Source organism: Pteropus medius, unplaced genomic scaffold (assembly GCF_902729225.1).
Source record: "Pteropus medius unplaced genomic scaffold, Ma_sr-lr_union100, whole genome shotgun sequence".
Lineage (NCBI taxonomy): Eukaryota > Metazoa > Chordata > Mammalia > Chiroptera > Pteropodidae > Pteropus > Pteropus medius.
The window spans coordinates 26436880-26572358 of NW_024340696.1; the positions used below are offsets into that span (position 1 = coordinate 26436880).

A 135479-nucleotide genomic window follows, 5' to 3' on the forward strand; every position below is an offset into this window, starting at 1 on the left:
ACCAGATGACTGCAGCTCTGTGAGTAACCCTTGGAAAGACCAACAGAAGAACCACTCCATTGAATCTAGCCCTAACTGCTTACACTTAGTATTGCGAGCAAATAAAATGGTGGTCGTTTTAACTCATTAAGTTTAGGGTAGTTTTTTCCAAGGCAATAGACAACCGATGCAAAGCCTCTCCTCATATGCCAAGCCACACATCTCTGCCTCTCATCTTCTGTATGGGGCTTTTCTTTTGCTGTGGAGATGTAAGATACTAGGGAACCCACTTGGTGCCCATACATATACAATCCAGGAATGGCACCCAGAAAACCAGTATCGACGGAAGATGGGTGTTGGAAGATAAATCTTTCAATGGAAGATGGGACTTGGAAAATAAATCCTTCTCCCTTCTTCCCCTGGGAAGGACTGTTTGAGGATGGATAGTGTCATATGGTACCTCTGGTGATTTCCTACATGACTGAGCAATCAGTTTCTTAGGAAGCTGTGGCCAGTTTGGTAATACACCTCCTCATATTTGCTCTCTCTCTCTCTCTAACACTTGCTCTCTTATTTTCACTTCTGCTTCCCTGAAATCCCATTTCCCAGTAAAATCTTAACATATTGGCTTTTGCTTGGCCTCTGTTTCCTAGGGAATCTGGGCAGAGACAGTTCCAAGAGTGATCCTAGAAAGCAGACCCTCGGAATGGATTTTGGAGTTGAACTGACCGGTGGCTTCCAAACTGCTACACATTAAAATCATGTGGGGAGCTTTAAAATAACCCCATATTTAGGTCCTACTCCATTTAATCAGACTGTCTATGGAGGGGGAGCCAGCTATGTGTCAGTATTTTTTAAAGATCACCAGGTGATTCTTTGTGCAGCAAAATTTGGGAACCACTGGGATATACATTGGCCGTGGCTCTTGATTGATAGAATGGGATAATTATAAGGACCGTGGTAGGGTGCTGGCTGCTTCTGATGGCATTGCAATACTTGATTAAAAAAAAAAAACTTTCAGGACAGCTTACTGCCAACTTAGAGCATGCTGGGAAAGCCAGAAAGCCTCTATGGCAGCCCTTAACTCTTATCTCCTGCATCCCCAGGACAAACTGCGCTGAAAATCAGTCCCAAGATCTGATGATAATAGTAGCAGAGCTGCAAAAGATACTGAATGTGCAGGCTTAGGTCTCCTATGTCAAATTCATGGCCCTACAAGTAAAAGAGTGGGACCCCGAGACTTGGGATAGGGACATTGGTTGGAAGCACCTAAGAATCTTTGGCCACCAATTCTTAATTCTTTGGCCACCAATTCTTAATTCAGCCAAAGCAGGCCTCTCTTATTTGACATAGGAAAACAGTTTCCCTTTGCCTAGAGACAATGTAAGGCTTCCTGTGAAGGCTCAGAAGATGGTGCATGTACTCTTCAAGGTCTGCCCCTGATCTTCCCCCCAACCCCTTGAATCCAGGTCAATAGCTAGGGTCGGATCGCAACATAGCTACATGAGGAAATGCAGTCTCAGCTTCCTGAGGGAAAGGGCTCACACGCCAAGGCATTGCAGGACATGGCTAATGTCTGCTGGCAGAAACAATACGTGCATGTGTGAAAGTGAATCTTGAAAGGGTGGGCTGAGGAAGGTGAACTGTAGGCTGGAAAAGGGAGACTTTATTGACATGAGTCACACATCTATGCCTCGGTACTCAATACTCTGGCAAAGATGTTGTTCCTAATAGTTTACTTGAAAGTCAGACACAACTATGGTCTACAGTAAATAATGGAGCACATCTGCTGCTAGCACTCTGTGTGTTTATGTGTGTGTTTGCGCGTGTGCATGCATGCGTGCCTACTGAGAAGGTGTTTTATCCTTGGCTTCCTTGAGGTGGGCCAGGTAACATAAAATAAAAATCTCTATTTTTGTGCTTGGTATCTCAGTAGCTTTTTAGAGGCTTATATCTCAAATCTCTGGAAGAAGTAGAAAGAAGCTACCGAGACTGAAGATGAGGCCTGTGAAAGCTGGTTTTTGCCTAGGACAGAGGCCTAATTACAACTGGCCTTCGTTGCTTGTGGGGGCACTGAAGGCCTGACAAAGACAGGGGCCTCTGCCAACCCCTCAGGTTTCCCAGTTTACCTCAGTGACGTGCCTGAGCCTGTTCCCCACGTGTTCACCCTGACCTTCGAGTACCCACAGAGCAGGAGCATTTGAGGAACCTGCGAGATGTTTGCCTTTTTGCTGTGTGTGAAGCACTCAGTGTGAGCCGGGCTCAGAAGAGAAACCGCTTTGGTGCCTCCTTCCCGCCTGCTTTCAGCCAGAGTTAGACAACCACTTTCCCAGGCCCTGAGTTTCCTACGGTCCTGTCCAGGAGTTTCCTCCAAGCTCCGATTGCACTCTGCTGGTCCAGTTAAAACCCCCAGCTGGGAACTGGCTCATGTCTCGAAAGCTGCCTTTTAGAGGGGACGCCGCCCAGCTGCATAACTAAACATTAGGAGCCCAAATGAGAAATCAGAGCTTGGAATTACATCCAGAGCCCTGACCAGCTTCTCAAGTCATAAATCATATTCTGCCCTCTGAGAACAGAGGGTCATGAGGACCTCTGGCCACCTCACACACAAGCTATTTCAAGCAGCAGTCACTGTGTGAGCAATGGGTAGGAAGCGAGGTAATGATCCATTAGGCTCAAAACCTCCCTGCCTGGGGCAGGGATTCTGTGTCAGCAAGAGGGAGCTTGAACCCCAGTGCGCTTGGTCCTGGGCTTTCCCGAAGCCCATGCCTCCTTCTGACCCCCTCCTCAGCTCCATGCAGACAGAAGCCCATTGGAACTTTTTTTTTTTTTTACTGGATGCCTCTTTAAAGTGCCTAATTTTAATGAAGAAATCTTTCATCTGCCATCCTGTTTCCAGGAGACAAGTTTGGAAGGAATTTTCACAAGTCACTAAGGCCCTTGGAAGTGTGTTTGCTGGTGGAAAATGTAAGGCTGCGAGACATGCACAGAGAGATGTTCTCACTGGGGGTGGGGTGGAAGAGGCAAGAGGAGGAAATAAAACGCCAAGAAAAAAAATGCTACAAGAGCCAAGTGGAGGAAGGATACAGAGGTGCAACCGAAAGGGGAAAGTGTTTGACTGGAAATGCATATAGAATAATTGAGCCAGAAAAAATAAAGTCCCTCCCGGGGGAAATTATATTCAGCTTGAAGAGATGCTAGGGGACTGGAGGATGCGTGGGAAGGGGTGGATGGGGAGAAAGGGCTGGAGGGAAAATGTCATCAACAACTGGAACGAGGTAGAGCGACTCAGTGCATACACATCACACATCCGCACCAGAAAAATTCTCTATTTCATCCCTTCTGGAGCTTTTTGAGCCCAAAGGAAAAACAGAACAAACCAGCCGAACTAGAAAGTGGAGCACTGTGGAGGTGGAAGAGCGGACCAGCCGGGTCTACATCTGTGAACGCAGTGGCTGTGGTTAGACACCGACCTGCCCCTCTGGAGGTGATGTGGCTAGAAAGTCTGCATTGGATAGTCTCCGGGCTCCCCTGTCCTGTGTTCTGCTGGAGGGACCGGCCTCCTTTGCCGGTCTCTGAGGGCGGCCACGGCACTTCCCCTCGGCTGCAGACTAGCTCACCATCACTCCGCCTCCCCTTCCACATGGGACATGACTCCGTCTTGGTAAGAGACCGAGGCTGACGCCAACGCGTTCAGCACCACTTGGTTCTTCTCAGAGATTCCCAGGCCCCACGGGGAAAGCGATGGGTGGCTATGTATGAACTCAGGAAGAGGAAGTTTGGCAGATGAGGCTGCGAGATTTAAACACCAGCAAGAGCGAAGGGGAAGTGGAGCAGGGAGAGCTGAGAGAACAGGGAGGCACAGTTCATAGGCCACTCGCTCTGAGAGCCCTGTGACGAGATGCATCCTAAGAGTCATGGGGGTTAATAGAGGTGGTTTTGTTGGAAGAAAGTGGCTCTCCTGGATCACTAAATCACCAGGAAGCCTCCTTCAAGGTTGCCGAGCAGAAGCACCTAGGGTGGGAGGTGACTTAGCAAGGCTTTTACAAGCTTATGAATTTATTCTCAGTGGACATGAGGATTTGTCTCCTGCAGCTGGTGATGGACAAAAGAGTGTTTTCCTATCTCTTTCTCATTCACGGTCCATACCAGCACCAAACAATGGGGGGGAAAGGGAAACGCAGGCTAACAAAACTGCAAATTTGGGGGATAAAAACATCAACCTGAATGGCACACAGACAGCATTTTCAATGTGACTTCATTTACCCGATTTCTGCTAACGAGACACTACTTGTAGATGCAGAATTTTGAGGATGTTATCTTCAGCCTGGAGAGAAAGAAACTGTAATTTGCAGCTTTTGCTAAGAGTGACAACCTTATTAAGTAATGGGATTCGCTGATTAACTGCTGCTAACAAAACATCCTTGCCAAACCTGTTAGTCTGAAACCAGCAACAGAGCTGCTGTCAGATCCAGCTTCTCCACTTCCCAACCTCAGGGGATTTTACAGAAATACTTCTCATTTAAATAGCCTTTTGCCTTTCAATATTTTTTTATTGCTTCCACTAATAGGTTAACAATAAGTTAGAAGCCACTCCTAGATGTATATCAAATCAATCTTGGTGAAGAGTTCAAAGAGAAAAGCAATTCTACTTAAAAAATGATTTTTTTATGAAAAGGGTAATGGGAAAATGTGCAAGTTCATTGAGCACTAAAATGAATGGAAGTTCTTAGCCAGAGATCAGAAGGCAAGATCTGTCCATGCTCAATGTGTGTGACGGTGCTTTAGATTCCTAGAATGGAGCAATATATCTTCAACAATGGTTCACATAATATGTAGGAAATTCTCTTTTCTGAGAAAATCACCACCATTCTGTTCGTAAGAACTGCTTTTCCCGGTAGATTCTTAGGAGTGAGAGACCCCTGAGGTAGGTCAACACCTTGATCTAAGCTCCTCTCTTCTCTACATGCTCGGGACTCTGAAGATAACGAAAAGAGAATCTAGTTGTAAATGGCCTGGTCTGCTAAGCCATAGACCTATGGGCTATTGGAGGGGCCAGGGTGGAATGGGGGAACATGGACCTCAGCTAGTCCAACTCCCCTGGGGTCTGGACAGGTGAAGTGACTTGTCCAGTGCTCCCAGCTGCTGTGGGAAAACTAGGACTAAAACCTAGGTTTGCGGCTTCTGGTCCAGTCTATCTTCTGGCCCTTAAGAAATAGGAGATGAGGCAGGAACAGTATCCATATATACACACATTCAGGTGTATTCGTGCCTGTACATCAGCTTCACACCTGTGCTGTTCCTGCCTGTCGGTGATGTCAACTTCACACCATACAATCACTTTAATCTGGGGCAAGATGCTTCCTTCATTATGGTGTCCCTTCTTCCTTTCTAGGTCTGCGAGTGGTCAGGTGGCCAAATCTATGATCACATTTGACAGAAGAAAGAAACACGTATAACATTTACCTCGGGACTTCTTCCCCACTTGGACCTTTTATAATTAGGATACTATAGTTAATACAACAATGAGAAAAAACTAGTAATAGGATCTAGGTTTTCAGAGCTTATTCAACTTGGAGGAGAGCAGGCTCAGAGGAGGGATCCTTAGGACCTGGGTACTTGGACACTTGCAAGTGAGTTTTCTTGGGGTGGTTCAGGGACTTCATGGACATATGAGAAAGGCCACCAAGTTTGGACCTGTGCTGGAGGAGAAAAAGAAGAAATGAGCTTGGAAAGGATTTTGTTCAGGCAGGGCAAGCAGCAATATTTTCAGGTTAATATTTTCAGGGTCTATTAAGTTTTAGGCAAACCAAGGGCAGGTAGTGAGAGAAGGCTTTTGAGGTCTGTACCTCAACTTCCCCCAAGAGCTGGCCCCAGGCTTTCCTTGCTGGTTTTACTAAGCCTCAGAAAACACTGGCACAGGAGGATTCCCACCCGCCTCCACCCCTGTACCACCACCCCCGACCCTGTAAAAAAAAAAAGTCCCGAATTGTTTCATTGAGAACCATGTTGCCTTTGTCAAGGATCATTGCAAAACAAGAGGGTAAGAACGGAGGCCTCTGAGCAGGCAACTGGCAGGCCGGGGTGAGAGCTGGATCAAAAACCAGGAGCGATCATGACCCCCAGACAGCTATAGTCACAACCAACTGCCGGGAATAAGCAGCCTGGAATAGGAGTCCAGATTCAACAGACACTGTTTGAGGGGCTTTTCCAAGCTCTGTAATTTATTTTAATCCTCCTGACTACCAGAGGAGCCCTCTTATGCCTGATTACTGACCAGGAAGGAGATTCTGAAGGAGAGACTGGTCCAAGATGATGACCTTGGGTGGACACTCCCCTGGGGGCTCTGATCAAAACTCACATTCCTTCCCTGCCTGGGCTGTTCCTCCCTCGTAGTCAAGGCTGGACAGGAAGTACAGTCCATAGAGAATCCTGGGCTCCTGTAACAAGTCACTCCTGAGCCAGAGGCCCTGGGCTGGCTGCCTTGAGGTGCTGCAGGCAGCTAGTGGGAGGGGCCTCCCAGGCAACTGTGAATTAGGGCTTGGAGGCCTCAAAGGGTCCCCTTTGAAAGGCTTTTCCTTGCTATCTACTTACGGGAACTAGTCCTACAGAAATAATGAACATAAAGAAGTTGATCAGGTAAAATATACACAAGCTCATATAAATTCCATTCTTTATTAAAAACACGGAAATATTTTTTACAGCATGACAGAAAATACTGCACTGTCTTGGAATCTTAAGATTTAGAAATTTTATTGAATCACTCAGGCCCATGATATACTGTACTAGAAAAAAAAAACTGCATCAGAAAAACTCAAAATATTAAAATCATTAAGGCCAACATTGTTTATTTCATGAAACTGTATATATCTGATTATAATGTACCCACCAGTCACCGTTTAAGGGAATACGTTAAAAACAAACCTCTAAACAATGAAAGAATTGGCCCAAAGGAAAAAGTTACAAACAATAACAAAAAGACTTTGAAAAATTAACAACCCATTTTGATATGGTGTCTTATATATAATAGTCTATTTGTTAAAACACTGTACATTGTAAAAAAAAAAAAATTGAGCACATCAACTCACTCCTAAAGAACATGCTTCACTTGAAGCTTGATTTTTGCAAATGAGAGACTTATAAATATGTGCAGTAAGAACACATGTATGTTCATACATAGATAATGTACCTGTATGAACAACGTGTGATGAAATTAAACTAGAGAATAAATACTTTAATAAATTCTACATTTTGAGGCACATGAGGAATAAAATTCAGGTTGTTTCTAGGTTACAGACATAGCATCTTTTTTCTCCCCTGTTTTTTGTACCTTAGTGTAATGCCTATTTGCATTTAACCTAGTTATCTTATGTTTGCATGCTTTGCAAACTGAATTATAGAACCAAATTGCCTATTATAATTTCCCATTATGTAACACAATTACATAGGAACACTTTGAGGTGAGAGGATTGTCCCAATATTAGGAAACATTGATTGTATCTTGCTTGCAAAGAGCAAAAATTAAAAAGAGGCTCTTTCCCCAGGTGACAGAGTTTACTGCTCTTTCTCGCTGATGTGAATGCTATTCCCCATTACAATGAGCTCTGTTCACTGATTTTTGGTCTGCAAAATTAGATCCATTGGTATTAAAAAAAAAAAAAAAAACAAAAAAAAACCCAGGCCCTAACACTATACCATTTCCTAAGCTCAAAGCTCCATACTCCCTGAGCACTTCTAAATGAAGTATGGAGTTGAAGTAATGTTCCAGAATTACATTATGTCCATAAAAAGTGAAAGCATAATGAATTTTCAGGTAATTAGAGTATACAAAGTACATACACTAAGTCCTTCTTGCACATGTGCCTTGGACAAGCAAACGGTGCACAAACTTTTGCTGGATGATCTTTGTCTCAAATTCCCAAATCCAATCATAAATACATATATGAATATGCCTATTTACACACACACACACACACACACACACACACACACACACACTTTTAAAATCTTTAGAAGGGAGGGAAGACCATGTAGGTAGAGATAGGAAGTGTGGTCAACTCTGTTTTCTCTTACAGAAATGAGGAGGTGATCTATTTGCACCCTTGGTCGCTGGTTCTTTCATACAGTGCACATTAAAGACAGAAGCTTTACCAGGGAAAGGGTATAGCTGCCACTCTTCCGGATGATCAGAAAACCTCCAGCATGGGCCTATCAGGGAGAGAAGTAGAATAAAGAGGTGGAAATGTGAGATTAACTAAGGCTGGGTTGAAAGAAAGAATCTGAAAATAAACCTCTCGATTCACAAAACAAAAGGTATAACATTTCAGTCATCATCATTCAACCTCACAAGCTTAGAGAACACGGATTTCCACTTACCCAGATGCCCTCATTATTTAGCAGGAGCTTTGTCAGACAGTTACAGCCTAAAACACAAACCTTTTGGCCTTGTAACACTTTGTGATGTTATAATGGTACTTAATTAACAAAAAGTTTTTGCTGTTAGTGTAAAGAGAAAATAGCAACAGAAGACAATTAAGACCGAATGATGTTATTTTATTAATTTATTTGGTTTTCTTGTAGGTGTATAGAATAAAAAGTAAATTTATCTACAAATGTACTTAAAGTATAAAATCTTTATATTAATAAAATTCTAGGTATTTACAGAAGAAAAACAATCTAATCAACCGATGTCTATAAAATGAAAATATTTGCTATGTGAAGCAACCAATATTTCAAAACTTCTGGATGAGATGAGAGGAGCTCATTTTTTAAAAATCCTCAAGTGATCAAATATATAGCTGCAAGATGACAGCAAATTAAATATTGTGGCTTAAAAGCGATGGTTAATCAAAGACATCAAATGCTCTCACACTTGGGCAGAAACACTTTCAGTTCCTGCGGAGGAAACAAATTTGACTTCTAGAAAGACCTTGAAGGTGTGTGATTGTGCTGGATAAAGGCCAGGAACAGAGCATCTCCTTTCTAGAATTTTACTGCCTTTTCCCCTCATCTAAACCACAGTTTCCTTTGGGAAATACATCATCTTCTTCCTCTGCCCAGACACAAGCCACTTAATATTGCACACATCTCAGCAGACTTGTAAATGTCTAAAAACAAAACCTCACCCCAGAAATGCTTCTGACATCGTCATTGTGCTTCATCTTTGATCCTAGCTGGACCCTCCTCACTTAATCTTGCGGCACTGGCCTGGCTTTGGTCACTAGGAGATGCAGTCAGCGCTAAGTGGGTTTGGACAAAGAACTGTGGAATGTTTGGAATTGCTACTGGATGTCAGAGTGACTCTAAGCAGATTGCAGGAGGCAGTGTGGCTGGGAAAAATAACTCATGCTTCTCAAGAGGTATGTCAGATTGGCTCTAGGTCACTTGGCTCTTGACCTTCAGGGCTGAAAGAGGAGGGACATCTAGTGAGATGGGCATTAGGGCCTGTGCTTGTAGAAAGTCGATGAGGGATATTAGTGAACCATCGGGGTGAGTCACAGAATGAAGCAGTCAAAGAGGATAGGACTCTTGTTTCTGAACTCAAGGACAGACTGAGAAGGCTGGATCTTGAGAAATGGGAAGAACAGTGGAGACTGTCCCAGAAGAGCCAAGGAATTCTGTGGGCAGGTGACAGCAGGACAGTGGAAGGGAGGCAAGGACCAGGACTGGCAGGCTAGGTAGGGAAGAGGCAAACCATTAATTCTTTATTTTTCTCCTTGTATCTCTCCACCTTCTTTCCTTCCCAAATACACTTGAGCAAGTGGGATGGAAAGAGGAAACAAACACAGAGACAGGAAGAAAGAATGAGATGGAAAGTAGAAACAAATGAGAATGGACAGCAAAGTGATGCTTACATGGCTTTGCGGAGGAATTATGGGCCCGTAAGAAAAGAGGATGAGAAAATGTCTAGATGAGGTCAGACAGGAAGAGAAGCAGAAGCTGGAAGTCATAAAATGGAGGAGTGAGGAACCGATAACTCTATTGGCCTTCACTGAAAGTGACTGAGCTATAAATGCCTTTAAAGGTCATCTGGATGACCCCTCATTTTCCAGATGAGGACATGGGGGCATGTGGGGCAGTAACTTGGAGAGTTTGTTTCTTTTGCACTGCACCATAATCTGCCCCCACTGTGTGGTGTGGGACCCATGGGAGATGGGATAGAGAAGGATCTACACTGGAGGTGAGCTGTTCGGGTGTCCCTCTAGGCTTCTTCCTCCTCTTCCTCTGGGATTCTAGGATTCTCAGTATGAGGGCTATCTCTGTACATTTGCAGCTTACCACACCTTCAGGCACAGCAATGAGATTACTTTAAAATGAACATGGTGAATGTTATACATCCAAATAATGTTGCCCTTCAAAGTAGCCTATGCATTGTAGCTCCTTATGCTGGTGTATGCCTAATATATTTACATTAACAAATGAATGATGGCTGTTATTGCTCAAATCATTTCGGACCCTGTAAGGAAACAACAAACTAGAGTATGGAGACATGTCATTTTACATGTCAATGGATTACCAGACACAACCCCAATGGCTTTGGCCTGCTTCAAAAAAGAAAAAAAATCTACTCTCATGTGATGATGATGGGCTTCAGAGTACCTTTGAAAAGAATGTGTACTAGCTTCTAAAGATGACCCCAAAAGAGAGGTACTAAAAATATTCTGAGCAGTGACAACATCCTTGGAACAGTTGCTCAGGCTTTTGAGGTGATTTCTTTGAAGGTGAAACACTCTTTCGGTATGGTTATGAAAAAAAAGTTGGTCATGTGATTCTGTGCTCAATGCTCCTATGTAACCATTTGAGAAAAAAAGAGAAGCCCCCTGTATTTCCAAATCTGTTCTCAAGGGAGGAAATGGGTAAAGAATGTAGAAGGACAGGGGAAGGGTCTCTTCTACTCATCTCCTGTGGGCTGTGTATTCTCAGTCTTGCCGCCATCAGGACATATGAGAGAGTGGCTTGTGGAGAAGGCAAAGCGAGGCTGACCTGCCCTCCCAAGGCAAGCAAGGTATTGGGTGTGCAAGCTTCTTGGAAAAAGCTCTCTGCCCCTTCCAGAGAGACGCTTACCTCTTTCTGCAGTTAAGCAGCTAATAGAAATCCTATGCATTTCTGAGATGTGTCACGGATTGAGAAGGAAAAGAAAAAGATATTTTGAAAGGAAAGCTCTCAATAATCATTTGTTACTCTCAAGTGCTTGCTGTAGAGCACTAGGCCAATTGGAATGTAAGATCTTAAGACAAAAAGACGTGAGTGAAATGCAAGTCGGTGACTTATGGAAGTTGACCTATTTGAGTGTTTAGAGAGTCAGAGGAAATAAAAGGCCTCATGCTCTTCTTTTGGTCTCTGTCCCTTTGGCAATTTTCCTTTCAGTGAAGATAACGGGGCTCAAAAATAAAACACTAGTGGCTTTTTGGAGAAAATAGGAAAACTGGTCAAGTATTCATTTATTCATTCATCCAATTAATATTAGTGAGGCACCTTTTATATGGCAGGATCTAGGCAAGGTGCTGGTAACATCTGCTTTTTCCGAGTACCAAGATTGAAATATTTTCATGGAGAATCTGCTCTATAATCCAAAATTTTATCTAAGTAAGCTACATAAACTACATGCTATACATATTTTTGGGTCTGATTTCTAAATCATTGCTAGAAAGTTCTTCTGAATAAGGTAGAATTCTCTAGAAAGCAAAATCTCCCTTTGCAATCTCTTCTCAAACCTTTCCCAATTACCACTTCTTGTGGCATTGACTCACAAGTACACATTCACTCATGCATGCACATACAAGCACGAACTCTAACTTGGGTTTGGGGGTCTTAAATTCTATAACTCTTTGATAAATTCACAGAAGATCATGTTTGCTTTTCTATCACCATTCGTAACTTGCATTTGTCTAGACTAAAGCTTCCTTAGTTCATTATATCACCAATGAGTACAATTAAGAGATAAAGTCTCAACGTGTCACAGCACCTTTTTCACAGTTTAACAACTGTAAGGTGCATGACCTTATAGATTTGTTCACGAAAACTTATGTAACTTTATCACATGCTTATGTGACCGCAGCCAGATTTACGACTACACTGAAAATTCTCCAGGCCACCCTTTCTGCGTGTGAGGCCACAAAAATTTCGCTCATTTTTTATCACAGGACTGATGAATCAAAAGGCCGTGACCTATCTAAGTTCTACATTCATATAAAGTGTCTGCTCCTCTATCCTAATGCAGTGGAGCTGGGATCTACTTGCCAATGTCAGTTTGTATTATAGGTGTGGTTACTGTACGGACGAGCTCAGAAAGAGAAAGATTGCAGAGTTGGCTTCATCTCAAACGTCTGTGTCTGATTCACAGACATCTGTGTCTCCCTGAGAAATAACTTTTTTTTTTACAACTAGAGCTGTCCAACAAAGAAATAAGCTACTTCCTATGGGAGTGAACTCCTCCTAATGAGAAGTGGTCGGGCAGGGCCATTTCTCGGGGCTGTGGGGGAAGCTTTCCAGCACTGGACAGGGAGCCTTCCTGAGATTTGAGGATGCTACAGGATGATGGAAGTAGCCTCCAGTCACACATGCTGACTGTAAAATGATACCCAGTGAGGGTCTGCCATTTCATAGCGTTTGGAGAAGCGAGGCTTTGGGCGTGTTCCAGAATAGGCTCCAGTGGAAGACATTTGTGTTGGTTTTTGCAACAAGCATCGAGTGCATGGAACCAACTCTAAGGCTCAGGTCATGTGGTCAGAGCAGAGAATTGTGGGCTGGCAGCCCAGAGCAAGTCTCAGTGGTATATTTAGACTCTTTGGACAGAACGATGCTCTGTCCCCACATGTCTCACACCATTATTTAATCGACCACCAAGCCAGCTCGTGGCTCTCGGATGTGTCTCCATTCCTCTCGTGCCCCTTCCTCTCAGTATCGACCCCGTCACAGCACACTGACCTGTGGGAAGGTGTCATTTGTAAGCTCTATGTGCTAAGTATGAGGAGAAACCCCAGGCTCTTTCTGTAGGATTTTAAGAGCACAGGTCCAGGGCCCTGCTTGGGAAAGCAGAGAGTGAGGAAAAAGCAAATCCTCCTTTAAAAATAGGCTTTTGCCCAGAATTGCTTCTCAGTTAGGAGAATTTCCTGAAGCCTGGGAGAGACGGCGTGAGCTTTCTTCTCAAGTACAACGTTTTGGTGAAGTCCATGTGTGATCATACCACTGTAACCACAAAGGAATCTACCACAGGAAGTGTCCCAGCTGTTGCCTATTAGCATTAGAACAAATTACACAAAGCAAATTGTTAGCAGACATGTTTCCGTAATATTTAACTAGTGGCAATAAATAAGAGCGATTCTCTTTCAAGTAAATGCTAGATTTCCAAAAATCCAGCTTTCAATTGTCCGTGAAGGAATCATCTTCAATTAGGATAACTATTGGAAGGAAGGACACCCTGGAAGCTGAGGCTCCCAGTGCTCGTCCTTGGGCGGCACAGCCAGGAGTCAGGCCGGAAGCTCAGGTGCTGGGTGTGAGTACAGCGGGGGTGTTGCAGCTGAAGTGACATCACAAGATGGGAGCAGTAATGTTTGTACCTCTATACATCTTACCATCTGCTGGGTTCGCCTCTGGGCTTCTCAGCACGGTCTTCTCGTGCCACAGGGAATATGGCATATGGCAAGACAGTGTCAGAGCTGGGCAACTCCACTCAGTTCTCGGGGTGCATTTATGACAAAAACGAAATCACACCTACGGATAAGTTTTTCATCCTTCTCCTTAACAAAATATTGCAGTCTTTTAAAAAAATTACCTACTCCTTCACAATCTCATGTCTTGCTAACTGAGATGTAAAAAAAATGTGAGCCAGATTTCTTTTGTCTAATCCCATTGGAGAGGAGTGGAGAGGAGTTGAAAAAAAATGCCCCATCACACCAAACATCAGAGAGCACTCATCTTCCGCTTGAATGTATGAAAACCTGGCTATATTTTTTTAGAAAGAAAGCAGAATATTTCCATCTTTCAAGGCCTTCTGAAAATGACTAAATTCCCCAGTCGCCTCTGTGCATTTTCAATTATCTTCAGAGATATGACATAATTCTCCTAAAGCAATCTCGAAAAAATAATTTAAAAAATAATTTTAATATCTAAAAAGCAAGAAACATTCCATACAAGACATAAGTACAAAAACAGGTTATTGCAGCTGAAAGGGTTGGGGCTGTTAGAAGAGGCGCCTTTCATTGCTTTCCTAAGAAATGTATAGTTTTGTCTTCCTTCTCTCACTGTTTTTCTTCTCAAGCAAACCAACCTGAGCTCAGTGCTCCTTCCCAATGCGTTTTAATGTCATATTTGGTTCTCCTGAGGAGCGCTTCACTCCTTTTTTTTTTTTTTTTTTTTTTTTTTTTACTGAAAGGAAAAAAAAAAAAACCTGGCAGCCCTGCTGAAGGGAAATGTGGGTGGAAGCCCAGTGTACGCTCCAGCGGGCACTAAGCGAGGCACTCGGGATGGGTGCTGCCTGCCCACAGGGCTCCCTGGCTAGGCCTCTGCCCTCAGTCACACAGTCTCAGCCTGGCCTGTCCAGTCATCGCCTGAGTAGGGCAGGCCCAGAATCCCAGAACCGGTCCCCAGCTGCCTCCAGGGCGCACCCTGCTGTCACTAGAGGGGACACCTAGTAGTAACAGCCTAGAGCAGATTCTGCCTCCACGTTACAAAGCTGGGGAGGCATATTAAACCAAGCAGTGTAATAGCTGATACACTCCCAGCCCCTTCCTAAGGCTCTTCCAGCAACAGAGTCAGGACACGCACGCACGCACACACACCGCATACACACACACACAGCACCGCAGCACACACATGGCATCTTTTAGCCGAAGTCTTCACAAAAGAAATAATGTGCTTCATAAAATATTTAATATACCTTAGGCAATAGAATTGTCTCTAGATTTCTTTAAAAACTTTTTAACAGACAAATATAATTGAAAATGTCTGGAACATGAGCGCACACACACTTACACACTCTAATTTGGAATTATGCAAAACGATAGCGTTATTTGCCACAACTCGAAGCAAAGCTACTGCAATGGAATAATAAGTACCATATCTGTACAAATGTGAGGCCCCCACATAAGCTCACATTTGGGCAAGAGTGACACACATGGCCTGACTCTTTAAGGTCTGTTTAGAGGAAATGGCCTGGTGTGTTTTACATTTGCTAAGCTATTTAGTTGTCCGATTTGACAAGATTTTTGAAAGGGGTGAAAATTAATTATAATTGCAGTATTGCTACAATGATTTGGTCAGCTAATTGCATTCCAGAGCAAACATAGGCAAAGAAGAATTTCTTCCCTAGGTTATTCTCCGATACAGCAGCATTCACTTTAAGAATAAAGAGATTTTTAAAAAGTCAAACCTTAAATATCATGGCTTTGGCAGTCTGTCCTACTTAAAGTTTAATTTGAAATAAGATATCATCTCCGTGAGAGCAGTTACACGTGAACACGGATCCAGTTTTCTTCTAGACTTGAGATGGGAAAATCTCTCTCTGCTGAAAACTACTCAAAGGATTCCTGTGACATTATTTGGGGATGATTTTAATTTGGGGGCACCCATGTTCAAGTTTTTGTAGTGAAGGAGGTGTTAGTGAGGATGGGAGAAAATTTTGACAGCCTCTAAATGAGGTATCTGTTAATGGAAGAAGCTCCACAAGGTTGAGGGTTGAGCAGGCATAGTGGCCCAGGGCGTGGGGTTTCTGGATCTGTGTTCACAGTGGCAGTTCTGAATACAGAAACCAACCACGGCGTTTTGAAGATTACCTAACTCCAGACCAGCAGTGAGTACTTATGATTAACTAACTTTGAGAGACAGTCAATTTATCACTTCAAAATCTTGAAGATTCTGTCTCAAGGCCTGATTCAGGGTAGTTTTGTCAGGTGCCAAAACCAATAAACACTGATCTCTTCCACAACTTGATAACACAAGCTCGATTCAGTGGGAGGGTTTAGACTGTTCTCCCCCTTCCCTTCTCTGTCATGCTTTAAGTCCAGCCACCATTCATGTGTCTAAAAGCGATGTGCTTTCTCAAATACCACTCATCAAAGAGGGTCTGACAGCATGGAATATATCTTATGATCTTCACCTAATTTCTAACTGATTTACAGAGGATCACTCTGCCCATTGCCCAGGGCTACCCTCAAGTTTGTACAGGTTCTGTCCTGTACAAGGGCAGCTGGTTGAGGGGTGAGCAGACTGAAATCCCACCCTGCTCCACCCTGCCGCCCAGACTCCTGCTCAGCTGTATCCTGGAGGTAGGTGTGCCTTTTCTAATTTGTATTTGGGCCAGGGGAGACCCTGAGATTCATTTTTTTTTTTTTAATGCTCATCCTCCTCCAAAGTCTAGTATTCCTTTCCTCGTCTCCAACACTATGGGTATTTTTTTTAAAAAAGAGGCTATGCCCATGGCAAAGGCAAATTCATTTTGAAGATATGCTTTCTGTTCAGTGAGAGAGAAAGAAAAAGAGAGGGAAAGAGAAAGGAGAGAGATAAGGAGAAGAATGGAGACGAGGTCGCCCTTCTGCCTAGTGAATTGTGGACGCATGGGCCTTTCCTGGACACAGCTGTGAAGGGGTAGAAAATCAATTTTTTTCCTATTACTCCACGGTGAGGAAGGAAAAACCTATTTGTAAATTGAATTAAACCCAATAATAGCATGTCTGTGTATTCGTTGAGGACTAGAAAAATTAGCCACAGATACAACTACGTAATCCAGCAATGTAACTAGAAATCAACACTCTCCCACTTCGAAGCTTAGCTGAGACATTTTTCTTCTTCCTTTTCAAAGAAACCCCCATGGCTAAATGTCACTAAGATTCTTCAGCGTGCCAACACATCGACAACTCAGTAAAGATTCTGTAAGGGAAGGAACTCCAAAGCCCCATCTGGGAAGAGTGTACTTCCAAATTCTTGCCTTTGCTGCTTGCATATCCCAGTCAGTAATAATGACTGGATGTGAACTAGAACCTTCTAGAAGACAGTTTTGCCCCAATTACCTTTGGGAGGTAATTAGGTCTTTTGAAATTGCAATCTGTGGTGCTGACTGTGGAATAAATTTCCTCTGTCTGCGCAGGCTAGCTCTTGTTCTCGGAAACCCTAACCCATCTACTGAGTACGGAATTACCAGGTTACTGCAGTGAGGGGCCTGAAATTTCATTAGCAGTCTGCCCTCTAGTGGAGCATCACAGTTTTTCTTCTCTTTCAGTGAGCAGAAGAATTCAAGTTTTCCAGATAGTGCAAGGTGAGGCATTTGTCCTCAAAAGACAGCTTCCAGAGCTGAATCAAGCAAGGCTCACAATGATAGGTCCCCAGGTCACAGTCAAAGACAGTTGGTGCTGTGGCAGGTGTCCCTGCAAAGCCTGCAGAGACAAAGGTCCTTCTCGCGTCCATGGAACCCGCCAGCGTTCGCCCTGGGCGCCAGCATTCAGTTCCCCACTCTCGCTGTAAAAATAGGACCAACCTATCAGGAATGTTTAAAATGATAGTTATTTTTTGGCAAATATCATTAACACAAAGGAGCCTTTCAAAAAGGGCCACGCAGAATTATTTTTTAAAAGGCAAGATGCACGAGTTTTAGAAAAAGACCAAGTCTTTGTGGCTGTTGTTTTTAAGAAGAAAATCGATTTTGTGATGGTGGCTGGATGTTGTAAGGCAGAAGATGGTCTTGAGATCTGCTGTCTGGATTTTGCTTCTGTGTTTTAAAAGCCGTCAGAACTTGGCCTGCTTCAGTTTGTCAATATGGTAGCAGAGTTTCAGCGCAGGCCCCAGCTTCAGGCCCAGGTATTTCATGATCATGTCACTCTTCAGCAACAAGAGAGCATTGCCATCAATCTCCTAGCGAAACATGATCAGAAAAAAGAAAACCCAGAAGATGGTCAGAGTGATCAAGTAGTGGCTATAATTAGAGTGTGTTCTGGGGTAAGGTAAGGGAATATAGATTTACTCAGATACACATTCTCTTAGTGCCAAGGCAAGATCTTCTTAAAAAGATAAAGTAAAAATACTATGTATTCCTCTTCCCGTCACCTCCCTCGGGTCATTATAATACACAGGATCTTTTCTTTTCCTGCTCTCTCCTGATTGAAGGAATCGAACATAACCCCAGCTGTGATCCCAATATCCCACAGATGATGTTTATCTCCTCATCCAATCTAGGGCTAAAGGAGCAAGAAATGTGCAATGGACTGAATGTTTGTGCTCCCAGCAATTCATATGTTGAAATCCTAACCTCCTATATGGTGGTATTTAGAGTTGGTGACTTTGGGGATTAATTACATTGTCATGACGGAGCACTCGTGAATGGGATTAGTGTCCTTATACAAAGAGGAGATGGCAGTCTGCAACCAAGAAGAGGACTCTCGCTAGACTCAGACCAGGCTGGCACCATGATCTTGGACTTCTAGCCTCCAGAATTGAGAAATAAATTGCTATCGTTAATAAAACAGCCAGGTACATCGGCTACAGCGGTCTGAACTGACTAAGACAAAGCGTCATCATTAGACCCTGAAACTAGTGGTTCCCTTTCCATTCCAGATGCTGGTATAAGGCTGTGACTTCCATCCATCCCTCTAATCTCTTATTTCTTTTCTTGGTAAGCCCACCTATCTTTAGCTGATTACCAGATTACAAATTATACTCTATGAGTGATTTGGGGTGTTTTTCTGGGCCAGTCAATAATTCTCGGTGCACCTAAATAATGCACCCGCTTCATCCCAGGGTTTAGCACAAAGAACAACTAAGGGAATGCTGGTCCTTTGAGGGCCTGGTATTGCTCCCATTTGTCTCTGAAAATGGGAACCTTCCAGAACGTATGTCGAATTTATGAATCTGGTAAACCTAGGTTTCTCATTCTCCTCTAGTGCTGTTTTCAGGTCTGTAGGGACAAAGGGTAGAAATTTGGGGCACTCAGGTGGGGAGAAGAGGCATGGTTACAGGACTCATATAACTGTACAAGGGACACCGGCCCCTCTCATTCATCTTGCCAGTCCTCCAGCCAGTATAGATGAAGCATCTACTCTGTGTCACGCACTCCTCGTGTCCTTGGCAAAATGGCAGAGTAGGAAAATCTCATCTGTGGGCTTTCCCAGGGGTGTCATTGCCTAATGTTCTCTCTTTACCCCACCCACCGACTTCCACCATCTCCTACCACTCTGGAAGAGAGCCAGCCTTCTCCCAGCTCTGTCTAATCATAACCCACTCTGTGGTCCTTGTTCTCAAGACCCTGATATTAGGCGAGGTCAAATATATCCCTAATAAAATGTGAGTGTTGGGTTAGATGAGAATCCTCCCCAGATCAGAGAGCTGGATTTCTACAACAGAATCACCAAATAAAATGAGACAGGAAGGAAAAAAATAATGGTTACTGTGGAAGGCAGAAGAATGTTCCCTTTCCTTCCCCCAGTACTTCTATGTCCTAATCTGTGGAACCTGTGAGTATGTTAGTTTACCTGGCAAAAGTGAATTATGGTTGCAAATGAGATTAAGGCTGCTGATCAGCTGACCTTATAATAGGGGGAGTATCCTGGATTATTTGGGGGAAGGGGCAATGTAATCACAGAGGCCTCAAAAGTGGAAGGAGAAAGCAGAAGAAAGAACTAAAGAGTCAGCAGCCTGAGAAGGACCTGGCTTGATGTTATTGGTTTTGAGGATAAGGATCAGGAGATAAGAAATGAGGTAGATCTAGATGCTGGAAAGGCAAGGAAAAAATTCTCCCAAGAGCCTCCACAGAGAATGTCAGCCCTGCTGGCACCATGAACTCAGCCCAGTGAGACCCTCATCAGAGTTCTGACCCACTGAACTATAAGGTAATAAATTTGTGTTGTTTTAAGCTACTACATTTGTGGTAATTGGTTATAGCAGCTTGGCGAGCAAAGTATTAATTCTTACCTTTTTTCCCTATTTACTATCTTTATATATTTCAGAATCTCCTAAATAATTATAAGGATGCCTACTAATAGGAGGCTATCTATGAGCCAGACACTATGCTTAAACTTTGTGTGCATTTTCTTATTTAATCCTCAAACAGTTTAGGAACAGGCACTAATAGTTTGCTTGGCATATCGTAGGTATGCTATAAATATTTGTCAAATGCACAGACAGATGGACGGGTAAGCAGGAAAACAGGTATTCCTACTATAGGCCAAAATGACAGAACATATGGGACAAATATCCCTTAAAAATAAAACTAAGCGGTCGTTGTGCTCTGAGAAGTCTGTGGTTCCAACTGGCCTCCCTTGAGTGGTGCCCTGAGGCTTAATTCAGACCCACTGGCTTCCCCCTCCACAGCCCAGAGCTCCCTGAACCTGACCCCGCCTCCATGCCTCCCTTCTTCCTCCGACCCTCTCCCAGCCCAGGCCCACCACATGCATACATGCTTTCTGAAGAGCTCCACGTGAGGCCCCAGAGCCTGTGGGTCAGCGTCTTTCACAAACCAGACCACATCCTCCACGGTCCAGGTGGAGGGGTTCCTGCTCCTTGGCCGCCTGGCATCCTGCCCGTCTGGAGAAGGGCTTGAGGCTGGATGGGTGAGCACAGAGAAGGAGACCATTAGACACTGGGATGAGGGCCTCAGCACCTAGCCATGCTGCCTGCTCCCACCTGGCCCTCAAGTCCAAGATGGTGGCTCGAGTGACCTTCTGCGACAGAGAAAGACTGTGAATGGCTTTACACTAATTGTGATGGAGCGTCCCCCTAGCTTCCCTTCTCTACCTTTAGCTAGGGCTTTTGCTTCTCTCTAGAAAGCATTTACACTCCTTGCTTTCCACAGAATTCCGCCAGCCATCAGAGCCCAGGGAGACCCCTCCCTAGACAGCATTTCTGTGTCCTGCCATCTAGACATCACCTTCCTTCACCGTTAACCCCCAAATCATTGTTTTTCTTCTATTAAGGTGCTTTCCACAGTCTACCTTCTATTACAATTATGCATATACTTGTCTGTAACCTCCAGTGAGATTTCAATTTCTAGAGGGTAATCTTTTTCATCTTTCCCCGCCCCCGCTCCCACCCCAATCCATTCCACAAACATCTACCGAGCTTCTCTTCTGTACCAAGTCCTGGACAAAATGTTTGGTGAAAAATGGGATCCTCTCATTACCGGGTTTATGATTATTGACTCCTCCATGGTTCTAAGTAAGTGTATTTGTAAATATGGGCTCGATCATTGTAAAATAAGTCAATATACTTTGCAGAAACAGTATAAATAACTTATACAAAAAAGCCTTGCGTGCTAATCCTTAATCCTGTTTTCAGGCCAGAAAAAGTCTGAACAATGAAGATGCTTCCCCACATTATAATCCTGAATTAGAAGTGGAGAGGCCTTCACTTCTATGTCCCTTCTCTAATCTCAGGGTGCAGTGGTCTTCTGCTGTCTCTTTTTTCCTCTTTTTAATGTGTTTGAGAAGTACTCAATCCTCCATTAGTGCTGAGAATTGTACAGCATCACATTTCCGAGTCTATCCTAAATACATAATGGTTTGGCTGAGAACTGGATTTACTTTGAGATTTTCCCCGCCTTTTCCTCGTTAGACCTGGAAGGGTCCCCTAAGGTGCTTTGGCACGGGCATTTTGCCAGAAAACCGTTAAAGCCCCCTGGAGCCATCTGAATGCTGATGCATGCTTATTAGAGATGATTTCACTACACTCAACATGAGGACGAGGCATCACGGAAACCACGTTTGCTTCTGGATCCTGCCCATCTAAGCTTCGGCATTAATCAGGGTGATAATAGATTCTCTGATTACAAAGGCTGGGAGTCTTCAGTGCCAAGAATGATATTAGAGTGATCAGAGCAGAGGTCACACCTAATTTTCTGTATTCGATAGGAAGGAAAAATACCAGACTGATTCACAGCCTCGTCCGTGGGAGCCTAAGTTCCTTCGAGCAAGGTCGGGGAACTGTTTTCCCACCATCTCAGCCCAGGTGTTGGGCTAAGCAAGCGGGGAGGCTTGTCTTTACAGAGGAGGCGCTCCAGGTGACGGCCGTGGAGAGAAAGTGGCTCTGCCTCTGGTCCCTGGTGCTTGCTGAGGGCATCTTTCACTTTTCCAGGCTGGAAAGCAGCAGCTGGGCCAGGCTCAAGAACCTCTCTGGGGTGGGGGTGGCGGCTTTTTAGTCATACAAGACAGAGAGCAGCAGGAAGCCTGTCACACCTTGGGAGTTGCTCAAGAAGGAAGAGAAATGGAACTTCCCAGTGGTAGGTTTGTAAAGGCTTTGCAGTGGTCCCTGCTTACAGAGGTAATAACTACACTAGCCCCCTTCCCCTCCTCCAACTGCGCTGGTGTCAGGAAGACAGATGGGTCTAGACTGACAGTCAGGCCATGCAGATGTGATTGGACATTGGTAAGACGTGATCGATGTGAAAAAATCTTGCTCCTAAAAGAACAGAGCAGGCAAAGCGCTTTGCCAAATGCCTTTACAAAGGCAGATTTCTCCAGCGTGGAGAACTTTGTGTATGGATGGTCATGTCCATTCACTGGGAGATGCCAGAGACATGTAAAAAGCGAAACCCAGTTTGGAATGGATGTGTAATTAAAGATAGTTTTTGTCATTTCTCACATTCTCCAGAAGTAGAATGACTATGAATCAGGATTTAAAGCAATCCCAGACATTTTCACAGCACAGGTACTAGTACTGTTGTCTCCGGGTCTCTCTCTGTCTTACACATACCCACAAGCACATGCATAATTTCCTTTTGAGTATTCATAGTTCAGAGAAAACATTTTAGCTAACGATAGAGCCGTATGAAGAATGGAATGAAACCCCTACCACCCACCAGCTATGTGAGCATCTTTGTGCTTCTCAGATGTGAAACAGGGAGTAGGGAAGGATCTCTAAAGTCCCTTACACCTATGACACTGCATGGTCCCTTCACATTACAGACTGTCCCATGCAACACTAAGAGAGTTAGCTTCTCACACATCTGAAAGCCTGTCCATATACAAAGCTCACTGAATGAAGAGTCAATGGCCAGGCGTTTGGCCCTGTCCTGACCGTGATCATTCTCTATGGACCTCATTTTCTTCATTTTGTTTCTCAAGAGTATTTTAAGAATCAAGCAAATATATGGATTGGGGTTGAAGCCTGACAAGAAGCCTCTTGAAGGGAAGACTATCAGTTTTCAAAGGGGACTCCTCAGTGTCCTACCTCAGGCTGTCTGTAAATCTCCTTGGCCTTCTCAGCCTCTCTGGCAGCTGGAATTGGGGTGGGAAGTATGGGGGTGAAGGCAAAGGGAGGGCAGACATCTTTACCTCCTCTTAGTGACCTGGTCCCCAGAGAATGCATCCCTCCTAGAAACAAGGCTATGTGCAAAGTATTCGCGGTACCCAGGCTATCCCACAACCTGGGCAACATCAGCTAGTTTGAAACACTGTTGTTTCCATTGTTTCTATTAAAAGAATTTTTGAGACACTGTTAGGTGAGGGAGATGGGAGATAGAAGAGAACCTGACCAATCCTTAGATTTTAACCAAGTTTTTCTTTTATTTTCTTTTATCATGTTCACATGATCTGTGATTCTAACATTTATTGAGCTCTTACTATGTCCTAGGCCTAAATTCACATATGAACTTATTTACTGTACTAAATATACATATGAACTTATTTAATCCTTCCAAAAACCTATGAGGTAGGTACTATTATTCCAATTTCACAAGTGAGGAAACTGAGGCACAGAGTTCAGACTTGCAAAAGGTCACACAGTCAGGAAGTGGCATATCCAGGATTCTAGCCTAGATCATTCAGCTCTGCTATCCGTGTGATTATCCATGATGCGATTACGGCCTCTATTCACTTGTTGTTTTTAAAAAGGCAAAACCAAAATGGACACCAAGCTATCCTTAGAATGATAACACTGTTATACATTACATCCCAACAAACTATCTGTAACGGGTGAGACAGAAGTGGCATTACAACCAACACTGTGGAAATTTTGCATAACTGTGGTTCCGCCTCTATATTTGTGTCCTGTAAGTGTCACTCACTATGTGAAAGAAAACTCTTTACCAACATGTGGTTCTTCTTTGTCCTGGCAGAGAGCTGGTCTACACCTCTCAGGCTCCCTTGGAGTTAAGTTTGCCAAATGGCCAGCTCTTGGCAAAGGCATGTGAGAGGATGTGACACGAATCGCTCCCTGGCTCTAGGGGTGTGTGTGCGCCTTCTCTACCTACGCTTTCCCTTTGTGCTGGTGCATGGAGGCCTAAGGGACAGCAGAGCCACAAAATGGACAGAGCCTGGGTCCTTAAACTGGGATGCACCCCCACTGGGAACACTCACCTTGGACTCTGAACAAAGATAAACTTCTATCACATTTGCGCCACCGTACATTTTGGAATTTACTTATGACTACAGCCCAGCCTACTCTAATACACTATTTTTGTTATTTTTGTTGCTTATTGTCTGACATCAGCTGCCTTCATGAACAACAAAAATCCATGAAGGGGCTTGAGGGAACTTAATTTTCTCAGTGTTTCCATGTTCAAACAGCCACAGTCCCCTCCTCCCACTGCACGCCGTGGTCCCAGGGTACGGGCAGAGGAGGTAAAGTCACAAGGAAGCCAGTGCATGCATTACATTACCACATCTGTTTCCTTCAAGAGAGGTCCCGTTTCTCTTGGGGCTGGAGCCTGGGGGCCTTAGCCCAGGTGCCGAGGGGCCTCCAGAGGACATGGGGCTGGTGCGGGGACCACTGGGTGTGGTGGCTGGGGTTCCCCCAAGGTGGCCGTCTCCAGAGTTCTGCCTCTTGCAGTACAGCGAGGAGATGGTAGGCAAGGAGCCCCTGTGAGTAAAGGTGGAGGCGGAGGGGTCCATGCTGTAGCGATTCATGCCCACAGGGTTCACCAGACACTCCTCAGTGATGACCGTTTTTGCTAAGCAAGAAGGCAAAGCAGAGAAGCAGAGATCAGAAAGCAGTTCAAGGAGCCACCCGGTGCTCAGTCTTGGTATTTCCTGGCATTACAGATGCCACTATCTGTGGGGATGGGAGCTGAGGAGGAATGGACCTCACTGCATAATCCCAAATAGCTCGGCTTCTCAGCCAACTAAAACACCTGCCTCACGAACGAAGCGTGTTCTAGTAGGGATTGGGAGATGTGCCCCTCTGTGTTTAGAGGGAAAAGTGATTATCTTGGTTACTGATGACTTGGAAATAAAATTCAAACAAAGGTCTTTCTGTCTCCATGGCCCTGCTCCTCTGACAGGCTCTGCTGGCTTGTCTATATCTCCCTGCTCCCTCTTCTCTTGCCTACCATCACTGCCTTCCTCATGTGGACTGAGATTCTTGGGACAGATCAAGCAGGAGTCACAATGTCCCCGAGTTAGAAGACTTTGGCCTGGGTGGTGACCAGGTGAGATTCTGCTTGCTCCCCAGGCTTTTAGTCTCAAACACATGCAGGCATTAACCTTCCACCAAAGCTAACAAACTGGGGACACAAGTGATGATCTGGACAGTGCCATGATCCTCCCCAAACCCTGCAGATGAGATAAAGAGCCAATCTAAAGTGCAGGGGGAGTAGAGGACCTGAAGAATCAGCCAACCTCATCCACAGCTTGCTCCCCATCAAGTGAATCAGGACTTTCTGTACTTACAGCTCTTACAGGCTGTTGAAGATATACAAGTGGCCAATAAGCACATGAAAACATATTCCACATCACTAGTCATTGGGAAATGCAAATCGAAACCACAGTGAGGTACCACTTCACACTCACTAGAATGGTTATAATAAAAAAAATCAGGTATTAAGAAGTGTTGGTGATGCTGTAGAGAAATTGGAACCCTCAGACACTGTTGGCGGGAATGTAAAATAGTGCAGCCTCTTTGGAAAACAGTCTGGCTCTTCCTCAAATGGTTAAAAATAGTTACCATATGACCCAGCAATTCCACTCCTAGGTCTATACAAGAGAAATGAAAACACACGTCCACAAAAATTTTATACATGAATGTTTACAAAAGCACTATTCATAATAGCCAAAAGGTGGAAACAATCCAAATGGTTATTAACTGATGATAAACAAAATGTGGGGTGTCCATACAATGGAATATTATTCAGGCATTAAAAAAAAAAATGAAAGACTGATAATACTATAGCATGAATGAGCCTTAGAAATACTATGCTAAGTGAAAGAAGCCAGCCACAAAAGACCATGCATTAAGTGATTCCATTCATATGAAATGTCCAGGATAAGCAAATCTATAGAGACAAAAAGTAGATTAGTGGTTGCTTAGGGCATGGGGGTTGATGGGATAGAGGGTGCTAGCTAAAGGGTGTGATGGTTGCACATACCTGTGAATATACTAAAAACTGTTGAACTGTTCAGTTTAAATGAGTGAATTAGATGATATATGAATCATATCTCAATAAAGCTGTTTTAAAAAGTCATTGCAGAAGTCCCGTGTTAGGTGTGAACATGTTCTTGAAGGTGTTGTAGTCAAGTCGGACAAACACTGCTTTGGCCACTAGGCCACAAGTGAGCTGAGCAGCCTAAGGGCGAGCATGCTCTGTGCCTCATGCTTTGTAGCAAATGGAGTGCTGCAAGATGTCTTCAGGAACCTGGAACACTGCACCTGTGCCTTGATGGCCTCTACTCTGGGTCAGAAGATATCAGTAGGAAGATTCTAAAAAGGACTGGGCTACAGAGCTATATACTAGGCTGCTTCCTGAAGGAAATGAAGGAGAGAAAAACTAACACTTATTGAGCACCTACTACAGGTCAGCACCATTCTAAGCCAGCAAGCGACAAGGCTGTCATTACATTCCCTTTATTGGAAAGTACCCATAGTCTTGGACACTAATCTTTTGTGTCTCCAGTGCCAGGTGCTTTGGTAAATGTGAGGAAACTACTCAGTGTCTGGTATACAGACAGCACTCATTTGGGCCGGTTTAGCAGTGAGGCAGCTGTTAGGCAGAATATGCATTACAATTCAGATTATAAAGGACTAAATATACATTCTTCATGTAGATGCATGATAAAAAAATAAAAAAAAAGATTTGACTACAACATTTATTCTGTTTATTAAATATTTTAAATCCAAATTAAATATGACCACATAATTCTGATTGTTTAAGATAGAGAATGCTGATAATTCACTAATCTGTATGATCGTTGGAAAATACAGATATGGATGGAAGATTGTTCTCCTATGACACTGTGGAAATGGGAAACAAGGGAGCTTGGACGTTATTGGTTTAAAAACTGCGACGACCATGGATGAGATCAAAGGTAATAAGTCAGCTTCTGGGCTATGATCCAAATGAACTCATTAGAAAGTAAAACTGACTCAAGAGAACAGCAAGTTCTCTACCCAGCAAAAAATGCACCAGCGGTTCTGAAGTCGGGCAGGTGGACAACCACAGAGACGCCACCAAACCCCAGCCATGGCTCCGCACAGCCCGTGGCTCCCAGGAAGCCTGGAGTGAACAGCACAGCCAGGTGCACACACCAGGGTGCCGTTCACAATTGATGAGATGCATCTGCTCAAACCTGATTAAAACAAACTTTCCTCACCCTTATAAATAGGGGAGCTGACGCTCACATCATAGCAGAGTGTAAAAATGGCTGATACGATGAAGGCCTTCCTCGTTCGACCACAGAACTGAAAAGGACCTTCACAGAACACCTGGCCAGCATGTTCCCAAGCTGATTTTAGGTGGTACTTTGGTGTATTCATTTCCTAAGGCTGCAGAAATTACCACAAACTTGGTGACTTGAAACAACAGAAATATATTCTCTCATAATCTGGAGGCAAGAAGTCTGAAATCAAAGTGTCAGCAGAGCCATGCTCTCTCCAAAGGCTCCAGGGGAGGGTCCTTTCTTGTGTCTTCCTAGCTTCTGGTGGTTGCCGATGATCCTTGATGTTTCTTCGCTGTAGACACATCCTTCCAGTCTTTGCCTCCACCATCACGCGGCACTCTCCCTGTGTGTCTGTGACTGGGTCCAAATTTCCATCTTCTTATAAGGGTACCTGTCATTGGATTAGGGCCCATAATCCAGCATGACCTCATTTTAGTTCGATTACATCTGCAAAGACCCTATTACCAAAGAAGGTCTCATTCACAGGCACTGGAGGTTAGGACTTGAACATATATCTTTTTGGAAGACACAACAACAGGTGGACATTATTTTTTTATAGTCACCTATTTTAGTGCACATCAGTAAAATATAATTAGCCCATCAAATTATGATTCCACTGATACCATCATTGCTTAAGATGAGTAAAGGCTAAAGTTAAAAGAAATGAATCCATTGAAAGGAATATCTTGAGTAAATGCTTCTATAGGTGTTAGTGAGACATAGTAAAAATTGCAAATGTGGTATATTAATACAGGAATGCATTGAGGTAGCCCCTACCCCTCTTTTCAGGCATATCTAGAGATGGAAATAAGGTAAATATCTAGAGAGGAAAATAAGGTAAATATAACTGAACCTCTTATTTAAAAGCCTCCCCAAAGACATTTTATAATCTCTGTCACAGGTTAGGTCATTTTGCTACAAATCTCATTGCCTGAAAGTTCTTCCTTACATCTAACTCCAGTTCCTCTTGCTTTAGTGAAAAAAATGACTACTGGATATACACTCTTTATACTATTTAAAACCATGAAGTCATCCAACATACAGGTAGTTGAATTACAGCTATGCGGAACCTCTAGTAGCTTAAGAATTTTAAAAAATGGGACACGTGGATTGTTTGTTACCTAAAACTACTATTTAAAGTTGAAAAAGACCAAATCTGTACTTGTAAAGAGAACTAAAATTTTTTAATGGTTTTGTGGCTGACTGGTGAGTGAACACCAGATGGGGCCAGCGGACCTGGGATGGTCCAGGCATAAATGCCAAGCGCGGATCCAAACCCTGCTCACAGACTCCATCCAGCAAACCACAGGGCTGACAGGTTAAGTCTTTCATGGTTCTTTTCTCTTAGATTCTTAGAAAATCCCTTCTCATCTGAATTGAGCTATCTTGTTACCCTAACACCTCTCATTAAACAAGAGGATATGACCCAACCTCTACTTAAGGGTAAATATTTTAAATATTTTAAATTTAATCACTGTGGAGACCACTAGCTCAGCAAAGTGGGGTAAAAAAGAGGCGTTTTATGTACCTCTCTTCTATAACTCCCTGCCCTATCCTAGAGACTAAGGATGCCGCTTGTAAATCATTAAATCTTTTCTCTAGAAAAAGAAATAATCTGCTTTCGTACGATCACCCGAGCATGCTGAAATAGAAAGGCAAATGCACACATGGCACGTTTGAAAGAAGCCTGCCACCTGATCAAAGGTAACTTTCAGGGGAGCCCAACGTTCCTTCTTCACAATGGTTAATCTAGACTATGGTTTCCCTCGACCGCTGTATAAAGCCTAACCATGAGTGAGGCCGCAGGACACCCTAGAAGAGTTCAAACCCACTCTAGCCTCAAGGGTTAGCCCTTTGCTTCTGAATCTGAAACATGTCTAAGCCTCACTTTTGGGGGAGCAAATTCCAGGATCAGGAGTGTGTGAATTCCCCCTCCTCCCTCATCCCTGCAGAGGCCTCTGCAAAGGCTTTTAGGAAGCCCAGTGCAACCCATTCTTGCTACAGTTCTAGAGGGTCAGGCGCAAGCACCTGGAATGTAGAGAGCCTCTAGAGAAAAGCAGGAAGAGGCAGACAGACAGGAAGAAGAAAGCCAAGACCCAGAAAGAGAAAGAAAAATTCCCAAAGCATTGAGAGCAGGTGGAGAGGAAAAAGGGGCCCACGTGTATAAAACCACAGACACTCTTGACCAAGTTTCAGTTCAGACTGGTGTTGATTAATTGCCATTTGTCTTTTAGGACACAAGACCTAACTGCTCACAGTTAAGTGAACTTGGACTATTTATTTTATTTAAAAAATTTAAACTGGCACTTCACTTGAATTCTCTAACCAAGTACCCTAAAAAGCAACAATACCACCATCTGCAAAATTATTCTCAAATAATATCTATTCATGCAATAATAACTCCCAAATTCCAGAGCTTTAGACACTATTCTTTTCCAGTAGTAAACGGTCTTTTTCTCTCTCTCCCCACATCTCTCTCTCTCTCTCTCTCGCCTCTCCTCTCACACACACACACACACACACACACACCCCACTCCCCACCGTATCTCCCCACATCAGTCATAACCCCCCAATTGCAAAGAGTGAACCCTTTTTACAATCATCACGGCCACCTTCCCCCAGGCTGGTAGCCTGTGTCTTTCTAGGGACCCATTGCCAGCGGGTCTGCAAAGCCCAGCAGGCCACATCACCCTGCCCAGGCTGACAAGAAGATCAAACCACTGGGTCAGCATCCAGAGGGCTCCTGTGTGAATGGCTCAGCTGCTTAAAGAGACGGCAGCACCAAAAACCCCCAGCCTGGAAACCCAGATTAGAGAAGAAAATAATACAGGTGGCCCGATATCACTGCAACTGGAATAGCTCTGGAAGAACTATTACACAGTGCTTCACCAGGTGAGGGGCACAGTCAGTAAGCTCTAGAATGTGGAGAAAGAGACCTGCAAGGATAGAAGCAAAAGGAGGAAGCAGGCGGGAGGAAGAAGGCCCCAGGAAACAGTAGCAAGTCCCCAGCAGAGCGGCACAGGGACACAGGGCATTTTTTCCTACCTTGCGTAGCTGGGTCTCTGCCACTAGGCAGTCTCACGCACGCTCCTCTCAGGCACTGCTCGATGCCCAGCACCTGCTCGGTACTGTGGGAGGCAGAGAGACCTCTAAGGGACTTCTTGGTGTTAGAAACCTGAAGATTTCCTCTCTGTCCTCGAGCTGCCTTTCACTGAGGTTCCTGTAGAGGTTTGCAGATTTTCTTTTCTTAGGCAGCCCCGCCCCTTGTTCTCAATCAGATAAGCTCATCATGTTTTCCCTGAGGGCCCTCTGTGGCCTCTGGTCCCAGCCTTCCTGGTTCAAAGGGCACCAGGCCACACCACCTATGAAGCTTAGCATTTCATTCGGTTCAATTAAATTTTCCATTAACTTGGTCTCTGGCCAGTATAGATTTTCTCTTTAAGCTTGTCTCTAAGTTCAGATCACTCAGCCCTCAGAATCAACCTCATGACTCCCTTCTGATCCATTTAAGTACATTTATATCTTTTCTCCCCTAATGAGATGCACATAATTTTAGTGCCTGCCACCTGAACTTCTTTTGTGCTCCCTGATGTTTCTGGTTTGCCTAAGACTTTGTTCTAAGCCTATGGGTTGATTTCTTCCTGTGGAAATTTTGTCCAAAGGCAATTTTGCCTGAAGTCAGCAGGTTGGAATAATGAATGCCTTCTAGTCTCCAGAGTAGAGCAGGTTTCATGACCATCCTGTTTCTTGAAGCTTCGCCAAGCCGCTACCTCAAGGCTCAAGAACTCCCAAGAGGTGGGGAAGGGTGAAGATGGAGGAGACCTTCCACAGACACGCCCTGTGTCCTCAATAGCCCCCACACTTTGGGGTCCTTCACAGAACTTTGGGGAAATTAAACGTGGTCTCTAATCAGGAAAATATTGGAGTCCCTGGAAGAGAGGACACCTTATAAGTTTGGTTCTAAATGGGCATCTTGACTTTTAGGAAGGCTCACGGTGCCTTTCAGTATTCCTCACACTCATGAAGCAAGCTGCCATGTTGTGAGGTGCTCTGAGGAGAGGCCTACATGACAAGGAACCAACAGCTCATGGGAAACTGAATCTTGCCAACAACCCCATGAATGAGCTAAGAAGTGGATTCTTCCCTAGTTGAGCTTTGAGATATGCGCAATCTTAGGGGAGACCCAGGGCCAGAGGGCTCAGTTAAGCTGCGCCTGAACTCCTGACTCACAGAAACTATGAGATAATAAATGTTATTTTAAACCACCAAGTTTTGAGGTAATTTGTCACACAGCAGTAGATAAAAACAGATGGGGAAAGGGGATTCCTTTCTTTCTTCATACTCTGCATATCCAGATTGGAAGCTGTAATTACTAATTCAGTAGCAGCTATGATGTATCTGCTGTGGAATATCTGTCCAATTCTCTACCAGGAAATTTACAGGATTATTTTCAACAAAGGGATTACTGTTTATATCTGAGGCCCAGAAACTGACCACTAATAGGAGAGTTCATGAAGTTTATCTTAGAAGCCTACTGGGTCCCTAAGTTGCTTTAATTCCTCTTGGCATGGTTTGCCATTTTAACACTTGTCCTGATACATGGCCAACAGACACTGGTGTGGATAACCTGCAGATATTACCTTAGACCCACCACAGGGGTTCATGGTATCAGTCCAGGGGAACAACACCGAGGGCTGGAGAGAATCTCTAATTACAGCTCCTTGTGGGCCCTGGAAGCTTGGGAATGGCCACGTCTCATATACTTGGTCCTTTGCTTCCATTAGTCCTGTGCTTTCTGTGTTCTGACGTATAAATCAGAGAACTTAGTCACTGTGTCCTTGGATCTTCTTAGAGGTATGGCCCATCCCCTACCTCTCCTCTTCCATCATAGGCAGGAGCCTCTCTGGACAGGCCTGCCAGAGACACAGAGGCCTTCTGTAGCTGACCCAGGAGTCCCCAGCATCATCTGGCCAGTTGGAGAGTGACTCATGGGGGACTGAAGAGTGGGGATGTCACATAAAAGACAGTTAGCCTAATGGAACAAAAGAGCAGATTTTCAGTGGATTTTTTTATTCAAACAGAAGGAATGAGACCGAGGTAGGAGTGTCTTTCAGAGCATTCCCGAGACCAGCCCTGTAGGAAAAAATTGTCCACCATGGCCTTTTTCTCTGCGGGTCTTTTTCTCCTCCACACTCCCGCATAGGGAAGCTCTCCCAAACAGTCGAGAGCCTCGTGGGCATTAAACATCCTCATCATTCCGTTCTTTAAGTCTTAGGTATTGACATCTTCAATCTGGCTTTATTTGTGATCTTGAACAAGAGGAGTGTTATCTTAACTTCTTTTTGTTGTGTTTCAATATAGACATTTTCTATTAAAGTATTATCAAATTGGTCAACATGATTTAATATGCTGTTTGTCCTATATACAGCGTACCTTGGGAGGTTCTAACAACTTAATTGGAACATGCATTTATTAATTCATTTAACGTGAAAGAGAACCTAAGCCTTATAATGCAATAAATTACTGAATGATATAATTGAAAATATAACAAATAGCTTTTCCTAAATGAATCACATTGGCACACAGGCAGAACTCAGATTAAGAATCCTGCACTGGCAAACGTTCCCTATTCAACACTAGGAGCTCCGGCTGGGCTTCTCCCAGACCTGTCTGTCTGAAAATATATGAACGCCTAAGCATTTGCTGCAAAACTTTGGACAGTCTTAACCTTTCCATCAAAACTTTCTGCGAAGATTCTTAAGACCTGAACTTGACACTGATATCTTGTTCTCCTTCCAAATGACCCCCTTTCCAACACCTGGCTTGAGAACCAGACGGCTCATTTTGTTCACATGGCTCATGGCTGTGACAGCACAAACACAGCTCTGTGATATTTCAGTCATTGGCCTACAGTGGGAGACAAGCAGCTGCAAAAAGTAACGTGCCTTCCTTCATTTCTCTTTAAACTCTACCATTTCATATATTATTTAAAATATCAGATCAACCCTTTCTGCAGTGTGAGGATACAGGGAGAAGCCTGCAAGCTGGAAGAGGACCTTCACTCAACCACGCTGATGCCCTGTCTCGGACTTTCAGCCTCCAGAACTGAACTGTGAGAAATAAATTTCTGTTGTTTATTAAATAAATAAATATTAAAATATCAGATCATACTATACCTTATATCTGGTAGAGTAGGCCACTTTGTATTTTGTAGAGGGAGAAATTTCTCCTGGTGTCAAGAGTGATGGGCTCTGCCTGCCCTGTGTATGTCACCCAGCAACAACGTAGCAGGAACAAGCACAAGAACTAAATGCTCCATGGGGCCGAGATAGGAACTCCAGAAGGAGAACAGAGAATCAACTTGATGGGAGTGCAGTTTCCACCTAGATTTTGCTAAGTGGGGGTCGGGGGTTGTCTTGTTTGTTTACATCTTTGCTAGAAGTGACATGGGTACACCACAAGCCACTCGTGAACATCCATTTTGTGAGTCATGCTTCTGAGCTGGGAAACAGGATGCATACCCCACCCAGCAAGTGGTTAGGGCACGATGGACAGATGGGCTTGAGAGGAAGAGCAAAGGGCCAGGGAGGAGAAGACCTGGGCTCAGTGTCCTCCCTGCTGCTGCCTTTCTGTGTGGCTCTGAACAAGTGGCCTCAGCTCTGTGGGCCTTAGTGCATCACAAATAGGGGAAGCTCAGTGAATGTCTGTTGATGGACCAAATGGATGTTTCTATATCAAGGAACTCATGCCACTGGATAAACTCTATTTCTTTTCAGGAATAACCAATCTTTTGGAAAGATAGATATTCTCTGCATAGTCATTCTCTGTAGAGCTATGATATTAAACAAATTGTAATTCAACGGAAAAAGCAGATTTGATTTTTAAATGCTGGGTGTATAGTTTCAACCATAACGAAACACACTGGGAGTGTCTATTACTCCAATAGTCTTCTGGTGCCTGGCTCAGACGCCACCAGTCAAGGAAGAAAACATCAAGCCTCAAGAATAAATGTGCTTCCTCATCTCCCACTCGCTACCATTTGTGTATCAAAAAAGTTGCTCAACATAAAGTAAACAATTTGTTCCCATCATGTTAAACCTTCAAAAGGCAGGAAACCATCTTTACAGTTAGATCTTGCAGAAGAGTTCAGCTGTCACACTTGTGGTTTCCAAAGAAGACTCACTACTCTTGGTAAGCGGACTCTTGGTCTGTTGTGCTGCATAGAATTCAAGTCGGTAAATATTTACTGCAGACTCTTTATGTTTCAGGTTCTGCTGGGAACTGCATGGCCCTGCCCCCAAGTCTACCTAGCAGGGAGATGAGATCTGGACCCAGATTCAGGCAATATAGGCAGAATTAAGTGCCACTGTGGATGCGTAAACAAGGGTTTGGGAGAACAGAGATCCTGCTGCAGGTGGTGGCCAGTCCACACTGAGAAGTTTGCCTGCCCTCATTCTTCCCTTTCTCTCACTCTCCTCCCAGCCCTGTAAACCTCCTCTTTCTCACCTGGATTTGCACATGTGCCACCTTGCCTGACCACTCTGCTCCCTCGCAACCCTCTCTTCTCCAGCTCCTGGACACCTCCACAGGACATTGCATCACCTTCAGTGGTAACGCTTGTACAGGGGAGGCATCGTCCTAGCACAGGTGGACTTATTTTACTGAAAACCTGAAATAAATTTCCCTACGTGAGCAGATTCTGTCAGCCCACACTTATCACTCAAACTGTGGTCCCCAACCAGCAGCAGCACTGACATCACCTGGGCATCTGCTAGAAACGCAGACACTCAGGCCCCACACCAGCACTATGGAGCCAGAACCTGCTTTTTAACAAGATGCCCAGGTGGTTCCTGAGCACATTAAAGTTTGAGAAGCACTGGCTGAAGCTTATTTATAATTGATATCTCTTTTTTCCAATTTTCAAAGGTAAGGTAAAAATTTCCCCATGATCATCTCATGACTTCTGATAGAACCACAAATGTTATTGAATCCATGTTTCTGCCTCCATTCTTCTAAAGCACCTAGACAGCTGCTCTACTTCCTAAAACACAAACCATGTATGGCTATCAGTTAATAGAATTGGAAGAAAATGACTAAGGTTTCTGGTCTCAAGCTAAGAACTCTTAACTTCCCAACTGAATCCAGGCAGCTAAGTAGGTCTGAAGCCTGGTTTTCCACGTAGGAGAAAGATCACTTGGCAAAAGAATTTACATTTCAAAGATGGGAGAAAGAAATTTGGAAGAAGCCTTTTCTCTGCTCTCACATGAGCCCCTCTGCCTCGGTGTCACCTTCACCTCTGAAGGCGCTGTCACTGGGGTTCCTGGGGCACCCTGAGCCCCTGCTATCCAGGGCTGTCTTTGCCACCTCCAGCAGTGGCTCTCAACCTGGAAGGAACCAGAAAGGACATCTTGCTTCCACTCCTCTGGGTTAGCAGATCTCCCCCTAATGGACAAGTGGACACCTACACTTTTCACCAATAATGAGGAGATCACTACCACCCAAGCAGCCCTTTCCACTTCGAAATGGCTTTGACTTTTCAATGTTCTTTACAATGCCAACTCCACCTGACTCCTCAAAGAGCTATCTTCTTGGAGTTCCACCTGGTTATTCAGCTGCCTAAAATCAACACAGACCTCCATTCCTTTTCCCTTATCTTTCTCATGTCTTTCTTGCCATACTGGTGGGAAAGAAGGCGATAAACTAATTCCTTTTCTAAAGTGATGATAATTTGATCTGCTACTCTTTAAGGGAATTTTGACAAGGATATCCTAAAGAAACAATGTCTCAATCTAAAGGCAAACTCTCTAATGATGTCATTTTAGGCCCCATGGCAGATTGGTGGGAAAGATATGGCAAGTGGGCTGCTCAGAGCATACTGAGCCATGGTGCTTCCTCTATCTTCCCTGAGGCTCCCAGATGCATGAAACACACAGCACTCTATATTCTGCAACACCTAAGGCATGAGGAACAGTTTCCACGAGGGTGGTTGACTTAGAGCAATTCAGGTTTTCAAAGCAGCCATGGGCCAGGGAAGGGCTCGCGAAGACATTTGGGAGTCATTACATCCAAAGCCGAGCCAACTAGGAAAGACATCGGCTTTCGGGTAGAAATACCTGCTTCAGTCAGGGGAAGAAGGAGGCAGCTACTCTACTCCAGGGAGAAGACTGGAACTTCATCCAGCATGGTGAGCTTGGAAGGGAAGAGAATAAGGTAGAAACCAAGACAAGGCTCCTCAATGACCACTTAAGGACAGCTGAAGAAGGGCTCCCGGGACAGGATGTTAAAATGAACTATTTTAGTTTTCTTTTAGGCTGAGGCTGCAAGGCAATAGATACCACATATCAGAGTGAAGTGTTTAGATCTGATAAAAAGGGATGGTGAGAAGCCAGTTTTACACTTACAGATGACCACCATATCTAGCCTGCAAAAGGAATTGTAAATAATAAAAATTTTAGATAGGAAGAAAGAAAGAGACAGACAGAGTGAGAGAGAGAGAGAGAGAGAGAGAGAGAGAGAGAGAGAACTGGTGAGAACTGTCCATTATGTTCCCAAGAGTTTCAATGTGGCTATGTAAATAGCTTGATATGTGTCCCTGGAACTGGCAAGACACAATGGATTATTGTTTAATTCTCATCAGAAATCTAAAAGTCTGGCTGCTCTGATGGCAGAGCAAAGGAGAGCTGCCTGCTGGGATTGCCCTGCATGCCCACAGTTTGTTTGGGTAAAGAATGTGAATGTTTTCAGGGACCAGGTGCTGGCCTTCAGAAGAGAGATATAAAGTGAGGTAATTTTAGATCCTTTCCACAGGACCCTCTGGAGGCACAAGGGGGCCTCAGTAGAAAGAAGTTAGAGATTTACCTGCAGATGCCTTGAGGCTGTGGAAGGAACTATAAGTGACCTGCCAGAGAAGTTACATTTGTCCATGTCAAGGAAAAGTGCAGGTGAGAGATGGTAGACTCACCAAAAGACCCATGTAAGAGCTCACAGGATGAAAAATCAGCTTTAAACACCTGCCAGAATGAGGGAGCATAATGTTAACTCACAGCAGGATTAGTCAAGTAAAAACTCTCCTACTTCTTGCCTCTCCTCCTTCCCCGACTCTGATCATGAAGGATTCAAAATCATTATTATCTAGATATGGGAGAAGGCAAAACACAAGGCTGGGCAGGGGGTGGAGAGAAGCTAGCCATACCCTCCTTTACTGCTGCAGGCAACTGGCCAAAGGAGGCCTGAGCTGGAAATGGGGAGTAATTATATTTTTGAGTGAAATTTAAAGTTCGATTATCATACTGACCTGGACATATTAATCATTGACTAGAGAATGTTTTGTTACCTGAAAGGAGCTAGAAAAGTCAAGATTTGTCCTAAATTTTATCCATGGACTGGGAAGAAGTGGTCCCACAGGGTACATTTAAAGGAGAATGGGTGACATGGATTATGTGGCTTTATGATTATGTCCCATTGGTTGTTCAATGTAACAATGATTCAAGAGTTTGAGAAGTGAAATCAGACTTCTGCTATTCTCATCAAAAGATTCATTAGAAGATACATTAGCTTTAGAATATATTTCTGAGTCAACTAAGTTTTACAGGAGAGGCTAGATTCACACTGTGAGAACCAGAGGAACATTATATATGAGCAACTCAAACTCCCCATTTAGGAAACTGAGGCCTAGAGAGATAAGACTTTTCCCAATTCATACACATAGAGACATCAAGAAAAGCATAGTATACAGCATCTGCTCACATAGGCCATATTTAATTAGGTACCCTTCTTGATAAAGGCCAAATTTCTTCCTGTTTCCCAGGTTTCAAAGAAATTAAAGTAAAATTGTAGGCAAGATTCTTGACAATATCTGAGAAAATCTATGCTAAGAATCTCAGTTGACTTTGAATAGCCAAAGCAATATTGAGAACGAAGAACAAAGTTTGACTATATTAGTCAAAATGGCATGGCACTGGCATACAAACAGACACATAGATCAATAGAATAGAATAGACAGCCCCAAAGTAAACTTAAACCTACATGGTCAATTAATCAATGACAAAGGGAGCAAGAATAGACAATGAGGTTGTTAGTCTCTTCAATAAATGCTGTTGGGAAAACCGAACAGACACATGCAAAAAAATAAAAATAAAATAAAACTAGACCACTTTCTTATACCATATACAAAAATAATCTCGAAATGGGACAGAGACTTAAATGGAAGAACTGAAACCATAAAACTCTGAGAAGAAAACATAGGCATTAAACTCTTTGACATTGCTCTCAGCAGTAGTTTTTGTTTGTTTGTTTGTTTTGATATGTCTCCTTGAGCAAGGGAAACAAAAGAAAAAATAAACAAATGAGACTACATCAAAATGAAGAGTTTTTGCACAGTGAAGAAAACCATCAAGGAAACAAAAAGACAACATAATGAATGAAAGAAGATATTCACCAATGATATATCTGATAAGGGATTAATATCCAAAAAATATAGAGAATTTATACAGGTTAATACCAAAAACCAAACCATGCAGTTAAAAAATGGTCAGAGGACCTGAATAGACATTTCTCCAAAGAGGACATACAAATGGTCAACAATGAAAAGATGCTCAACATCACTAAACATTAGAGAAATGCAAATTAAAACCCCAAGACATCATCTCTCACCTATCAGAATGACTGTCATCAATAAATAAACAAACAAAAATTGTTGAAGAGGATGTGGAGAAAAAGTACCCCCCATGCACTGTTGGTGGGATTGTAAAGTGGTGCAGCCAGTATGGAAAACAATACGGAATTTCCTCAATAAATTAAAAATAGATATACCATATGACCCAGCAATTCCACTTCTGGATATTTAGCTGAAGAAATCCAAAACACTAATTCAAAACGATATATGCACCGCTATGTTCATTGCAGCATTGTTTACAATAGCCAAGATATGGAAGCAACTTTCTGCTATTGTCCATGGATAGATAACTAGGTAAAGAAGAAGTGGTACTATATACAATGTAATATTACTCAGCCATATAAAAGAATGAAATCTTGTCATTTGCAACAACTTGAATGGACATAGAGAGTATTATGCTAAGTGAAATAAGTCAGAAAGAGAAAGACAGATACCATATGATTTCACTTATACATGGAATCTAAAAGACAAAATAAATGAACAAACAAAACAGAAACAAACTCATAGAGAACAAATTCATGGTCGCCAGATGGGAAGGGGGTTGGGGGCATGGACGAAGATGATGAAAGGGATTAAGAAGTACAAATTTCCAGTTATAAAAATAGTCATGAGGATGTAAAGTACAGCATAGGGAATACAGTCAATAACATTGTAATAACTATGTGTGGGATCAGATGGGTACTAGACTTATTAGGGTGATCACTTTGTAAGTTATATAAAAGTCTAATCACTATGTTGTACACCTTAAACTTATATAATATTTTATGTTAAATGTAATTGAAAATTAAATTTAAAAAAATGTTTATCCTTCCCTGCTGTCCTCCTAAGCTTAAGATATGGCCATTCTTATTATAAGTGTCCTCTTGTTGAATGTTCTAAGGCTTTCTGTGAGCACATATCTGCAGATGTATCAGTTTGTAATGGTCGCTCAATGTATTTCTTTTATCCAAAGATAGGGTCTCACATGGTTCTTGAAACAGAAGAGGGTTCAGCAAATGTCTGCAGAATGACATAATGACTAGATTCCAGTTTCACTGTCTATGTATGTGTTCATTATATATCAACAACATTACTTCCGAAGAAAGAAAACAGGCAACATTTCTGTTCAGCCTTGGGAAACTGGAAGCCAGAACCTGGAGTCATGTTTAACTCTTTGCAAATCCATAACTCAGGGATGCTCAGTGGGGGAAGACACCTCCCTTTAGTATCTAGCCCCTGGGGCAGACATCATTGTGGCAAGTTTGCCCATGTGGCCTTGCTGCCCTCCCCATTGGCCACTTTCCCATGTTGAGCTCTTCTGGGGCTAGTGGTACAAAAGGCACTCAGTCCCTGGGTCACTTTATGTCCTGTGATGAGAAAGAAACACTAACTCTCACTGGAAGACATATTTGATTTATGGCCTGGTCAAATTCTTGCAATAATAGACACTCTGGTACACCTTTTATTTACATGGATAGGCATCTGAGGCCTCCAGCTGGAACCAATGTAATCAATTCTTTAGCCCTAGTTTTTTCAGGATTTCTTAGTCTCATAATCAATAAGGATGAATAAATACCCAAGAGTCTTAATTAGAGGAGAGTGAAGAAAATAAATCACTCATTATATGTAATGTGGTCTCACTGTCTAAGTTCTAATAACATAGGCCTAAAAGCCATAATGAAGTAATCTCTTCCCACTGCAGCCTGGATGGGCTTGGTCTAGGTATCCTTGGTCTTCACCAGCCCTAATTGCTCCCGGGCATCGCAGAGAGGCATTTGTGGGCCTCCAGCAAGAGAGCTCTGAGGAGCTGTGGCTGCTCCCTCACCAGCAGATTCACCTCTGCCAGGAGGAGAAGGCCACCTGGGGCGGCCTGCAGGCATGGGGAGGACAAACGGACAAAGCCTACCTGACTCCATCCTGCCTTCTTGGTTCTCCTGGGTTTCCTCGGAGGCACTGGAGCCCCTGGGGAAGGGCTGGTGGCTGAAGAGGTCATCACACAGGAGGCTTCGGCACAGCTTGGCAAGGAAGCGAAGGACGTACCCGATGCTGTTCACCACAGGCAGGCTCCGCAGGTGCTGTTTCCCATCAAAGGACGCAGAGACTGGAAAACCAGAGACAGCGCCTCAGAGCAGGGGCACTGGAGAAAGCCACGAGTCCATCAGCCATGGGCAAGAGGCTTTCATTTGTTTAGTTTTGTTTTGTTTTTAACTAGGCTTTATTTGGACTTCAACCTGTTTTTTCATAAATATCCTGTTTCTGTTCCAGGATCTCATCTAGGAGACCACATTGGGTGTAGTTTTCATGTCTCCTTAATCTCCTCTGGTTTGTGACTGTTTGTCAGTCTTTCCTTGTTTACCATGACCTTGAGGGTTTTGAAGTGAACTGGTCGGGTATTTTGTAAAATGTCCCTCGACTTGGGTCTGATGCTTTTCTCACAATTTGACTGGAGTGATGAGTTTCAACCATAGGGTGAAGCGCCCTCCTCGTTGTATCAGATCAGGGATATAGGATGTCCACATGACATCACTGGGGTGTTAACCTTCATCACCTAGCCAACACGATGTTTGCCACACTTCTTTACTGTACTCTCAATTCTCTTATTTCCTTGGAAATAAGTCACAAGGTCCTGCCCACACTCAAGGGTAGTGGAGGAATTAAGCTCTACCTCCTGGAGAGGGGAGAGCCTCTATATCATTTGAAATTCTTTTATAAGGAAGAATTGTCCTTTTTCCTCTATTCATTCATCCATTCATTCATTCACTCGATCATTCAATCATTTATTGATATCAGTACAGACTCAATATGTTTATTTTGTACTGTGGGTTTTCCAATACTACATTATTTATTTTGTTACTCAAATTCTTCCAGCTTTCATCTTTGGAAGCTTTCAGGTTGACTCCTGTGTCCCTATGACATGCCTCCATTTTTTTTTGTTTCTGTTTTTTTAGCACATCTTTGGTTAATGACACTTTAATATGCTCCAGGTTCATCTTGCATTTTTTCTGCTTCAGCCCTAATATCAGCCATCTGGTTGATTTCTTGGTTCCTTTATTGAAGAGAAACAAGACTTGGGCACTGGATGTGCTTGTTGCTACTGGGGTGTCAGCAGTTCTGCGGCCTTGCAGTGGAAAAAGCTAAGAAATGTATGTATGTATACTATCCCATTATAATTATTTCTCTATCTAAATATTTGATGATTAGATAGACAGATGATAGATAGATAGATAGATAGATAGATAGATAGATAGATAGAACTAGATATATACATATATTGAAAAAAAAACTTGAGTTTGTACTGAGGTCTCTAATCCAGCATCACAGAGTTCAGGGTTATTCTAGCCTTCTGGGGAAAAGTCTTTATAAAAGAACAGTAATCTCTCCACAGTGATGCTAGATCAGACTTGATTTCTATAGGGTTACCAGAATGTAGAAGAAACACCAGTTCTTCTAAATGACTAGAGTGTGTTCTTTTTGGTAATTCTCCTCGCAGCTCTGTCTCACCCCAAGAAGCTTGCACCCCACCCCACTGTGAAGAGCACACAGGAGATCCCAAACAGGACATTCTCCCCCTGAGGCCTCCACCACTCAGTGTCAACACCTAGAGAGCAGCTCGGTTTTTTACATTATATTTCCCAAACACTGGCAGACAGCAAGGGCTGGGGCAGAGGTGACCAGAGCTAGTTTTGATTTCAGAACTCAAAAACAAACAAACGAACGAACAAACAAACAAACAAACAAACCACTCATTTTAATTAGAAATCGAAAGAATCCATTTCTTTTGTGTAGCTCTTTAGAGTTTGATAAGAGTTTTCATATTCATCTCATTTAGGCCTCCTGACTATCCCATGAGGACAGTGGACAAAAGGTTATTACCTGATGTTACATATAAGGAAACTACAGAGAGGTCCTGGAATGTTTTTTCTAGTTCATGTGGCTTCTAAGTGGATTTGCCTGTCATTTTAATACTCCAGGTGACTGAGATAGATAAGCCAGTCAAAGAGCCCCCAAGATGCTCACCAAGGGTGTTGACCCAGCCATTCAGATGCTCTAGAAATTCCCTCTTAGCCTGAGTACTGTTGCTTGCCTCCAGTACTTTAAAAGACTGGGTGTGTTGGAAATTGAAGCCAAGTATCAGGCCTCTCTCAAAGTCAGTGTGCACGCATTCCTGGAGGTGCCTGGGAAATCACATAAGTGGGAAAATTCCCACTTATTTTAATGATTATTAATTATAATGGGATAGTATATATATACATATATACTCCTTCCACCTCCCAGAAGAAGATGTGAAATTGTCAGATCATGAAATCCACTCCGGTGAGAAAAGGTGGCTAAGGCAAAGCACCCTAGCAGGTATGCTGGGAATAAGTTGTGGGGTACTGCGATACTACTCCCCTCAGCCATTGGGGTGTCCCGAGGCCAAGCCAGAGCAGTTTGGTTCCTTTAGCCCACTGTGCCAGCACCAGTGTCACCATTGTATTCCATGTATTCTGCCATGGGAATATTTAGAAAGCAGTGATCCAAGGATCAGGTTCTATGTGGAGAGCGGGAGAGCCTAGCTATTTCTCCTTGAGTCCTTCCCTAAACCACCTGAGTGCTGTCACTTACTCTCCTTGCTTAGCTTCCAATCACCATCGGTAACGTACAAGACCACCTTGCCACTTCACAGCCTCAAGGTGGTGGCATGAGGAGTCTTCTCAATGCTTCTGCATTCTTACAGACACTAAGACCAAGTGCTCAGCTCTGGCCTTCCCAGGAATCCTTCAGCCAAGGGAAACTTGGCAAGTCTCTGCCCACACTTGCGTTGGTGTCAGGCTCCTTCCCAGCGCCAAGGCCCCTGAGGCCACAGCAAGGCTGAGCAGGCAAGGAGGGAAAACAGGATCAGCTCTTCCAGCTTTGCGGGGAAGGACCATAAAGAAACAGTTAGGTAGGACTCACTCAAGAGGCCCTAGCTTTCTTTAAACACCAGGTCTGTGTGTTCAAAGGCTTGCTATTTAGCAGGAAAAAGGACAAGGCCTTTGATCTCAGACTGCGGCCCAGGATTGAGATCCTGGCTCTCAGACAGAAACCAGGAGAAGAACGGCCAAGCAACTCTTGGAAGACCAGACAACAGGACTCTTCTCTTGGCCTCTTTTGGTGCAGCCCTTCTTCCTTATATCTCTGTTCACATCTGCTAAAGTCTCTTAAAAGTTATTCTGGGTCAGACACCTGCACTCGGACCTTGCCAAGTTCTATTTTAATCAATTACCAGCAAGTCAGACCCAGCTTCCTGCTTGGAGGAAACTCCAGAAGGCAGGCTGAATCAATTGGAGCTGGGGAAGCTGTGTTGGACACACTTGCCAGCCCCAAGCCCTGGGGATCTGGGGTTAAATAAAACGCCCCTGCTTTTGTTCTTCAGGGAGCTGCCACATTAAAGGTCTCTCTTCCTTGACCCTTTCTTAGCCAGCCAGCAGGGTCACCTGCATGGCCCCAGTGTTGGCAAATTTTCTCCCTTTTTCTTGGTGATATGCAGGCCATGTCCATGATGCTGGGCCAGAGAAAACAACAGGCTTTGGAGTCAAGACATCTTACAAAGACCTGATCCTCTGAGGCTTAAGGGCAGGTGGTGACTCTTGCCCATTGTGGAGAGCCGCCAATAAGACAGAAAGAGCCTCTGCAGGCAAACATGTGAAGTGGGCAAAGCTCCTGAATCTGCCGCTCACTTATGGTGACAACTTCCACTCCCTCCATAAGCTGTTGGGTCATGGCTGAAACTGGAGGAGGGCAGTGACAATGACAGAAGGGATTGACCTTGAAGGCTCTTGTTTAAAAAAACACGCCCTTTGAGATGGGGTTGAGTTCATGAGCTTTCCCCACTGCCCTGCATGGTGATTAGTGCTATGAAAAGGGAATGGAGCAGAGTAAGGGAGAATAGAGAGTGACAAGGGCTGATATTTTAGAAAAGGTGGTCAGGAAAGGGCTCCTTGAAAATAAAGCATTTGAGTAGAAAGCTGAAAGAAATCCAGGAGCAAGTCATATGGACAGCTGGGAAAGAACATTCTAGAAAGAGAATAGCAGGTGCAAAGACCCTAGGACGAGAACATGGCCGGAGGACAGAGGAAGAACAGCAGGGAGGCTACCATGGCCAGAGCAGAGTAGGGAACTCGAGAGAAGTGACCAGGAGATCAAAGAGGGAGCCAGGGCCAGGTCATATAGGGCCTGTAGGCCCTCATAGGACGTGGGCTTTTTCTTGGAGTGACATGGGAGCCATTGAGGGTTTAGAGCATTGGAGGGGCATGATCTGACTTAGATTTTTAAAAGAACCAGAGTGGTTGCTGCAGGTGGTGAAAAGTGGCTGGATTCTGGTTATATTTTGAAGTTAGAGCAATAAGGTTTATTGATGGGTTGAAAGTGAGGGTAGTAGAAAGAGAAGTGTCAAGGTGAGGTTTCAGATGTCCAGCTTTCTTGTCCAAGTCTAGAAGCATCTTCTCCTTGAGCTCTGAAAGGCCTTCAGCACACAGGCTCGTGAAGAGCCCTGGAGCCCAATAGAGGGAAGACAGACCCTGACCTCAACTACAGTCCCCCAAGCCTGAGAATGGCTGCTTTCCTCTTCAGAGACTCCTATGGCCATCCTTATACAACCTGCTCCAGCGCCTTACCCGACACCATCTCGCCACCATAGCCCTGCTTGACCAGAGAGAAGACCAGCTTCTGCTGGTGGGCACAGTCGATGCACGCTTGCACAGCCTGCTGCAGCACCGCCGATGGCCTCTCGGGCCCGAAGTGCTCGGGGAGCTGCTGAACCTTCCTCCTTTCCAGGTAGGGCCCTGCGTTGGCTTGCTTGTTGATGTAGAGGCAAACTGTGGAAACAGAGACCCACAAAGCCCTCAGTATCTGTGCACATTGGGCCGGGGGGCTGCTCCCATGTGCTCAGGGATGCGTCAGCCATGTCCCGTCAGCCCGGGCCTTGGAAAATATGGAAATGGCTAAAGTGAGACTGCTTCTTCCCACTTAATAAGTAAAAGAGGCAAAGGAGCCAATCACCTCAATTGCCAAGGCTTGCTCTCAAGTGGCCTCCTGGTTGGGACAGATGGACAGGTGGGGCCCCTTTGGTGTACTCAAATCTGAATTATAGACAGTTATGGAGACCTATGTGGACTGCATTTACAGAGCATTTCCATGCTGGGCATGTACACATACAAAATCTTCCCTCCTCCTCCAAGGGAACAGTCAAGCTCCACATAATGTTTACCACTTTTTTTAATTAACCTTTGATGAATAAAAAAAAAAAAATCAAGATAATGTTGATTACTCCAAAAACTGTGTTTCAGCCTCTAAATTCAGCCATTCCTTTAGATGAGCCCAAACAATGGTTTGCACACTTTTAAAGTAATATCTAACACTAGTAAAAAAATTTTGAGCACATCTTCCAAAATGTGTTTATTTATAAAGAGGTTATACATATTTTTATCTGTATTAATGTATTGTGTACGTGTTAAAACATAACCAAGAAATAGAATTTTTTAAAGAATGAGATGCAAACAAATATTAATAGTAGGTGACATATTCTACACATTAATGACACTGCTCTTATGTTTCCTGCCCCCCACCCCAGAGCATGAGCACCTTGCCTAGGAGGCCAGTAATGCAAAGGATTGTTGAAGAGGGACTTTTAGAGGACACTTATAGGATTTGGAAGGATTAAACAGTAATAACAAAGGTGAAGAAAATTAGTTTCTATTGATCACCTATTATATTCCAGTCGCTTAAGATATTTTATCTTATTTAATCCTTAGGACAAGCCTGGGAATAGGTATTATTCCTTCTTTACTAATGAAGAAACTGAGGCTTCAAGTGGTTAGATGGATACTCATAAAGTCTATAATTACTGATGCAACAGGGATTTGGATTCAAGTCTTTCTGATATCAAGGCCTGTGCTCTTTTCATTCTATGAGGCTGTCTTCTCCTCTACTCATCCCAGATAATTAAGGAAATATAATTAATAAGAGACCTTTATGCCAGACACTGTGCTAGGTCTTACAGAGAAAATGGTGAACCAAACTAATGAGGTCCCTGGCTTCATAGAGCTTAGGGCCCAGTATGGGAGGCAGACCTACTCAGAGAGTCACAGGAACTGATATGGGACTGTGGCTGTGAGACACACTGTGAGGTGCTCAGACAGCCAATCCTGGGGGCCCTGGCAGGAAGCCCATAAAGTAGGCAGGTATGCTTGAGCTGAAATAAAGGGAGAGATAGTGTCACTAGAAGGAAGATCATTCTAGATGGAGGGAAGAGACTATGCTAAGATCCTGTGACGGGCCCTGGGGACTGAGGACTTGTTGGCCATTTTAACAAGTTTGGTCTTTACCTAAGAGCAATGGGAGGAGAAATAAGGGATTTAAGTGGGATGGGAGTGGGGAGTGGGGTTGTGATGAAGGGGGACTGTGTTTGTGTGTGTGTGTGTGTGTGTGTGTGTGTGTGTGTGAGAGAGAGAAAGCATCTGATTGTTGCTACTCTTACAAAGGAACTGTTGGTTTGTGGGTGCCCCATAAGGCACTGGGCTGTGCACGACCCTGACTGGATTAGAGGGTGCCAGGTGGGACTAAGGGAGATTAGGAACCTTAGGAGATCTGGAAGTACAAACACAAGGATAGAAACTCCTCAAGGTAAGCAGGCTCACTATTGATGCAAAGTAAACCTGGCTCTAAAGAGAAAAACTGGGCCACCAACCACTCTTTCTAGTCCTACCCCAAGGCAAGCAGCTGAACCCAAGATGCGCTGAAAACCAAGTTTCAAATAATCCAAGCTGTGAGCACACTTAAACTCGTGTGCTCAAAGAATCTGGTCATCCTAGCTACTGTCCAGCTAATACGATAACTAAATACCTCATTTGAGGTACTCGGTAGCAGCTTTCTAGTACACAAAGTGACCGTTAGATGATGGGCAGCCCATCACAGTCTTGGAGTTCATTTGCCTGACCTACCTGTGAGAGCCTGCGGGGCTGCCAAGCTGGGTACGGTGGCTGCGTCCTGAGGGATGGAGCTGAGGTCAGGCTCTGGGGTACTCCGAGGAGGTGAGAGGGCTAAAGGAGTCATAAGAACCCGAGACTTGAGCTGCAAGAGAGAGCCCATTTGGTCAATGAAAATCTGAAAATTATCTCCACACTCTCTCAGAATCTTTTCTAGATGGTAGTTAACCATTGCTACTTGGTCACGCATTCACACCTTTCTACCATGCAGCTTTGGTGCTGAACTTCAAATTCAAGTCCACATTCAAGATTCATGTTTGGGGTCACATTCAGAGATCAGCTCTACCCTTATAGTAGAGCCACCCAGAAAATGACTGTGTCAGTCAATGGGTATGGGAGCACATAGAGATCTGAATAGATCCTGAGCACAGGATGCAGGATAGGAGATAGTTCTTAACCTGTGCTTCCTAGAATCTTGTGGACAAGGCTTCCCCCGACAGCTACCCAGAGACTGAACCCGAAGTTCTCCTCACTTTCTGCTCACAAAGATCACTGATCGTGTTGGAAAGAAAAAGTAAGGGCTATTTCTCTAAAGGACTGACATACTGCTCAGTGTTTATTTCTTGCAGTCGAGACTATCGAAGGTAGCCTGAGTGTGGACTTGAGTGCATGCTCCACTGGTGAGAAGTAGCCACCTTCAAGGTCTCACTTGAAACCACAAATGAGGAGCTGAAATTTGCTTTTATGGATTAAGGAGGAGATGAATGGTTTATGATGTCAACACCAACAAGTCATTCTCTTAAACTGAGGTTTGACAGACAAGTTTTAATCTTAACTCTCCAACCCAAAATAATAAATAAGTCAGCTACTTCACATTTTCACCACTGACCTGGGCCTGGACCCCACTCCAGACCAATTAAGTCAACCTCTGGGAATGGGACACAGGCTTATGGAGTTTTTAAAGATACTCAGATGATTCCAATACAATTAAGATTGAGGACGACTGCTCAACACTAGTGCTTTTCAACTTTAAGGTGCAATCAATCACCTGGCGGGTCTCATTAAAACACAGATTCTGATTCAGGAGACCTGGGGTGGGGCCTGAGATTCTGCATTTCTAACATGCTCCCAGGTAGTACCGATGCTGCTGCTCCATGGGCCACACTTTGAGTAGCAAGGGCGTACATTCTATTGTTATTACAGATGTAGTACCCAACCATATCTGAACTTGTTTAGGATAAAATAATACTAATAGTCATAAAGAACTAGTATTCTTACTGCTAGTTATGCAACCATTTCACATTCGTTCATTTATTCATTCAACAAATACATATCGAGCACCTATTGTAAGCCACACACTCTTATAGCTGCTTGGGATATAACAGGGAACAAAGCAGACAAAAATTTTTGCTCTCATGTAACTGGCATTCTTTGTCAGAGGGGAGACAGACAATAAACAAAATAAATAAGTAAATGATATAGCATGTTAGAGGACAATAAGAGCCGAAGGTGAAAATAAAGAGGGAAAGGTCATGGGAAGTACAATCGTGAAGTTGTACTTTAGATTAAAATTTTAAAAATAAGGTGGTTAAGGTAATTCTTGGGTGGCACTGCACAAAGATTTGAAGGAGGTAAGGGAGCAAGTCGTGCCATTGCCTATGGGAAGAATATCCCAGTGAATGAGACTATCAAGTGCAAAGGTCCTGAGGCAGGAATAATTCCTGGAGTGTTTGTACAACTGCAAGGAGGCCAGAGCAAGATTGGAGAAGTAATAAAGTCAGCAAGGTTTTGCAGGACACTGTAAGTTCTCTGACTTTTATTCTGAGCTTTTTTGAGCAGAGGAACTACAGGATCTGAACAGACATATTAATAATCCTTCTAACTGTTGTGTTGAGAAGAGACGAAAGGGGCAAAGGGGGAAGAACCACTAATCTAGAGTAGATGAGAGATGATGGTAGATCGGATCAGGGTAATAGCAGTAAAAGTGATGAGAAGTGGACAGGTTCTGGATAGATTTTGAAGGTGGAACCAGTAGGACTTACTGACACACTGGATGTGGTGTGCATGAGAGAGAGAAAGAAGTCAAAGATGATTCCAAGGGTTTGGGCCAGGAAGTCTGCAGGTGGACTAAGATTCCTTTTTTGGGGAGCAGAAGGAGGAGAATGAGAGTGTAGGGAAATAGGGGAGACTAGAGGTTAGTTTTGTACATGTCAAGTTCAAGATGTCCAGGTCTAAGTAGAGATGTTAAGTAGACAATTTCACATACTGGAGTAAGGAATTCTGGTGGAAAATATAAATGGAGATTTAATTTGAGAATCATCAATATAAGGTTGATATTTAAGGCCATGATAATGAATGGGATCATCAGAGAATTGAAATTGAGTGTAGATGGAGAAGAGAAGGATCCAAGCATTGAGCCTTATAGGGCTTCAACATAAGAAGGTGGAGAGTTGAGGAGGAACCAGAAAAAGAAACTAGGAAAGACATCTAGTGGGGCAGAAAGACAACTGGGAGAGTGTGGCATTATGGGAGCCAAATGGAGAAAGTGTTTCATGACAGAGAGAGTGATTCACTACGTCAAATGCTCTGATCAGACAAGGAAGACCAGAAGTGGCCATTACATGTAGCAACTTTCTAGTAAGAGAGGTTGTAGTGAAGTGGGTGGGATAAGTAACCGATTGGAATAAACTCAAGGAATTATGAGAAGAGAGGCATTGGGATCAGGAAGTAAAGTCAGCTCTTTCAAGGAATCTTGAAATGGGGCATGGAGAATTAACTATAACAAGAGGGGAAAGTAGGATCAAAAGGTTTTGCCCCACAATGAGATATCATCTCATACCCATTAGGATGGTTACTATCAAAAATAAAAACAAAAAATAACAAGTGTTGGTGAGGATGTGGTCAAATTGGAACATTTGTGCACTGTTGGTGGGAATGTAAAGTGGTGAAGTATGGCAGTTCCTCAAAAATTTAAAAATAGGATTACCCAGCAATTTTACTTCTGGGTATATAGCTAAAAGAATCGGAAGCAGGATCTCCAAGAGATAGTATAGTCATGTTAATAACAACATTATTCACGATAGTCATTGTGGAAGAAACTACAAAAGTCCATTGACAGAAAAATGAGTAAACAAACTATGGTATATATATACAAGGAAATAGTACTCAGCCTTAAAAAGGAAGAAAATTCTGACACATGCTACAACATGGATAGAATTTGAGGACATTATGCTAAGTGAAATAAACCAGTCACAAAAAAGATAAATATCATATAATTTCACTTATATGAAACCAAGAATAGTCAAATTCATTGAAACAGAAAATAGAATGGAGGTTCCCAGAGGCTAGAGGGAGTGGGGAATGCAGAGTTGTTTAATTGGTATGGAGAACTTTTGCAAAGTGAAAAAGTTCTGGAGATTGGATGCACGACAATGTGAATATACTTAACTCTACTGAACTGTAGATTTAGAAATGGTTATGATGGTAAATTTTATGCCACAATTAATTTTATCACAATTAAACGAATTTAAAGATTTTTTTTTTTTTTGCATGGGAGAAATATGTTTAAATGCCGATGGAAATAATCCAGTAGAGAGGGAAAAATTGATGATACAGGGGAGAGCGTGGAGAACTGCTGGCATCAGGACTCTGAGTAGGTGAGAAGGGATGAGATTTAGCAAAGGGTTGTGGGGAGCAAGCTTTGGCTTTAGAGAGGAACATGGACCTTTCATCTATTGCCATAGGAAGGAAGGCAGAACAGAAGGGTCTGGATCTGGGTGTGTGGATGTGGAGGTAGGTGGGAGCTTACAGAAGTTCTCTTCTGCTGGCTTCTACTTTCTCAGTGATGCTAGAAGCTGAGTGTGAGGACAGAGGAGGGTATGTTAATGAGCTAGGAGGATAAGAAAAGTTGGGGAATAGAGAGTGGCTGCTGAGCAGCATTGAGGGTACCACGGGATGTGTGGAAATGAATTTAAATTCCTTGCAGTGAATTTGGAATGCAATCAGCCAGAAGTGAGTACGTTGGCTCCAGAGGGCTCTATGGGTGCACAATCTGAGGCTCCTGCGAGAAGCTACGATTAACAGCAGAGATTTCATCTTATTCTGAGTTTAGAATTTGAAAAATTAAAGGGCCTATCAGGTGACAATACACTTCTAAGTATTATAAAAATAATTTAAAAGAAATCTCGGTGGTAGAAGGCATGGATCAGAAACCTGCTATGACTCCGTCACCATGGCTGTAGCATGCTTTCTCATCAGCCAAGTGTGATGAGGGCTGCGGCCACCCTGCCTGTTCTCCCAGGCCGTGCTCCAAGGATCCCCGTGACAATCTCTAAGACTGATACCCCACTCTTCACTGCTTGTGATGGAGAGGGTGGTGTGACAGTCCCCGAGGACGATGAGCAGTGGACTCTGGGAGAGCCTTAGCTAAATCCTGCTTTACAGGCCTAAAGTCCTCCAACTGCCGACATGCAGATAACGATGTTGGTGAGGAAAAAACAGGATTAGCAAGCAAGTTGTCATTTCCCCGCCCCGTGGTCTTTAAGTAAATCACACCGAGATCTTGTGATCCTTCCCTAGAAAGATGATAGTGATGATGATGATAGCAGTTAAGACTTAGATAGCCAGGTACTGTTTACTGTTCATGGAAACCTCATAACAACCCTAACATCTAATGCTTGCTCACTATTTTAACATTTATTAGAGAGAGAGAGATGTCCATTGAACTCACCTCCAATGAAGTAATATAATTATAATTGGCTGTTACCTCTGCCTATCATTTCTGCCCAGGTGAAGCAATTTAAAAAATTGAAATAAGTCAGCTGGTTGCCAGAAAAAAATCTGTATTCATTCAACTTCTAAAAGAATGGCTGGGACTTTTGAACAAAGGAAAAATCTCATGCATCTGTGTGTGGTATATGACTTTTAAAAAATAACCTTTTAGTAAGAGAATAAATCATTAGTAGGGATATCCTTTGACTTAGCATTTTGAAATTTCTATCTCATTGCTTAATATAACTAATCCAAAATAACCTAGCTCAGAAAAGAGAGTCACCCATGACTTTGGGAAGATCCTAAAACAGATATGAGCCCACTACCAAGACCATCCTTGGTTCTGACGTGGGGTGTGATGTCTGTCAGCACCTCTCCCAGTGTGTGGAATGAGAAGCTCCTTGTATGTCCCAACCTATCCAAGGCAAGACATGCATCTTTGTCATTGCTTGGTTTTTAAAAACAAAAACTATTTATTTGTTTTGATTTGTTTTTAAATGAACAAAAATAAAACAGAATGCTCTTATCTGGGTTTCTAATACTATTCTTCAATAAAAGGAACCAGGCCTTCTTTGGTGAAATGGCTGATTGTAGGACTAGCGCAGGGAGTTTACAAGATAAGCCTGGAGCTTCATGTTGATTCAGAAAGTAAGAAAATACTAATTTCAAATATAACAATAATAATGATAAACATTTATTGAGTTCTCGCTTTGCATTAGCTCTATGCTAAATGTTTACATTTAATTCTTGCCACCTCCCTGTGAGGAGGTATTATTTTCCTTACCTTACAGCTGGGGAAAGGCAGCCTCCAAAAGTCAAAGTAACAAGACCTAGGACAGGGTTTAGTGAGTGCCGAGCTAAACTTTAACCCAGATGCAAAAGTTAGTGTGCTACTGCATGTGTTCGTGCTCTCCCCAGACTTACTTTTAAATTTTGTTTTGTTGGTTTGCCCTCTACTAAATTACAGCCAGCCTCTATACATCTTTACCCTCTCCCAGCCACAATCTCCATCCTCCAGTTATCAATCTTTTGTTGTCAACCGATCAAACACTGTTTAGTTAGTACTTCTGTTTCTGCCACAATTGCATATTTCTAGAAAAATGTTTGAATTTTGCATCAACTGACCCCTTCTTTTTTAGTATCTCCTTGTTGCACATCTCAGTTTGTAAACAGATACCTTCTCAACTCTTTCCAGTGATTCTCTAGCAAATGTCTTAGAGAAGGTCTTCTCCTGAAAGACAGCTGGAGCAAGAAACTCTCCAGGACCTTATTTTGGATCTGTAAACAGAAAAGCAAGGTGAACCAATCCCAGATTCCCCAGCCCCCTTTGGTGGAGACTCCACTTGCAAGGGCTGACTCTTTACTCCTCTGCTTCTTCCCACAGGTAGACACAACAGAGTGAAATTGTAGAACACCAAAGACAAAGTCTTAAAAATACAAAATGTTCCAGAGAACACTCAAAGAGCTAGATGGGTAGCTGAGCTCTTTACAACGATGGACACCAGAAGACAAATGGAATAATATCTACAAAGTTATTCCGAGGAAGGAAATAACTGACAACCTAGAATTCTACACCCAGCAAAAATATTTTTTCCAAAAATGAAGGTAAAATAAAGAAACTTCCAGACCACAAAAGCTAAGGGAACTTGTCACTAGAGGACCTATATTAAAGGGACTTTTAAAAGACGTACATCAGGGAAATGGAAAGTGATCCCAGGTGGGAGGTCTGATATGCAAAAGGAGAAGGAGAAGGAGAAGGAGAAGGAGAAGGAGAAGGAGAAGGAGAAGGAGAAGAAGAAGAAGAAGAAGAAGAAGAAAAGAAAGAAGAAGAAGAAGAAGAAGAAGAAGAAGAAGAAGAAGAAGAAGAAGAAGAAGAAGAAGAAGAAGAAGAAGAAGAAGAAGAAGAAGAAGAGAATTTATAAAAAATGATAAACAAGCAGGTGAATCTAAATGAAAATGACTGCATAAAAAAAATAAATATGTCTTGAGGGATTAAAAAAGCAAAACAGAATTAAAATGTGTGACAACAACAATAAACAAGTGGGAGATAAATGTAGTTAAAGTATCCTAAGGTCCTCGTGTTATCAAGGAAGAAGTAAGGGTGATGTTAACTTTAGAAAAAAACTCTAGTAAGTAAACATGCTACAATTTCTAGAGCAATCAGTAATACAATAGGAAACACTGTGCTTAACTTTCAAGAAATAGACAAAAATTAAATTGAAAAATTCAAAAGAAAGCAGGAAAGACAGGTAAAATGAACATAGAATGAGTGGAACAAATAAAATACACAATATAAGATGTGGATTTAAACTCAAACTTACCAGTAACATCTTTAAACACAGATGGACTAAATGCCTAGTGAAAAGGCAAAGACTACTATACCGGATGCTATGGATTGAAAGGTGTCTCCCCAAAAGACGTTGAAGTCCTAACCCCAGTATCTGTCAGTGTGATCTTAATTGGAAATTAGCTTAACAGATAATCAAGTTAAGCTGAGGTCATTAGCGTGGGCCCTAATCCAATATCACTGGTCTCCTTATAAAAAAGGGAAATTTGGACACAGAGACAGACACTTAGAGAGGGAAGACAACAGGAGAATGCCACCTAAAAGCCAAGGAACACCTGAGGCCATCAGAAGCTAGGAGAGAGGCCTCAGACAGATTCTCTTTTCACAAGCCTCAGAAGGAACTAACCAAGCCAACTTCTTGATCTTGGATTTCTAGCCGCCAGAACTATGAAGCAATAAATTTCTATCATTTAAGCCACCCAATTTGTTCTTTTTTGTTACAGCAGCCCTAGGAAACTAATATACGAATTAAAAAAAAAAAAATTTTGTTCTCCCCAGCTCCCTTCCCCCCCGCCCACACCTGTTTGATAAGGACAGCTCTGTCCATGTCCCTGCCCATGGGTTTCCTTGGGGCCACATTCTTCCTTTAGGCTCCTAGTCTTTGTTCCTACAGAACTCTCTCACAGTTCTGAGGAGAAGCCTAAGGGAGCACAGTCAGGGAAAATAGAATACCTCACCATGTTCAACCTCAGATGTTAGTCTAAAAACCTGCCTGTTGGAAATGCAAATCAGCTCCAACAATAAGAAGTTTGTAGCCAATGACCTAATTCCATTCCTAGGAATCAGTCTGTTTCTGGGTTTACTCTTGCCTTTTTCTCTCTACATTTGTAGAAGGAAATATAGAGAGAAAAGGGAAGGAAAGGCAGGTATCCTTTGGCTTTGAGACCTGCCTCAGCAACATGCCCCTCAGTCAAATCTGAGAGCCTAGTTGAAAAATCTTTGCACTAAAACTTCCCTAGAGAAATATACTGCCTGCATCATAATGAAGACAGAGGGGATGTGTGTGGATGTGGGAGGGGAATGGTCTGGTTCCCTTGTGCCTTTCAGAAGTGCAAATGGGGTGTTGGGTTCAGATTCTCCTCTGGGCCCAGAGAGGTGCTGAAATTGGTGAAGTGCACAGGGGTGAAAGTGGGGGTGGGGCAGAGGAGGGGTTGCTGCTGCTCCACCTGGGGTGAGGCCAGAAGAATGGTTTAATTTCCTCCTGATAGAGGGAAGCCAAGAAGGAAAACAATGAAGCTGATATACTTCATGAGTATCCAGAGGGAGAAGGAAGAAAAACAAAAACAAAAACGCTATCACTGGATAAAGTGGAATTCAGAAAACCAGATCTATTTGTGAGAATTATTTAATGGAATGCTGTCTGCTATGTCCCGTGACCTCAATAACCTTGAGTAGAGATCACACTTTTCAAGAAATGCTTGGTGTGACTGGGTTGCTTACAGGAACCGTGAGAGGGCCAAGTCTATGCATCAGTGGGCATGGAGTCAAAGCAGTCTGCCCTGCAGATGAGACAAGGGACGTGGGACACCTGGTTACAGGCACCCTCTATACAGCAGAACACAGAACAGAAGGATCTGGAGCTAGCTTATATGGGTCCACAGAAAAGATTGTTAGATTTTCAGGAATACATCAAGGTGATTGTTAAACACAGGGGAAAATAGAAAACTTAAATATATATACTTATGGAGTGTTAATTAAAGTATATTCAAAACAAAGATAATGGAGACTCAAAACTCATCACTTCCTAATTATGTTACTATCGAATCTGTATGGACTATGGGAATGCAGATGCCAGGGTGGGCTGCTGCATATCTTTTCCCAACTCTGTGTTCAGCGACGTCACACTGGTGCCTTGAAATTGGCCATGTTGGGAATATTTAGACCTTGAAAATTGGCAAATGCTACAAATTAGGGCTGTATTTATTACTTTGTTGACTTACAGACTTAAAAAATGTTAAAAAATACTGGTTAAACTTAAACATGTGTCTTACCTGTAGCTGTTACACTGTAAATAGCACCAAAAAACAGAATATTTTTGTGTTCAAAACTATTATCCAATTCAGCAGAGAAGTCACTCGTTCACATTTTTGACAGAAGAGTGAAGTTCTAACATACATCTTCACTTTTATGTTTGTTTTACTCCTTAACGTAAGTGAAAATATCAACTAACGCTCATGTCAGAGTCACACTCAGAATACTGGAAACATTTTACGAGCATACCCCTACGCCTGACCCACTGCTGACCCACTGCTGACCCTCAACCCTGACCTACTGCTGACCCTCAACCTTGACCCCTGCTCCAGCCCTGGGGTACGGGAGGAGGGCAACAGGAGACCACAGGAAAGACAGTTCCTGCCCTCAGCGTTGCACACTGTTAGGCCATAGGGAATGGTCCCTGCCTTGTGCCTGTGTAATCGTTTTCCCCCATGGACCACAGGTGGCACTCCATACCTACCATCAACAAGAGAGGGACCTTGAAAATAGGCACAGGAAAAGTTATTAGATACCCATTCTTCCCTTGCCTATAATTAGGCTGCTTTTAGTGTTCATAAATATGACTCTAAGGCAATAGAAGATCTGGATAATCAAAGAAGCATTGAAATCATTTCAACAGTTCTAAGAAAATACATTTTAGAAAGAAACATTAAGCAAGCGTTGAAACAAACAAAATAAGCCCTTTTTACTTAAGCTCGGGCATATTCTTAATTGACTTCCTTGTTACACAGTGCCAAGAGCACATCCTTTTGGGCGGGGCAGGGCAGGGGAGATGACAATAAGAAACCGGGAAGAAAACAAAATTTTGTGTTTACCCATGTTCATTAGAAAGTTACTTTCTGTATAAAATAAATTTTCCAGTTAACAGAGGACTGTTCATTAAGTACTTAGCAGAGGCTGCCGGCTATTCCTAAACATCCATGCTCCCTTCTTCCTTTAATAATGCAATCCCTGAATTTTAGGTTATCACCTGGTCACCTAGCCCTATGTTTTCCTGTCTCTCTTGGGGCTACCTGTGGCCAAATGACTAAGTTCTGGCCAGTGAGATGCAAGAATGACTAGTGTGTGTAACTTTGATGGCTAGGCCCTTAAAGGTGCCATTACCTCTGTCCCCATTCTGCTGGCTGTTTTCGTTGGACCACGGAAACTGAAGGATTCATTTTAGAGCACGAGATAGAGACTTGGTGTTAAGATAGCGGAGCAATAATATAGAAGGATCCTGGGTCCCCAACACCAGGGAGTCATCAGCCCCACATGGCCTTTCCAGACTTTAACATGAGAGAGAAATTAGTTTCTATCATCCTTAAGTCACTGTTATTTGGCTTTTGTTACAGCAGCTGACTTTGTATCGTGAATAACTTAATTGCCAACATTTTAGAACATTTTAACTATTTGTTTTTAATATTTCAGGGCTGATAATCTTTCTAGAACATGTTACACTTTTCTTAACTTATTAAATAGAGCAAACAGAACATAATTTATTCTTTTCTGAGTTGGGAAGCATAATTCCTATTCTGAACAATAATACAAGGAGATTGCAAAGTGTAGAGGGCTGACGGTAAGTGGCCTCAGGCTGAGAGGCGTGGTTGATTCATATCTAATTCCTAAAGTCTTTCTGACGCCCCTCACTATCCAACTATCAAGAATCAAATAAAAAAATACACATAAAGTGCTTTGGCCGAGAGCCTTAAACATAGAAGTGCTCAATAAATGTCAAGTATGACTATTATTGCTATTATTATTACGTATTGGAGACAAGGAGCTATTTTTAAAACCCAGGACTTTTTTTCTGCTTAAATCAGAATTGCAATCATAAAGACACAGAAACTGGAAATCCCACTGTGTGGTGACATTGAATCATCTGCCTCTATAGAATGGAAGTTACGATTTTTCCTTGGTGCTGACTCTCTCTCTCTTTATCTCTTTAAAAAGACCGCGATGGTGTTTTCAGTCATGGAATCTACCCGTTGACCTTGCAGAGTCTTTGAATGAAGGACCTAAACCTATAGTGGATGCTTCAAACTGAGATGTAAATATTCTGTTTGATAATGAAGAAGGCTCTTTTCATGGCAGTCAGAGCACAGCGCTTCAGAGAAAATACAATGTTAAGAGGTGTTTGCTTCCTTTGACTAGAGTGAGAAGGGACAGTAAGGCCATAAAAAGATGTTCTCACAGCAGTGAGCATGTCCCAGCAATGATGCTGCTGGCCGAGGCCAAGAAAGAGATGGCCAGATGGGCCCTGGGAGGAGGCATGACCTATGACCTCTGGAGCACTGACATCTGACTGTTGGTTGAACTCTTCCTTTCCTGCCTGTAATTCACTTATGTTATTCTCAAGACTCAGAGAAGGGGTTAAATGTCACAGCCTGTGTTAGCTGTGCTTAGATCTTAAGGGAGAGGCTTGTGCCTTACTGGAGAGAGTTCCCACTTGTGCAGGGGCAGTGATTAACAGAGCAGCTTGGTATGGCACCAGGCAAGAAGTGACAAGCTCAAACAGCGTAGACCTGTGATACAGTCAGTACAACCAGATGTTCTAAGAATCTCCTGTGGACGAGCTTGACAAAGGCTCAAAAACTTATCATTTTATTATGACAATATTGTTAGTGTAAATATACCACAATGTCATTATTGATATGACAAAATTATATTGTTATTTATTATTTTATAATATTGATAACATTGTATATTTTATTGTTCTATATTATTACTATATTATCGTAGAATTATAATGATAATTATTATTATCCTCTTGGTGTCCAGCTGTGTGCGAAGGCTTCTCCCCTCAAATATCTTCCCCTTTAAATCTAAAGTTGTTAATAAACAGCTATAATTGAGCTTGTAAGAAATGCATCTATAGTAAAGATAAAGAGACTCAGGGAGCTCTTGAAAGCATATTAGTAGTAATAAAATACAAGATCTTTAATGGTAGACCAACTAATATCTTATTCTGCTTGCTCAGGATTTTTTTTTTTGACAGCTTCTGGCTCCTCAACTGTGTCCAGATCGTTAAAATTGCCAAACTAGTGGCCATTTGGTAAATGGAATGAAACTGTACTGTTTCTCTGCTGGCTTCTCTACAATTAAAACCCTTTTGTTAATGGCAAATGGGGCTTCAGTGTCTAAGAAATTGTCAAAATAAAACTGGAAAGACTTAATAGGCTGCCAACTTTATCTTGGCAAATCCTGACAATATACAACACTAAAAAAAATAAAAAATAAATAAAATAAATAAAATAAAATAATAAAATAAACTTTAACACCAAAATAGTAGAAAGCAGATATTTCAGAATGAAGAATAATCCTTTAAGTGGAATCACTTTAGCTTTATGAAGACTTTCAAATGGTTCTTATTTTTCTCACGTCATCATGAGTGGGCTGGAACTTCATGCAGACCGGCACCTGGTTTGCAGCAATTCTTTTGAATACTAAGCCCATGGCTTAGTTGTCTGGGAGCCGCTCACCTGAAATAATTCCCACACATCTCCCCAAATATATGAAAGGTGGACACAAGGAAGATCTATGGCCAGCTGTCCCCAGAAAGGAAACCGCGTGAGGCGTGGCCCCAAGACCTGCTTTCTTCGTGCAAGGTCTGTATCATCAGCTAACCCTCCCAAAAGCTTTCTTTCTGCCCTGAGGTGTCTCTGAGTGTTAGGAGTACTGAAAACCGCCCTTCTAAGGAGACAGGAAAATTGCAAAGTCGGGTTCATTCCATGAAGTGAATTTCCATTTTTCCTGGCCCCAGAAATGCTGTGTCTGTCAGTAATTTTCATTCTTGGGTCACAGCTCCCAGGGGAGTAGGAGAAAGGCCAAACAGAAGAAGAAAAGTTTTCAGTGTGTTTCTTCAGATCCTGGATTTGTTCCCTGGCTCTATAAACAGAAAGGCTGCCTGGCTCCAGCCTTCCAGATTCAAGTCCCAGACTCCGGCAACTATGCAGGTAGCTGAGTAGGGAGACCTGCCCTGTGCCAGCTTCAGAGACACAATCCTGAAGCCAATGTGCCCATGATAAAAAAAGGAGGCTCTCTTTGCTAGAGAAATAACCAGTGACAGAAAACTTTACCTCAGGAGATAGTTGAGTAAAAGCTTCATTTACTAAAACCAATGACCTCCCCCCACGTCCCGCCCCCATCTACCGTTTTTATTTCACAGCAGTTGGAAGAACTGCAGAGAACCAAAAGGATAAAGCCTGAATCATTACCAGTTCTTCCCGAAACTGTGTCTTTCTGCTGACCTGAAATAATTTCCATACATTTTCCTAAATATACAGGAGCTAATTGCCAATTTGCATTTTGGTTCGAGTTATTCAGATCTCGAGATGGAAACACAAGCTTTTTATTTCAAGAAAAGTAAATGAAGGAAAACTTCAAAAGCTCATTTTCTAATGCCTGAAAGGGTTGCAAAGAACAAGCTCAGTCTTTTCTCTCCAGTAGCATCCTCAAAAACATCTCAGAGGAGAAGCTAATTCTCGGGTCTGGGTTGCTTTAGTGATTGCAGTTGTATCAGAGAAGTTATTCTCCAGACCTCACCCTCTCCAAATCATTGATTCTTAAAAGGGTCATGGGGTTTTAATTTTGCCTGATATGCCTCCTAGTAGCCAAACTTGATGTCAGCAACTTTTATAAGCAGGAAACTATGAATTAACACCCTGTGTTTTCACCATGAGCTCCCCTTGTTAAGGCTCTATTTGGGAAAACTCTTCAATGTCCTTTGACACAAGTCTGCTCCCATTATTAATTTAAATGTCTCAGGGATATCATCTGCTTCTACTAAAATAAGTGACAAATGAGTTCTGGAAAATGGTTTCGAGAGCCATCCTAACAGGCACAGTTAGGGGAAAGCTCAGTGTCTGAAACATTAATTTAGATGTGAGGCTGAATAATGTGCGTTTAGCTCTGACCCTAAAATCTGCTCGCCTTACAACTTTCCCCATCTGGTGTAATTTGCTTTTTCCACTTGCAAAAATGCACACGACAGCGACAGCATGCATTATGTGCCATGTTGTAGCAATGAGGCCTCATCCACCGCATGCTCCATTGACAGAAGCTTATTGATCCTGTCTCTACCCAGCTCCCAACCTTTCATCGCACTGTGCAGTGGAGTTCTGCCCAAGCACCCATACCCCAGCCCAATACCACTTTGGAGAAAGATGATGAAGCCGTACCTTGTACCCAGGTTTCCGCCCTCTTTTCTTTGGGATCTTCACTGCTGGTAAAGAACCAGCTGAAGCAGAATAAAGGTTATGAACTGCCATCTTCACAGGTGTTGAGTGAAGTGGGGGTCGGCCTCGCTTTCTCCCAGGGATCCTCTGAGACTGCATTTCTGCTGGTGCCAGTCTTACAGAAGGAAGTGACAAGCGCTCACAGGCAGAAGAGCTGCTAAGAATTAGTCCAGACACAAAGCAAAACAAAAACAGAAGTGTTTGTTTGGTTTGCAAGGCAAACATAGATCTGGTTTGGTTATTTTGGCCATCCTACCCTTTAGTGGAGGGGAAGACCAAATACGAGAGAGCCAGGCACTACTAGGAGCTTTTATAGTGCCGTTGGGCCCCTGGTATAACTTCAAGGATAGCAAATTTTTCATGGGACTATAGCGAAGTGGGGAAGATACTGGCTAGGTGGAGAAGACGATAGATTCTCAGCTCCAAACACAATCGACAGTGTCACCAGCAACAAAACACTGTGCCGCAACAAGACACAAGACTCTGTGTCTCATGTTCCCCAGTTAGTTCAACTTTGAACTGATATAATAATAGTATTAGATAAATACAACCATTATCTCATATTCATTCCTACCCCTTTGGTTGGGTTATAAATTGTTATGATCTTTTTTCCCCTCGAAAGAAATTTAAGAGTACAAATCAATTGTATTAAAGTTGGTTATGTCTCCCCTTTAAATTGTGGACAGAGATTTACATACAGAAGTGTTCTTTTAAACATGATTTAGAATTGCAAAAATAAAATGGATATAGCCCAAATAACAAGCAATAGAAGAATAGTTGATTTATCTACAGAATAAAACAATCAACTAATTAAAAGCCTTTTAAAATACTCTTAATGACGTGAAGCTGAATGAAAAGTCATCACACAAATTGCACATAAAAATGATCTCAATTATGCAAAAACTTACACAGTGAAAAAGTAGAAGGAAATGTGCTAGAATATTAACAATGACAAAAATGGTGGGACTCTGGGTAACCGTTCACCATGTATGAATTCTTTCTTCCAAGCAGATACCCACGTACTATAATATTCTTAACATTTAAAAAAATACTAATAACAAGCGTCTCTAGTACGGTTAGCTAAATCGACCCCAACCCAGAGAACATAGCAGTACCTTGGGCTCAGGGGTCAGATTTCCTGGAATGTTCCAAAAATGTGACAAATGAGACAGAACTTTTGACTCTAACTCAGGAGTGATATTAGGTCACAAAATTTATTTCTGAGAATTAGTGGTAACTGACAGTGGAAATGAGGCTCTTGCTCAAAAAGCTGCAGAAAAAGAGAGAAAAGCTGATAGAAGCAGACCCTACATCCTGGTCTGGGCGGTACTGCAGGTACCAGATTATTTTGCTTAGGGAGGAAAATATCAAATAGTGGAAATTCTTTAAAAAATTTGAGTGAAATTTTGGACATCCTTTATAAATTTAAATTCACTTTGTTAATTCTCTGAAGAATAACAATATTCTATCAATAATCTTGATTGTTCTTGGAAATATCATACCCAGTAAATAAAACTTTAAAGAATGAATTTATTTATTGACTGCATTGTTAAATAGTTCAGATAGACAGACAAGTTGTTAAGGATATCAATTTTCCCTGTTTTTGTCAGTTTAAGAAAAATACCATATTTCATTGATTCTAAGATGTGTATTTTTCACACATTAACATCTCTGAAATTAGGGTGTACCCTACAGTACTGCAAGCCCATCAGAATCCCATAGGCCCACAGCAGGCTCCAACCTTTTTTGGCACCAGGGACCGGGGCTCCTATGAGAATATAATGCCTGATGATCTGAGGTGGAGCTGAGGCAGTGACGCTAGCGCTGGGGAGCGGCTGCAAATACAGATGAAGCTTCACTCTCTTACCTACCGCTCACCTCCTGCTGTGAGGCCTGTTTCTTAACAGGCCACAGACTAGTATCTGTCCACCGACTGGGGGTTGGGGATCCCTGCCACAGGGAGCATTTTTTCTTAGTGGTACATGAAATAATGACACGTGATATAATCAAAGATATATTAAAGCCAAAGAATTATGATCGACAAACATAAACGTATCAACATGTAAACAAAGAACATCACTCTATTTCTATACTTAATGTCTGTACTCTACAATGCCAACAAATACCCAAAATATTCATTTAAAAAAAAAAAAGAGAGAGAAAGAGAGAGAGAGAGAGAGAGACATCCAAAAACATTGAAGAACCACCAAAATTTATCCAGTAAGATTTTTGCTGTATGAAACTTGGTTTGAGTCCCATTTTAAACTATCATAATTAAGTTTCTTCTTCTTCATTATTAGTTTATCCTTATACATGTTAGAAACAGGAATTTTTCCTAGTCTAGGACATGTTTCTCTACCTTTCTACTTTGCCTCTAAAGAGGTCAGCGAAGTATCTACTAACATCGAGAGCAAAAGTCAACAAGAAAAAAACCACGATCAGAGAAGGCATCGAATCTCCTTGCTCTCCTGGAAATGAGAGTCTTCTTGAAGGGTCAGTTGCTGCATTCCTTCACTGGTGACTCGGGATGCTCTGCTAAGTGAGAGACTCCCTCGCAAAACTCTTCTTGTTGAATAGGTTTTGAAGAAAACAAATTAATAAGCACGTTATCCTAAAAGTTTGTATCACTCAAAATTATACTTAACTATCCCCAAATTCCTCAATATGCCAGAAAAATTTCTTCGGAAGAAAATCATCTTTTAAACTGGGGTTTTCTGTGGTTCTACTTCTCTCTCCCTACTGGGAAGAAAAACCAGGACTTGTGTTACTTTCCATTTCTTTCCATAGAAACACATCCGTCTTAGGATTATGAAGGACCTTCCAGATAACTAAATCTGATCAACAAATTTCATGCTAATGGAGCAACGGTGAACCATTTTGATGGCATAGTAGGTATCTCAGCAATTGGGGAGATACTTGGAGAGAGGAAATCTTCCCAGTTTCTTCAAGTCACCACATCTAAATGATTATATAGTTCATTTATTAGAAAGATACTGTTTCCCAATTCCTTAACACAAATAAATAGTTTTAAGTAACAAGACAGATGACTTAAAAATTGAAGAGGTTATTTTAACCATGGAAGATTCTCTAAATGTCTCCTTGGAATAATTTTTAAAAGTTGGGGAAAAATACTTACTTAAAAGTGATCTTTCAATAACAGATTTTGGAAAAGATGGTGGCAAAAGTTAAAATCCCCCAAACCTCCTTTTCCAAAATTAAGACATGAATAACTACAATTTAAAAAGTAAAAATAGCATAGATCTATACTGAAAGTAAGAGAGTCCAAATTCTTGGAATCTTAGAATGCAGTGGAAACAAGGCAGATGGGAATTTCTTAGGGAAAATACAACTATGGAAGATAGTGACAATTTATCATATGCTTAAAGAAAAGATCAAAAGTAACAGAAAAGAAAAGAAAAATACTCAAAGATATATTAAGAGGCTCTCTTCCAGAATGAAGGGGATCTCTGTGTCTTAAGAAAATTTCTTTAAGAATGGATAACAATAAATCTTAACAAAAATAATATACTTAAAGGCAATAGAAAAAATCTATAAGGATTTAGACAAAACAACATTGGTCTGATTGCTTATTCCTGTAGCATACCGCTGTTTGTTTTTCCCCATTTACCATGGTAAATGGGGAAAAACAAATGGGAAAAACAAACAGCGGTATGCTACAGGAATAAGTAATCAGATCAATGTAAAAGTTAGTCCAGAAATTAAACATATATTAAGTTTTCATTAGTTTAAAATTTAGGACCATTTTATATCAACACAGGAAAGCTCAATAAATGATTTATGATGACTGGCATTTAGAAATTAATAAAATTTAAGCTATATTTCAGCAATACAAATTCTAGAGATATCTAAGATTAAAATATAAAAAAAATAATAAAAGAAACATTAAGAAGTACTGAAGACAATATAGGTCAACATTTTTATACCCTTGGGGTGGCAATAGACTTTCTAAGTGTGATAGAAAACTCAGAAAGTAGAAATGGAAAGACTGATAGAAATAACTACATAAAACTCAAATATTTTCATATATCAAAAGTAAAATCATGAAAAAGTTTGAAGATAAATAAAAATTTGAGGAAACTATTTGCTATATATGAACCAACAAAAACAAAGAACACTCTAATAGAAAAAAATGAGCAAAGGACACAATTCACGAAAATAAAAAAGAGAGAGAAAAGAAAGAGAAATAAGTGGTCAATTATCACAAGAAAAGAGTCTAAGTTTTACTGGTAACTTCCCAAGAAAGTAAATCGAGATATCACTTGTCACTTATCAGACAGAAAAATGTGAATAAGCCTGACAATACTCTGTTAGTGAGATCTCTCCAAAGAAGATAATCTGAGAAGAACACAAAGATATGTGGCCAAGGATATTTTTTTCACATTGTTTATAATAGCGAAACACTGAAAACAATCAAAATGTCTGTCAAGACTGCCTTAGTTTAAATTATTTCACATTTCTAAATGGAATACTTTATAATTTAAGTATACATGTGTGTATATACATATATGCATGCATATGTGAATATTATGAAATAGTATATATAGTATGATTCTATTCATATATTTTTACATAAAGAGATATAGATAAATCTGCATGTGTTTAGGCATAAAAAGAGGTCAGGGAAAAGTCATCAAAAGGCTGATGGTCATTGTCTCTGAGCAGTAAAATATTGAAAGGTGTTTTTGCTTTCTTCTTTGTACCATTTTGTATTGTTTGAATTTTTTTAACCATAGATAGAAAAATAATATAAAAAGAAAAATTAACAATGAGTGAATTATTCTCATTCTCTGGAAGTTTCTATTGGAAATTTGTGCCTCTTTAGATGGCCTTTTGTTTTCTTGTTTTCTAATGGTTTGGCTCCTGAACCACAGAACTTCGCTGGCCACTGCTTTAACATCTTAAACAAATTGTAACAAAAAGGTAAAAAAGACTTTACCATAAAAGATATTACAGAAGATTTTCAGAGCTAAAAAGGATTTCAATAAACAGATAGTAAACAGAGTGCTCCACCGGACCCCTGAGAGAACAAGCTCACCATCCTCACCCTCTTTGGTTCCACCTCTCGCTAGGTCCTTCCACTGAGGGACCAGGTGGCAGCTGGGTTACTGCTCTTCCCCCGAAGATTTCTCTTCATCTCCAAAGACCTTCAGAGACCTCAAATGCTATCCAAAACCATCCTAGCCATGGCCGTGGACACATAATTTGATACAACCAAATGTATGAATCATTTGAGAACCGTCAAAACCCTGGAGGTATGTGTGATACCTCTAAATTTCCCTGTTTTCAGTTGTGGACTTCAGTGAATATGGACTGCCTCAGCTCAGGTCAGGTTTGGAAACCATCTTGAAGCAAAAAGGTTTAGTAAACATCAAAAAATTCTGTCCCTAGCACAGCCTAACGATCAGTCTCTGAATCTCCAAGTTTAATGTTTACGTGGTTGTCAAATCCTGGCTTGACACATCAAATCGGGTAATTTGCTGCTGGTTTCCTGAGTCACCCTCTTCTTACCAAAATGAGGCTTGTCTAGAAATAGTACAACTGAAATCAAGAGAAACTAAGATCTGGTCTATGAATTTGGGATGACATTTTACCTGTTAGTCTTGTAAATTTAATGCATATAAATTAAGGTCCTGGCTAACAGTGCTTCACTGAGGTAAAGAACAAGGAGTTACCAAATCCAAAAGCATATACCAATGTCACTGAGTCACCTGCGGCATTTATTCATGCATCCATTCGTTCATTTATTAATTCATCCAACAAATACCTGTTGACAACGCAGTGAGTGTCAAATACTGTGCTTAGGCACTTCGATTACAGATGAAAATAAATAAGACACGTCTCCTAATATATTCACCTACCATCGAGAAACAGGAAGGTAAAGAAGCAATAATAATATTTAAGATAGATGGTATAACAGAGGTTTCATATGAAATGCTATGAGAGCACCAAGAAGGAAAGAAATCAGTTCTCTTAGCAGGGTTGAGAGGAATGAAGTGAGGACAGGAAAAATATAAGAAGGTGATATCAGAGATAGGATTGTCCCAGGCAAAGCAGAACAAGCTAAATTCACAGAACTTGCAATAGAGTAGGTACGTGCAGGGATGTTTGGTGGCACATGGAGAAGTGGTAGGCCAGCCAGGCTGAAAGCAGGATCAGTGGCTTTCTGTTGTCTCTAAAAGCATTAAGGGGTGGTAGTTACAAGGATCTCTAGACTCCTAATGGACTCTAAATTATTTCCTTCTATTAACTGCATAGAATGGGTTCCTGACCTTGGTGTAATGCTCTTTCTCATTGTCATTTCAAAAGTACAACCAGAATCCTATTTTCTCTCATCCTTGGTCCCTCCATTGAATTTACCTTAAGCCAATGTCTCTACTACCATTCTTTTGCCAACAGCCTCGTATGCACCCTAATACCCACACTCCACAGGCTGCTTAGGTCTGTATGTGAGGTGGTTTCCAGCGATAATGCGCCTTGGCATATATCTAAAAATTCAGCCATTCTCCAAGGTGGCCCAAGCCATCTCGCTTCTCTACACACTAATCTCTTGCTTCTCTCAACTCCTTCATCACCTATTGCTTGTACTTCCAGTTTCAGCAAGCATTGATCGAATGATAGTTTATATAGTTTTCTCATTGTTTCATGCATATAAATGATTTCTGTACATTCCTGGAGGCCGGAAACTGTATTTCGTATGTCACTCTGCTCTTTACAGCACTTGGTGCAATATTGAACCCGCAGAGTGTACCTGGCACCTGTGACAATATCATTCACCATGGAGCTTACCCATCTCACCTAGGCTAATCACCCACAACTGGCGTCAGAGGTGCACATAGTTCTTAATTTTGGATATAAATATGTCAATATGATAGAATACTTTAATGAAAACTTTATACCATAAGAAGAGGGACAGCAATACAATCTGTTAAATGGAGAAAACACATTCCCTTAGTACACATTTTCCCCCAATTCTGACACTACAATTGGGTGAACAGAAGCCAAAGCCAACACTCACATGTACTCAGTCCTAATGCTCACATTTTGCTCTCTGGTACTGTTCTCCGCTCTAAATAAAACCAGGACTCCTTAGAGATTCCATAGCTTGTGGAGAGAGAAAGAGAAAGGTCAGGATTCGCTTGGAACATCTTATTATTACCAGAACAAGGATGATTTTAGGAATATCAGGGGTAGTGCTAAGAGGACAAAGAAACAAGTTGTAACAATTTATGAATCAATAATAACAATGGTAATAGAGTAAATTGAAATTATGAGACTCAGAAGACTAAAATAAAGTGCACCAAACTCTAGTTGTAATCATTTTAATACAAAAGAAGTATGAATAGAATAAAATATTTATTTTCGTTGATTTTAGTTTGTATAAAAGAGTTTATCTATAGGTATTTTGTTCCATTAAGTACTGATGTGCTCTTGTCTCTATCTGTCTAAATAGACAAGGGTGAGTACAGAGAAACTGTAAATAAGCCAACTTGTCCTGGAAAAATAGAAACTGACCCAGGAACAAAAAGCCCAGTTGTCACACATAATAAGCGGGTCCAATAGAATGGTCAAAAGTGATGAGTCTGTCAGATGTCTTTAGAGGAATTGTAATGTGCAGACTTGTTTTCTCAACCTGAAAGAGATGAAGCTTCTAGATGTGCCTAGTAAGTATATGGAGAGTTCAAGACACAGGTGCCTCCTTCTTCACAGGTAGAACTCCCAACTCTGTTGGGTAGGGTCCAGGGGCTTCCTGTGTCCTTATAATAGGCCATCTACTATGAGGGTAGACTCTAAAAGCCTGTAAAATCCATTCCATCCTTAGCTGAGCTTATAAAAGCCCCTCCTCCCAATACCGGAACATTCCCTGCACCTAGTAAGGGTACAGCAGCCAGAGTGATAGAGAGCCAAGACTCATATATTTAAGGGGAAGGAGGAAAGATACATAAAGCAAGAGCAGCGAATAGGCACAGTGAAGTGGGGGAAATACCCATTACAACCTGCAGGATTTGGAAAAACTACAACATTTGAACGCATGAGAGACGGGCACACTACAGAGGTATGAATAATTCAGCGGCTGGGCAGTTGCTCAGCTGTATCCTAAATCTACCTATTTTGGGGAACTGCCAGTCCCCTCAGCCAACACACGAAGAAGATTGAAGCTGCTTGTAACTCCATCCGGGACCACTGGCCTGGAGCTGCTCTTTGGAACGTGATCATCAGAGAGCAAGGGAAAGCAGGTGCCAGGCCCAGAAGAGTTAGGCCGCCACCTCTTGTTTCAGCTGTCCACCGGTTCCCTTTTAATTGAGTCCCCTACGCTGACAGGCCTTCCCCTTCAGATGACTTCCTTTCAGAAGACAGCCTTCTAGAGACTTTGAAGGCTGGCCCTGGGCCTGTCTCTCTCAGCTCCATTCTTCACCTTGCCCCTGCAATTTTCTGTATGAGAGGGGGCTGCTCCCCAAAGCTGTTTTCCAAGGTTGCTGTGACAGCGGGCTGCTGACTGGGTTTGCTCAATGGGAGGTGCTGGTATAAGTTTGGAGGGTAGAGTTGGCATGGATGAAATCAGGAAAGTTATCACCCTCTCCCTTTGCTTTATTAGGTCTCTGTTAGGAATTGCTTCTCTTCTGTGGCTCCGGCTCCTACCAGGGAGGCCCACAGCATCCCGCACTGTGCTGGGTGACCTGGCCCTGCCTTCTGCTACATCACCTCCTCCCTCTGTCCTTCTAGCTTAGGGGTGGTTGCAACCACAGGGACTGTGGTTAGTTGTCCAGCCTCCTGTTTTGTCTCTTTCATCACCGTACGAGTGTTTCTCTCCATTAAATACCCAGTGCCTTATATACTAAAGAGATTTCCTAGTTAGACCCCAACAGACATACACGGAAGAGGATGGCATCTGCCTGCCCTTTGGGTAGGTCAGTTAATGACTGGAAAGAATGGGAACCTTGTAAGAAAGACTCTTTTGGAAATGTCTTATCTTTCCGGATGGAGTCTGTCTATCTGTGGTTACACTTGGGGACATGCCTACATGCAAATCCATGGGTTGTGAGAAGGAATCTGGAAGAGGAAGGAGATAGGATGCTCTCTGCCATTGCTATGGTCAGCAAAATCATGGCTAAGAAAAATGAGAGAAAAATAATCAACATAAATGTTTAAGTTTACACAGTAGCATGTATAGCATGCTATCATATGGCAGGCGAGGAAGATACACATTACAAACATGTACACACATATGCATGCGTATGTACCTATACATACATAAAATTCTCTGTAAGTGTTTAAAAATAATAGCAATTCTCTCTTGAAAGGAGGGGGAACTGCAGTTCTAAGGACTGGAGAGAGAGAGAGACTTTTCTCTGCATGCTGTTTTCTACCTTTGTATTTTGTGTGTATTCAAAAAAGAAAAACAAATAAACCTAATCTACCATCTCATACTGTAGAGAAGAATGAATGAGTGACTCTGCTGTCTGCAGCTACTTGTCAGCCAGGGCCAGTTCCACTAGCTGTGGATGGTAGGATGTCCAGGTGCTCTGAACTCTGAAAGGACTGCAAATCAACAGCCGGTCCATGGGTACTACACTCCTCATGTGCCATGGTAATGTACATTTGTACTGACCAGGATGCCTAAGAATCCCAGTGACTTGATTGACTGGACCAGCAACCATTCCATAAGTGCTCGTAGCACATCAGGCATACTAACTAGGTGCCGGTGAAAATGACCCTGAACTTAGGGGGCTGGACTCCGGTCCTGGCTCTACTCCTAATCAGCTGAGAGGTGAAGGCAAGTCACTTAACCTCTCTGGGCCTCAGACATCTCATTTATACAAGTTTAGATCTCTGAACTCCCTGTCGAACAAAGCCCCAAGATTTGTAGGTAAAGAGACAACAAAATGTCAGATTTAAACAGTTTCTTACTCATGTGGATAGCAAAAGCAGGAAGAGATGGACTCTCCCAGTGTCCCTTGTCCCACAGGACAACACAGAAGAAAAAGGGGCCAGGTGACAGCAATATGAGAGGAGCCATCATGCTTCAGTGTAGCAGTTCTACAGCCTGCAGCTTTCCCCTGAAGGAAAGCCAGGCAAAAGCCTCACAGCTCATCAGCACCCAGGAGGCAATGAGAAATTGTCCTACAACAGCCTCTTGCGCTGATAGGGAGGCGAGTGGCAAACAGGCTTCCCATGCTCTCATGCCCCGGAAGGATCACAAAGATTCTGCCAAGACTTAGATCAGCTGCAGGCAAGCCTTGCCTGCATGGCCTCTGGGGAGACATTCAAGGTGGTTGGGGTGCCACAGCAGAGCCAGTCTCCTACACTCCTCTCCTGTCTTTGAGAAGCTAACCATTCGGTAGGGGAGAAGAGATATGTTATGGAAGGAGGACAGTTCTGAGACAACTAGTATCTCAAAGATGAGGACCAAAGAGCCCAGGACACTCAGAGAGAAGAGGTCTTGTGGGGCTGTGATTCTTGGGGGTCACAGGACAAGGAAGGAAAAGTCAGAGTTTAGGGCCTTGCAGCTCTTCTCCACCTCACCCTCACCAGGTCCTTACCTCCTGGCACTCGCTGATGGAGCCTTGTACCCTCCCTCCTTTGCTACTGACTCCAGAGAACATCCAAGCTCAAGGGGTCTCCTATAAGCAATCCCTGAGGTTTCCCCCCATTACCTGCTCCTCACTCATTCCAAGAGGTTCTCATGGGCTTGAACATAATAACAAAACTGACCTGCCTCTGATCTGGATGGAAGGTAGAAGGAGAACTCAAGATAAGTAAGTGAATCACAGCAAGTTTCCCTAGAAGCTTCTAACTTGGTGCCCCACTTGAAGATGGAGTCAGAGAAGTGGCGTTACTTGAACTTGGCTCATCTTTTCAAGAGAGAGCTCTATCCTCTCCCCAAAAGGCATCAGCCTCCAACGTATCATTCTCTTTATTTGTAACCTTGTCTGTCTTTCCCAATATATGAAAGCTCCCTGAGGAGGTGCTGTGTCTTGATCAATGTATCCCGCCTAATTCAGCATCTGGCACATCTTAGGGACTTAGCAAATGTTTATTGAATAATGATGTATGAATGAATGAGTGATCAGTAAGCCAGCCCCTCTTTCCGGACTCCCCCTCAGTCCCCACTGAGGTAGCAGGATCCAGCCCAGGGCACTTGCCACCGTGAGATTCAGAACTTTCCCCCATGATAGCCGCTTTCTAAAAATAAGGCCACCCCAGCAAGACACAGTGCACCATATGCTGCCAAGATGGACCTTCACCTACTTCACCTCTATTCGTTTTCATGACTCTGTGAGAATAAGTATGATCGTCCTTGGATTTACAGATGAGGAACTGAGGCCCCGAGAGGTTGCATGAGATCACTCATTAGTAGGCAGAACTCAGATTCCACCAAAGGGCTTTTTGTACAAATCCCTACAGCTACCTCCCGGGGTCAGCCTGAGAGAGCATGCGAGAACCTGCAACGGAGCTGGTTAGGAAGTACAGGAGGGAAACATAACCCTGCAAGCCATATCTCCCAAGTCCTTATAGGATACAAAGAGATGGCACTGACACAGCAAAAAGCTTAGGTGATATAAGGCAACTCAATCAACTCACTGACCTCATGATGACTGGATGGATAGAAGAGTACACTTATGTAATGAGTGCCTATGACATACAGCACGGTCCAAATTTTTTAAAGGTTATTAAAGAATATTGCGGGGAGTAGTAAGGCAACGCCTGCTGGAAGACACTTGTCTCTGCTGAGAGGTGGAGTCAATGACTCTCTATCAGTCTCTAAACTCGCATTGTACACTTTAAGGAATGGCACTTTTTAGGGCAGGTACAAGTATTTCTTTTTTTGCAAACCACTATTTCCTGTTTTGTTCTCTATTTATACTTTACATTTAATTTTGAGAAAGCACTGGTGGCTTGGTGTTTGGGTTGTTTCTGGTTCAATCTTATCTACAAAGAAACTCTTTTCGAGATGATTTTTTTGTAATATACACCAATCGTACACCTAGATTCCTTTAAAATACTTTGCTAAGAAAAAGGGTTAAAGCTTTAACATTAAAACAACAAGATTCAGATAACACAAATCACAACTCTCTAAATCAATGCCTTGCATGGTGCAAATCCATTCACCAGTCTTGGGGATTTGTGAATTCTTCAAGGATTCACACAGGCTTTTTTAGGCAGCAATGTTTCCAAAGCAAACATTTTTACTCAAATTTTCAGGAACACAGTTGTTCAAAATGAAGTTGAGAAATATGTAACTATGATATCTTCATTACGATACTCTTTGCAAAATGTTGAAGTATCTAAGGCACTCTGCTGGCACTATGTATTGAGACATAGCAACTCAATGTTTGCCCTCAAAAAACTCACTGTCTAAGAAAGATACGCCACCTTGGAGCAGTCAGCAGAAAACAATCAGGACTCAATGCCCTCCCCTCTTGTGCAAGTCATGGAGAGATGCATTTAAGAGGTGAAAGTCAAGAGCAAGTGCATAGTTATCTTGAAACTGATTTTGTTTTTCCGTGTTCGTTAGCTGAAATCTTTGCTCTTCCAATAGACAAAGATCATGTTTCTGTGGTCAAGGGGCCAGTGGGAAGAGAAAGTGTTCAGGGGCCAGCAAGTAAGGATCGGGAGAGCTGGCTTTGACTCTCAGTGATAAGTAAGTAGAACAGCAGTGTGACTCTTGGGTATCAGTGCCTTGACCTGCCAAATAGAGACACCAGTTCTTGTCACGGTCACATTACCAAGCTGCCTTGATGATCCGATGAGAAAATGACCATGAGAGCCCATCGTTATCTGTAAAGCCCGTGTGATATAAATTACTGCTCTTCCCAGACAAATGATTCTTATCTTTTGTTTCCTCTGCGAAGAACAGACAGTCAATAGGAACTCTATTTTCCAATCAACTTGTTTGCAGGTCCCCCAAAGACAACACACAACAAAAATCATTTATTTTCATTTACTAAGCTGAACAAATACACCCAAATCAATCCAGAGAACGCCACGCTCCAAATCCCTTTCTGCAGAGCATCACAGTAGTCTTGTCTTCTGGCTAGATGATACCCACCTCACAGGGGGAAGCGGTTACTGACACCCTGGCATCAGAGCTCTCTAGAAAGCTGTGAGGCTGAGGGGAAAGGCAGGGTACTTGGTACCTGGCACTGTCACCATCCATCATCTATACAGGCAGTTGCTGCACACTGACACATGCCCCCCCCCGCCCCCACCACTTATTTCACAAAGACCCCAGTATCTTCAAATATTAGAAATGCAAACTATCACCGGGTCTGGAAATAGAGTGGGTGAAGGGAGGGAGGGATTGGAACGAGGAGTACAGGAAGACGTTCCTCTGTGTTTGTTTTTCTAACTTAAAGGAAGGAAAACCAAACGCAGTCCTAATTTGCTTCTGATCACTGAGGGTCACAAGACTTCTCAGTTGTCCTGTTAGGTGCAATCACAGCATCAACCCACCAAGGACATGGGGGGCATCACTACTTCTCTGACCAGCGATCCCGATGGCCACCCTTGCACAGCCTGGTGGCCCCGCAGGTCTTATAATACTGAAAGGCCAGGGCCAAAAAAAGACATTCTTAGCCTCAAAAGGGTAGCACTGGCCAGCAATGAACTTTTATCCCCTTATGCATCCCTTTGATCATTCAAAAATATTATCTGGGCACCTATTGTGTGCCTGTCCTTATGCAGAACCCACTGGGGACATGAAGATGAACCCAGCCACTCTCAGGAGAAGGGAAGAAAAGCAGACCACCTACGGGTCATCATGTCTCCTCAAGTTCCAGCTTGCATCCCCTATCACACACACATGCACACGCGCACGCACACACACACACACACACGCACGCACACACACTCACGCCCCCTTCCGGGGTGTCTCACTGGGATGTTGTAGAGCTGAATTCTCCATGCTCATGTTGCCAATACAAAGCTTCTCAGTCTCAGTCTCCCAGATGGCTCTCCCTTGGTGGCACTTGCAGTTCACTTGAGAGGGAGAAGCACTCACAGTACGCACTCAATCCCAAGGAGGGCTGGCCAATAACCACGAAGACAGAACCTCTGTGGACCAGGCTGTCCTGCCAGCCCACGGCAGAACAGCTAAGTTTATCTTCGGGTCTTCCTCGAACAAACCCCTCCCCACTCAGAGCATCCCATCTTTGAGGCAGGATCCTCAATCCTTCCAGCCCTCATTAGTGATTTCTCTCACACTTGTGTCCTCTCACTTCAGAGGTGGTCCATAGGAGACACAGTTATAGCACAGGGCCCAGCTCACAGGACCAACAAGGCAACAAATGTGGATGAATAGATAAATGAACTAATGGAGCATGTAGATATACATATGTTACTTTGTTCAATTGTCATTACAAGCCTCTAAGGCAAGTATTATTAGGTACCTTCATTATACAGATGAAGAATCTTTAAATCTACAGAGATAATGTCTCAGAAAGGCTCCCTGCCTTGCCACAGGTTGCACAGCCGATGCCAAGCCCAGCCTCTCTCCACAAGCACCTGGATAACAAGAAGTTAGCTGCTGAGACCTAAGAAGTGTCATCTCCCAGGGCTTTTGTCTCTGGCTGCGAGACGTTGCATTTTGAAAGCTGACTACCAAAAGGTCCAGAAGCCTCGTACACACCCTGAGACAAGTCATCAATGTTATTAATTCCATATCTGGGCTGGGTAAAAGCTTATGTGACTTCTCGGGGCCTCACATACAGTGAATCCTCAGCAAATATGATTTGATTGGCTCATAAAAAGAAAGGAAGGGGAGGAATGATACAGTGATCCAATTGTGGCTTTCCACTTCTTGGTGGCTAAATGAAAGGTCAAAAAAGGGAAAAATAATGGCTCCTTTGTCTTGTTCTCTCTCCAGTGGGTTAGCAGTCAGCAAGCAAGTTTCCTGGATAATTTTCCAGATCTTCTCCCTTGTTAAAGGTCCCCTGAGACCATGCAATAGCAGTGAAACCAATTATTTACCAGCTTTCAAAGTTTACCTATTAAAAATCTGCAGCTATATGAATATTCACTGAACACTTACTAGGTGCAAGGCACTTGTGCCAGGCCCTGGAGATACAAAAGAGTGTCAAGACAAGCACAAGTGGAAGAGTACCTGCAGCCGCAGTTGTGCCTGGTCTAGGACAAACTTTGCCCCCTTACTGCAGGAAACGGGAAGGCAAGTCTTGGTCGAAGTGCAGAACGTGCTGTGGGTCACAAAGAGCACTACAGAATACAGGAATGCGTTGTGGGGCAAATTTTTATTTTTCAGACCAATATCAAGGATGGAATTAGCCTACCAGCTGGACTAAGGGACTATTTGTTTCTGTTTGCTGCATAAAGGGGAAGGATCTCAAACTGGAGGTGGCAGAACACATGACAAGAGAAGAAATGCCTGCCAGAGGTGACAGCTGCTCATCACTTTAGTGAGCTCAAACTTCTCCGAGCTCAGGCAAAATACCCCTCGAGCACAGCAGGTGTTTACAGATGGGGTCTCAGAGCCACTGTGGAACATTTCTGAGAAATCATGGAAAGGAGAAAAAGTACTAAGCAGGGCAGAGGAGCATATTTTACCCAAATTTTCAAAAAAGGTTGGATTCTGACTGAATAATCAGTTATGAAACTGATTATTAAACAAATAAATAAGCTCTTGCTAAAGAATGTGGTAATCACTAATATGGGAAACATTGGCTCCCAGGAGAAAAAGTCCCTGAAAGTTTAAGGCTTATCTTAACTAGATTTACTTGGCGGGAGAGGTGGGCCAATCAGAATTAGTTTGGAAATCAGAGGAAGACTATAATCATGAGCTGTCTTGTTACTGCAACGTATTTGGCAGAATTTCCCAAGATTATTTCGTGGATCAGATAGTGAATGTGAGCAGAAGGGTGTTACTTTGGGGTAGAATCCTAACTATTGAGACACCACACAGGTTCCAAATTGCATGACTAATGACAGTGCCGATGTGCAGGTTGTCTCTAGTGGCATGCCACAGGTCTCTAGTTTTAGTTATGTTCTCCCTGCTGACATGTATGAAGATTTGGAAGGCAATCCTATCAAATAAGCAGATGACGCAAGTCTGGGAAAGACAGCTAATGCTACAGATTACAGAATTAAGATGCAAAAAATTTTAGTTGGATGGACCAAAGCAATCAAATGAAAAATTTTAAAGATAGAATAGCTGATATATCATTCACAGATATACAGGAGAGACAGGTTTCCTGGGTGAAAAAGATCTAGGAATTTTAGTTAATGACAAGTCTTCTTTAGACTGTGATGTAGGCCATGTTATCAAAAAGCTCATGGGAATATAGACTGTAGAGTGCCCAGCTCAAGGGAAAAAATAACCCCATTGTTTGTGGAACATCTGGAATTTTACACTTGTTTCTGACGGCAAGAATTAATGTAAATATTAAACTCAAAAGAAGAGGAGCAGGGTATGTGGAAACTTTCCTTTGTGGAACAGTTGAAATAATTAAGGACATTTAGCCTGGAAAAAGGACAAATTATTCCAAGCAGCACCACAAGGCAGAGCCAGGACATAGTAGGCACCTGTGTGGTCCACTCTCACACTGCATCAAGAATTTAAATTACATTATTAGTTAAAAGAATGATAACTCAGAATTCTCATTACCTAAAATCAGTCTAACTCAAAGGCGGGAAAGCAGTGGTTAACGTGCTTCCTCACATTAGCAGCAAGAAGAACTGATGGATAGCATGTATTACAGCCAGTGGCTATTTATTCTACAGGAAACCCCTGCACGCGCATGAAACATAGAACTAATAACTGGGAAACATATTGGACAAATGAATGCTTAACACGAGCTGAACAATTGCAGGACAGGACATTTTTGGGCCCCTCCTTCCTGCTTCTAGGAGGGTGTCTTTCTCACTGTGAACCAGACGGGGTCCCATTTTTTCTGCTTTTATCTCTTCTGTCACTTCTTTGCAGGATGAGTTGCACCTTTCTATCGGGGGTGCAAATCCCAAATTTAAGAAGCCCAGTTAAGTAAGGACATTAGAGCCTATCAAAATACAAAGGTCAGTATAGGAAAATAAAAATGTTTCATCCGTCCCAAACATCAGTCTCTTTTTACTATGGTCTTATTATCAGTTTCTTGTTATATTTCGTAATACATTTTTAAGAAGTATCTTTGCTATGAGACCTGAGGGGCAGAAGTAATCAATTAAGATGAAACCAAAGATGTAATCACAGCAGAATGACTGGCACAAAGAAGACACTCAGTAAATGATTGTTGAATTGGTTTGCACTGGATTGGGTGGAACTGAACAGATTTAAATTGAAGCGCCCAGGATGAGGCATTTAATAAGCCTTCCTCTAATTGAACTGGACTGGCAAAATAAATCATGGGAAATCCATATTCTGGAATATGGTACAGTCTTTAGAAAGACTAACTGCTCCCTGCTCCCAGAGTACCCCAGAGGGGTACAAGCAGGCTCCTCTGTGCGCAAATAGAGAACTGTCTCCAGGATTTATTGTTCTATTAGAAAACAAGAACAGAAAGTAGCCAAAGAGTAGGTATGTATATCCCATTTGTATGTTATACAAATGTATACAAGAAAAGGCATATATTTTTAAAATACATTTTGTTTAGTTTATCAATTAAAATCTACTCGAGTACCCCAGACAGATGGTTGAATACTTAAAACTTTATTTTTTGATAACCTAGTTGAGTAGTATATTAGCTTCCTAGTGCTGTCATAACTAATTGGCACGAACTTGGTGGCTTAGAACAACAGAAATCTATCTCTCACAGTTCAGGAGACCAGAAGTCTGAAATTGAGGTGTCAGGCAGGGTTGGTTCCTTCTTAGGGCCCTGAGGGAGAATCTGAGAATCTGTTTCCTGCCTTTTTCTAGCTTCTGGTGGTTGCCAGCAATCCTTGGCATTCCTTGGCCAAAGCTACATCACTCTAATCTCTTCCTGCATTGTCACATGGTCTTCACCACTCTCTGTGGTCTCTGTATCTCCATATGGCCTTCTTATAGTTACACTAGTCATTGGATCTTCAACCCACCCTAATCCAATATAACGTCATCCTAACTAATAACATCTAAAAAGATCCTATTTCCAATTAAAGTCACACTCTGAGGTTCCAGATAGACATGAATTTTGGGAGGACATTGTTCAATCCAGTACAAGTAGTATACATCAACCTTTCAGTTTGGGGAAATACTGCCTTTTATCTTACCAGCTAGAGTGGTGTGTTAACTTGAATATGAATTTCTATAGAAGCCTTTTGCTATAATTTAAGGAATTTTTCTTTCTATACCTTCTGGGAATACAAAGAAAATCTGAAAGCCCTTCTTGTAATATTACCATAATTATTTACCCTCAGGCTAATTTGTGAAGTTTTTTCATTTAAATTTATATTTTCTAAATAAAAAAATTTTTTAATTGAGGTACAATTTACATATAGTGAAATGCACAGGTCTTAACGGTGTAATTTAGTGAGTTTTGACACACCAGTGTAATTCATACTTCAATCAAAATATAAAATATTTTCATCATCTTAGAAAGTTCACTTATGCCTCTTTCCAGTCAGCCCCACTCCTCCAAAAGCAACCAGTATTCTGATTTCTATCACCATAGATTAGTTTTTTTGTTCGTGCACTTCGTATATGTAGATCATATGATATATACTCTTTGCATCTGGCTTCTTCATTAGCTCATAAACATATTTTTGCATACATCGGTAATTCATTTCTTTTTGTTGCTGAGTAGTATCCCATTGTATGAATACACCACAATCTGTTAATCCTTTCACCTGTTGATAGACATTTGGATTGCTTCCAGTTTTGATACTTTGAATAAATCTGCTAGAAACATTCATGTACAAGTCTTTCGTGGACATATGTTTTTCTTTTCTTGGGTAAATACCCAAGAGTAGAATTGTTGGGTCATAAGGGAGATTAGTGTTTAATTTTATAAGGAACTGCCAAACAATTTTCCAGTGGTTGTATCGTCCTCACTGCACCAGTGTAAAAGAGGACCAGTTGCTCCATATTCTCATCAATATGGGTACTGTCAGTCCAATGGATGGAATTTAATTAGCATTTTCTAGATGCATAGAATGTTGATGAGCATCTCTTTATGTGTATGTTTGTATACCTTCTGTTTGAAGTGACTGTTCAAGTCTTTTGCCCAAATATTTATTGGGTTGTTTGCCTTTTTTTATTATTGCCCTATAGGAGTTCTTTATATATTTTGGATACAAATTCTTTGTCAAATACATGTAACTGCAAAACTCTCCCAGTCTATAGCTTGACTATTCATTCTCTAGTGTTTTTTTTTTAATTAATTAATTTTTTTATGGTGACATTGGTTAATGAAATTCTATAAGTTTTAGCTGTATACTTTAACAGTAAAGTATATATATATATTTACACTGTGTGTTCACCTCCCATATCTAACTAGTGTTTTTTAATGAGCAAAGTTTTTTTAAAATGAAGTTTAATATAGCAACCTCTTGTTTTATGATTAGTGTGTTTGCAGCCTCTCCAAGAACACATTTTCTATCCCAAGATCATGAAGATACTCTTCTGTTTTTTTCTAATTATGAAGCTCTGTGGTTTTACCTATTATAGTTTAAGGTATATAATTCATCTCAAATTAATTATTGTGTATGGTATGAGATAAGGTTCAAGATTCATTCTTCCCACACACAGCTATAGTCAATCATCCCAACACAGTTTGCCGAAAAGAGTTTTCTCTCTCCATTGAACTGCTTTGGGGCTTTTGTCAAAATCAGTTAACCATATGAATTTGAGTCTGTTTCTGGACCTTTTATTCTATTTCATTGATGCATTTGTCTATACTTATTTAAATACCAAACTCTTATGTTTACTTTATAGTAAGCCTTAAAATGAAATAGTGTGAGTCCTCCAACTTTATTTTCCTTTCCCAGAATTATTTCATAATTTACATTTGAATTTCCATAGAAGTGCAATAAACCTGCTGATGTTTTTATTGGGAATACATTGACTCTAGCAATCAATTTGGGGAGAATTGACATTTTATCAATATTGGGTCATACAACCCATACACAGAGTATATGTCTCCACTTATTTATGTCTTCTTTAGTTTTTCTCAGAAATGTTTTGTCTTATATTTTATTTTTCAATTCTAGAATTTCAGCTTTTACTAGTTTTTATGTATTTTTAGAGTTGCCATTTCTCTTCTGAAATACACATCTCTTTTCTTTATATTATCTGATATATTTATAATAATTATTTTAAAGTACTTATCTGATAATATATCTGGCCCACTTGTGGATATATTCCTATCATCTATATTTTTTCATGATCATGAGTAAATTTTCCTGCTTCTTTACATCTTTCTCCCTCTTTTAAATTGTACTCCAGGAATTGTGTACAGAAAAACAGTGGAGAATGGAACATGATTTTTTACTTAGTTTTATTTCCCAGAGTTGCAAGCCCTTTCCTGTCAGGTGGTTATTCAGGTTTACCTAGAATCTAACTGAGCTGGTGCTGAGCTGTAGCTTTATTCAGATCAAGTTTACCTGTGATTTGCCCAACTCCCAACTGGTTTCCTCAATTTTGTGTTTACCTTTGAATTCACCTCTTACAGGGCCCCAGAATCCAAAAACCAGGAGGATGTTTGAAACTACATAACTTTTCCCTGCCTACCAGCCCCTCATCCACTGACGCTAAATTCAGAAAGGGGGAGATGAATTTATTGGGTTTTTTATGTATGTATTTTTGTGCCACTTATTAATTTATTGCTTGTCAGCAACAAACGCACCTTTCTTTACTCTACGCTGTGATACTGGGGCTGGATTCTGCAGACGATATTTCTCCATAGCCAGTTGGCTGGGTGTTGGGCCCTGTCAACAGAGGGCATTGGAGAGACACTGCAAACCTGGAAGAGAAAGAAGGGGCTTTTTCTTCTTTCAGTGTTTTGTTTTTCTACTTGGTGGCAAGTAGATCAGCATGCAGGGGTCCTGGCAGAGTTGCCTGGAGGAGGGCGGTTCTTTGGTCCAGCAGCAAGTGCTCTCCAATGTGTGTCAACACACTGTCTCCACAGAGGTCCGAATGTCAGCCTTGCAGGGGCCCCTTCTTTAGTTTCTAAGTTTCTTCATTATTTACTTTTCCTTCAGCTATAGGGGTAGTCACTGCTCTCTGCGATTACTACTTTAGAGCTCTCCTTTACCTCTTTGAGTAGTTAACCACTTTTTATGTAGTTAGCAATTCTTTATATGAAATCTTCTCTATTCAAATTTCTGGTGTGAGTTGTATCTTCTGACTAAACCCCAGGGTTTTTCAGATTCCAGTCTCTCCTACCAGCACGCACTGTTGTATAAAGCGCGACTTATCTCTCCTTGTAAATTCTCTGTCATTTGCAGGCCCACTCCTCCATTGCAGTCCCAGGTCATAATTTCACTGGTCCCCAGGCAGTATTATCTTTGCACACACTATTCCCAACTCCTGCAATCTTTTCTCAATCTCCCTTCTCTGGCCTGGTACACTCAAAGTCAGCCTCCCAGATGGTTCACAGGGCATCTCCTTCGGGAGATCCTCGCTCCTACATCTACCTATACCTGCCCACTCCCCAGGTGTAGAAGCTACTGTTCTCTGCTACACCTAGGAAGGCCTCATTTCTCTCTGGAATATAGTTCATCAGGGTTTCTCCATATCTATTACTTTTTGTTAATCCCATAGAAAAGAATGATTTTGTTTTTCCAGGTTATTCTTGTTGCTCCTCATGACCAAAAATCTTTCGTGCTCTATATCCTAATTGGAATCAGAAGCCTCTAGGTATTCTTGCATATGCAAAGAAAAGTTTTAGAGGGATACACTGTTACAGGGCCAAGAATTGAGAAATGTGGAATGGGAATGGGTGAGCACATTAGAGGGTAGAGAGAGAAAGTCTTACTTTTTATTGTAATTTTCATTGATTCATTTATTTATTCAACAAATATTAGGTGCTCAAGTACCTACTACGTGCCAATGTTCTGGGCACTAAGAATATAGTATGAACAACAACAAAAAGTCACTTCATTTCGTGGAATTTAAATTCCACCGAAGAGAGACAGACAATAAATAAACAGACAAGCAAATACATAATAACCCAGGTGATAGTAAATGTTATAAAACTAAATTAAGGGAGATAACTGATAGCAGTGAGGGTGCTATTTTTTATTGATGGTCTGAGAAAGCCTCTCTCATTAAGGAATGCTTGAGCAGAGAGACTTCAAGGAACTTGGGGAGTGAGCCATGGGGCTTTGTGAGAGACGAGTGTTCAAGCAGAGAAAACAGCAAGTGCCAAAGCCTTGTGGGGGGTATGAGGACAGTACGGAAGCTAGGAAATTGGGCATAGAGTGACTGAGGAGAGGAGTGGGCAATGAGGTAAAAGAGAGAATGGGAGACCAGAGCATTCTATGCCCCGTAGGCCACTTATGAGTACCGGTTCTTTCTCTGAGCGAGATGCAGAGGCACCGGGCGTTTCTGAGCTGAGCAGAGAAGTGATCTGACACATTTTTAAAGGCTCACTCTAGTTGCTGTGTTGAGAACATAGCTACGTGGATTCTGTACTAATTTACTAATTTTCATTTTAAACATGAATATGTGTGGGTACAACTTGTGTAACTTGAAAAAAAATAATTAAAAAATAAATAAATAACCCTCAACAGCTTGCTACAAAATTAAGTCCTGGCAGAATGCCCACATTGTTCCAAGGCCAGGCCCCATGGGAAGGCAAGATAGTCCAGGGCTCCATTCTTCAATTTTAATTTCAGCCTTTCAGATGCAGGATGCCAAAGGAAAGTCCAGAGGATACAGGAGAGAACGTGGACCAGATTCAAATTGTAATGTGTTGTTTAAGCATTACAAGTAGACCTAATATACGGAATCAAAACACACTACTTTATTGTATATCTAGGTATATATGTGTATATATATATATGTGTGTGTATAAACACACATGCAGAGATACACACATCCATTTAATTTTAATTAGCTAGCTCTCCAAGCTTCTCCTGTTAGCAGAAGACATTATCCTGTTGTCTCATTTTTTTTCTCATCCCTTGAAGGAAATAGTGTGGTAAAACTGGGGTTCTCAAGGCAGTCCAGAGCTGAGCAGGACGCCTAGCCTTTATCTGGGAGAGGCCCTGCTCCCTCCCCAGCCTGTGTCATGAGAACCAGCACAGGCCACCCAGTGGGGTTGAGGGTGGGGCATGGGCTGGGAGTCAAATTCATCTCTCCTCCTCATCCTATTTATGAGTTATTTCTATATTTGGCATAGGAGCATCACCTCCATGTTCACTGTCCCCACATGCCTTGGTTCCTGCTTGCACATGTGGGAGGTGGAAGCCAGCTCTGTTGCTGGACATGACTGCAATTTTGACTTCTTCCTAATCTTGAGCTGAACTCTGCCTCCCAGAGACTTCTCTGCCCTGGCCTTACCTCTATCTTCTGGATTTACATGGGGAGTCCACTCTCCCCTCCATATGGAAAAATAAGTCTTGGTACTTCTAGAGGAGGTTTAGGTGAGACTCTCACCTTCAGCCTGTCTTTCTCACTTTACCCCTCTGCAATCCAGATGCAGAGTATACTCCCAGTGATCCAGAGACAGCGTACTTCAGCTCCCTGGAGTCCCTTCCCACCTCCCCGCTGGCCCTGGTGCACTCAAAGTCATAATTCTGGATGATTCCGAGGGCATTTCCCTGGCAAGACTCCCTCCTCACCTCGTCCAGCAGAGGGCCACTCCCTTCCCGCATTCCCAGGCACTTTGTGGGTACTCCTCCCACAGCTCACTCTCAGTGCACAGGAATTACGTGGACTTGCCTGGCTCCTGCAGGAACTACCTTGGTATCCCTCAGGCCTTTCACAGGGTTGAACGTAAAGCCGATGCTGCAAAAGTATATGCTGAGTAGATCAATTAATTAATCGAGCAACTATCTATTTTCACATGACCAGAATCCCACATTAACGTTTTTTCCAAGCCTTAACAAAGATGCAAAAATAGAAAAGTCAAGGCATATTTTCCTACCTCAGAAGACTGTATCAGATACTTTTGGAACAATCAACAGCCCCTATCTACCCACTCCCAACTTCCCGGAGGACAGAGGCAGCTTGTGGAAGAGAAAGAGAACAAGGATTTATCAAGTGGCACTGCCACATGCCCAGCCCTGACACAGTGCCTCTCATTGATCACCTGGTTGGATTCCCACAATTCCCTCCGGAGGGAGGGCTCATTGTTCCCATTCTATAGATGAGGATCTTTGGCGCCGTGTAGGTTGCACAGGGTCTGTGACACTACAAATGGTAATGTGGAGATGTGCGCTTGACCCTAAAGCCCTCCTTTTCCACAGCACAGTATGTCTCTGAGAAGGAAAAACATAGGGAAGAAACAGAAATTAACCAAGAGAGATTATGGGAAAGTGAAGGCAGTTGGAGGTCAATTAGATAAAAGGGAATAAGAACGGTAGCTGGAGGCGAGTGTGAGTGTAAGATCACATTGAGGTTCCTCCTCCTTCTTCACATTCTTCTTCTTTAAATCCTTCTTTTAAATAGAGGAGACCTACGTGTGTTTGTAGGCAGAGGGGTACCAAGGAAGAGGAAAAGGTCGATTGTCGAAAGAGCTAAGTGGATAAAGGTCTTGGGAAAGATGTTTGGGTTGGAGGGGGACACAGGTAGGTGGGTTAGCCTGGAAGAAGAGGAGGGGTTTTACTTTCGCAGATTCATCGGGAAGGAAAGGAGGGAGGGAGATTAACATTTTCAAGTGGCAGCTAGAGCATGAGTGAAGGCTTTGCACATGCCAACTGAGTTTATCCTCACAATCAGCCTGTGCTATAGATATTACTACCTGTCTTATAGGCAGGGAGATGATGTGTGTAGGGAGAAGAGAAAGGTGTTAGTAGCCTTAAGGGAGGAAGGGGTGACTGGAGGTTTGAGGGGTGTGGAAAAGGCATGGAATCACTGTTGAGGGTGCTACAATCAAAACCATATGACCCCCAAACCTAAATATTTGCTATCTGGCCCTTCTCAGAAAACGTTGCCAGCCCCTCTAATACACCATCCGCTCTGTGAAGACTAGGACCACATCTTACTTTTCTATGTATTCCAGGACCGTGCCTGAAATATAGGGATGTTGATAGATATTCAGAAAGTATAAATGAATGAGAAAACATTGGATACCATCTTGTTTAACAGCATGCTTATTCCCACTAATGTGAGAAAGATTGAGATTGTGGCCTTTTGAAAGCAGCACATCCTGCCATTTTTATACCCTCATTTTTAAAAAGGCGAGGAATGGCAGCCACGCAGGAATATTTAATGCAACACCTTAAAACTCTTTGACACTGAACTGATTTTATAGGCCTTGATGTTTCTGTTAGATGAAAGCTGCCAAACTATACCTGAAAACCCCAGTTATGCCCAGACCCAGCCAAAGTCACATTTTCGACTTGACTGTGTGTTCTTCTAAACTATAAATTTTCCAGCTTAGCTAAGTGAAGAGTGACGTAAAGTTTTACATATGTGGTGAGTTATTTTATGGGTCCTCGGATCTAAGAGCACATAGCAGCTGTAATATGGGCAGTGAGGCCTGATGAGAAATCAGCCTGATTCAGAAATATAATATTCCTAATTATGATAAGAACGATGGCATTTAAAGTGACAGACATTATCTCCAGGGGAACCAGGACTGGTGGGGGATCGAAGCACGAGAGCACAGGATTCACGGGGAGAAGGCCACAGTTGGGAGGTCTAGATCTCTATATTCCCCATCAGCCTCTGAAGAACGTCTAAAGAAATGCCCTTCCCTTTCTCTCTTTTTTTCCCTTGTTGAATAAAATAGGATATTTTACCCCAGGGCCAGGTGACACCACAGAGGGTGCTGTCCCTACTACCTTCTCTACTTTCCCCAGACAACTTTTAACTTAGAGGGCCCCTTCTCAACTCAAGAAGGAAAGACAATCGAAAAGAGATTTTGTTCCTAATAGACGAGCAGGAGCTCAGTCGACAATCCATGTGCTAAATGATAGAACCTGAATAGCTTCAATTTATTGCGTACTCCCTGTGGGCCAGGCAATAGACAAAGCGTTGGGCACATCTTAGCTCATTTGCTCCTCATAGCAACCTGTGCTGTAGGTGTTATTGTCTGCATTTTAACAGTGGGAAAGCTGAGGCTCAGAGAGATGAAAAGAGGTGATTTTGCCACCTAGGCAGTGGCAAGGCTGGGATTTAAACCTTGTGCTGCCTGGACACCGATGCTGTACCACAGAGCCTCATGTACAAGGGAGCAGCTGCCCTCAGAGTTTTCTCTAAATCAGGAGAAGACACACACACACACATGGACGCACACACATGCACACACAGAGTTAAACCCCAACACGAGGGAGCAGAGGACTAATACAGACCTGAATGGCCCTCTGAGAAGAAGCTCTGGGTGGGAGAAGGGCAGCGGGGTTTCCTGGAAGTGATCCTCAAAGGGCAGGAGACCCACTTCTGGACCTTGTGGACACTTGCCTGACTTTGCCTGGCTAGAGTAAGTTATTCCATGTTCCTCATCCATTAGCCCATCAGAGGTGTTCAATAATTATTTGTCAAGTTCACTAACAAATGAAAGTAATACCACCAATTGGTTTCTGCTTCTCCACAAACATAATGAGACCCAATAACCACCATCCAGGGCATAAACTGGGTGGTTCCACTCCTTAGTGCTGGCCTCTAAAGGGCCCACTGCTCTGCACCTTGTCTTCCAAGACTGGGTTCCCAAAGCCAGCACTTGCTTCCCTGAACCATCACGAAAGTGGCTGCCTTTGAGTATTTTGTCCCCATCCTGGCCCAGCAGTGAGTCCCTTACCTACATTTAGTCCCACCACCTGCCACTGAAGCTCTGCACCCTCCAACCTCAGGCTAAAGGTGAAAGAAGTAGGGATGGAGGCTCGGTGCAAACACACTGTCATTCTCAAGGCTACATCACTGACTTGAGGGCAGTGGCCACATCTTTCTCTTGGTTCCTGGCTCTTTGTCCATACGGTGCTGGTAGCTGGGCAGAGCTTTTCACCCCATAAGAATCAATCAGCCTGTCCAATGGCAAAAGTTGGCTCCCCTCACCCTGGGGCTCAGGTGCTCCTGTTCAATAAGTAGCTGGCAGCCAGCAAATGTTCATTAGCAATGGGGAGGAAAGAGAGGGAAATTGAAATGTGTCTTAGGGGACTGGAAAATTATTTGGTGAAATGTTTCTAAGCTTTTTCTACTTAATACTCATAAATTTCAGGGGCCATGCGTGCTAACAGCTTTTGATTTACAATGTCTTTATTCCTGCATTGTATTTAAGCCAAATTATGAAAAGGTAATAAGGGTAAAAAGAGCCTTTTAAAAATGCTTTGGGATCCATCTTGGGGTTAAGCCATTTCTGTCAGTGTTTGCCACCACTTTGTTAAAACAAGGGCTCTGAGTGCTGACAGCCAGAGTAGCTAATTGGTGTTGGACACCAGCCCACCAGGAGTCCTCCTCTTCCAAGGAACTTTTTCCTCCCCACTCCCAGCCCCCTGCCTCCAGTAAGACTGTTTAATGGCTGCTGAGGGCCAGGAGGAAAGCATGCCTTGGGTAAGCTTTGTGGGACCAGGTCTCACTCGGCTGCCACAGCACAGAGATATCCCCAGGTCCCGTAATTAAAATGCCTACAGTCAAACCAGTATGCTCCTGTTCCACTGTCCAGGGGTTGCAAAGCTCCCTGCTAATGCTAAACACAAATTAAGAAAACACTGCGTCAGCCCTTCTTGTTTCATTACAATGTTATTGTCATATTTATTATCACAATTCCCTATAGGACCCTGGTTGGAATATCTAAAAAAATGAGTTAAGCTCTCTCCTTGGCTATACGAGGAAAACGCTTAACCATCTCCCCGAGGCACATGTAAACTTTGCTATTTGTGCTCAAAGCAACCCCACCCCCACCCCCACCCAAGACAAGCTTTCGCTCTGGATGGAGACAACGTTCTCTCAAACTGTAATTATCTTCCATTCATGCTACCGTAAAATGACTAGGTTGTTGCCACTGCTTTCATTTCAAAGAGCAGTTCTATTATCCGTTGACTAAAATGTAACAACCTACGGCATTTCCATGAATTAATTACAGTCTGGGAAAACAAACACAAACTTCACCCATGACGTTTTTCTAAATTACATTAGCCTAATTGCTTGATACCAGAATTAAGTTTACTTTTGCAGTCCCCCTCAATCACTCCCCTCCCTCTTTGTGTCTGTCAGACTGCCTGCCTCCTCCATACTTATTTGCAGGAGATTTATTTTACCCTTAGTAATAGAAAAATTGAATGAGGGGGAAAAAAAGAAACAAAACAAAAAAAACACTTCTTTGGAATGTTTGACAAGGAAAGAAAGATGTTAGTATTACAATTTTGTTCCATATGTCAACCTGACGTACATCCTGAAACCTTCCTTCTTCGTCTTTGCCCAAAATATTCTCCAGTTATGCAACAAGAGAAGGTTAAAGATCTACATACCATAGAAAGAGGGGACGCAGAGAAAGTCTGTATGGAGAATCAGGATAAGGGGAGGACACGTAAGCGATGTCTTCAAGGACACACAAAATGTCATCACCTGGAGAACTGAGGGAAGAGAATTTCAGGAAACGAAAGTACAAAGTGAAAAACCACAGAGGCTTTGAGAATGTATGGAGGAGGGCAAAAGGCTCATGTGACCTTATTCATTTCTATTTTTGCATATGTTTTATAATATGTATAATGCAATAATATAGTCGTATGTATATAATCTATGAATATACGTATATGAGATGTGCACTCAAGGAATTATTTATAATGGAGAATACCGTCCAAACATTTGGCAATCACTGATGTAAGCAATAGAATCGTCCTGAGATATTTAAGCAATTAAGTGACTACAGTGGATCTGCGTCTTACAAAGGTGACCTTGGCGCAGCGCATGAGGTGGGTGAAGGGAGGAAACTCTGGGCCGAGAGGCAGGGCTGAAGGCCATGGCCATGGCCCAAGTGAAGGGTGCTAAGAAGAGCCTGAGCAAGGGCAGCAGAGAGGTGGAGGGAGAAACGGAGGAGTGCAGGAAACTCTTTTGGAAGTAGCATCAATTAGCACTTGGTTTCCAGTTTGAAATGGAAGGAAAGTTTGAGTTTCTGAAACTATCATTTTATATAGCTGAGAAAGCAGTGGCAGCTTTTATGAAGACAGAATAAAGGAGAAGAAAAAATGTGGGGAAGGGGGTTAACGATGAGTCTGGTTTTGGAAATGTTGAGCGTAGGATGCCTGTGGAACGTGTAGTGGAGATGTCCATTAAAACTTGAAATTCCAACCTGGAACCCAGGAGCCAGCCAAAAAAGTCTATGAGTGCAGAACTCTCTCACGTGATCACCCCATCCCCCTGTCTGTCCATATATCCTTAATCTGCCCAGAAAACATGAGGAGCACCTCCCTATGCCGGGCCCCAGGGGAAGGGACAGTTAACAGGCAGAGGCCATTTCTGGGCTAATAAAGCCAAGCCCTGGTGCTAGCCGCTTTGGGCATCGGCCTCTGTCCTGAAGGCTTACACGACAATCTTGATGCCATCACTATCAGGTGAGGAGCCCAAAGCCAAGGGCACTCACTCTCGCTCTTCTCAATATGGTCTTCTCCACACTGCCTGTCATATCAGCGCCCAGAATTCACTGGAAATCTTTAGTCAGGAGACTGGGTGGTATGTGGATAAAGAAGGACACCAACAAAGCCCCCAGGAACACCATTAAAGAGCCTAAGCAGCTCTCCTGGTGCTTTCTCTCAATTCTTGGCATGTCAATCAAAACTGTGACAGGCCAGAGTCAAATTCAATTCATATCATCCAACATGAGTAAGGAGAGTGTTTGAGTTACACGTGGTAAACAATGTATTTTCGAACTTCTCCATGCTCAAGCATCACATATCTCTCATCCTCAAATTGAGGATTCTAGGAAAACTTTATGGGCCAGCTGACAATGGTTCTGGCCTAAGATTCAAGAAGGCAAGGTTTTTGTCCTAACCCTGTTACTGTCATTGATCCTGAAGCAAGACATTTAACGTCTCCTTGCAATGAAGTTTGTGAAACACGTCATGGGGAAGCAATGCAATACATTTGAACATCAATTTTAAAATTCAGGCCACAATAACTATTATTCATTTTAACAGATTAATCTCTCAAGAATTAGAGGGAAATCCCGGATTGAAAAATTCAACAAATCTAATTAAAGGGATGCAAGTAAAATTAACATTTTCATTCAAACAGAATCTGTATCCTCAAGACTCCCCCTCCCAATTGGTGCACAAAGTGTCTCCTTGCCACTGTCTTATGTCCCACTGGGACAGGTAGAATGTACAGTGGGAGCCGTGTCAGCAAAGCCTAAGCTCTGGGGTCTAGACTCTTATCAGTACAACCCTCCTTGGTGAGTTTCATCATTTTATGGGTTTTGTGAACTTGCACTTCTAGGGGAGGAGGAGGTAGGAGAAGATTCTAGTTGCCATTTTAAAAGAATTTGGAGACCTCAGACAACCTCCTCTATCCTGAGAGGAGGGTCGGAACCTTTGTAAAGTACATCCCCTGGCCATCTGGAGTGGCTACAGCAGAAATGTGACCTACCTAAAATTCAAAGAAATATAGATGTTTGCTAAGTCATCAGAGAACATTATAAATTATAGCCCATTTACCATTGATAGTTTACAGGGAAAATATATGCAAGCTATCAGATGAAATTTTAAAATAAACACTGTTGTGCACTGCTTTGTGAACCCCAAATTCATATGTTGAAGGCTTAACCCCCAATGTATTTGGAGATAGAACCTTTAAAGAGGCAGTTAAGGTTAAATGAGGTCATAAGAGCGAGGCCCTGATCCAATAGGACTGGTGTCCTTATAAGAAGAGGGAGAGACACCAGGGATGCAAGCACACAGAAGAAAGACCGTGTGCAGACATAGCAATGTAACCACTTACAAACCAAAGAGAGAGGTCTCAAGAAAAAACAAATCACTGACACCTTGATCTTGGACTTCTAGGCTCCAGAACTGTTGGAAAATAAATTTCTACTATTTAAGCTACCCAGTTTAAATACCTCTAGTATTTTATTATGGCACCGCTAGCAAACAATTACAGATACAGATCGCTGCTGTTTTTATCCTATAAATATGTAATCAAAATAATACAGCTTGTTTTTGTGAACGTGCTTGTTTTCTTTATTGCATTTTGTGCTTCTTGTTGTTCCTCGTATAACTTCTGAATCAACGTGCCCCTAGTCCTCTATAGTCCTACAGTGAACTCATCTTGATACACGGTGGAGGCTTCCATCTCTCTCTCAGACAGCTGAAGACAAGGGTAGGGAATAATTGGTTGTGATGATTTGCAGCACTTGGTGTAGGCTCCCCAAATCAGAAGCCGTCCACCAAAGAAAACGCTGTGTCTCCTTCAGTCCCGGTGAGGCGCCCACCACTGACTTTCTGTTTTGCAATGACACTTCAGGTCAAAGAGGCCACACAGATAAAATTGTTGTTCTAATGATTTTTATCCTTCTTCTAGGGGCAGTTTGGACACAAATTCACAGAGAGTGGATAGTGGGCAAGTAAAATTGATGGCGCCACACACCGTCATCCAAACAAGCAGGGCCCAGTGGGGGACATGAAAATGTCCAGCTGTTTTCATGGCCATGAGACATAGACCAATCATAGCTCCTATGATATCATATTATATACATCACATCTGAGCTCTTTGTCACCACTGAGCCATACTTAACATTAAACAATGAGACAGGGTGTCCAAACGACCCTGACTTCAAGGGCAGACATTCTCTCATTAGAAGACCAAGCTTGTTGTGACATATGATCCTGTGTGGGAGCCAGCAGGGTGCCTGAACTGCAGCTGCAGAACTGTGGGCCATTCAAAGCACTGACAGGAACCATGGCAGCCAGCTGTGGGATGCTGGGAAATGGCCACTCCCGAGAGTGCAGCTGGAAATTCGAAGAGTGGCTCAAATTTCCCAAGAATTAGCATCACCAACAGGGACATTCTCTAAAAGCAGCTCGAAAGCCAAAGAATAATTTTCTCAGGAGGCATCATGGAAAGAACTCGGAGCATCATAGTCCCTTTGAACTGAGCAATACCACCCATGATCTCAGCTACCAACCCTTGGACCAGAGTCAGGGACGGCCTAGGGCTTAAAGGAGTGCTTACCAAACTTCATATCCTTAGGTCCACATTTGCAATATTTGTCATGTATGGACACCTACAATGATGGTTAGTTTTATGTATCAACTTGACTGGACCATGGAATGCCCAGATATTTGGTCAAACATTATTCTGAGTGTGTCTATAATGGTGTTTTGGATGAGATTAACATTTAAATCAGCAGACTGAGTAAAGCAGATTGCCTTCCCAAATATGCGTGGACCTCATCAGTTGAAGGCCTGAATAGAACAAAAAGCTTGAGTATAAGGGAACTCATCCTGCTTGATGGCATTCAAGCTGGGACATGAGTTTTTTTTCTGCCTTCAGACTGGAACTGAAATATCAGCTCTTCTTGAGTCTCAAGTCTGCCTGCCTTTGAACTGAAACTACACCATTGGTTCCCTGGGGTCTCCAGCTTGCTGACTACAGATCTTGGAATTTCTCAGCCTCTGTAATCATGTGAGCCAATTCTTTATAGCAAATCCCTATCTATCTATCTATCTATCTATCTATCTATCTATCTATCTATCTATCTATCTATCTATCATCTATCTATCTATCTATCTTTCAATTTTGTTTCTCTGGAGAACCCTAATACATTTCCTGTACTGTATTTCCTTAATACTCACTAAATCTTTAAATGGCCTATTTAAATAAATACATTTTTAAATTCAACTTTATATTGCATTCATAAATTCAAATCAAGTATTTTTGTTAAAAATGTATATATATAAACTACTGTAAAATTAAATACACACTATTAAAATAATAATCTTCCTGAAAACACACGCACTTCTGACGGTAACTGTATATGGAACAAAACTTCTGTCTGTCATTTCAGTCCATAGCAAATGGAGATTAACTACTTTTTTAAAGTGACTCTTCCCCTTCCTTTTCGGGTGGACATTCCTTCTCTCTCAGGCATGAAAAATAATCCACAAAACACAGTGCAACAGAAAGAATGCCCTTACTATCAGTTCCAGTTGCCAGTTGCTATATTTCAAACTATTCCAGACTTAGTGGCTTATTATGTCTCACCATTTGTGGGTCAGGAATTCAGGAAAGGCTGGACTGGGCAGTTTGTCTCTGAGCATCCGCTAGGGAGGCTGGGATGGAAGGGTCCACTTCCAAGACGGTTTCTTTACTCACACGTCTAGTGGTTTTGTGTTTCCTGCCTCTTTCTCCCCCCTCCCACCCTCCCCCGTTATCTCATCTTCCAGGGATTCTCCATGGATCTTTGGCTTCTCACATAGCAGCTTTAGGGTAGTCACATTTCTTATGTGGTGGCTCAGAGCTCCAAGAGCAAGCATTCTAAGAATCCTGGGTGGAGCTGCAAGGCTTCTTATGTCAGCCCTGGAATGTCACTTCTGCCACATCCTATGAGCCAAGCAAGTCACTTAGGACACCCAGAGTCAAGGAGAGGGGGATTAGATCCCACATCTCCATGGAGAAATGTCAAAGAATCTGCAATTGTCTTTACTTCTTCACCCCATTCTTATATACTGACTGAGGAGAAAGACCTCAGACATGGGATTTCCACCTCACAGGTAAAAGTGTATGGTGTATCCAGAACTAATGCAGGAGCCTGGTTCCACTGGAGCAAAGGCATAGGTTTGGAGTGAATCGCACCTGGCTTTGAGACCACTTACACCACTTACTGGGTGATCTCGAGCCAGTCGCTTAAACTCACTGAATCTCGGGATTTTTGTCTGTAAAGTAGAATAATGATACATTCCAGGGCCCTCATGCAGATACCTAGTACAAAGCCTGTACCATCATCACCCCCAGTAAGTGTTCACCCTTTTAAGCAAACCCAGGGAATAGTGAGGATTTTACAAAGGTATTTTTAAAATACGGTATTTATGATAAAAACAGCTGCACAATCTGAAGCAGATTGAGACATGATAGAAAGGGTCTTCTTAAAGCAGCAGTTTTTAGTGGAAATTGACTAGCAAGCATCTTCCCAGAATCTCAAAGTTACCCCCAAATTTCTGCCATGATATCTGAGATAGCTCTGCTTAGTAATCATGTAAGGAACTGGCAAAACAGCATCGTCTTTTCCCTAAAACATAACTTATCGGGTGTGGGGAGGGAGGGGAGAATGCGATGCAGATTGGCAAGCTCCGATCCACAGGTACCCGATGGTGGTGATAACGCCCCTGCAGAGGGCCAGTTAGGTGATGTGTTGGAGATGGTTTTGCCAGGTACACTGCTGGGGGCAGGGTGAGCATTACTACACTTAGAGGGCAGAGACCAGGGATGCTGGTGCACGGGGCTGTCCTGCATCGTGAAGCATTATCTCTCCATTTAGTCATGGAAATTAAAACCTTGTTTTTCAGAACCTAGGACTAACTTATTTTACGCATGAATATAATGTAATTCTACTTAGCTATAATAGACACTTTATTTTTCAGAAATGCACTGGGTACATAAATCAAGGAAAGACTGTTCTCTGTTTCGTTCAGAATTCCAAGAGTTTCTTTCCAAAGAGTTTCTTTGGAAAATCATGTCACTGGCAACAGCACCAGCCTGTGCTACCCCAGTCACCGATACCACTTGCCTGTTTTCAGCTGCATTGGAGGTAGCAAATGACAAGCACCTAATCACTTCAGTATGGCATCCAGAGCAGGGTGCCTGCCTGGAATTGATCATAAACTACTTTGCCTTCGTTCTTTTTTATAGTTCAGTTATGACATTACACTGAATTTTCTTAACATTATGGGTGTGTGGGGAGGTTATATTATCTATGAATGTCACTTCAGGATTGTGAACAGAGAGTTAAAAAATATTTATAATAAAGACGAGGGTTGAGTCTGACAGGACGAAGAGCCTACTGCTTTAAAAGAAGTTTGCTATGGATCAAAAACGCCTTTCCAAGTGGAAACATCAGGGGATCATTTCCTTTCTGGAACCTGCTAGACCGAGGACCAGCCCAGCGAGGCCAGGCAGGAACAGCTGGCTCTGAGGCATGAAAGAGGTCTTTCTCTTCAGCCCTTGCAGGTGAAAAGACACAGAAGCCCCATCAGCTTTTCCAAACTGAAGGAAAGACTCAGCAGACTTTATACAGCCACATGACCCTCAACAATCTATTAACGTAAGCCTCAGTTTCCCTATCTGTAAAACGGAGATAAATAATAGCTCTTCTCATATTGACTTCCTATGTGGATTAAATCAGACAAAGAAGATAAATCCTGTTTAGTGCTTCCCTCAGCATCCCTGAGCATATGCTCCTCGATAAATGGGAACGTATTTAATACCATTCACACAGCACTTTACAGTTTACAAAGCCCTTTTCCAAAGACTGTTTCCTTTAACTTTATATAGATTATCCCAAGTAACTTTCCCAACAAATTCTGAAATATTATATCCTATGATCTAATAAAGTAGAGGTAACCACAAAGAGTATACATGCTCTTTGCACAACATCATGCTGCCTCCACCCATGCTGACATTCTCATTCATTTACTCGTTCAACAAATATTTATTGAGCCCCTGCCACATTCGAGGCACTGGGCCTCCGTAGTGAAGACTGACAGGAATACCATCCCCAGGGAGGAGGAGAGGTTCAGGGAGGCCCAGAGTGGCCACAATACTTGCCCAGGATCACAGTGACAGCCATTAAACTGGGTTTTCCCACTTGGAATCCATGTGGCTCCATTCACATTTTTTCTGTGCAGCTCTGAGGGCAAAAGTCACTCTCGAAGGAAGAAGAAGTTACTGGAGGAGGAAGCTGGGGGCAGTTCTGGAGGGAAAAATGCCCTAGCTGACAGCTAGAGCCACCAGCAATGGAAGGGGCAGCCTTTTGAGAATGGAGGCTGTTCTATCTGCATTCTCCAAAGACACTGGGGACGAGTTTGAGGCTTGCCCTGGGAGAGAGCCTTCAAAACCCATTCTATCTAAGAATCTAGGTCTTATTTAGAGACCACTTCTCAGAGTATAGGTTTTTGCTTTTATCTCTTCCCTTCAGATGTTAAATGTTTTTGCCTCAAGCTCATTATTTTGGTTAGTATTTTAAGCTTCCAGCTTCCATAGAGGCGTGAGCTGCTGGAAAATGGTCTGGGACTTAAGTGGTTCCACGGTCCCGGTGTAAATTCTCCTTATCCTGTCCTAAATCTATGTTCTCAAGGATGAGAAAGAAACCCCCTGGAAACTGATAATCAATCTACCAAGTACACAAAGAGGATACAGAAAATCTTAACGAAAGGGTGTTCTTGGTTTGCTTGACTTCGTCATGTGACCCCATACTGTCCGCTGTTTGAAAAATCTAAAAGGACCAGCTAGGTCTTTGGTCCCATGGACATTTTTTTTCTCCAGGCATGAATATGTCAAATATAGTCATAAAAACAGTGACCTAACCTGTGCCCATAAACATATTTTTTAATGATTATACTTCTAGTTTATTCCATCTTACTCTGGTTTCAAGCCAATTAGTAAGAACTCAATTTCTCAGAAGTAATTATAAGTTACTTTGCCTTCATTCCTCTTTACACTTCAGTTATGACATTACACCGATTTGACCTTAGCAGAGATTTGGGTTGATTCCACGAAAACGTGTGTGACACAGAGTTCTCTGAATGTTCTTTTTCCTTACTCTGCTATCAGAGAACTTTTATTTCCTTTATTTTTTGCTGGGTTCATGACAAACAACTTCTAACTTAAAGGGAGGGCAACGGAAAGAAAGGACCAGTTCTCTATACCATCACATATCATTGGCCCCTACACATTGTCATACATATCACACCCCAGTTTGAGTTTCTGACTCAATTCCCTGGAGAGAGTTTATACTCACCTGGTCTCATTAAGGCAACGCACAATTGTACAGCTTCTCACTGTGGGACCAATTAACCATTTCCACATCAGGCACCAACATAACCCCACCATATAGTTTGTCGTCATTATTTATGTTAAGTACCTAGTATTAATTATGTTATAAACACTCAAAATGAGAGCCATATTTTCAGACTGTGGGTGGTGATTTCAGACATAAGAACTAGTTGGTTTTTTTTTTCACTGTTCCTATGTTTTGTGCATAATTTGTGCACCAAAATGTAAAGCTATCTACAGCTTTCTACTTGAAGCATTTTTTCAAATTAGCTGTTAAAGTGATATAATTAACTATGCTTGAGCGTCTTTTGGCATCTGAAAGGGAGAATTACCAATATAAAGAGAAATGTACAGATGATTGGATTGACCTCCAACTCTCATGGCAAACTTCCCCAGCACAGGCAACAATGGCAGCAGCATGAACCAATGACCACAGGTTTCTGAAGACTGAATAATGACAGAAATCTAGTTCCATAGTGGAATTCTTTACTGATCTATAAACCCAATGACATTTTTGAGTTATTATCTTTGGGATAAATAGCATATCTTAATAGCTAATTGTTTAATTAAGCCCTGACATCACCATAATTTCCCAATAGTGAGTGTACTAAACCTTAAAGGACTGCAAAGGAAAGAAGTCAGCCTCTGTTTTGAAAAGCCATAAAGAATGAGAATGATTCCTATTGGTTTGTCACAGTTTGGAAATATTAGGCCCAAAGGACTTGTTTAAGTTAAACGACCTCCAAATCCTGTCCCCCAAACAAAAAGTAAGAAAGTATGGAGTTGGCTTTCACTTTGTGTTTTCCTTCAGTTCTTCCTTTCCTCATTCACCAAGGCCACAGATGCCTGTCAAAACAGGATTAAAACCCTGAGGCCAGCCCTAGACTGGCTCCATGGCTGCACCCAAGGCAGATCCTCAGACATGGCCACTGTGAGTGTGAACCTCGGTCTGGTGAGACAGTCCAGCTCTGGATACCAGGGAAAAGCTCACGCCTTGACTTTTGACCCTGGTTCTTTCATCAGAACAATGATGTTCTAGGATGACTTGTGGACAAATGCAAAAGAGAAAACAGAAAATCTTTCCATCAATCCAAAAGAAAAAGACCTATAATGTTTGTAAGATGACAGTTGTATGCTACTGTTAGCTATTACTGAATCGCTTCCGAACTGCACCAGGGTATAATTTGGGGAAAATGATGGTCAAGTCCATTGGAAGGGGGGATAGAATAGGCTTCCCCTCTGAGTTTTATCCCAGCACCTCTTTATTTAGAATTTGCCAGTTTCCCTTGGTTGGACTGGGACCCAAACAGGGTAAATCTTTGCTCTGCCCAGTTCAGCATTTGTTCCCAAGTTTAATGCTCATGTTCATGAAAGGCTGCATATTTCTTTAGAATTACTTTCAAGCCATATGTTTCTGTTTTGAAAGAATAAGGGCTTTTTCTCTATAATAATCACCACAGAAAAATAAAAAGGGCAAAGTCTTTTGTTACCAAATATTCAACTCCCAAAAGTTGAGTCACCATCATGGAGCTGACTATTCAAAGCACAGTGTTGGCACTATTTTTCCCTGGCACATTTTCTCATAACAGCAATTCCACTCCTGTACTTCGGTATCATATGCCTTATGGAGAAAGTAAGGCCGCCACTCGTCAGCCCAGTTCCTTCCTCAAAGGGCTGGCACAGCCTGGCTGCAGGAGTGTGCACTCATTCTTGGAAATTAGCAATACCGGGACCAAGTTCCATTTATCTGATCAGTAAATGCGGCTGTTTAAAAGGAAATGCACATCTGCCTCCCCACAAACAAAAATTTAGTTAGAACATGTCTGAGGTGGTGAGAGTGTAAAGAGAAGTTTATATGGTTTCGTGCCACCAGATTCTCTGTAAAATACAACCGGTCAAACAGTAACAGCAGCGATCCCAGGGAAACCCACGAGGTGGATCTCAAATATTCCCATTACTCCAAGGTGTCACATAGACTCAGGGGAATGACTTTTCAGCTTAACACAAAGTGAGAGCTGCCACTGGGTAATAAATTCCTTTCTATCCTAAAATAGTAGTCCATGAAATAAGCAATGCAAGAAGCAAAAGGTGTTTTATTTCCTCAATGGTGGCAAAGTGCCTCTTCTGATGAAAAATTTTTATTTACTCCAGAATGCACAAATCCTGCTTGCTGCTCATCTCCATTCCATTCTCCTGAAAGCAGGGATGCTCTTGATTATGTCACAACTACCAGTTTAACTCAGCGGGAAGCTTCGTCGCCATCATCGTGCCCTAGCCAGGTCTCTTGGCTGAGAGAAGCAGGAGCCCACCATTGCTAATGTTTGAAAACCCAGAAGGAGGATAGAGAGGTCCGTCCTCTGAAGGAGTGATTTGCACCCATCGCCACTTGCTTTCCAGCTGCTGTGGCCAAATAGCAGTATCCCTCAAAAGGCTGCCCTGAAAGCCACCAACCAGTGACAGGCAGCACTGGGGTGTGTGTGTGTGTGTGCGTGCGCGTGAGAGAGAGAGAGAGAGAGAGAGAGAGAGAGAGACTGGATTCATTGTGGAGCAGGCTGCTCTGAAATGTCCAATATTCCTGTTTCTCTTCAGACATTAATATATGTAAGACTGAATAGTCAAATTTCAAACAGTCTTAAGCATTTCCAAAATGGCCCTTCTGCCTGCAGTTCCTCTGCTTCGAGTCTCAATCTAAATCTTGGCATCTGACAAATAGCGGTGAGAGTTTGCAGAAATATTAAGGAACAAACCTTTGCCAGATCTGAAATGGAGATGAATGTAACAACAATGAAAAACACTTAGAACCTCGTGGGCTTGCAGCCAAAGCACTCGAACTAGGTATACGCGTACCAACAAACGCAGGATCCGCCACAGCGATTTATAACAGATTCTAGCAGAGATTTATAACAGAGACTAGAGAGTGGTGCTCTTGCAGATGCAGAGGTTGTGTGCGTTTGGGGCGGGGGGAGGTAGAAAATGAAATGAAGAAAGAAAGCAACAGATTCTAATGAAATCCAAACATTCCGAGCCACTCTTTCAATCTCAGAAATTCTACCATGATTTGGGCGATTCAAACGGTCTTTGAACCACGTTGGAAAATGTCACAATAGATGTTTGAATTAAAATCCAGTACGTTTGCCAAAAGACCAATTGTTAAAAATTGGCAGCATTCCAGACAACTTACTAGGCTGCCCGGGGCTGAGAGAATTGCTAATTCCAAAGTTAATTATCATCTTATTGATAAAGGGGTAATTTTTTAAAGCTCATGGTGTGGCTTTTGTGACTCATTAATTAAAATTTAGAGTAATTTACTAGACACAGTGGTGGCTTCTGTTACATTATGTATGTACCAAATCATCTAAATTTTCTCCCAGGGGCCGTTTTTAATTCCCAGTCTCTCCTCACCTGTCTGCCTTTGAAGGGAACAAAAAAGTATTAAAAACATGTAGATCTCAAACTGGTCTTTTGGGAGATCGCAGGATTAAAAAAGTAAGATGTCCAAAGGAGGCATTTAATCAAAGCTCCCTCCTAGAAATGCCACATTTGCCCACCAAAATTAAGAAGCACGTGTGCTCACACCGAAAGAGACAGCTTTCACAAACTTTCTCTCCAAAATGTTAGACCGAATTTTATGTTCTTTGATAATTAGATGGGAAGAGAGTCTTTCCTCGTATCCTTTCCCTTCTCTCCCACACAATATCCCCGAATAAAAGCAGAAGGCTCGCGGCGAAGAGAAACGGAACGGGATGAAACTGGAGGTGCTTGGAATCTGAAGCCCCCAGCCCAACAAGGGACAGTGTGTCGCCTCCTGTTTCCTCCGGACGCGTGGATTGCGGTAAGCCCTCCGCAGCCACCTGGCGTCAGTGTGATGTCGAGGCTTCCAGGGGTGCAGTCTGGGGAGCAAGAGCGTCCCGCGGAGCTCTGCCCCGAGGTCCCTGGGAGCGAGTCCCGAGCTCCCGCCCCCACCTCTGTCTGGACCCCGATGCTGACTGTAACGGGTCATAAGGGACGAGAGTATGGGCTGTAAACAGCCTGCAGAACACTCTAAAATCTAACTCTCCAAATGTGTGTAAAGGTTCTCTCTGAGCATTCCTTGTTTTGATTTAGGGGAACTTCAGTGATGTTTCAACTTGTTGAAGTATTTGAGATCCAAAACTGAGATTAAAAAAAATAAAAGCCACCGCTTTAAGAGAGAGGTTTAATGCAATCTGATTTTCATATTAAACTTAAAAAAAAAATTTTTTTTTTAAATTCACCCTTTGTATTTTGGGGTATTATTTGAATTTTTATAATGAACAAATATTATCTAACATTTTAAAAAGTCATTACTTTTTTTGAATTTTCAATATAAAAGTTCTTAGAGCAGGGCAAGAGTCCTTGTGCTGGCTTGTTTTCTTTCCAGCAGCTGGTCTGCTTGTCTTACCTGCTGCTGGAGGAGAACCCTACGACCCTCGCCCCCAGGAGCCAAGAACCAGAAAGTGAAACTGCTTCTGCTGGTTTCACTTGCCTTGAAAACACACCACCAAAAGAAAATAAATGACCGAAACCAATTTACTCCGCTTTCTCTTATTGTTTTCTTTTATTTTTATTATCGTTCATTTACTTTTTTTTCCCCCTTTCTGCAGCAAAATAAAAGTAATTTTGGTGGTGCAGGAAAGAAATGTAAACATGTTAAACATAAAAGAACTAGGTTGTCGTGGGATTTGCATTTTTCTTATAATTTCGCAAAACAAGCAGATGGATAAATCTACCAAAATATTAGAGTCCTTCCACATACACAATTTAAAGAACTAAAGAAAACGCATTCATATTTTAAAAAAAAATCTGTCACAAATATGTTTAAAAGGTAAAGATTTTGAACCACCAAGCAACTTCCCTAAAACTGAAGGCTCTACATTAACATTTTATTTGAGTTTACTACTGTTTTTCTAGGTAATCTTCACCCAGCTGTTTTTACTCAAATACCCGCCTCATTTTTTTCAGGCTAATTCTACCAAGCAACACAAAAAATGCTCCATGCAGATATCGTGCCCCCAGATAGCTTACTTTACCACAATGTAAATTCCTTCACAGTTATTTTTATGCTTTCACTCCAAATATTCTGTTTTATTTAAAAAGAAAAAAATCTTGAGGAAAAAAAGCAACTATGTCTCTCACTCTTTAAAAATGGTTCCTCTGTTTGAAAAGGAGAAAAAAAGAGTATACAACAAATATCTAGATTCGGAAGCATCTGGATTTCTTTCCCCAATACCACAACATCTGAGACCAACCAAAAAACCACTTTCTCAGAGAGCTACTGATTGTCTAACCCTCTTGAGTACTGTCATAGAATCTGGAGACAACACTACGAGCTGCCTCTTGTTTATTATTACAGATTGTGCAAAGAGCTTTGACCAAGCACCTCTACTATCAGTCAAATGACTTAATGAAGCTGGCACCTCACCCACATCTACTGTCCTGTCCTGCACAGCAGTCAACCTCAAGAGAAAGCCTTGTGTCACCAGGACGGACATGTAGAAGCGGGTTCAAGTCACACGATGCCCCCCCTGGAAAGGAGGTGACTGTATATTTGAATTTGGGAAAACTGCTCCTGACACGTAATGGTTACCTGTTTTTTTTTTCCCCAACTTAACTAGCACCAGCAATAGCAATAAATGGTATTCTCATCTATCCTGGTAAATTAGTAAAAAACAGCACAAAGACACATAAAATATTTCATCTGGTATACGAAACAAATAAAATTCAATTTAAAAAACCACTCTTGCGTGTTCACAGCACATGAATTTTAAAAATTAAATTTAAGTAAATACTTTTATTCCAAGACATGCTAACATTTTTTAAATTCAAAAACAAAACGAAGCAAACTCATCATCATAAAAAAAAAAGCTAACTAGTTATTTGAGTTAACGTTTGGGGAAAAACAACTTTCTACATATTTAAATACAGACTTAAAGAGTAATGAATATGTCCATACCCAAAATTTATCGACTATATAATTCTATACTACATCTTCTCCTCTGAGCTATGATTAAGAAATCAACCATTGTATTTTGAGTAGAAGAAATGAAAGTTTACCTGCCGGCCTCAGTGGTTTTAGTGCAGGACACTCAGGCATTACCACAGAGGTAGGCATGCAACCCAGAAAAACTGAAACAGGTAACCTGTCAGGCTGACAGAAAAAGAAGGATCCCATGTCAACAGCACACCCTCCGATTGTGTATCTCCCTTACCTACGGCTTGTTCACCAGAGCCCTGATCAGGTTCTTTACCAGGCCGGGAATGTTGACTCAGAAGACAGAAGACTTTCAGTGCATGCAAACCGAGTATTGCAAAAACTAATCTTCCACCCGTGTGTTAGTAGCTCACAGTTAGTCTCCAGCAGCCCTGCTCTCCGGCTGCAAACATCTCATTAGACTAATGCATTCAGCACAGGCAGAAAACTCGATTTACCATAGCTACAGCAATGAATTTCCATTACGATGACAGCTTCAACCACATCATGTCCGGAAAACCAGCCAACCACTGGCTTTTAAAGAACACACACATTTTACATGCAGAAAACGAGGCGTGTGTGTGTGTGAGTGTGTGTGTTTCATGTTTCCTTCCTCTGAGCAGCCCAACTAAGAGAAATGTGCAGTGTAGCTTTTTGCCGACATGAGCTGCAAGGTAATGATACTTGTGCTTCTTTGGTAGTTACGTCCTTGTAATAACCTGAATTATGTCACAATTGTTAGAATGGGTGTTTCCAACATTTCGGTTTTCATTACCCCTCCTCTGTTGCCATAGAAACCAGACTGTAACATCATCTCTTTGTCCAAGTCCTGCAGCAGTGTGGGCCAGCACCAGGCTTACGAGATACTAGTGAGCTGAAGGAGTAAATGTTTGACTTTGGACAAATAAAACAAAAAAGAAATATTCTAATGACATCATTGTTCAGGAGAGACTGTGTTTGCCAGAGTAGTGCCCTACACGTGAGCACGCCATGGTCATACATATTAACTCTACAGCTGCATACAACACACATGGTCAGTTCATTAAAACAGGACCATGACTTGGGCTCCAGACCTGCATGTGTAACTGCAGACGCGTTTCCACACCCGAGAACATGGACAGGGCCTGCGTGGGGTGGGATGATCCTTAAAAAAAAACGGCTACTAGTCACTCTCCATGCCCTTTGTGCTTTTTGTGGCAAATCAGTCTATACTGGTAAAGAGAACTTTTTCTTCTTTTTTTGTAATGTGAAGCAAGACTCCCCATTGTCCATTTTATTCACCCCATTCTAGGGTATTATTCCCAAGTATTTCCTACAAGATAAAACATCCATTCAATAAATACATGGCCACCCACAGACTTACTCCTGGGGGTGAGCAGCAAGCAAATTTAGCCAGGACTAAACATCAACTAAGGCTAATTAAGGCTTAGGCCACAACTTGGACAGTTTCTGAGAGTAAAAAAAAAAAAATGAAATTACAACTTGAGGTTTTTCTGAATATAGAGACAGAGTCACAATAGAAAGAAATAAGAAATCTTTCTCCTTAAGTTATGAACATAGAAAAAAATAATTGTTTTTGAAGTCAAAGCATTGTCTTTGTTGAGCAAGAAGTTAATTTACTTCTTCATTTCATCATCTAATTTTATTGTTTTGTTTTGTGTGGAAAAAGGCAACTCTGGTAGTTTTTCATTTTGGTCATTGAATATAAGTTGATTTCATTAAGGGACGGGGAGAGAGAGGAAGAGGAGAATGAAAGAAAAAAGAAAACAGGACCCACTGGATGATTTCAATTTGGCCATCATCTATGTATCAACCACAGTGGTTGTATATATGCCTGTGGCCCCGAACACAGACTCACGCTCCCCTCCACAAAGCACCTTGAGTGGTCTGAGATGCTAGACAAGTCTTTACTTTAAAATGTTTCTTCAGTCAAATAAAATAAGTCTTTCTTAAATAATCAAACATATTTCCCAAATCCAAAAAAAAAAAAAAAAAAGAGAGAGAGAGAGAGAAAGAAGGTTTGGCAGAATCTGCCTGAAAGAAAGGAGTTTTCAGTTTTCCTACCCAGCTTTTTGAGAATTTGTGATTCCGATCCTCAGAGTCCACACTTCCTGACCTCCTCCCAGAGGCATTATTGTTGTGGCCTGTCTTCAAATCAGGTGTGGCTGGGATGCAGGCATCCGCATCACAAGTAAACCGCAAAATGAGGCTACGATAGAAATTAACTAACACTGGCCTGCTTAAAAAAATAGGTAGGTAGATATAATCTTACTGAGATTTCTTTATATAAGCAGGACTAAAGGCCTTAAAAATTAAATCCATGTTCTTAAAAATCCTCAATGTTTTTAATTTCAAGAAAAATTTTAAGTTAGACATGTAAGAGAAAAGAAATTTGGCAGGAGGGCTGTATACAAGCTAAGGAGTCCGTTAAGAAGCAAAGGGGCCGTTCTAAGCTAATGTATCTATCTATAAGTCTTGCATATCCCTGGGCTACAATCAGGATGCTTCGGTTGTGGTATGTTGTTAATTTTCTTTGGTGCTGTGGTTACATTTCTATCTCAGACCACAGGCAGCACACTCTTCTCTTTCCTACAAATGCCACTGGTTTGGCGGTTATCGAGAGGCGGCCAGTAGGAGCAGGTTAATTTGTGGGCATCCCAAACACAAACCTACTTACAGGAGTCTCCATCTGAAGAGTAATCCCTCTGTCAGCTGCTGGTAACGAGTTGTGGTTCCACTCCAAGCATCAGGTGGGGAGGTCTGTGTCCTAAACAGGAGAGTCAGTGCTACAGCAAAATTAACCCTTGTTACATAATCATAGCTAACATTTACTGGAGAAATACTATATACAAACCCTTTTCATATGTTATCCAATTTACAACCCTATGAAGTAAGTGTTATTTAGTACTATCCCCCATTTTACAGATAAGTAAACTGAGACTTAAATAAGTTGTTAAATAAGTTGCCCAGGTCACACTACTCAGAAGTGTTGGACATAGGATTGACCCAGGCAGACTGTCACCAAAGTCACAGTAATTAATCATATGACCACATGGCCTCCTGGCACTGCCCCTTGTTCCAGCTCTGCCATTAACCGAATAGCATTGGTCAAATCACTGTCCTTCTGTAACGTGGGGGTTGGGTGTAGGGGACTAGGTCATCTTTGTGGTCCCCACGTCTGACATTCTACAGTTCCATGAATTGCTTTACCTGCTGGACTGGAGCAGACCAATGCTTTGGGTTGGAAGAGAACTCAGCTATGGTTATGGCTATGGCTATGACTACTAAGGGCAAAAATTACCCTCTCTGTCAATAGAGTAAGACCTGGTAAATTGGTGCTTTGGACTGTCAATTTGGGGTGGAGGTTGGGGAGAGAGAGCATGGAGAAAGAACAGGGAAGTTTTAAAAGCCAAGATTGCATTTCTGAAGTAGTGACGGGGGACCAGTCTCCCACATTCAATTGGTCCCCCAACTTTTCTTCCACATCATTCGACGCAGACTTTTCCGTAAGTGGTCCTGAAAGTTTAAGGAGTTTCAGGGTTATGGAAGGTATGAGGTTTACGATCACCATTTTGCCAAAGGGGAACCTCATTAGTCAGACAAGAGAGGCAGAACAGAGTGAGTAGATGCCGGACCTCTTGGCTCCCCTAACCTGTCACTTTTTCAACTCGTAACCTTGCCTTCCATGGGGTCAGAGCTTAGTTTCAAATAAGCAAGCAAGGATCTTTCTAAATTAAAAGCAGGACTTTTTTTTTTTTTGGTAGTAAAGATAAATGGGAAATTACCTCAATATCCAATAAAAACAGATTACTTAAGTAAATGTATCATGTGTCCATATCATAGAATATACATTGTAACTACCAAAAAGGATGTCCTAGAAAACCATAGGATGACAGGAAAAAATGTTCTTAATATATAGTTGCTAAGATATTGCAGGTTGCAAAATAATATTCAGAATAGATTAGAATCTTATTTTGAGAAAAAAAACAGACATACCTCATTTTATTTTGCTTCGCTTTATTGCACTTCGCAGATATTGCGTTTTTTACTAATTGAAAGCAGGAGAGTCAGTGCTACAGTCCCCCTACCACCCCCAGCAAAAAGATTGTCACTCACTTTACTGTGATATTTGTTTTTTTGCAGTGGTTTTTTTGCATGATATCTTCGAGGTATGCAAAATACTGGAGATATGTTAATAGTAATGATTCCTTGGTGATAGGATTATGAGTCATTTTTTTTATCTTTCTTTTGTATATTTTCTACATAAGAAGACCTACTTTTGTAATAAAAAGTTATATGAATGGATTGATTAGTAACAAAATTTTTCCATATAACATCTGCAAACCTATTTGCTTATAATTTTTATAAACCTTAAGTCTCATTTCTTTTTCATCAAAAAAATGAAAATAAAGCCTTTGCCCACTGGTTGTAGGTTACATTCAGCCAATGCTTCAAGCTCGAAGACTATCCCCAGCTCGCTCAGGTCATCCTGCTGTCCGCCATTCTGGGCTTCACCGTCACTACATCTTGGACCCCGCACAGGGTACTCAGCAGAGCCAATGCAAAGTCAGGGACAGACCCCATGTCCTTCCCCATTCCAGGGCTCCTACATTCTTTGGGGTCCTCTCAGAGCTAATAATATTTGGTCTTGTTTTAGTAAAGCCATGTGTTAAAGACACAGGTCGTTGGGGAGGAGGGAAGGTGATCAAATGAAGTGAAAATCGCTCTCATCCAAGGAAAGGATGACTCATTCAAGTTCTCCTGGACCTAAAACATGGTTCCTCTGAGATGGGGCCTTCTCTCTTTGTGGCTCTGGGCCTGTGGCCCTGGCTGATATTCAGGGATTGACTTAGTGGAAATATTTGTCTCAAGATCTGGCAGTTTCGGTGGTAGCGAGCCAGGAGACCCTTATCCCAGGGGCCGTGTCTGGTAACAGGGTTGGTGTGGTGAGGGCATGTGCTGACAGCCGGGAGAGCTGAGGGGACAACAGCAGGGGCGTTTTCCTCAGTCACTAGGCTGTAAACCCCCAGGTGGCAGGGAACGAGTTTTGCTCTTCACCGTATTCCCAGCATATAACTCAGTGTCTGTTCTGGAGTAAGAAATCAACAAACAATTATTGCTGAATGAACAAAATAAACTAGGGGTTAATTGTAATATAAATATAGGCTTTTAGAACCTGATTCCTTTTTCCCAAAAAAAGTGATTGACTTTGGATGTCTAGAATCAAAGGGAAAAAATATTCTAATTTGTAAAAATTGAAAGGATGACTTCTGTTTCCTATCTCTCTCTTCCTTTATGCTCTTAAAATCATTATGCTCCCATCTCTTTGAGATCACTCCTGCTTTGAGCAATCGTTGTTTAAAACTAATTAACTTTTATCCAAAATGCATACAGGTGTTCTCCATGAACTTTTGACTGTTTGCTAGGTTTCCCTTTTCCTCTTAAAACATTTCCCCGAGTTAAATATGAGAAATCAATCTTGGAGTGCTGAGAAACTGAGAATTGGAGAAAGTGAGCCTCAACCAGATCTATATGTGTCCTCCAAAGAGATAGAAAAAGAGATTTCAAATAAAGAGTATATGCAGTTTCAGCTGATAACAGTTACTGCTTCTGGGCCCAATTTTTCTACAGAAAGGTGTGTATGCCATGGACTATAGATTAGTGGTTACCAGAGGGTAGGGGAGAGGGGGCAGTGGGGAGGGAAATGGGATAAAGGGGGTCAAATATGTGGTGACAAAAGGAAATCTAACTATGGGAGGTGAACACATAGTGTAAATATATATATGCCTTACTGTTAAAGTGTACGGCTAAAACTTATTGGATTTCGTTAACCAATGTCACCATAAAAAAAAATAATAATAAATAAAATAAATAAATGGCAAAAAAAAAAAAAGCAGTATTGCATATGTGCTTGCCAAGATGTGTGTGTGTCGTGCTGCAAAGGCAGGTGTGTGTGTGTGTGTGTGTGTGTGTGTGTTAGGAAGCATATAGCAGGGGACTGGCTAACAAAGATTCTGCACTTTTAAAAATTTCATTTAGAAAATAGCCTTTTGGAGGTTGCCTGCAGTTTCAGTTTCTAGAATAAAGTCATTGATCACCTTAGGCGCCATCTCTCTTTATTTGAGGGAAGATCTCCAAGATGGGCCCCATTGTTCATACAATTTATACATAGGATACAACCATTGTTCTTGAAACAAAGCTTGAATCCGAATGCAAATAATGCAGTCTGGAAAGTTTCACTCTTCTTAATAAAAAGGCAGCTGGTTAATGAAGAAAAAGTAACTGGTTGATGAATTCCCCTTATGGATAATCAACATCAGTATGGACCATGTTTTTGATAAACCTCCTTGGGATGGAAGCTGAACCCAGAAAACTGGGCCTGGGGCTAAGAGGAAGGAAGAGGGAAGTGAGGTTCCAAGTAACAGTAAAAACGACTCGAACTGGCTTAAAAATAAGGAACATTCATCGGCAGAGTCCAGTGAGCTTTAGATACTGCTGACTCGACAACTCATTGATTTCACCAAAGACCAGGTCTGAATAATCCTGTACCTACCTGGCTTCTCTCATGGTCACAATATGGCTACCAGTTGCTTCAAAGGCATATACTCCCCCATTTACATCCAAAGCAAAGGAGAACCTCTCCAGGTACCTTCCACAGAGACGCTAATAAGCTTCTTTCCTAGAGTTTCCTGCAAACATGCCTCTCATCTCATTGGCTGGATTGGGCCCGCCCCATCCTTGAACCAATTACTGCTGCCAGGATATGCTGATTGGCTTGAGTCCACATTTGAGGGCGTGGGGAGGGAAGGGGGCTCTGCTTTTTCTCAGGTACAGGAGCTGCCGGGGGTGGGGTGGATACCCGAATAATTTCGGTGTTCTTAGTGAAAAGGAGGAGGAATGGGTGCTAAAGGACCAAAATCGGCAAGAAACGAATGACTAGTAGACAGTGGGGACGGGGAGTCTGGGGAAAGAAAGAAGAGCATCGGGGCTGGGGGCGGGGAGAGGTGGTAGATGCTGGGCGCTGAGCATGTGACCTTCACCTCTGCGGTGCTCTCAGATCTGAATCTTCAGGAAAGACCACAGAAATCGTTAAGTCCTTGATGTAGTTGAAGTTCTTGTAGAAATTGGTGAAGAGGTTGAATTTTGCATCCTGGGTGGATGCAGGTAAAACCAAGATGGCGCAGGGGCCAAAAGCAAAGGGATTCGGAAACTGCTAAGCCTGAGGAAGTAGGTAGCCGGTATGGGGAGGACTCTAGACTTTCCTGGGATCTGAAAATTGGGAGTTTAAGAGGCAGACAGGCAGCTAGCTGACAAAGGGAGTAGAGTCATGTAAGTTGGATGTATATTTAGCTGTATTGCATCCTTTAATAAAGGAGAGGGATCTTCTGGAGAGAAAGACGACCTGACTGGAATTGGTACTCTCCACGAGTTATTTAAGACTGAATAATTTACACTTTGAGAGAAGTTATTGTGGACTACTGCAATTACCTTAATCTGGAAGTGCTGTTTGCCCCTCAGCTGCGTGTGTGTGTTTTGTGTGGTAGGAGTTAAGAGCCAGGCCCTGCCTGAAAAGAATTGATAAGAGGATCCGTTCTGTCCTCTTGAACCATGTGGGAGCTGCAGACAAGCCTTGGGAAAATGGCCAGGTGGAAACTGAAGGAGCTGATGACCAGGTGCCATATGGCTTGGGGCTCAGGGGACACGGTAGGGACTCAGGGACTGCCTGCTTTTGGCTGCAACAGGACATGCTGGCACCATCTGGGAATAGGCTCTTTATTGACCTCTCACTGACCAAGACCAGAAATAACCTCTTTGGACTAAGTATAAAACCCAGAGAGTTGGGGGAACTCTCCAGAGGGGAATGCCTGGCTTCTGGTTTGTGGGAAGGAGTCCAGCCCAGAGTTATATTTATAGGAACACTAAAGGAGATGGGAATAGCAAAAACCAAAATGAAAAGAAAGTTTAATAGGAAACGCATGACTTTTATATGAAGCACGGTGGCTCAGAGCAGAGCTTCTGGCTTGGCCATGTCTATGATAGTCAAGAATCTCAACCTCTCTGTGCTTTAGCTTCTCCCATCTGTAAATGGGAATAGTAGTACCATCACGAGGATTAAATAAGTTAGAATAAATAAAATGTTAAGCTGTTAGAATAGTGCCTGGTATATACATACATAAGTATTAGGTGCTATCATAAGGAAAAGGGAATCCAAGTGGCATAAATACACTATGAGAAACAGAAGGAAAGGAGGATAAAGCAATAAAATTGTAGAAGCTGAAAAGCAGATGCACAAGAGGGAACTGACCTGGTGCACCCAAGAAATCTGACCATTTAATCTGAAGTAGGGGATTTCAAGAAGCACACAGTTCACAGCGTAAAAGGCACTAAAACTAGAGGCTTCCAGAATCTGCAAAAGGGGAAGCAAGGGGGAGCTAAGAACAAGGAGGCTGGCCCCCTCCCCCACCCCTCTAGTGTTGGTGATGGCCTCTCATCCCTGGCTTAATGAAGGTTTACTCTGTTCTCAAGGACACAGACACAGCTGAGGGCAGAGGTGCTGCACTGTCAACAGGATTCAAAAAAATTTGCATCCTTAACAGTGAGACCCACAGCACCCACCCCCACTTATTTGCAGCAAGGCTTACACCCCCAGCAGGACATTCCTCCGGGGAAACTGACCAGCCCTGGAGAAAAGATTTACCCACAATGACAGGTGGGGTTCACAAGGGACAGCCCAGCAAAACTCCCTTCAGTGAAGCCCGCCAGTGCCAAACCTGCTCATGTGCAAAGAGTTTCCAGTCACATTTTAAGGGCATCACTAAGTTTGAGCCTTTGGCATGAAAGACAGAGCTCAAAACCAACAAACAAAGAAAAAGATAAATCTGGATAAAACAGGCAATCCTCAGGGAGAAAAAAATTTTTTTAAAATTATGATTTATGTCTTAGAAGACATAATATAATATATTGTATGAGAATGGGTTGCTATTTAAAAAAAGCATTAAAAGGATAAATGAGTGTCCTTGAAATTTAAAATATAAGAGTAGAAATGAAAATTTAATAGAATGATCAGTGGATATTGTCAAGGAAACCTCCAAGATAATAGAGAAAAAAAAACTAAAAGGAAAATAGAATAAATCAGAGGATCAGTCTAGGAGATGCATTGCAGGTCAACACCCCATTAGGGGTTCACGGAAGTGAGATGCATGTTCCTCCTGGCTTTACCCTCCTACTAGCTGATTTCAGCCAGTTTTTGGTTATATTCACACGTCTGCTTGGGGAAACCAGGGTTTTGGAGCTTCCTAGTCCATTTTCCTGACATGCATAACCTTAAGTAAATTTTGATTGCAAACAATTTTTGCTCCTGTGTTTGCAGATGTATCTTGGAAGCATCGAATAAGTTTCTTTTTTAAAAAAATTTCACTATAGTTGGTAAATGATATCATATTAGTTATATTAGTTTGAGGTGTACTTTATAGTGATTCGACATTTACATACCTTACAATGTGATCACCAACCACACTAAGTCTAACTTAACACAACATTATTCTCTATGTCTCCCGTTACTTTTTTTTTAAGGCAAAGTTATACACTCTGTTAAGAAACCATGCTATTTTGGAAAGTAGGTTAATTAGAATATTATTGCTCCCTCATTTGAAAAAATTTTAGTAGGAGACACACTCTAAAGACATACAGATAGGTCTGGCGCTGACGTGGGGATGAGACCTGCAGGTCAGAGGGCACTGTCTCCTTATTCTCAGACCTTTATCCCTCACTCACCCAGAGGCCACATCATCAGCATCTCAGCTGATAAAAAACTACACTTTAGGTAGCATTTAAGTGAGGTCCAATTTCCAGATACTGAACCTCTGACCTTATCACAAGACCTGAGACTTTCCAATCCAGGGCTTACCAAAAGGGGCACCCTCGCTGTCTCTAAGATGCACCCCCCACCTCCACCCCGCAAGTAGTGCCCTGGCCACAGCGCATGTCATTGTTCGTCTCTTTGGTCAGGAGTTGGAGTAGATCTCCCACCAATAACTTTTGACTGCTCAGATAAGTGTGGTGAATCTTCAAACAGGTGATAATATCTGTTAATCAATATTTTAAAATAACCAGTTCACACAAAACAAAGCATAATTCACATTGTAGTACATAAGCTCTCACTTTCTCAAAAAAATAAGAACCAAGACTACATATCCTAAAGATCACTTAGAATCTGCCTAAATTTAGCTATTTCCTTATATGTGCATCTTGCTAAATCCTATATATTTGGAAAGTTGTCTGGGATATAAATTCCACACTCTTCCCCAACAATATTACATACTCCTCCTCTCTTTTAGCCGAGAAAAGATCTAAGGCCATGAAGTTCTGAAGTAGCTGGAAAAGTGTCCTGGAGGTGAAGGTGTGTTAAGACCTGAAAATATTGAGTGGGGGAGCCATCTGAGCCTCAGCTCCTCCACCGGAACGCGTAGTGGAAAAAGCGTGATGAGGCGATGGGGGGTGAGGAGAATCAGCCTGCTCTGGTGGACCCCCCACCCACTGCATGTTGGCAGAGCAGCCTTGGGCAAGTTATCTAACCTCTCTCTGAGCCCCTCAGAGTGAGCGTAATGACAGTTAATTCACAGAATGGGTATGAAAAGTCCAGAGACTGAATTTTTTGCTCTCATCTATGATTTTTATGATGTTACCATAGAAACCTCACTCCTCATCTTATCTCTTCAACCCCCAATCACATCATCTCCCTTCCCTCACTCATTATATCACATCATGCAATATAAAATGAAGGGTCATCTAATATTGACCAACATTAGTAACTTATAGTTTAAAATGTAGAGTTGTAGTCTCACCTCTTTTTTTTTTGATATATAATTGACTTATAACATTGTATAAGTTTAAGGTATACAACATAGTGATTTGATACATTTCTATATTGCAAAATGATTACCGCCATAGCCTTAGCTCTATCACATCACATAACTACCATTTCGTTTTTGTGGTGAGAACATTTAAGATCTAGCCTCTTAGCAATTTTGAAGTCACCTTTCTAATAGGCCAAGATTCTTTCCATTTTTATTCTAAAATGGTCTCAAATTGTTAATGAGCCAACTAACACTTATACAGAGCTATCATGTGCCAGACACAGTGCTAGGCACAGAGGAAGCAAATACAGCCCTTCCATCATGGACCTCACAGTCACAGATACCAGCAAAAACACTCTTTTACATCTGAACTCAGAGACCAAATTGCCTGGATTCAAATCTTGCCTCTGTCACTCTGTCACAAAGTGACCTTTGGCAGATTACTTAACTTCTATGTGCTTCAGTTTCCACATCTATAAAATGGAGGAAAAATAGGTTACTTGTAAGGATTACATGAACTAATACATTTAAAGTGTTTACAACAATACCTGGAATATCATAAGCTCTCAAAAGATGTTAGCTTTAAAAATAACATAAATAGTTTATAATATTTTTTAAAACATTTATAACATCTAGTTTTCACAGACGTCCTGAGTAGGAGAGAGCTAATGCTGACAAGTCTGACCTGTGTAATTGGGTGAATTCCTCATCCACCACACATCTCTACTTGCATCTACTGATATACATAGGGACTTAGGACTCTGCTGGGGAGGTGGGGGGTGGGTAGGAAAGTGGGGTGTTTTTTTCAATTTTATTGATTTAGGCTCTTTATTATTTCCTTCTTTCTGTTTGCTTTGGTTTAATTGCACTTTTTTCCTAGTTTCTTAGAAAAAAGGCTTAGATTATTGGAGACATTGCTTCTTTTCTGATGTAAGTTTTTAATGCTATAAATTCTCCTCTAAGCACTGCTTTAGCTGTAACCCCCTAAGTTAAATATAATGTATTTTCATATTTTGTTCAAAGTATTTTTAAATTGGCTTTGAGACTTCTTTTTTGGTTCATAGGCTATAAAGAAAAGTGTTGTTTAGTTTCTAAATATTTGGTGTTTTCCAGATATCTTATTGTTATTGATTTCTAGTTTAATTCCATTATGCTTCAAGAACATGTTTTGTGAGATTTTCTTTCTTCCCTTTTTTTAATTTTAACTTTTGTCCTGCCCTCTGCTTCCTAATTCAGCAGGGGTGCCCGGCACACTCTCCAGGTGACATTACCACTCTTGCCCAATGGCCACAACTCTGGGAGACGAGAAGAGATTTCCATTTTTAAAAAGGTGTTAGGTTTTTTTTTTTATAGGTCAATATATGGTCTACCTTGGTAAATAGTCTGTGTATGACTGAAAAATAATGTGTATTCTGCTATTGTTGAATAGAGTATTCTATAAACATCAATTAGCCTAAGTTGATTATATTATTCAAATCTACGTCTACTGATTTCTATCTCTTTTTTCTATCAATCATTGAAGTGTCCATTTATAATTGTAAATTTGTTTTTTTCATCTTTTGGTTCTAGTAGTTTTAGTTTTGTGTCTTTTTAAACACTGTTGTTAGGTACTCACACATTTAAAATTGTTATGTCTTCTTAGAGGATTGATCCCTTTACCATTATGTAATGTCATTATTTATCCCTGATAATATTCCTTATTTTGAAGTCTACTTTCTCAGATATTAATATAATATAGCTACTTCAGCTTTCTTCAGTGTTTGCATAATATTTATTTTTCATCTTTTACTTATAATATATCTATATTTTTATATTTAAAGTGAGACAATATGAAATAGTATAATATATATGCAATTGAAATACCAGAAGGAGAAGAGAGAGAGAATGAGTCAGAAGAAATATTGGATAAAGTAATGGCTAAAAATCTTCCAAAATTTATGACTGACAGACACCAAACCACAAATCCAAGGAGCTCAGAAACATCAAGCATAAAACAAACAAAAACATTATATCTAGGTATATTGTTTTCAAACTGCTGAAAATGAAAAACGAAAAGGAAATCTTGAAGGCAGCCAGAGTAAAAAGGCATATTACATTTCCTGAGGAAGGTAAGAGACTCAGAAAAGAGTAGTCAGAAACATCATTCCAGTGCCCCTTTAGAAGGTCATCAATCCAAAATTAAAAAAAAAAAAATCTAGGATTGACTTTACCAAGCTTACATCAATCTATTCCGCAGCAATCTTAAAACTTTCACTAGAATGTCTTTTGACCAGCAGGTATTCCAAAGCACAGAGAAATGCCTTATTCAAAGAAGCCCAGGAAAACACTCACCCCACACAAAGTACACTTCTGTCACTCACCAACTTATTCATTAACTTGCCTGCTCTGCTCACAGACCCTGCCAGTGACTTCTGTACTGTTATCCCCACAGGCCCTTACACAGGGGGTTGTGGCAGAGCAGTACACCCGTAGGCACATTCAGCTTTCAGGAAGGAGACTGAACATGTTAGCCAGTGAGAATGATCCACCCAAACTTCCCAGTTGAAGGCAATGGGAAGGGGACTTTATTACACCCTGCCCTTACAAGAATTAGAGAGACCACTAGTGAAGAGATTGGCATGTACAACCCTAGGTCTGATGGCACCAGGGGTGCTGGTGATGTCCTATTGACCAACTTTGGTACCTGCACTCTGGTTTCCTTACCCCTGAGAGACAAAAACCAAAGCAAATAATAATAATAATAATAGCAAACCAAGTAGGGAAAACCATCGAGGACTCAGTAGCAGAATGAAATGAGTATGTGTTTGCTAAACTAGATGTAAGATGGTAGACAGAGGAAATTGAAAAATAAAATGTAAACCATGGCACAGAACAATTGAATGATGGGAAACAGATGTGAATGTGTGTAAGGAGGAGAAAAGGAAATGAAGAGACTGACAGAAAGAAAGCATGTGTTGAGAGGGTGAGTGGGTCTCCTGGAGCAGGGTTGACTCACAAAAGCATGTTAGGACTTGTGTCCAGAAGGAAGGCACCAAAGAGGTAAGGCAGAAAAAGGGTGTTGGTGCCTATGTATGCAAGTGATTAAATTAGTCTCCTACTAAAATCTTCTACTTTAAATGTATTGAAAAAAAATTATTAGTGTGCTCACAATGTATGAAGAAGCGGATGATTAAAACAATGTGCAGGTGCTGGTTAGCAGCCATGATCCTCAAATGTCCTTATAGTTGTGCAGAGGGTGTTCCACCGCCAGCTGCTCCTGTAGCTCTCGGCTGCATCAAGGTTTCCTCACTTTACCAAATAACTTTATTTTTAAGGACAGAATCCAATTCATTTTTCCAAACAACTACCTCCAAAGCCCCAGATCGCACAGGCAGTCACAGCAGGGGTACTGCAGTCAGTTCCCCATCCCATTTGTTCATGTGTCAAATTTTGAATCTCCAACACACTACATATTTTGGGGAGACTAAAAAATGATGTCCCCAATGTGGTGACCCAAGGAGCTGACATTGCCAAGAAGAACCATCTGAAATTAGTCTTTGGGGTCAAAAAAAATCTGTCCTAACACAGCAGAACACAATGGCCTGACCACCAAGCTAGCAATGCTGGAGCATGGGGACTCTCCCAGAGGGACCGACAACAGTGGGGTAGAATGCGTGCTATTTACTTGTTTTTACACTGGACTTGGCAGCCAAGGGAAAGGTGATAGTTCTCTGGAAATTACAGAATGATTAACTGGATTCTTTTTTCTCCAAGAACCAATGGAGGAACTGGGATTTTTTTTTCGCTCACTTGCATGATTTCCTGTTACTAATTAGAATATAAAAATCTTATGAGGATGTTAAGATGACCAAAGTCTGAGTTCGAAACTCTTCAGTGACTGTGCTCTCTTAGGAAAAAAAGAAAAAGGCAAGATATTATTTTGAAATCTCAGATTTCAATTGTGTGTGACAGAACACCGTTTCATTAGTGTTTTATTGTCCGAGTGGGGGGATCCTATGTGGGGAGGCAGGGTTTTATGGGACCCAAATTACTATGAACATTTACTACACATGCTATTAAATTTTTTCCTGAAATCTTCTGAATACCTGCCCTTGGTTTTCTTTCCTGGACCAATTCCCAGCTCCCCACTGAACTTGGGGTGTCACACATGTTGGTCAAATCTGTGGAGAATTCTCTGCTCGAGGTCCTGTTCCCACCTACAGGGAGAGGAGACATGTGCATCTTTCTTTACCTTGGGGAGGAGAAGAACCCTCCCTGAAGGGAGATGACAGGCTCACTGTGGAGAGGAAAGTGGCTCTTCTGTCCAGAGTTCAGCTAGCCTCTCAGATGAAGCTTAGGTGTCCAACAGCTCCAGCACGAAGCCAGCACCTCCAGGTTCTAGGAGCTTCCTGACCAAAGCCTGACAGTTGAAGCCCTGTCTTTTGAGGTGCTGATGGGACCCCTCAAAGAGTCATCTCTCTGGCACCAATGAATTGCACCTTCAGTCATCAGGGTTTCCTTGGTGTTATGGGCTGAATTGTGTCCCCTCCACCAAAAGTTATGTTGAAATCCTAACCCCAGTACTTCACAACATGGCCTTATTTAAGATAGAATCTTCACAGAGGTACTCAGGGTAAATGAAGTCATTAGGATTGGTCTGATCCAATGTGAACAATGTCCTTATAAAAAGGAGAAATTTGAACACAGAGATAGACATGCACAGAGAGAAAACAAGGTAGAGAGACCCAGGGAAAAGACACCATCTACAAGCTGAGGAGAGATCCTCAGACCCTTTCTTCACAGCCCTCAGAAGGAACCAACCCTCTGACACCTTGATTTCAGACATCTAGCCTTTAGAACTGGGAGTCACCCAGTCTGTGGTACTTTGTTACAGCAGCTCTAGAAAACCAACACACTTGGCTTCCTGTCCTTCAAAATGAAGCAGGTCAGAACCAAGGGGAAGTATATCTACATTTGAGCCAGTCTGATGTCGGATGGATTCCAAAGTGGAATGAGGGACACAAGCTCGACGAAGAGCAAGCAGTATTATTAGAAACATTATAAAGGCTTTGTTCTCTTATAGGGGATTGAGTCCCTTGACCCCAAACCTAAGTGGAATAGACTCATAGATGTGTGTGTGTCCCATAGGATGGTGGGTGTGAAATGGTTCCCCAGAAGTAAGGTCCCCAGGAGGTGCCTATGAGGCCTATTCAGGGTGATGTACAGGTGGTAGCCTGACTTCCGTATTTCTGCCCCACAGAAGAGTTCCTGTTCAGCTTGAACTCCAGTCAGAAAGTTAGCCTCTCTGCCAAAATAGCAAAATACAGATTTTCCCGTAAAAATAACTTAATATAAAAATATTCCCCCTCCTTAATTTCAAATGCATAAAAGAAGCTGCAAAACTGTTATTCTCAGGAGCAGTTGAGATCTTGCTCCCCGACATATGTCGCCAGTTTGGCTGAAATAAACTCTTACAAAAATTCAAAAAAAAAAAAAATATATATATATATACACATTAAGTTCTGAGAAAGGAAAGGTTCCATAGATATAAAGGGCAGCAGCTTTAGCTGAATGCCATGATTAAAATTATCCATAGCTTCTCTTTAAAATCTGTTAAGAAAACTGATGGCTTGGGAAAAAAGTCACGGACAAGGTTGTACTTGAATTTAACTGAAACAAAACAGAAAGAAGCTGGATTTTTTTGTTAACTAGCTGGGTTTTTATAAATGAGATGAAAAATATGTAGATAGGAAAATGTTCAAAAGACCAGACAGAAATGAGTATCTCTCATAGTGAGAGCTTCACACATTCTTATATTCCCCCACAACCTTTCCCCTCCTCCCTCCACATAAATATAATTCAGGTTAGAGATGCTAGAAAAAATACAGGTCAGTAAAATCTGAATTTCAGATAAACAAAGAATATCGTATACATATATATTTAATATAAGTATTGTCTCAAATATATAATTTTAAAAATACATATTTAAGTATATACTAAATATTGCACGGGATACACTTATACTAAAAGATAATTTGTTGTTTATCTGAAATTCAAATTTACCTAGGCATCCTTTTTTGTGTGTGCTAAATCTGGTATCCCTGTTCCTGGCCCCAAAGCAAGTCCCCAGACAGCTCAGATGGTGGGATGTGTGGTGGCGCGTCCTAACGCGGATTAAATTTATTGCACGGGGCGGGGGAGCTGTATTTCCCCTCTGCTCCAGGAAGAGGCCCTGAAAGTTCACGCAGTCACCCCTCTGAGGCAATAGACTGCCTTCTTCCCCCAGGGTAGGGGATCAGGGGCCTAGGGCCTGGCAACAGTGAGGGAGCCCCGTTAGGAGGCAGGGCTCCAGCTCTAGCCATCCAAGAAACTAAAAATTGAAGCAGCAGTGCCTCCCTTTTGCGTCTAGGGATCCGGAGAGGAGCAGCTCCGTCCTGGGAGTGGGTAAAAGGGATCTGGTCAGGACTCGGCGTCAGTGAAATAGCGGATGCCCTGGCCGTCCTGACTCCGGAGTGGTTGGGCCCTGGCCCGAGGACGCCGGCAGAGCTGGGGGACTGCAGCCACACTCCAGCCACACCCGCCCAGGCCACCGGCTCCAGGAAGGGGCCGGGTTCCCTGCCTGCTTGGGCCCGGTCCTCCTAAGGCCACCGCTCGCCCCCTGGCGGCCACAGTTGGAGACGCTGCTCGCTCACTCCACTCCAGCTTGAATCGCGACACCTGGGACTGAGCGCCAGGACTGGGGTGCGAGACTCCTGGGGAATCTAGTGCTTCTTGGAGCAGGGAGGAAGACAGTGACCGTTTCCACTGAAGACACCTCTTTCAGTGCTTTCATGGACAACAGAATCACAGCGGTGAGTCCCCAAAAGCATCTACCTGGTCACCCCATCTGGTACCAGAATGTCCCCCTGAGAAGACCCTCGCTGCCGCTGAGAGCATCTTTGCACACCTCTTCTGCAGGTATTATGTAGCCAATGCTTTGCTGGTCCCACCAGTTAGTCCACTTTGAGTATGTGTGATGAGGGAATCCCATCTTTTCAAATACGACTTTCCAAACTGTAAGAAAAATACAAGTGGACATCTTCCTCACTCAGAATTAATACTATTCTTAGGCTTTTGCTGCTAACTCAAAATAAAAAGATCAAGGTCTCGGGTCTTATTTTATGCATTATTCACCCAATGAGTCCATCCTCTCTTCCCTTCCCACAGTGCTGTGGGATTATTCTCTAGGCAGATGGGAGAATCAGGAGGCAGATGTTCTAAGTGAGAACCAAGGGCACAAGATGTCCAAATGCTGGTGGAGGGAAGAAACGTCCAAACCCTTATAAGAGTTTATTTGAGCCAAACTGATGGCATATTCTGGGAAACAAGATCTCAAATGCTTTGGAGAATAACAGTTTGCAGCTTCTTTTGCGCATTTGAAATTAAGGAGGAGACGTAAGGAAGAATTCATGGAGGTGGGAGAAAGCAAGGTGGAGATCAGACTACAGGATAGTTAAGAAGATTATGTGCTCTCTTGAGAGTTAATGCCCCCTTGGAGGGGTATCACTTCTGGATTTCAAAGGTGTGTTAACTTAGATGCAAAAGAACAATGGGAAGGGCTGGCTTGAAATCTTTTACTAAAGAAATTACAGGCCTGGGGTGTGACTACCCACCATGACCTGCCCAGTTAGGAATTTATGATCAGACCACACCATTACTTTCTATAGAACCCCCCTTTTTTTTATGTCCACAAGCCCAACTCGTCTCTCACCCTCCTTCTCTACCCCAAGCAAGTTAACTGACAGAGACTGTCAAAGTCTTCAATTCATGATGGTTAATTTTATGTGTCAACTTGGCTAGGCCAAGATACATTGATATTTAGTCAAAAACAGGTTTAGACTACAGATTTGGTCAAACACAGGTCACTGCCTATATATAGCGCATATATATATATATCATATATATAGCATATATCTATGTATATAGCATATATATAGATGACAGATAATAGATAGACAGATAGATAATAGATAGTAGATAGATGTAGGTTTATTAATAGGATATATGGCTATGGATACAGCCTATTGGTTCTGTTTCTCTGGAGAACCCTGACTAATTTAGTATCCCCAGGGCCTGGTACCCAGCTCAGCCTAGACGCATCCCTCTCACCTACTCCAGAACTTGGTTCCAACAATACAACTTCTTCTGTCTTGTCAGTTTTTCCTCTTCAGTAGATGATATCCTTTTGCATAAAGCTTTCTGTTGTTTCCTCTCATCTTAAAAAATAAGTTTATGTATTGATTTCAGTTCACTTCCAGCTACTGCTCTGTTTCTTTGGTCCTCTTTGCAACAACATTCTTCTATAGGCTTGTCTATGTTCTCTGACCCCAAGTTCTCTCCTCTCATTCTCTTTGCTTGTCTTTTTATTGTGAAATATAACACATATACCAAAAAAGAGGAGTGGAGGGTGAAAACAGAAGCACACAGCTTAACGATTTATCCAAAACAAGCACCGTTGCTACCATCATCTGGGTCAAGTAATAGCACACTAGCAAAAGCACAGAAGCCTGGCCCACGGCCCCTCCCATCTCTCGCCCCCGTCTGCCCCCGAAGATAACCAGCGTCCTGACTTTATGGAAATCACTTTCCTTGATTTATTTTATTGTTTTACCATCTGGGCATGCATCTCTAAACACTGTACTTTTTTACCTGTTCCTGAACTTTAAATAATGGAATAATAAAAGTCTCTTCTGTGGCTGGCTTCTTTCACTCGATATTATGTAGGCAAAATTCACTCATGTTGACATATGTAACTGCATTTAATTTATTTTTATTACTTTATAGAACCCCATTGCAGTAGTTATCTATTGCTGTGTAATAAACTACCCCCAAAACTTAGCAGCTTAAAACTTACCTTTATTATATCATCTATATTCTGAGAGTCGGAAATCGATTGTGGCTTAGCTAGATGTTCTGGTTTAGGGTCTCTCCTGCAGTTGCAGTCAAGCTGTCACCTGAGGCTATAATCTTGTAAGACTTAACAAAGGCTGGAGGATTCACTTCCAGATTCACTCACGTGGCTGTTGACAAGAGACTAGCTCCTTGCCACGTGGGCCTCTCCGTAGGGCTGCTCATGATACAGATTCTCCAGAGCGAGTAGTCCAAGAGAAAAAAATATGAGTTAGAGAACTGCCAAGATGGAAGCTGAAAAGACTTTTATATTTTATACTGTCACCTAATCTCAGAAGCGACATCATCACTGTTGCTGTATGCTGTTGATCACACAGACCATCTTGGTCCACTGTGGGAGGGGACCACCCAAGGATGTGAGCACCAGGAGGCAGGGATCATTGGGAATCACTTGGAGGCTGCCTACCACAATCTTTGTATAGAAACAGAAAAAATTGTATTTATCCATTTGGGTTGTTTCCAGTTTGGGGCTGTTATGAATGGAGCTTCTATGAACATTCTTGTACATGTCTGTTGGTGCGTGTTTGCATACATTCCTGTCAGATGATACCTGTAAGTGTAACTGCTAGGTCACTGTCATGCCTAACTTCAACTTTAGACTGATGGCAAACTGTTTTACACAGTGACCTACAAATTTACACCCCCGCCAGGAGCAGATGAGGTTTCCCATTACTTCATGTCCTCAGTACCACTTGGTATTGTCAATCTCAACTTCTGCCATTCTGGAGAGCATGTAGTGATTGATATCTCATTGTGGTTTTAATTTGCATTTCCTTGATGGATAAAGAGCTTGAAGAGATTTCATGGTTTTTTTTGAGGGGGTGGGTACGGGGAGAGGAGGCTTAAGACACAGTGTTTTGTGAAGTAGTTGACATGGAGACATAGCAGCCAGATCCTCCTTCAAGGAAGGACTTGCTGCCCAGTAACAGGGAGTGTGGTCAGCAGACAGCCTCTAGCCAGCAGCTCCTTTTGAGTTGGCCTTGACTTCAGAGAACCACTTTGTCCAAGGTCAAGCTCTTCCTGCTCTGAGCAGGGCCATTTCATCCTGACGCGGGACACATTAATGAACAATATTCACTCCTGAACTCCCACCAGGTTGGTCCAGACTTTGCTAGGCCTACATCGAAGTTCAGCTCCTTCCTCTGCCCAATCCCACTTCCTCCCATTTTGTTCACAATAAACATCTTGCACCACAAACTCCTTCTCAGGGTCTGTTTCTGAAGAACCCAATCTGCGACACAATGTCTTTTTAAGGCTTTTGCCCATTTTCCTATTGAGTTGTCTGTCTTTTTCCTTTTTCTTAACAATTTGTAGGAATTTTTTTTATTTTAGTACGTATTCAAGTCTTTTGTCAATTATGTGTGTGGCAAATATCTTCTCCCACTCTGGGGCTTGCCTTTTTCATTTATTTATTGTGTCTTTGAAGAACAGAAATCCTTCACTTGGATGTAATTCAATTTATCATTTTTTTTCCTTTTAGACATGCTCTTTGTATCCTACCCTAAGGTCATGAATAGATTCTCCTACGTTATATTCTAAAAGCTTTTATTGTTTTGCCTTTCAAATTTAGTTACAAGACACCTGGAATTAATTGTTGTATGAGACAGGGGCCATGTATCATTTTATTTTCCCAGATGGATATCCTGTTGTCCCAGCACCATATTTTGAAGATGCCTTCCTTCCCCACGCTGTTCTTCAGCTCCAATTTGTCACGTACATCAAGCGCGTGAGTCTGTCCACATGTGTGGGTCTGTTTCTCGATTCCCATTCTGTCCCATCGGCCTCTTCATCTGTTCTTGTATCAATACCACGATGTCAGATTCCCATCCTCTTTCAAGCCCACTTGGAGTAGGGTTTTTGTCTCCAGTTTTTCCACTGAAATTGTTCTCATGAAGATCAGCAACATCCCCTCCTGGTTAAATCGAGTCGTTAATTCTCAGTCCTCAGCTCACTTGCCTTCTCAGTGGCAATTAACACCAGGGATACCCGCTTCTTGTTGACACAGCGTCCTCCGGGACACCACACCTGGTTTTCCTACCATATTGCGTGTGTTACAAACCTCAGTCAGCTCGGACTCCGGGCGACCCTGTGAATGAGTGATATCCACAATGTCCTGTCCTCGACAGCCCTGCTCAGCGCCTGTAGACTCAAGACTATGGCTTCTTTTATGGAGTCAGCCCATCTCATATTTGGTCTTCCTCTTTTCCTGCTGCCTTCAATTTTTCCCAGCATTATTGTCTTCTCCAGAGCCCCCTGCTTTCTCATGTTGTACCCGAAGCGTGTGCTCCTTCTCCATCACCTCCACCATTTCCTCCTCCTCGCCCCAACCTGACAATGTTAATCCTCAGAGCTCAGACCTCTTTGCACTCATCTCTTTGGTGATCTCATCAGCACGCAAATGCCATTTAATCCCAAGTTTATATTTCTAACTTGACCTTGTTCTCAAACTCCAGATTCATACATTCAGCTGCCTACCTAACTTTTTCAGTTGAAGAATCTCAAACTAACATATTTAAGACAAAACTTCTAATCTTTTTCCCCAAATTTGTCCTATGCCTTGCCTTTACTTTCTCAGCTGATAGCAACTCCATTCTTCCAGTTGCTCAGGCACAAAACCTTAGAAGCATCCTTACTCCCCTCTTTCTCTCAAAACAGCACATCTTATTCACTAAAATATCCTGCTGGGTTTACCTTCAAAATATACACATCCCAAATCCAAACGCTGCACCCCTCCTCCATGACTGCCACCCTAGCAGAGCCTCCACAAGGACAAATGGATAGCTATCCAGTAGTCCCTCCTTATCCTTAGGGGATACGTTCCAAGACCCCAGTGGATGCCTGAAACTGCAGGTAGTACAAACTATGTTTTTTCCTATGCATACAAACCTATAAAGTCTAATTTATAAATTAGGTACAGCAAGAAATTAACAACAATAACTAATAATAAAATAGAACAATTATTGCAATATAGTGTAGTAAAAGTAATGTGAATATGATCCCTCTCTCAATATATCTTATTGTACTGTATCCACCGTTCTTGTGGTGATGTGAGATGATAAAATGCCTATGTGAGGAGATAAGTGAGGTGAATGAGACATTATTTGGTAAAATAAGGGATACTCGAACACAAGCACTCTGATACCAAGGGAGTCCAGACGGCCGGCCGTGGCTAACAGGTGAGGGTTGTACACAGAGCAGAAACAGAGGACAAAGGGATGATTCACATCTTGGGCAGGACATCGAGAGAGCTCCTCATGCTACTCAGAATGACATGCAATTTAAAAATTATGAATTGTTTATTTCCAGAATTTTCCATTTAATATTTTTGGTCTTCCATTGACTGCAGTTAACTGAAACTGCAGAAAGTAAAATAGCAGATCGGGGGGACTGCTATATAGCATCCATTGCCTTACAACATACGTAAAAATTCCACAGAGATTTCTGCAATAACCTTCTAATTGGTCTTTCTGCTCCAAACCCTCCTTAATTTTTTTTTTTTTTTTTAGCACAATAGTCAGAGGGATGCTTTTAAAACATAAGCCAGATCCCATCACTCTTCTGCTCAAAACCCTGCAGTGGCCCCCAACTTCACTCAGAGTAGAAGCGAAGTCCTTCCAAGGACCCACAAGGACCTGCTGCAGCCTGCCACTTCCATTATCTCTCAAGAGCTCATCTCCTGCGGCTCTCCCCTCATTCGCCCCGCTGCAGCCACGGGCCTCTCTGATGTTCTTCACGTACCAGGCTCCTCCTGTCTTAGAGCCTGTGTGTCAGCTTTGCCCTCCGTCTGGAACACTCTTTCCCAAATAAGTGCAAGGCTAACTTTTTCATTCTTTCAAGCCTTCGATCAAATGTCAGCTTTGAGCTGATACCCGTCTTGACCATGAAAAGTGAATCCTGCCCTCCCCTGCCTTCTTGGCCGTCCTCTACTCTTTTTCCATCACACGAATCACCTTCAAACATACTATTTAAGTAACTTATCTATTGTGTTTATTGTTCATCCTCTTTCCCCCTTCCTAGAATGTATGGCAGGGATCTTTATCTGCTTCTTTTTCTGTTTTGTTCTCTTTGTATCCCAAGCACCTAGAAAAGTAGACAAAGCCTACTGTTAGCTTTGTCCTCTGCCCTTTTCTACAGCCTCAGACCCCCAGACTGGGAGCCGTGAGGAACCTCAGGTATGGAGCATCCTGTTGTAGCTCTCCTGTGGGAAGCAGTTTGACGAAAGTAAAGACATGTGGACGTGGAATGCTATGCAGCACCCTGTGAAGGAAGGCGATTGGGTCCCGGCTCCAGTTTTGTCACCAGCTATAACAAGTCACTTCTCTTCTCTGAGTCTTTGTTTCTATGTCTCTCCTTTATGTCAATGCCTGAGTGCAACTGGGAGTGCAATTTACTTCAAATCAGAGCTTGCAGAGAGGGCAACTCACAAGTTCTCTTACACACGCTGTTATTGACTTCCCACAATAATTCCACCCCGTGGAGATAGCTCTAAGATCAAATCCGAAATTTTGTTTCTATCCCTAAGTTCCAGCTGTGTTTATATTAGGCTGTGGAGGGGTTGGGGGTCAGGCACTTAGTTCAATTAGATTATACCCCACTACTCAATGCAAAGAAAACTTTACAAATCATACTGAGATAGAAGAATGCTTTCTTTTTTTTTTTTAAGATTTTTTCTTACTCTAAAAATTATTCTTTCTCACACACTGAAACATTCACAATTCTACTCAAAATTCAGGTTTAGTATTACTAAACCTATACTCCTATCTGAAATGAGATGCTCCTGAAGTGTCACTGCTGACATTTCGTGAAATACCGTGTCATTAAGTCAGCAGACTTGAAAGATGTGGGGGTTTCAGTGTATAAAGAAATAATGCTATGAATCATAACACTACAGTTTCACCTCCAATCCTCATAAGCACTTTGCTGAAAATCACATTAAACCTTATCATTTCCATGATAATAAGCCCAGATCAGTGTTTTGTGAGTAGGGCTGGGGTTGATGGGGTAAGATCTTGAGATCATGAGAAAAAGAGCTGCCACTCCAAGGCACTTGGGAGGATTGATTCGCTTGCCTTCAGCTTAGGGCTTCTCTTCTGGTGCTCCTCCTTCTCTCTCATATGTGTTGTCATGTCAAAAAAAGGAATTTCAGGCTTCTGGGGAAATTTGAAAAGTGATGTATAGCATAGTCAGTGACTGGAGTCCCAAGAATTGGCAGAAGAAAAATCAAGAAAAAAAAATATATATATATATAATTTAAAAAATAAAAAGAAAATCAAGAAAAAAAAAGCTGGAGAAACTTGGCATGTGACTATGAAGTAAGTAGACTGATTTTCCAAAGATATCGATGTTGACTAATGTGTATAAATGAGGGAGGCTATAATTATTACAGGGCTATTATTGGGTATCTTCTTGGGAATCTGCAGATGTGGTTCAAAGATCATAATTTTTTTAAAGCCTCATTAAATTTTAGTCACATGCCTAATTTTTTTATCAAAATATCACCAAATTTGATTACCTTCCTTATCCATTTACACCATCTCTAAATGACTTTTCACAGTCAAAAACAAAAATACATTTTCCCTCAAAATATGATTAGGTGCCAGAACGACAGTTCAGAAGAATATTTCAGAGGTTCTTCAATTATTTCAACCAACAAAAGATCCAAACGCTCCTTGGGCCTGGGCAGCATCTTAGGAAAAAGGACACCACTGAAGGAATGGCGGCTCTTCTACAAGGACTCTGACTTACTTGGAGGTCAACAGTCAGTTTGTTGGGAAGACTGTGGAGGTTTTTGTTGTTGTTGATGTAGCCCTGGGTGGGGGACGGGGAGTGGGAGGGAAACAGGTTTTAAATTGAGGTTTTGGGGAGAGGTACAGAGAGCAATAATCGAAATCTTTTATGGTTTCAATATAAAATAGATATAGTGTTCCTTTTTTGGACATCCCTTTCCATTGTCACACTGGACTGATTCAACTTTGAAAATTCTGGGTATTTTTTAGTCGATGAATTAATTATCTCCAGTTTTAACATAAAACTGTCTGACAATAAAACACTCGCAAGAGGTTTAAATGCACGTTATTCTCAAGGAAGATGACCTCACCAATCCTAATTTTCACTAAATAAAACACATTCTCTTTGAAAATAAGTACTCTATACTTCTTGGTAAATAGGGATACTATATATTTTGAACTCCAACTTTGATAGTTTTCTATGAGTATCGCATGTTTCTGCCCACCATGTGAGCAGAGGTACACGGCTTTGCCCCAGACCATCTTTTATGGTTGTATAAGGAACAACCGTGTGAGAGAGAGTATCTCCCTCTTGGATAGCTTTGCTTGCAGATCCTTTAAAAGGTTTCCTGAGCTCAAAATTCCTCAGCTGTGACACAAACACACCGCAAGTGCAGCATTCCCCTGGGCTACTCGGCATCACCCACATGGAACTTGGGGGACGAGAGAAGCAGATGGGGGAACATAAAGCTCACGTGGCCTGAGTTGCCTCTGACCTGGGAGTCTCCTGCCAGCATCCATGACACTGTGGCAGGTTAACTCGTTAGCTTGCAAATAGAGTAAAAATCTCATCAACCTTCACAGTTCTTAACAAACATCCAGAGAATTTTAATCTTGTATAATGAACTTCTTTGTCTTACCTGACATCCCACCTCTCTCAAGCAAACAATCTAACACAATTCTAGCACAAATAAATAAATATGGATCGTCTTCTGAAATTGCAGAGTCTTCATGTTTCCAGCCAGAAAACCAAAAGTAAACTTAATGTATTAAAGGATACATGTAGGAAAGAAAAACTTTATACAGGAAAAACAAAGATCAAAGGGAAAGGAAGTAATCTTAGACGTTAATTGAAATGAATTCCAAAGCACGTCTCTAATTTGGGTTTAGTCACAAACTAAACCATTCTGCTGAATAAAGCTATGCCCTGTCGCCCTCTACTGGAATCAGGCTGGAAACTACAGGGCAATAGTTGGAAATGGCTCTTTGTGGAATCTGCTCGTACTTATATGGTATCCATCCATTGCTGCCATTTTCCAGATTTTAACCTCATTTATCCAGATTTCTGAACCTCAGATATTCAGAAAGGTAAGAGGAAACAGCTCACTTTGCATACCTGTCTGACAGGTTCATGCTGAACCACCTAGTGCTGAAAAGAGAGCGGACAGTCCTTCTCACACTCACCTTTAATTTGTAGCAGCTGCTGATTGCAGGGACCACTAACAGAGCTGTAGCATTTGCTGGAAGTCCCAGCAAGCCACGCCTTGCCCTTCTGCCCTCATTCGCGCCACCTCCATTCCACGAACAACAGCTGTTTAGAACCCGCCCCTTGTCAATTAACCCCATCACCAAGCCTACTTGGTTCCATGTCGAAAGGCATCACTTTGCTCCTGGGGGCGACAGTAGGGTTGGGCACAGCGAATGCCAACCCTTCAACTCCAGCAGAGTAACGTCAACTTATGAACTCAAACAGTGAGAGCCAAAGGCCCATATCTTCGCTTTAGCTTAAATGTCACCCTATTAGTTCCTCAAAGCAGAATTTCCAAATGTTTTGATCATGCACTGAAATCAGAAAGAATATATAATGCACCAATAAATGTAGTATTTATTTATAAATTATAGAAGTGTACAATTGTACAATATATTATGTACATTATAAAACACACAAAAATAGAAATTTAAAAGGATGAGATTAAATACAAATAACCATTTTAACATTTTCCCAATGGACTGATCATCTGCATATGCCTGGGATGCATGCATCCCCACCTGAAACCACAGCCCTAAAGCATGCCAGTGATTGCTGTATTTGGATTTTTAGCTCAGGTTACAAGAAAATGTACAAGATCACAGCTCTTTTTAAGTTTTGCAAAATAGCCCTAGCATCAAGCTTAAATATGTGAAGATGCTTGATGCTAACTTCTTGACATATCTAGACTAATCACTACACAGCTGGCAAAATGTCACATTATGATTCACTGACAAGCTGTTTCACTTTAAGGCAGACTATAATAGGGGATTTCATGGAGTTGAGTAAAAATATTTGGGGAGAAAAATGCTTTAAAGAAACACAAAAATAAAGGATGAGGATTTGCCTTTTTTCTTAAAAGCAAACAAATAGCTAGCACCTAAAAAAAAATAATCCCTCTGCCTACAGTGGAAAAGACTTAAAAAAAAAAAAAAGGCATTCCAAATAATGATTAGAAAATGCAAAAGGATTAAAATGGATTGCCACACATCTGCCTGCCTTAATATCAGTGAGTTCTTATGAACACGCTTTCTTTGCTTTTTATAGCCCCGGTTTCTAGCCCCAGATCCAGGAACACAGAAACTCAGTAAATATGTAATGGATGATGAACAGTCCCTCCAAAAATATAATTATATTTGAAGTAAGAATTATTGCTAAAGAACATTCCAGTGTCTAGTTTTGATTGGCTGAAACAAATAACTGGGTAAACACTGGAGTCCAGAATAATCTACTCAGAGAGCCGCATCACCTTCAATGCCCTCCCTGCTTTGTCTGCATCAGTCCTGCAGCCTCCACTTCCTCCTCTTCCGCCCGTCTGAGCTTCCCACAGCGCAGTTAAGCAGTGGGACAGGCTCACCCTTTCCCACCCCTCAGTGCAATCTGGGAGAAATCTGAGTATTGTTCTATACAACCTTATTCAATGTGGTCCTTAATTTTTAAAAAAGTCACAATTAAAAATTTTAAGGATATGAACACCTGATCTTGAGATAGGTACACACACACAGAAAACAACACGGGGCTTGAATCAAGTTTTAAAACACTAAAATTTACAACTGCTAGACTTTCTTATGGTCTCCTCATGGGAGAGTTATTTTTTAAGAGGTATTTCACCAATTTAAAGAGATAAAAATATCATGGAATTTAAGTGACTTAATTTCATAAATAACCCATTTATTTCAGTTTGTAGACACCCACTGAATATTTTCATCTATGTTCATCTATTCTGTGAAGAATGTCACTGTATCTTGATGGGAACAAAACTGAAACTACACTCAAGAAGGGTTTCTATTAGATTAAATGCAAACCAGGGTTTTTAAATCTCATTCAAGAGAAAAAGGGTTGTGGAGTTTACAGACTTGCTGGAGAGATGAGAATCATAAACTGAAGGCTCAGTTCTTTCATTACTGCAATATGGAGTTTACCTAAAGTACTCATTAGAGGAAAATGTATTTATTTGGTTGGGAAGTACATATCTATCATTCAAAGGGCAAAGGAAAACAGTCCAGCGGGTTGAGGCGATGCTGCTTTTAAGCACTGTGGTCAAACAGGTAAGAAGCCAGTTGTTTGAATAAACTTATAAAGCTTCTTTAACACAAAATAGCCACTAGAATATACTTTTCCCAAAAAGTACTGTTCAAGAAAACCAGGACACAGACATACCATTCATGTTTTGTTCACTTGCCTTGCCTTCACACCACACGTGTTTTCTCTAAACCCCCAGACTTTCACTTAATGCTACAGGCTGGCTCACTCCCTTCCACCGCACTATGTGACCAGCAGCTGCCTCCCAACACTGGAGCTTCCCAGTAAAACATGACTTGAAAATTAAACACCCCCTCTACCTGTAAACTGAAACAAATCCTCAGTGGCACTCCTGCCTGCCAAGGAAGGGTCTCACTAACGCCTTTAAAAAAGAAAAACAAGTGATGGAGATTCCAATGAAAAAACTATGTTGACCATATTGTGGGAAATACTATATCCTCAATTTAGAACTGAAAAGACCATTCATATTTCTGGTAATTTTCAAACTTTATTTCCAACTACTGCAGTAACAAAATACTAGTGGTAATTCTGCATGGAAAGTGGCAACCTTTTAAGTAAACAAGGTCACAAGTTAGTATTCCAACAGTACTTTGGCCTATGGAAATTTTGATAGGAAAGAATAATTACAATCAGTCCTATAATAATATAGACTTATGCTTCCTCCATATCTAGTAATAAAAATATTCATCTTACACCTCAATGATTTATCATGTACACATTTCTACTTTTTTTTTTGGCACATTTCTACTCTTTATGAGCACTATCCTTCAGGGTTGCACTGTATGAGCGGGAGATTCTACCACTCGTGGGTTTTTCTACAGTATACAGAAATAGCAGTCACTTCAGCAGTAACATACAATATTATTAAATTTTTAGTTGAAAAACAAAAGAATTTCCTATTATATCCT

The 135479-nt window shown here is 42.0% G+C and overlaps 1 protein-coding gene and 1 long non-coding RNA gene across 8 annotated transcripts; both read right to left on the reverse strand.

Annotated features, from left to right (window-relative positions):
• Positions 1-4664: 4664 nt before the first annotated feature.
• LOC120608051 (uncharacterized) lies at positions 4665-13836 on the reverse strand. Its single transcript, XR_005654302.1, has 4 exons — positions 9105-13836; positions 8053-8187; positions 6341-6584; positions 4665-5681 (listed from the first exon to the last, which is right to left on the reverse strand). It is a non-coding gene; the product is annotated as an uncharacterized LOC120608051 (long non-coding RNA).
• A 2424-nt stretch (positions 13837-16260) lies between these two features.
• SCML4 (Scm polycomb group protein like 4) lies at positions 16261-105936 on the reverse strand. 7 transcript variants are annotated; one of them, XM_039869812.1, is made up of 8 exons: positions 105729-105936; positions 62418-62628; positions 48162-48291; positions 45837-46037; positions 41108-41302; positions 24557-24847; positions 20360-20505; positions 16261-17823 (listed from the first exon to the last, which is right to left on the reverse strand). In XM_039869812.1, exons 2-8 carry the CDS (start codon positions 62571-62573, stop codon positions 17698-17700), a joined length of 1245 nt encoding a protein of 414 aa, XP_039725746.1. In that variant the 5' UTR covers positions 62574-62628; positions 105729-105936; the 3' UTR covers positions 16261-17697. The 7 variants fall into 7 exon arrangements, with proteins under 7 accessions (XP_039725746.1, XP_039725754.1, XP_039725762.1 ...); XM_039869820.1 differs by having other exon boundaries at positions 62418-62631; XM_039869828.1 differs by having other exon boundaries at positions 105574-105936.
• Positions 105937-135479: the final 29543 nt, after the last annotated feature.

Excerpts from the sequence above, each read along its gene's own strand:
- SCML4 (XM_039869812.1), bottom strand. The coding sequence starts at position 62,573 with ATGCAGTCTCAGAGGATCCCTGGGAGAAAGCGAGGCCGACCCCCACTT. Across the intron at positions 48,292-62,417 it reads GGCGGAAACCTGGGTACAAG|CTCAAGTCTCGGGTTCTTAT; the intron begins GTACGGCTTCAT and ends TCTCTCTTGCAG. Across the intron at positions 17,824-20,359 it reads TGGAGCTCTTCAGAAAGCAT|GAGATTGATGGCAATGCTCT; the intron begins GTATGCATGTGG and ends ATGTTTCGCTAG.